The sequence below is a fragment of the Rosa rugosa genome, chromosome 1 (assembly GCF_958449725.1).
Source record: "Rosa rugosa chromosome 1, drRosRugo1.1, whole genome shotgun sequence".
NCBI lineage: Eukaryota > Viridiplantae > Streptophyta > Magnoliopsida > Rosales > Rosaceae > Rosa > Rosa rugosa.
In genome coordinates this window covers 20,429,882-20,570,578 of record NC_084820.1, presented here as the reverse complement: position 1 = coordinate 20,570,578, position 140,697 = coordinate 20,429,882, and the positions used below count along the sequence as shown (strand labels likewise).

The 140,697-nt window shown below is 37.4% G+C and overlaps 15 protein-coding genes across 17 annotated transcripts in view; 7 read left to right on the top strand and 8 right to left on the bottom strand.

The window, feature by feature from the left end:
• Positions 1–3,077, top strand: part of LOC133723240 (guanosine nucleotide diphosphate dissociation inhibitor At5g09550-like) — a 5,506-nt gene extending 2,429 nt beyond the window's left edge. The window contains exons 7-13 of the mRNA XM_062150060.1: positions 213–293; positions 378–440; positions 677–778; positions 872–996; positions 1,625–1,835; positions 2,451–2,525; positions 2,838–3,077. Of these exons, the coding sequence (XP_062006044.1) occupies positions 213–293; positions 378–440; positions 677–778; positions 872–996; positions 1,625–1,835; positions 2,451–2,525; positions 2,838–2,888 (708 nt within the window). The 3' untranslated portion in view covers positions 2,889–3,077. The remainder of the gene's footprint in view (positions 1–212; positions 294–377; positions 441–676; positions 779–871; positions 997–1,624; positions 1,836–2,450; positions 2,526–2,837) is intronic.
• Positions 3,078–3,855: 778 nt separating this feature from the next.
• On the bottom strand, positions 3,856–7,124 carry LOC133723233 (very-long-chain (3R)-3-hydroxyacyl-CoA dehydratase PASTICCINO 2A). The gene is made up of 8 exons (XM_062150053.1): positions 6,733–7,124; positions 6,518–6,648; positions 6,292–6,380; positions 6,119–6,172; positions 4,672–4,742; positions 4,496–4,577; positions 4,281–4,381; positions 3,856–4,200 (listed from the first exon to the last, which is right to left on the bottom strand). The coding sequence occupies exons 1-8, from the start codon at positions 6,804–6,806 to the stop codon at positions 4,134–4,136; spliced, it is 669 nt and encodes a 222-aa protein (XP_062006037.1). The 5' UTR covers positions 6,807–7,124; the 3' UTR covers positions 3,856–4,133.
• Positions 7,125–26,533: 19,409 nt separating this feature from the next.
• LOC133723225 (O-fucosyltransferase 39) lies at positions 26,534–31,827 on the top strand. Its single transcript, XM_062150045.1, has 10 exons — positions 26,534–27,008; positions 28,042–28,137; positions 28,240–28,321; positions 28,493–28,563; positions 28,704–28,792; positions 28,916–29,119; positions 29,603–29,873; positions 30,285–30,512; positions 30,648–30,845; positions 31,338–31,827. The coding sequence occupies exons 1-10, from the start codon at positions 26,868–26,870 to the stop codon at positions 31,545–31,547; spliced, it is 1,590 nt and encodes a 529-aa protein (XP_062006029.1). The 5' UTR covers positions 26,534–26,867; the 3' UTR covers positions 31,548–31,827.
• Positions 31,828–31,992: 165 nt separating this feature from the next.
• LOC133723217 (mechanosensitive ion channel protein 2, chloroplastic) lies at positions 31,993–39,542 on the bottom strand. 2 transcript variants are annotated; one of them, XM_062150033.1, is made up of 14 exons: positions 39,410–39,542; positions 38,711–38,948; positions 38,547–38,606; positions 37,816–37,979; positions 37,008–37,131; positions 36,788–36,885; positions 36,184–36,297; positions 35,937–35,997; positions 35,399–35,548; positions 35,188–35,298; positions 34,792–34,959; positions 34,505–34,618; positions 33,745–33,801; positions 31,993–33,202 (listed from the first exon to the last, which is right to left on the bottom strand). In XM_062150033.1, the coding sequence occupies exons 2-14, from the start codon at positions 38,786–38,788 to the stop codon at positions 32,273–32,275; spliced, it is 2,229 nt and encodes a 742-aa protein (XP_062006017.1). In that variant the 5' UTR covers positions 38,789–38,948; positions 39,410–39,542; the 3' UTR covers positions 31,993–32,272. The 2 variants fall into 2 exon arrangements, with proteins under 2 accessions (XP_062006017.1, XP_062006020.1); XM_062150036.1 differs by having other exon boundaries at positions 38,711–38,860; positions 39,410–39,522.
• Positions 39,543–43,539: 3,997 nt separating this feature from the next.
• LOC133723209 (uncharacterized) lies at positions 43,540–44,693 on the top strand. The gene is made up of 3 exons (XM_062150027.1): positions 43,540–43,890; positions 43,997–44,113; positions 44,326–44,693. Exons 1-3 carry the CDS (start codon positions 43,603–43,605, stop codon positions 44,440–44,442), a joined length of 522 nt encoding a protein of 173 aa, XP_062006011.1. The 5' UTR covers positions 43,540–43,602; the 3' UTR covers positions 44,443–44,693.
• A 547-nt stretch (positions 44,694–45,240) lies between these two features.
• On the bottom strand, positions 45,241–50,113 carry LOC133723202 (uncharacterized protein At4g38062). The gene is made up of 2 exons (XM_062150020.1): positions 49,949–50,113; positions 45,241–49,227 (listed from the first exon to the last, which is right to left on the bottom strand). The coding sequence occupies exon 2, from the start codon at positions 49,216–49,218 to the stop codon at positions 45,388–45,390; it is 3,831 nt and encodes a 1,276-aa protein (XP_062006004.1). The 5' UTR covers positions 49,219–49,227; positions 49,949–50,113; the 3' UTR covers positions 45,241–45,387.
• A 4,738-nt stretch (positions 50,114–54,851) lies between these two features.
• On the top strand, positions 54,852–57,680 carry LOC133723195 (uncharacterized). Its single transcript, XM_062150015.1, has 2 exons — positions 54,852–56,342; positions 57,220–57,680. The coding sequence occupies exons 1-2, from the start codon at positions 55,871–55,873 to the stop codon at positions 57,273–57,275; spliced, it is 528 nt and encodes a 175-aa protein (XP_062005999.1). The 5' UTR covers positions 54,852–55,870; the 3' UTR covers positions 57,276–57,680.
• Positions 57,681–60,855: 3,175 nt separating this feature from the next.
• Positions 60,856–65,133, top strand: LOC133723188 (protein NETWORKED 2D). The gene is made up of 2 exons (XM_062150010.1): positions 60,856–61,317; positions 62,014–65,133. Exons 1-2 carry the CDS (start codon positions 61,224–61,226, stop codon positions 64,824–64,826), a joined length of 2,907 nt encoding a protein of 968 aa, XP_062005994.1. The 5' UTR covers positions 60,856–61,223; the 3' UTR covers positions 64,827–65,133.
• A 238-nt stretch (positions 65,134–65,371) lies between these two features.
• LOC133727542 (nicotinamidase 1) lies at positions 65,372–67,782 on the bottom strand. Its single transcript, XM_062155135.1, has 5 exons — positions 67,195–67,782; positions 66,908–67,091; positions 66,609–66,742; positions 66,300–66,485; positions 65,372–65,799 (listed from the first exon to the last, which is right to left on the bottom strand). The coding sequence occupies exons 1-5, from the start codon at positions 67,333–67,335 to the stop codon at positions 65,719–65,721; spliced, it is 726 nt and encodes a 241-aa protein (XP_062011119.1). The 5' UTR covers positions 67,336–67,782; the 3' UTR covers positions 65,372–65,718.
• A 2,143-nt stretch (positions 67,783–69,925) lies between these two features.
• On the bottom strand, positions 69,926–76,361 carry LOC133723420 (protein ecdysoneless homolog). Its single transcript, XM_062150271.1, has 6 exons — positions 76,334–76,361; positions 73,932–75,231; positions 73,235–73,573; positions 71,941–72,074; positions 70,821–70,987; positions 69,926–70,363 (listed from the first exon to the last, which is right to left on the bottom strand). The coding sequence occupies exons 1-6, from the start codon at positions 76,359–76,361 to the stop codon at positions 70,184–70,186; spliced, it is 2,148 nt and encodes a 715-aa protein (XP_062006255.1). The 3' UTR covers positions 69,926–70,183.
• A 10,183-nt stretch (positions 76,362–86,544) lies between these two features.
• LOC133727540 (protein SKIP34) lies at positions 86,545–87,295 on the top strand. The gene has a single exon (XM_062155134.1). The coding sequence runs from the start codon at positions 86,695–86,697 to the stop codon at positions 86,995–86,997; it is 303 nt and encodes a 100-aa protein (XP_062011118.1). The 5' UTR covers positions 86,545–86,694; the 3' UTR covers positions 86,998–87,295.
• A 4,447-nt stretch (positions 87,296–91,742) lies between these two features.
• On the top strand, positions 91,743–98,786 carry LOC133723184 (nucleobase-ascorbate transporter 11). The gene is made up of 10 exons (XM_062150004.1): positions 91,743–92,612; positions 93,744–93,841; positions 93,925–94,095; positions 94,313–94,413; positions 94,970–95,105; positions 95,265–95,315; positions 96,210–96,497; positions 96,824–97,058; positions 97,254–97,534; positions 98,283–98,786. The coding sequence occupies exons 1-10, from the start codon at positions 91,985–91,987 to the stop codon at positions 98,502–98,504; spliced, it is 2,211 nt and encodes a 736-aa protein (XP_062005988.1). The 5' UTR covers positions 91,743–91,984; the 3' UTR covers positions 98,505–98,786.
• Positions 98,787–108,888: 10,102 nt separating this feature from the next.
• On the bottom strand, positions 108,889–110,613 carry LOC133727539 (putative U-box domain-containing protein 50). Its single transcript, XM_062155133.1, has 3 exons — positions 110,182–110,613; positions 109,346–110,026; positions 108,889–109,266 (listed from the first exon to the last, which is right to left on the bottom strand). The coding sequence occupies exons 1-3, from the start codon at positions 110,359–110,361 to the stop codon at positions 109,063–109,065; spliced, it is 1,065 nt and encodes a 354-aa protein (XP_062011117.1). The 5' UTR covers positions 110,362–110,613; the 3' UTR covers positions 108,889–109,062.
• Positions 110,614–111,635: 1,022 nt separating this feature from the next.
• On the bottom strand, positions 111,636–115,571 carry LOC133723180 (putative U-box domain-containing protein 50). Its single transcript, XM_062150002.1, has 8 exons — positions 115,060–115,571; positions 114,862–114,974; positions 114,650–114,780; positions 114,113–114,533; positions 113,565–113,696; positions 112,925–113,467; positions 112,047–112,769; positions 111,636–111,909 (listed from the first exon to the last, which is right to left on the bottom strand). The coding sequence occupies exons 1-8, from the start codon at positions 115,220–115,222 to the stop codon at positions 111,712–111,714; spliced, it is 2,424 nt and encodes an 807-aa protein (XP_062005986.1). The 5' UTR covers positions 115,223–115,571; the 3' UTR covers positions 111,636–111,711.
• A 492-nt stretch (positions 115,572–116,063) lies between these two features.
• LOC133723170 (putative U-box domain-containing protein 50) lies at positions 116,064–121,137 on the bottom strand. 2 transcript variants are annotated; one of them, XM_062149994.1, is made up of 8 exons: positions 120,682–121,137; positions 120,470–120,588; positions 120,248–120,375; positions 118,388–118,814; positions 118,149–118,289; positions 117,399–117,947; positions 116,491–117,198; positions 116,064–116,356 (listed from the first exon to the last, which is right to left on the bottom strand). In XM_062149994.1, exons 1-8 carry the CDS (start codon positions 120,845–120,847, stop codon positions 116,153–116,155), a joined length of 2,442 nt encoding a protein of 813 aa, XP_062005978.1. In that variant the 5' UTR covers positions 120,848–121,137; the 3' UTR covers positions 116,064–116,152. The 2 variants fall into 2 exon arrangements, with proteins under 2 accessions (XP_062005978.1, XP_062005983.1); XM_062149999.1 differs by having other exon boundaries at positions 120,498–120,588; positions 120,682–120,729.
• Positions 121,138–140,697: the final 19,560 nt, after the last annotated feature.

Sequence of the window (140,697 nt, the reverse complement as noted above, 5' to 3'; positions counted from 1 at the left end):
AATCTAGCTTTTGAAGTAGTTCTAATTATTTGAAGCCCATTGAGCTTAGCGGTTGGGAAGCATCAATATAGTATAACCTACCATTTGATCAATAACTGTGGCTGATGTGTGAAGATGTTCTTGAAGGCAAGCTGTTCATACACAGTTGCACATAATAATGAACTTTCCAGTGTTTTATATATTGATTTTTTTCTCTTTGTTCTTTTGGAAAGTTATATGCAGAGTCCTTAGCACGCTTTCAAGGAGGATCTCCTTATATCTACCCATTATATGGTCTAGGAGAGCTACCCCAGGTCTGTACTCAACCATTGATTTTAGTATCCTTTTGACAAAATCCTGCTTAGTTCCTCTAACAATTGGTGCTATGTAATTGGCAGGCATTTGCAAGGCTGAGTGCTGTTTATGGAGGCACATACATGCTCAGCAAGCCAGAGTGCAAGGTATATTTTGGCCTGTTGTTAGTATCAGAAATTATCAGAATGTTGTATTATCATCTACAAACCATTTAGATCCTTTAGTTTGCTTCTAGTAATGCTAGGATACAATGCCTTGTGTCTAAACGTACTACGATTTACTGAGATAGGGTGAGAGGTAGAACCAAGTGTACTTTTGAAGTTAATCCAGTACTTACCATGGGCTGTAATGGATAGATAACACTGATGCTGCAAAATGGCAGGTAGAGTTTGATGAAAGTGGAAAGGCATTTGGTGTGACTTCAGAAGGCGAAACTGCAAAGTGCAAAAAAGTTGTATGTGATCCTTCTTATTTGCCTGATAAGGTAACACAATATATCTTTCCATATCAGCAAGGTCATTTGGCATGAGTATTTCTTACATTAACTGATTTGAGTTGCAATCTTGTCTTACAACAGGTGACGAAGGTGGGGAAAGTTGCCCGTGCTATATGTATTATGAGCCATCCCATCCCAAACACCAACGATTCTCATTCAGTGCAGGTTATTCTGCCTCAGAAGCAACTTGGACGTAAATCTGATATGTAAGTGGCTTTCCTTACACCGAACACATCATTCTACTAATGTACAGTTACATAATGAGATGGAAATCCTTCTTTGAAAAACTCTTTGAAAAACTGTTCTCCAACAACAAGATCATATATGAGTCATCAAGATCTAATGTACTATGTTTTTAGCTATCCATATATGATCTTAGGTTGAGAATTAGGTTCTTATTAAGATCTCATACTATCTTATCAAAGTTACTTATCTGCTTGTGTGTACAAAACTACAAATGCACCGATATCATGTCGGATGAATAATGATTACATGTTTTTATTATTTTTCTCTTGGTAAGTTTAGTATCCTAAAGACCTGAACTTGAGGACAATTTACTAGCTTTATTTATTTATTTATTTTTATTATTATTATTTTTTTTAACTTGAAGAAATTTACTGACTACTTGGGTAATATTAATATCTAATCAAGATGTTAAATGATTGCTCAAGAAGTTCTATATGTAAATGCCATACTCAAGGTTCATCATATGATTTTGTTTTTTTGGTTTTTTTTTTGGTAAAACCTATAATGGTACAGCAAATACTAGAACATAAGCATAATGCGGACCATAAGACCTTTCTCATTGTGCTCCTTGGGTATCTTCTGTAACAGGTATCTTTTTTGCTGCTCCTATTCTCACAATGTAGCTCCAAGTGGGAAATACATTGCTTTTGTTTTAACAGAAGCAGAGACCGATAATCCTCAGGTTGAGTTGAAGCCTGGCACAGATCTCCTGGGACCTATAGATGAGATCTTTTTTGACACTTACGATAGATACAAACCTACTAACCAGTCTGATGTTGACCACTGTTTCATATCTGGGGTAAGAAAGCATGACATTTCCAGTTTGATTATTCCTAAGCTGCATGAAATTTATACTTGTATCCATGGGCTACAACAACGGAATCAAGGTAGGATCAGATTATATTAATGCTAGAATATAACATCTTTCTTCAGCTGCATTTGTAGCCAGACATCTTATCTAGTATGGAGATTGGCATTCCCTACTTTTATGGGGCTTTCTATTTTTGGCTTAAAGAAGCAATGACCATTAGTCTAACTGAAAACTGAGAATGATCAGAAGGGATATACATGTTCCTGTGGACAATTGGATACTATCATGTCTAAGTTAGCATTCACATGAGTACTATTTCTCTTAGAACTACAAATCTACCATCAGATTAGAACCTTCATGTTTCTGTTAATAAACTTTTGTCTGTTTGTTGTTATCCGGTAAATTCCCTCCTTTTCAATTGCTCACAGAGGAAGAGCCTGCTCTGCAGACTCTAATCGGTCTTATAGGGACTTGGAGTCAGTTGATCGGGTTTATGTCAAATTACAAGTTGGGCCATATTCACATGTGGCTTTCTAGTTTGTGTTTCTTCTGATTGAGAATTTCAGCTCTTTGTTAATCTCTTGAAGTTGGAATTCTTTGCAGAGTTATGATGCGACTACACACTTTGAGACTACTGTACAAGATGTGCTTGACATGTATAGCAAGATAACTGGAAAGGTAATTTTTCAATTTTACTCCAGTGATCCAACTTGTATATTGAACGTACTAGATCCTTTTGTTCATTTTGACCAAAATGAAGTGAAAAGGTTTAAGTTTCCGGCTTTTTTGCTCTTTCCTTTGTTGCTATGATCATATACTCTGAACTTGTAGTTCAATCTACTGCTTCTTATCCAAGCTTGTCTTGCCTTTGTGTTCGGTTGTTTCAATTGTTAAGCATAGTTCTAGTTTTGTTCAAGATGGAAATAGTATAGTTACATTTAAGTTCTTGCATCACAACAAGCAAACTTACATGATTGCCTCATGCTCTAGGTTCTTGACTTGACTGTGGATCTGAGTGCTGCCAGCGCCGCTGAAGAATGAAATGGAAGAAGAAAGTTTCTTTTCCTCATTTTTGAAGTATCAAAATCATTTATGTGTTCTGATGTTGTCTTTTTTTTTTTTTTTGACAATTTTAGCACCTTATTACTCCAATCTGTGTAGATTTGAACATTCAGATGGAGTAGGATTTTTCTGACTCTTCAGGGGATTTGAGTTTGAACATTTTAATTACTGTGTTCTCATTCTACTTGCTTCCAAATTTGTGGGTTCACCATCACTGCAGCTAAGCATTCATCAGCAGTGATGAACATCATAGATAGTTATACTGACAATGCAAATAAATTATTGAAAATTCTTTTATACACGGCTGTGTAAGTCTACATACACTAACTATGCAATCTCAGCCGTTCATATGTGGAGTCCGTTATTTATCATTCAAAACCGTCCAATCTCAGCGGTGTGTGTATCTTCACAGTTCACACTGAAGACTCTCCCATAAATTATATATAGGAAATAGAGGACTGATTTGACACTTCAAAATTTATATTTCTCAAAAGAGTTGGGGCTTACAACATTGTGGCTATTTCATGATTTTAGTCCCCAAAATCTGTTCTTTGTCTGTCCAAAAAAAAAAATATCTTGATTTTGTCAGGCTCCAAGGCTATTTATCAGATTTTTGATTTCCGAATCACTTTGTCATCCAGCAAAATAAACAAGTTATTTCATCTTTAATTACTCATTTTTGCTTTGACTCCTCGTGCGATCAGACAATGATTGCTTATGTTATTTTACACTGTCTCCTGTATTATTTTCTGAGATTTAACTGCATTGCAAGGAGACCAATTTTGATAATTCAATCACTGAAATTATCTGCATTGCAAAGAGATCGGGACAACCATGTTGGCACTGTTCTTAAAATGTTTACATCCACTGATCAGAATCTTGTGTTTCGACACAATTGACCCAGTTATCATTCCTTGTTCGCCTGTTGCGGCTACTCGTAAACCAATAATCAACACAACCTAAGAACTTCATTTTCAGCTTGAGCCATGTTATGCTACATCATGTTGGGTGGAAACTTACATGGCGAAGACAAAGTCTGAATAGATTTTGTGAATGTGGCGTCGGTGGTGATCCTTGAAACCCAAGGTTACTTGGAAAAATTGGACACAATACCAGAAAGAAATGACTTCTAACCAAACCTTTTTTAGACTGAAATTCCATCTTAAACACAAGACCACATGAAAAATCAAGAGAAATACTTGTACATCAAAGGTGTGTTGCCAGCTACTCCGCTTTAGATTTTGAAAGAACTTTCTTCCTCTGCGTAAGCATATACCCGTACATGTGAGGACTGCCTGCAACAGAAGCCATTTGAAAATGAATAAAACAGGCCAAAACAGATGTGTGCTAATAACGAAAGATTTTCAGTACATGCCTGGGACATAGAATCCTAGGGCTACAATCGCAGCACAGATGTAATCAAAAGAGAAGTTCCACTTGTTTGGCATCCTTATACAATACTTCTCAGAATTCTGCAAATAAAACAGCATGTAAGGTTTGGTGATTGAACAGCCACCACAACTAACTTCCCCTCAAAAAACAAGGAATTTTTTTTTTTTTTTGCTTTTGATCATTTAGTTTGATACCTTAATGTGTGGCATGGCAAGATATATTAAGCCAACTTCACTTGTGATCCCAATTGGATACAACAACATGAAGGTGCTATACCTGCATGGCATGGAAAAAGATAGCAATGAATAAACACAGAACTCAAATTACATCCATTCAAATACCAGTGAGCACTAAAACAGTGTACTACTACCTGAGCCACTGGAGCCAGGAAGGCGCAAAACCAAGAGTCTCTTTCATGCCATAGAAAGAGTATCGAATAATCTGCAACATAAAAGAAATGAATGAGAAAATATTTCCAAACTACTTGAATTTATAAAAATTGAAAATGATAGCAACCAACATCAGGATGCAGCACATCCTAACTGTAGTCAAGAATTATGGAAAAGCCAAGAGGAAAGCAAGTAAGAAGGAAATAATTGTGCTGTATACCACTTGACAAAAAGGCTAGCTATAACATAGTAGGTTAGAAATTGAAGAATTCTAAGCGTTAGCTAATTAGGTTTCTCAAGCAATATGGGATTAGAAAGCACATACAAATATTCAAGCTAAAATCCAAGCTAACCACTTTAGAAAAATGTTGAGTTCAAGGACAAACTGTGATTGCAAAAGGCTTTTCATTAAGCTAAAATCCTAGGTACTGATAAGTCCTTTAATAGGCAATCCAAACAAAAATGTTAAAACTTTACCGTTTGCTAATAAATGTCCCAACTTGGATGATAACCACACATATGGCAAGAGACACTGTTGTCGGAGAGAACAAATTAATGTCCCTGAACTATAAAGATATAAACAATGAAACGTCGTCTTTAAATTGATCAATGCTGGCACCATGTTTGATGTTCTAAGAAAACCCAGCTAGAGTACTCGTGCCATTTTATGGGAAGCAAGGCTTGTTATGCTGAAAGCTCCAACTAAATCACTTGATTTCATACTTCGATCTTGATTTAGAATAATACTTCAAGGACCCAGTTTGTTTAAGGAGCTACAAAATACAACAACACTGTGTACTTTGTATCTAGCCAGTTTAGGACTGTATTTTTTTCACATATGTTGTATACTTAGGTTTCTCAAGCAATTTGGGACCAGACACATAAATACCAAGTTTCTCTATAGTACATATTTTGAAGCAAAAAGCATTCCAAACCACTTCCATAAAGCAACAAACTCTGATGGCAAAAGGCTTTTCATTAAGCTAAAATCCTAGGTGTTAAGTGTTGATAGGCAACCACAGCAAAAATTTACAGTTACTTGTATCCTAACTTGGATGAAAGCTAATCTGTCTAGGGACACACACTCTATTCCCTGATAAAACTAGCTAATATCTGCCTTAACCATGAATATCCTAATCACAGTGGTCAAGTCATTTTAAGCGAAGCAAGACAAATTATCCTTAATGCACTTAGATCTTGATGTGCAGTAATACTTAAAAAGTTAAAAACCTAGATTGTAGACGGAGCTAAAAACTAAAAAGATAAATACACTACAGACTTGCAGATCACTAGGCAGTTAGAACAGTAACATTTTCCACAGATTTGCTATTCGTGCAGCTTCTAGCAGCTACAACTTTCAAGACTGACATTTTTCTACAGAGCTGTGAACAGTTAAAAGAGCAAGAGAAGGGAATCAGTAACACTTGCCTCAGTGATGGACCAGCTGACGACCAAAGAGCTCACAAGGACATGACTCTGAGTCTGCAGCAATAAGCATCATCTTGGTTACTAAAAATTTCCAAACCCCGAAAAGAAAAGGCCAAAATCTTTGAAATATAGAATGCCTAATTGTGACTACAACTCTGAATCTTGATACCAACCTCAGGAAAGCTCCACAGGATCCCCCAAACCAGAAACAACCTCGAACTAATCTGTGGCAGTGTGGCTGTTATAGGAGATCTCACCAAACCTTCACACAAAACCCACAAACACAAGACTCAACAAAAACCCACAAACGCAACACTCCAACAAAACCCAAAACCCACAACCCACCATAGAAATCAGCTAAATTCTCAAACTTTTTTTTTCAAGCAAAAAGGCACTGACCCACTAAGCCATGAAGAATCTCCAAAAACGCGGCGGATTGAGCAAACTGAAGTGGGCGGTCGAGGGCATTGTAAACCTGCTCGGGGCCCGATTCCCGAAGTGTCTTCACGGCAAGATACAGCACCTGAGACCTGAAACCCAGAAAGAAAATCGAATTGGGTACTCGAAAATACGAATGCACAAGCACAAAGATTGAGTCTTTTGGATTTGGTTACCATCCGATGAAGAGGGTCCAGTTGTAGAGGGAAAGGTAAAGCCGTCTGAGAAGAAGAGACAAAGATCCCGCCATGAAAGCCGTACTGTGGTGGATCCAAAGAAGCAAGCACCAGCACCAGCACTTGTAATAATATATAGCCAACCAGGCTAGCGTGTAATAAAGACTCAGACAAATGTGCAGGTGAGTAGCTCAACGTTGCAACCACTTCAACTTGTAAGTTTCGTCTGCCATGGTCTTTAATGGTCATAAGTCATAACCACTAACCCCTAACTTGTTGGATGGGCTACAAAGGTCGTTGCTTTAATAATGGTTGAATCGGAGGTTGGTTTCTGGTTAAAGGTTTGAATGTTCTTTGCACTGAAAAAGGAATGGGATACTCATTCCATGTTTTGTTTGCGACTTCCTTCCTTCCTTCTTGTGATAAATGGTTACTTTGATATAGCTATTAGCTAGCTATGATTAGGGTGTAAAGACTAGTGGTCAGTCTTGTTCTTAATCGATAATGAGGTCATAAAAAATAAAAATAAATCTTTTTTTAATAGATTTTCATGTGTCGAGGTAGAACACGTGGTGAATGAGAAACCCTTTCTGATTCTTTTTTTTTGGTTTTAAATACAAAACTTCATTAAAATTTCATGGGAAAAATTCACCAACAGTGTCTGGACACTTAGGGGACTTTCAGAATGATACCTGAACTTACAAAGTTATCAATGTGATACCTGGACTCATTTTTTCGTATCAATGTGATACCTACGACCAATTTCTATAACGGCTCCGTGACGGAAATTGGCCGTAGGTATCACATTGATACGAAAAAATGAGTCCAGGTATCACATTGATAACTTTGTAAGTTCAGGTATCATTCTGAAAGTCCCTAAGTGTCCAGACACCGTTGGTGAATTTTTCCCAATTTTACACGTGCGATGCACGTGAGTCACTTAATGAAGACAAAATGACCGATTTACCCTCAAATTATTTCTTTCTTTTCTTTTCTTTTTTTCTTTATTCTTCTTTCTTTCTTCTTCTTCTTTTCTGGTTTCTTCTTCCCCTGATTTGAATCATCAAGATTCAAATCATCTTGCTCGTCCGATTCCCACCGCCGCTGCGTCTCAATCCACCTTCATGCACCACAGATGTTTCTGGTTCCTCCAACTTCAAATCCTATAGCAAATTGAAATTGTGCATTGAGGCTTCACCGCTCACTCCGAGTTCATCCCCGCCGCCGCCGCCAATGACTTGACCACCACCACTCTCGTTCTCTCCTCCGACCCCCTTTTATACACCATTGATCAGAAACTCAGACTCCGCCAGCCTTCCACTCTCAAATCACAGCTCCAATCCCACCCCTCCATCCTCTCCTTCGTTCCCGACATGCAACACCACCTCCACACCATCCTCACCTGCAACTTCATCGGTTTAGCCGAAAACTTCGGCCTCTAGCCCAACTTCGATCAGAGGCAATTTTAGGCAGACAAAGATTAACAACTTCGGCCTCCACACCATCCTCACCTGCAGAAAATTGGAGCTGTTCTTATTCACCAGCTTCGCCACTCCGCTGCTACCCACCATTATGCCTCGCCGATTAGTAGACAAAGAACTCGGAGCCTCCACCATCGAGAAATTGAGGCTCACGTTCTGCGTGTCCTGCGCGGCGGATATCGGCCTCGTCAGAGAAAATGTTGTATGAACATAAATTTAGTTTGGGTTCCACGGTGACAACTAGTCAAGCTCGTTGATTGCGGCCTTGGCTTTCTTGATTAGCCAATCGACGACCTTGCTAGGCTGGTCGTATCCAAGCCGGTCCTGCATATCGTAGAATTGAATGGCGGTGTGGGCGACGAGCCGGATGCTGCGGTCCCTGGGGCCTTTGGTGGTGCAAACCTTTCTGTGGCCCTTAGAATGTGGCATTGAGCCTCCACGATTTTGCTAGCGGTGGAGGAAGAAGCAGTCCTTATCCCCAAACCCAATCGAGAAGCAGCGGAGGACGACGTTGTTGTGCGGTGGTGGAGGTTGTTGTGGTGTCATTGGCGACGGCGCGGGGATGAACTCGGAGTGAGTGGTGAAGCCTCAATGCACAATTTCAATTTGCTATAGGATTTGAAGTTGGGGGAACTAGAAACATCTGTGGTGCATGAAGGTGGATTGAGACGTAGCGGCGGTGTTTGATCGGCGATCGGCGGTAGGAATCGGACGAGCAAGATGATTTGAATCTTGATGATTCAAATCAGGGGAAGAAGAAACCAGAAAAGAAAAAGAAGAAAGAAAGAAGAATAAAGAAAAAAAGAAAAGAAAAGAAAGAAAGAATTTGAGGGTAAATCGGTCATTTTGTCTTCATTAAGTGACTCACGTGCATCGCACGTGTAAAATTGGGAAAAATTCACCAACGGTGTCTGGACACTTAGGGACTTTCAGAATGATACCTGAACTTACAAAGTTATCAATGTGATACCTGGACTCATTTTTTCGTATCAATGTGATACTTATGGCCAATTTCCGTCACGGAGCCGTTACAGAAATTGGTCATAGGTACGATGTTGATACGAAAAAATGAGTCCAGGTATCACATTGATAACTTTGTAAGTTCAGGTATCATTCTGAAAGTCCCCTAAGTGTCCAGACACCGTTGGTGAATTTTTCCCAAATTTCATTAATAACTAATTGGTTATAATCACAAACTCACAATACCACGGCACACATTCTTTTTCAAGAATCATAGTTACTAGTCTTCTATTATGTATGACATCATGAGTCTAATAGGCCAATTTCTAATTGAATTTTGCGCTCATACTTTTAAAATATATTGAAAGGTAACTAATCTCGAGTGTCACGATACTACAATGCCATCAACATGAAAATGAATCATTTCAGTATCTCAAGCACCGTGTCTCAAAAGTCGAAAACAACCGAACTACGTTTAACCAATTCACCATTACATTAATAACCAGAATTCTACGAAGTTAAATCACATAGTTACCGAGCATAAAATCAAATAAGACCAAAACTCTAAACCCTAGCTCAAATGAGCAGAAAATTATTTGAACCTAACCAGAAATTGAAAACAAAACTTTAATGGAAACAACAAGAAGCCACCATGACCCATTTCTCTCTCCTGAGAGACTAACATCAGGCCCTTAATAGCAACAGTCGCTGAATAAAAGCTAACCCAAGCCATGACCTCTGCTTTAACTTTGACCAACCATGTGCACAACCCTATTTGTCAACCTTGTACTCCCCATTACCTCCATAAGAGCAAGTGCACCCGTAGTCAAGAAAAGGCAAAGTCGAGAAGTCAAGAATTCGACCAGTCAAGTTACTATTCACTGCCACTGGACATAGGTTTGCACCTGTTTTTTTTCTTGCCCGGTCAACACTGTTCACTTTTTACTGTTCATCAGATCTTTAATTGAAATGGAAGGCTGGGATTGCATGACCGTTACCCAGCTTTTTACTGTTCATCTGACGCCTCCTACTGTGCAGCCATGTTCTGCTTTCTTCTCCATTCCTTCTTTCTGGCAGCATCTCTACCCGGTCAAGAATTTAGTCAGCAGCTTGCCTTTTTTTCTGCCCTCTGTCATCAAAAGCCAACTTGTGGCTGGGCAAACTTTCACCAGTGGAAGTTGTTTTTTCTCCATGGCTGGTCACCACATCATCATTCCCTCAATTTGCCCGGTCAAAGAGTGACCGCTGGACTTGCTCTAACCAACCACCAACACCATATTGGGTACTTTCACCAATATGTCAACCAAACCCTTTACAATCCACCTCCATAAACATAGTAGACTATACCTGAATTACAACTGCCGATGAGGCATGAGCCGTTGTTGGCGTGGGAGAGCTGCCGGACAAGCAAAGACTGTTGGATCATAATTCATATATATATATATATATTTGTGCCATAAAATATGGAAATTACTTGTTATAAAAGTTCAATTTAGTGTTGACTAATTTAATTCCATGTTTTGTAGAAAATCTTGACATGAGGAGAAGAGAAAAATTTTCAAACAGTACCCGAACTTAGGCCGACTCCTAACTTCAGTACCCGACTATGCAAAACTATCACTTTGGTACCCCAAGTTTGAAGCCCGACCCAACATTCATACACGCCGTCCATGACGGTGTTAACTAACAATCCACATGCTAAATTTGGATGGGTATTTGGGTCATTTCGTTACCCAAACCTTATTTTGCAGATCCCTTCTTCTTCTTCCCTTATCTTTTGCAGATCCCTTTTTCTCTTTTCATTCCCTTTCTCTCTCTTCTACTCTTCTTTTCCTACTGTATTTTACTCTTAGACCCAAGGCCAAGGCCAACGACGGCGTCGTTTCCATCGAGATCCTTCAATTTGTTTGATTACTTTTGATTGATTTTATCCTTTTTAACTGGGCTTGTTCTTCACCCCTTGAATTTGGGGATTTGCATTTTGGATTGCTTCATGCTTTTCGAGTGTTGATGAAGAATTGGAAGTGTGTGGTGTGGTCTTCTTATTCAATTCTATGAGCCATGACCGATTTGAGTGTAAAGAAGAAATTGGCATGGCCGACCCATGGGAAATTGGTGGTGATGATATGAAATTAAGCTGGTGATTTGTTTATTTTTGTTTCTTTGAGTTTATGAATCAATATTGAATTTCAAGTTTGATGCTTGCTTAGCTTTGTGTGTATTCAATTATGAAGTATGGCTCTGAGCAACGAGAAGAAAGTGAAGTAATTAAAGAACAAAGAAGAACAGAGGGGAGGGGGAGGGAGAGAGAGAGAGAGAGAGAGTGAAGTAAAGAACAAAGAAGAACAGAGGGAGGGGAGGGGGAGAGAGAGAGAGAGAGAGAGAGAGAGTGAAGTAAAGAACAAAGAAGAACAGAGGGGAGGGGGAGAGAGAGAGAGAGAGTCTCTGTCCTTGAAGAGAAGAACATAAGGGAGAAAGAAACAAAAAAAATTGATTTCATAAATTTTTTTTATTTAAGTAAAAAAAAAAAGTTGGACCGAATTACCGCTCAAAATATGCCACGTGGCTGGCCTCTTAACATCGTTATGAACGACGTGTACAGTTCTTGGGTCGGGCTTCCAACTTAGGGTACCAAAGTGATAGTTTTGCATAGTCAGATACTGAAGTTAGGAGTCGGCCTTAGTTCGGGTACTGTTTGAAAAAATTTCTCGGAGGAGAAAAAGTGAAATTTTGGTGAATTTTCCATGTACCACCACTTTTGGCGGCACAAGTACTTCGTGAAGCAATCCCAAAAAAATAGGAGTTTAAATGGAGCAATGAAGCCATGGACCATGAAGTACTATTGATGCAAAGGACTGAGTTTGATTACCTATTTGCCAGGAAATTACAAGGGAAGTCCACGGAAATCGTTATGCAAAACAGTTGCTGCAAAGCAGAAAACTGCAGTTCAGAATCAGCTTATCGGAAACAGTTTTGCAGAGCTTTTCTTGCAACATTCCAGGTGAACTCTTGCAGAAAGGGCTACCATTCCTTAAGGTATGATGTTTTACTTCACCATAAGCCAAATAACTAGTCAGAATCATCAACGAGGCAGCAGGAAATCAAGTGTGAATTAGGCTTTCCGATAAGGCAGAAACTGTCAGCTTTTCACGAAGCTTTTTTGGGAGATCTTTTATGGTGACTTACTTGGAGTTTTTCTAGAATTTTATTGATCAATCTTGAAGATATGATGTCATAGATCATGGTTAAGTCAAGAACCATCCAGAGTCACAGCAATATCAAGTCAATCCTTGTCCAAGAAAGAAGCTTCAGAGACCTAGCTGCTCCTCTCTTCTCCCATAGCCATATTTTTCTACTCTACTCTCTTTAATAGTTCATCATTACTTCCATCTTTTTACTCCATCTCTTCCATACTTTTTTCTCTTATTTTTAGGATCTATTACCACTCTCATACTCCACCTCCATGCTTCTTACAATGCTTGAGCTGCTATCTTGGCTTCTCATCATCATTTTCACACCTCTATCTTCATCTATTTAAGCATCCATTCTCCCATTGAAAAGGACATCACCCATACCACACCATTACATCTTCTTTCTCTCCATCTTCTCCACAAAACCTCCATTTTCACCTCCCAAAACCCAAACCCATAATACCCGTACTCCCTTTACTATTTCATCTCCTCCATCATCATCACCACCATAAACTCCATCACCACCAATACTACTCCATCAATACCACTCAAAATTAGCCAAAGAAGCATCATATCTTTATCACCATTTCATTCATCCACCATCATCAAGAAGTCCATAATCCATCAATTTCACCATTAAGGAGGATTCAAGGAGCAATCAAGTAGGACAAGGAGGAGCTAGCCATCAATTTGTCAAGGTTCAACTAGTTTATTCTTTCCTTTAACTCTTTAATTTACCTTGATGTATATTATAGCTTTGATGCTAATTTGTATGATATTATGAGTGAGTAGTTACTTTGTTGGGGCTAGGGGTAGTTACTTTGTTGGGGCTAGGGTTGAAAGCCCTAGCCAATCTTGTATGCAGGGGCGGATTCATATATAGGCCAGCTTAGGCACTTGCCTAGGCTGGGTTTTTTGTTCTTTACCCTGAGTTATATATGTTGGCTGAAGGAAGCCATGAAAAAATGGCAGAAAAAGGCAAAACTCAGAATTTGGGGAAGAAGATGACTGAAACGTGATCATTCTTTCTTTTTTAACTGTGATACCAACTCAAAACGACGTCGTTTTGAGCTTTTCATTTAATATTAAAGATAGGCCAAAACGACGTCGTTTTAAGACTAAATAAGGAAAAAAAAAAAAAAAAACCTTACGCACAGTTCAAATAGGAGTACGAGTTAGAAGACGTTGATTAGTCTTTGACCTACATCGTTCTCCCAAGTCCCAAATTCCCAATGTTGGAGAAGAGCTTCCATATCTCTCTTTATATTGGCAATTGAAATTGAAAATTTAAAAGCAATTTTGTTCTTTCGATCATTGACAATCAAGTAAGTCTTCTTCTTTTTTTTTTTTTTTTTTGCCTTTCTTGGGTCGTGATGTTTGAATGTTTGATGATGAATCGATGATGCTTTGATTCCTATAATTACATAGGTACTGACCATATTTATGCTATTGAATTTGATTCCTATAATTACATAGCTACTGACCATGTTTGCTTTGATGATGAATCGATTTTGATTCCTATAATTACATACCTACTGACCATATTTTATATTTATGCTATTGAATTTCATCAAATTATGCTACTAAACTTTGACACAATACATTTATGCTACTGATATTCATCAAATTAGAATTAGTTCATCCATTTGTATGTATTTTATTGTTTTATGGCAATATCTTTTATGCGTAAATAGCATTCAATAGCATTGGTAATGATGCTATAATGCAGCGTTTTCAAAATATGAGATCGCGCCGCGGACAATTACCGTCTCGTCAGTTGACTGAAAACTTGTAATGTAGTTTATTTTTATTTTTATTTTTTATGGAGTTAGTATTTTCAAGTGACTTCAATTATTATTTATAAACATAATTTTTCACCTTTTTTTTTTTTTTCATATCTTATTAACTTAGTTTGAATCTTGCCTTACCTAAGAAAATTTTCTGGATCCGCCACTGCTTGTATGGATTGATGTTATAATATGATGTGTTGCAATTTTCTTTAACATGCCTACATGCTAGTTCAAGAGTTGAATGCATATGCTTAAACTTTACCACTTTGAGTTTGTGTATTTGCCATGTCATGGTATAATGTTTAGAACTTGATAACCTTTGAATGTTAAAGCATGAAAGCATACTAGGTGTACGTGCATGTAGGGGTTGTGAATTACAATCACTTAGATATAAGCTTGGTTGATTTGCATGATTTCTTCATCTCCAAATTTTATGCACTTAGGGTAATGCACTAGATACCTAACAAGATTGAAATGCATGACTTAAGTAGTTAAGTACTACACCCGAGAGGGGTTACTTGATATCACAAAAGGAGTATGTCCCTTGTTATACCCGAGAGGGATGCAAGGAGAGAAATTGGTTAATTAATTTAGCATCATTCATATTGAAATGCATTAATTCTTGCAAGAGAGGTTAGTGGTAGACAATCTAAATCCTAATTTTCATTCATTAGATCACTGGTTTAGTTTAGAGTAATTTATATTACATTTAAGCATCTAGTTGTTTTCAATTCAAAACTATCTTAAAAAAAAAAAATCAAATCACTACTCCATCTTGCACATACTCACCATGAGCCTAGATTTCCTTGTGAATTTATGTTTGTGATTGTACATTTGCATATTCTAGCTCTCCTTAGGTTCACACTCTAGCTAGTGAGAGGAATCCAATCCTCGTGGGTTCGACAACCTTTCTTAAATCCTTATACTATCACTTGTACCTCTTATACTTGAGGGTGGCTATTTGGCTAACAAGTTTTTGGCGCCGTTGCCGGGGATTGGAGTAAAATCCGATTCCTAACTCGGTTTGCCTTCGGGGAAGCTAGAAATTTTACTTTTCTTTGAAATTATTGTTGTTTTTGAAGTTTTGTTTTGTTAGTTTTTGTGGTAGTTACGTTATTTTCAAAATTGTGGTAAGTATTTTGGGTAAGTGAATTAGTAAATTGTGGTAAGAAAAGGATAAAATGTGAGCATGTTGAAAATGAAAAAAAAAAATTAATCTTGCCTATTTGCTATTTGCTTATTACTTATTGCAAATTCACCTTTTTTAGTTGGTTGAAAAAAAAAATTATATTTAAAATATTTGGTACTTAGATAATTAGATTTATTTCTTCTAGATTAGAAGTTGGTCGAAATTTGTAAAAATTTAAAGTAGATTAGATTAGAAATTTTATCCTTATAACGTCGAGCTTACTCACTCAACACAACTAGGTCCATCCAATTAATGCGATGTCTAGGCCAAGGATCGAATAAGAGAAAGGTAGCCGAAAGGTTGATAAGCGAGCATTGCTCCACCGAAATCTTTTCCCTCCTTACCTGGTCGCATTGAAATGAGTTACCGAAAGGTTGTGTGATATGCAACACCCAAGGATCGGATTCCTCTTCTTTTTACTTAGTAAAATAATTAATTAAAAACTTAAAAAAAAAAAATAGTCGCAATTTTCAATTTTTGTATATACCTTGCATTTTATTTTATTTTATTTCTAGTTACTAATCCTTTGGGAACCTATAGGTACATATATAATTTCTTCAAGCTATGGATGGATGGAACCAAGGATGGAATGATCTAGGGGAGTTTGAGCAACAAAGCTATAATGGTGAACCTTATCAACAATGGGAGCCTTACACCCAAAGTCACATGCCTTTCAACCATATTTGTGCTTTGTGTGGATCTCCACGTACAACACTCACCTCTTGATTGTGTCTTGAGATTTGAGTACCCGGAATTCATGCAAGAGTATGAGTACGAAATGAGCATGCATCAAGAGACTATGACATCCCAAGCAAATCCTCAAGAAGAAGAAAAAGATGAGTCTCTAAGATTTCTACTTCAAGAAACCATTGCTGAGATGAAAGCTTCCAATGTAAGAATAGAGGAAGAGATTAATCAACTCTATCTTCATTTTGCATTAGAGAAGCCATCTACCATCTTGCAAGAGCCACAACTTTTCCTTGACTAAGTGAAGTCAACCTTAAACGAAGAATCGTATATTGAGCATCATGAGCAAGAGTTCTCTATTCAAGTTCAAGATGATGATGTGAATATGCAAGAAGAACCACTTGGTTATGGAAGCCGTCAAATGAGCAAAGAAGAAATCAAGGCTAGCATTGATGGTTTTGTGCAATTTTGGAAAGAAAGGGGGCTTGTTGTTAAAGATAATATTGAAGAAGATGATGGGCACTTTGAGGAGAAATATGCAACAAATGAAGCCATGCACCATGATCCCTCCACCAATGAGGTCAAGACTCTCCAAGATGAAGAAAGTTCTTTCATGCCTTTGCATGAAGAAAGTTCTTTCATGCCTTTGCATGAAGAAAGTTCTTTCATGCCTTTGCATGAAAAAGAAGTTAAAGAATCAAGGATATTTTCCTTTCTCCACCATCCAAGGAGCACCGTCAAGAACTTCCCAAGGAGCAAGATAGAAGATTGAGCACTCATGTTCACAATAAGAGTATTGAGATCAAGGTACTTCTATCTCTCAATCCACCATATAGTGCTCAATGCTTCTATGATGAAGTGAAGGATTAGAAAGGAAGTGATACACTTGTTCACAACCTTCCACCTCACTCTCACATACCTCTACCACCTACTTTTTCTCCAAGCATGAAGTCCACATCAATTTTGAAGGAGGAGTCAAGAAGGATACTTGGAAGATCAATTGCAAAGAAGAGGAAGACTAGAATAAAGCCATTCCTTTGGTCAAATATTGGAGAGTTCATGGATTGCTTTTGTTCTTGCCTCTATGACAAATCAAGAAATCCTTTGGCTCCAAGTAGTACGGTGGTCTTGCACAAGAAGTATCCTCCCTAACAAGTGGTGGTAACTTCTAAGGACCGGCTAGAAGTCCTAAAAAACAAAGCCCTACTTGGAAGTAGCCAAGTATGAATAAAGAGTCTTTGAATAAGAGAAGAAGATGAAGAAGAAGGATGTCATTTTTTATGCAACACCAAACTTATGAGCTTGGATTGCAAGGCTTTGATGCCTTGTTTATTGGTGACTTGTGGAGAGTAATATGGTCTTCAAGGGGGAGCTTTTCTAAACTCTTACATTTAGTTTGTATTTTATGTTTGTGTTTACTTGTTTTGTTTAGTAATTATGTAAAGTTGTTTAGTTTTACTCCATCCATACTTGAATGTTTCATTGAGAAACTTTTAAGAGCATCATTTTAACATTGAGGACAATGTTAGATTTAAGTGAGGGGGGAAGGAAAACTTCGTTTTATGTTTTTAAGTTAAATTTTGGTCCAAAACCTTTAAAGTGCCTAAAATTTAAAAATTTGCTAGTTTGGATCACTCTTGTGTTTTTAGTTGTTTATTGTGTTTAGTTAGTGCCTTCCAACACCAATGATGAACTTGAGCTTAATATAAATATGGGCTAGAAAGCATGTTTGGGTCTCATAAGCTTTATTTTTCAAAATAGATCATTCTGGATCAAGTGTTTGATTCCATTTTTATCCATATTTGTCATATCAATATATTGAGCTAGAGAAGCATAGTGAGACTTGTAGGAGCTATTACATGTCTTATTGTGAGTACTTGAGCTTAATTGAAGTGCATTCATAGTTCTAAGCACTAATTTCTTCATGAGTGAACATCTCATTTGCTTTGCATCTCTAGAACTTGCTTCAAATCTTTCAAAACTCTTCGTCTCAATTTTACATCTTGGAAACAAATTAGGCAATTGAGAATCCACCATGACCAAATGAGTATGTCCCAAAAGATTGAATATCTTTAGATTGTCATTTTGAGCCTCTATGTAATTAGCCTTATATTCTTCACACCATAAATGTCTACCCTTAACTTAAACACTTGCCTTACCCTTTCAAGTTTTTTTAATGAGCAATACGAGATTGTTTATGTCATGATGCTAAAAGAAATAAGTTTGGGGGTACTCGAAAAAGAATAAGTGTGGTGGTGTTCTTCATTTTGCAATTTTACTTTTTGTTGGTGAAAAAAAAAACCTAGTATCAAGAAAAAAAAATTGAAAAGAAAGCAAAAAAAGAGGAGAAACAAAAGAATGTCATTTCAATTCAATAGTTAGTTTTTGTTTAAGTTTGGGGGAGTGGTGAGAAAGTGGAAATTTTGAGCATCTTTAGTTTTTAAGTTCTTAATCTCAAAAGGATTGTTGCTTATTAAGTTACTTGAAAATTGTTATTCCATTTCATTTCATTTCTTTAACCCCTCACCATGAACCTCATTACATCCAATAAAAGCCATTTTTCATCCAATATGTGATTTTGTTGATAAGTGGAGATATAAGATTGAAGAGCAAGTGTATGTCGGAATTGCATGAGATTGTTTTGAATGTAGAATAGTTAACCCATAAACACTTGTGTGAAAAATAGAGTGAATATCTTGTGAGTTTATGGTTAACATGGTTTGACATGCATTCTCAATTATGGTACATTGAAATTACAAATTAAAGGCATGTTACACATTTGACATTTCAAAACTCAAGCATTTGATCCATGATCCATGATCCATGAAGTTTTAAGACTTAGCTTGATTTCCATGCCCTAGCTATATTGTGTTCTTTAAGGAAATTGTTGGAAGGATTAGGTAGTTTTCTTTGTTGTAGTGTCGAATTTGGGTTAGTTTGCTTGAGGACAAACAAAGTTCAAGTTTGGAGGTATTTGTTGGATCATAATTCATATATATATTTGTGCCCTAAAACATGTAAATTACTTGTTATAAAATTTCAATTTAGTGTTGACTAATCTAATTCCATGTTTTGTAGAAAATCTTGACAAGAGGAGAAAAAGTGAAATTCCGGTGAATTTTCCATGCACCACCACTTTTGGCGCCACAAGTACTTCGTGAAGCAATCCCAGAAAAATAGGAGTTTAAATGGAGCAATGAAGCCATGGACCATGAAGTACTGATGCAAAGGACTAAGTTTGATTACCTATTTGGCCGGAAATTACAAGGGAAGTCCACAGAAATCGTTATGCAAAACAGTTGCTGCAAAGCAGAAAACTGCAGTTCAGAATCAGCTTATCGGAAACAATTTTGGAGAGCTTTTCTTGCAACATTCCAAGTGAACTCTTGCAGAAAGGGCTACCATTCCTTAAAGTACCTTCACCATAAGCCAAATAACTTGTCAGAATCATCAACGAGGCAGCAGGAAATCAAGTGCGAATTAGGCTTCCCGATAAGGCAGAAACTGTCAACTTTTCACGAAGCTTTTTTGAGAGATCTTTTATGGTGACTTACTTGGAGTTTTTCTAGAATTTTATTGATCAATCTTGAAGATATGATGTCATAGATCATGGTTAAGTCAAGAACCATCCAGAATTACGGCAATATCAAGTCAATCCTTGTCCAAGAATGAAGTTTCAGAGAAAGAAAACATATCGTAGTCAAAACATGGCAGTTTTACATAGAACCTTCTTTGGGCGGATTTCTTGTGCATTTTTGGAAGGTCTATGATGCTGCAATTATCAAGGAGTCTTAGAAGAATCCTACAAGGTCATGGCAAGATTAATCCATCACATTGTCTTTTGGATAATAGGCATCTCTATGCACTTCTCTCCTTTGGTTGTCACATTGACTTTGGTGACCCAAAACCACCCCAACACTTTTCATTTTCATGTTTTCCATGCACAATAAAGGGACCTAGCCGCTCCTCTTTTCTCCCATAGCCATATTTTTTTTATTCTACTCTCTCTAATAGTTCATCATTACTTGCCTCTTTTTACTCCATCTCTTCCATACCCTTTTCCTTTATTTTTAGGATCTATTACCACTCTCATACTCCACCTCCATGCTTCTTACAATGCTTGAGCTGCTATCTTGGCTTCTCCTCATCATTTTCACACCTCTATCTTCATCTATTTAATCATCCATTCTCCCATTGAAGAGGACATCACCCATACGTACCATACCATTACATCTTCTTTCTCTCCATCTCCTCCACAAAACCTCTATTTTCACCTCCCAAAATCCAAACCCATAATATCCATACTCCCTTTACTACTTCATCTCCTCTATCATCACCACCACCATAAACTCCATCACCACCAATATTACTCCATCAATACCACTCAAAGTTAGTCAAAGAAGCATCATATCTTTATCACAATTTCATTCATCCACTATCATCAAGAAGTCCATAATCCATCCATTTCACCATCAAGAAGGATTCAAGGAGCAATCAAGGTGGACAAGGAGGAGCTAGCCATCAATTTGTCAAGCTTTAACTTGTTCATTCTTTCCTTTAACTCTTTAATTTACCTTGATGTATATTATAGATTTGATGCTAATTTGTATGATTATGAGTGAGTAGTTACTTTGTTGGGGATATGGTTGAAAGCCCTAGCCAATCTTGTATGGATTGATGTTATAATATGATGTGATGCAATTTTCTTTAACATGCCTACATGCTAGTTCAAGAGTTGAATGCATATGCTTAAACTTTACCACTTTGAGTATGTGTATTTGCCATGTCATGGTATAATGTTTAGAGCTTGGTAACCTATGAATGTTAAAGCATGAAAGCACACTAGGTGTGCATGTAGGGGTTGTGAATTACAATCACTTTGAGATAAGCTTGGTTGGTTTGCATGATTTCTTCATCTCCAAACTTTATGCACTTAGGGTAATGCACTAGATACCTAACGAGATTAAAATGCATGACTTAAGTAGTTAAGCACTACACCCGAGAGGGGTTACTTGATATCACAAAAGGAGCATGTCCCTTGTTATACCCGAGAGGGATGCAAGGAGAGAAATTGGTTAATTAATTTCAGAAACATAACTGAAATTCAGTGATAATAATCATTCATTTATTAGCTTAATCTTTACTTATGAAGTTATAAGGTTCAGTTGTGATGAAGAAATTACATCGCGAGCAGACTCTGTTGTTGCAGATTAGCACATTAGGATTAAAAAGGTGTTTGCATCCTACAATAGGATTTAAAGACAAATTCAATCCTAAACACCTGACAAGCAAGCACATGTATGCAAGACATGCCTAATGATGAGAGCTGTGCATGAAGCCTGGAGCACTCCATTCCTCTAAGGACCTAAGAGTAAAAAACTATTACACGAAAACATTACTATTTATCTTCTCTCTCCAGCGCCGCTTCAAGCAACGCCTCTACTTCATTTCTTCCTCAGTGTAAAAAAACACAACCACTTCTAAACACTTCACCTGCCACCTATGACCTTCCAACACACCCAAACACGAGTAATTTCGATCATTACCAACTCCGCTCCTATAAATCCTAACACTACAATCCGTCGAGCCATTACACATCAAATCACCCACCACTGCCAAACATAATATCACTTTAGTGTGACCTCTAAGCGCCCTGACACAACCATCCCACCACTACCACTCTCTCTTTCCCAAACCAAAATCAACTGATCACAAGTACCGAAGTAGAACACAAACCCGTCAAAGCCGTTGAGATTTTTGACACACACCTTTCTAATGGAGTCTTCTGCAACCACCATGGCCTTAAGAGCTACCTCTTCTTCTTCTTCTTCTTCTTCTTCTTCTTCTTCTTCTTCTTCTCCTTTCCTCCAACCCAAAAGGCCAACTCTTTGCCTTTCAAGCTCCAACCCTTTCGGTTTCAGTGGCACCAATCCCCACCCTCCGATCCTAACCCACTCTCACATACCACCCCCAAAAACACTACCTTCTCCTGCTCCGACGCCACCCTCTCCTTTTCTCCCATTACCACCACCGCCGACTTGGCTTCGTCCAAGCTCCACCGCCTCATCTCTGAATTCCAGTCCCTGACGCAACCGATTGACCGTATCAAGCGGCTGCTGCACTACCCCTGCCTCCTCCCGCCGTTCCCGATTAAGGTCGGATCAAAGCCAACCGGGTCATGGGCTGTATGGCCCAGATGTGGATAAAGACGAAGATGGGCGAGGACGAGGAAGACTTCATCTGATAACATCTCTTCGAAAGCGTGACATGCAATGGCGTCCATGTAGTGCGTCCCGTTAAGCTGAGACCTGAAGATTTCTAGATGATGGTATGTCACGCCCTGACTCGAGCTAATTTTCTAATCTCGAATTAAGGTGTGAATCACATCTTAATTATAGAACTAATATTTCTATAACCAAAATGTGACAAAATAAATAAATAAATCGTGAACTAAAACTAGATAACAAGATCTCAAAATTCCAGCGGAAGCATATATTACATAGTCTTTATCACATAGTACATTAGTACTCATTCTTTATTCCAAACAAACATAAAGGAAACACAAGTTTCACAACCCATTTGACAATATATACATATCGGAACTTCTTGCCCTAGTATCTTGATTCCATACCTGCAAAATCTGTTAAGGGGTGAGCTCAACCAGCGGCTCAGTAGGGATATAAAACTTCCTCATGGATAATTGACCAAAGATAATACCATCATATATTTCAATTATAACATGCATATCAAACAATGATGCAATCCAACTCCATTATTCATATACCAGAATACGCAAGCCTACACGTCTCATACCGAGTACTTTACAGTTTTGCAACTATGACTTGAATATCCAAACATATAAATTAATCCCCTTACTCAATCAAATCCCCCAAAACCCCTTTTGCTAGTCATCTTGTCCGAAACATTGATCTCCAAGCCCAAATCACCCAAATATATCGACAATTATACCGCCGATATTCTAAACCTAATTGTGCACACGGGCTCGCCTGAGCTTGATCCCTATAATGTTCAGACTCAACTACACAAAAGATAATTCCCACAATCACCAAATAACCATAATTTTCCCCCAACTCCTTTACACTTGATAAATAACAACCTCCATGAAAACATGCACTTACATCGATCAACGTACATTTAGTACATGTAATTCAAATATTATCAAATAAATCATTCAAAAATAATATTAACAAGAATAACATATACACGAAGCACATAAAATCAACATCCAATCATAAAAAGTTTCCCCGAGATCCCCCTACCTTATTTCCGACAATCGTGGACGATATAAAACAAAATCAAGCCTCCTAGATCGTCAAAAATAATTTCACCAAATCATACTTTTCTTCCCACTAATAGAAAGAGCTTGTCGAGACGAATCCGTAGGCGAAAACGGATCCTAAATCGGACTTACGGTTCAAAAGTTATGCCAAAAACAAATCCTAGAGAGAGAAAATGGAAAGAGAGAAATGTAGGAGCTGAAATGGGTTTGCCTATTTATAGGGTCGGGTAAACCGACATAATGGGTCAGTTTTATGATTTTGGTCCATGAATGAATGACACATGTCAAGGAATTTCTAACATTTCAACACATGGGTGCCATGTGTCCAAATCTGATAAATTGCATTATCACTATCTGCCACATGTCAAACATCTGATATATATATTCCCCCTTGCAACACGTAGGGCTGCTGTCCTTGGTCACCAAGTAATGTATATCCACCAATAGCAACGCGCTACATCGCCAATTATTGTAATTTCTATCCAAACTTCAAAAATTCATTAAAAATAGCTCGGAAACCCGAAAAATTCACCAAAAAATGCTGCAAACTAGTGGCGATGTCTACTTTCCATTTCCAACCTCAAAAACAAAATTTGACTAACTTCAAAATTTGGGATCTCACATGGTATGGATCTGTCTCACCCTTGTATCTGTCCATCTTGAATGGTTTAGATCCACATAGTAGTTTTTCTGCCTGGATCTGGGGAGTGAAGGGCCCCGACTTCTCCTCGAATCCTGCCGATAATGGGCACCAGGAAGCCCTATTCTCGGCCATCTCAATTCGAGACTAGAGTCTTATTGTTTAGCTCATCTATATCAGTAGTCTTGTGTTGAGATCCGGGACTTGTTCTTGGGTACTTCTAGAAGAGGTGCCTATGGTTCTTGTAATGAGGTTGGGTTTTGGAGGTGGTGGTAGGTGTCGCAGGCTTTCTGGGAATAAGGACATGTTCATGTATATGATGTTGGGTACCTCCCCTGTTGTCCCTTTAGGAGTGACAATCGAGGTGGAGGGAGTGGACATCACATCAGTAGAGTCCACTATTGTCCCACCTGGAGGAGTGGGTGCTTTCGGGGGTGTGGATCTTGTTACCGAGGGTGTGTACTCTTGGCAGAGTGGGGAAGGGTATGCTTACTGTCGCCCGATTGAGAGCTAAGTTTTGGTCTATCCTTAGTTGCAAGGTGGCTTGTAGTAATTGATTCTCCGCTTCCAACTCAACGAACCTTCTCTGAGCAGCAAGGTGTGCCGTGTGCTTTTGGGATGCCTGCTCCCTTAGTTCTACTTTATCTTTCCTCATGAGCTCATAGGCTACCGCCGGGTCAGCGATAGGCCTCCTGGAGCTGTCAATTAATGTTGAACTCGGGTTCCCGGGAGAAAAGAAGTCGAGGGTTCGACCTACCGTGTTGTTCTCGCTGTCGTTTGCCAACGTGGTGAGATAGTGGCACCACCGGAAGAGCTCCTTCTAGCGCTAAATGTTTCTGCTGATATCCGGAGCCGCTACCTACATAATAACAGGATGAGGTCTTCTATTCCGATACCTGCCAAGACAAAAATAGGTTAGGGAGAGACCGGGGTTGCCGACCTATAACCCTCCAATGCCTAAGTTAGTATCTGTGTAAGATAAGGACAGGGCCATGGTACATAGTGGAATAGTAAACTTACTTGATTGGGAAGTGTTTCTCCCTTTTATAGGAGACCTTGGGGTTGTGTTCCCAAATATATTTCGATGTGGGAGTGTGTTCTCTCATATGCTGAAGGCCTTGCGACCAGTCTGGGTGTTGTTCTGCATCCATATCTTGCCGGCCACCGAGGGTGGCTCCGGTAGACATGGGCACTGGCAACTCATCTTACTCCATGTAGGGAGCTCCGCATACTTTAGGCCGGTAGAGAGGCGGTCTCTGGTGGCTATTGAGCCGTGTATTTCTGGTGTTTGCGCTCTATACAAATGTGGTATAAACACAATGGATTAGACAAACACCACAATTTTTTTTAAGAAAAAAAGTCTTACCAAATGCTTTTATGAGTTCCTAAACTAAATTGTAATTTCCAAAATGGAGCCTCTCTAGCCTTGGTGACCTATAGCAAGCACACATGTCAAGCTGCACCTGTTGCTATACTACCTGTTCAATCGGATTTTGAGCCATTTTGGCTCTAAAGCATAAGGATGGTGCGTTGTTGGTGTCTGCAGCTAAGAAGGGTAAGATAGGACGACCCCATGGTTGAAAGGACAAACCCAAAACTGAAGGCTTAAAGTCCCGTAAACTTTCAATGCAGGTTGAGATTCGGAAGCCAAGGAAGAAACGTGCTGTTAGGACCTTTGTGGCAGCTGGTCCTCCCATTGCAGAGGAGATTTCTAGTGGGTGTATCCCCTATAAAAGTTTTTTCGTTTTTGAAAAATAAATAAATTAGGGTCAATTTTTGATTGTATTCAAAGCCTTCCTAGTATAGTATTTTTTAGCTTCATTTCATGATATGTTATATTTAGTTTACTTTAGAATTTTCTATTCTCACTCAATCTTATTATAGTCCAACGGTGGGTGAGTTATTATGTAACGTTATCTATCTTTATCTCTTAATAGATCAATACCCACATTTTATCAACAAAAAAAAAAAAAACACCCCACAATTCCCTCAACTCCAAAAAAAGAAACACCCCACAATTTCCTCAACTCCATCCTCTAATCATAATTAAGACAACACCCTAACCAATCCAAGCCAATTAGCGCCTTTTATGGGTAAGATTTAGCAAACAACGAGAATAAGATTAACGCCAATAATCCTTTTCAGGCCACATCTAAAGGAGAATTTTAGCAAACAACAAGAATCTTAACTTTGATATAATAATTGAAGGCGCATAGAACAGAACAAATCATGTGACCCACAAAAGCCTTTTTCTTGACTCCTGAGTCACACACGATGATGACTCCTTTAAGTCTTTAACGTTCTTATTTTTCACCCACCGCACACACCCAAAATTCCCAATTCCATGAAAGTGGCCCTTCTAGTAGTGTCGGTGCTACACCACAGTCCAATAAAGCACAGGACCTCATCATCACCCCTCAACAGCCTAACGGTCCAAAACCTCATATGCTCAAGCTCAACAGTGTTGATGTTAAAGTCTGTTAAAAAACGTAAACGGAGCTCTAGTACAACCACTGTGTTTGTTTCTTGTTCACCTTTTTTCATGTAACACAACGCAATCTTTAATTCTCACATTTACCCACCTGTGCTTTCCTGCAAGTGACACAGTTCCCATAATCAATACAGAGACAAGAGGCCAGGTGTCCATCTTAAAGTGCCTTTACTCTCTCTCCCTACCCTTCTCTCTCTTTTACTTCTTTATCATCTTGGATAGTGATGGCTTACTCTTGAGGCCCCTGCTTCTTCTTGTTTGTTTTCTCATACTTCTTCTGGGTTTTTTGTTGTTTTCTCTGCCAAGCAAAACCCATCTTCAAAGAACCGATCTTTCAAGAACCCATCTTTGAGTTTGAAGTTGCAGATCAGTTTCAAGGTTCAAGAACCCATTTTTTTGCTGGAAAATGGGGTTGAAGCTTCAGTACCAGAATGAGTACCAGTCTCCTAGAGGAGGAGCACTTGGTGCTCTTTTGCTGCTGCTCTTTCCCATTTTCTTGCCCAGTTTGTTCAGCCCTTTTGGTCATGCTTCACCTTCAATGCTCTCGGTATGGTTCACACTTTCTTGTTAGTTAATTAATAATAATTATTATTTTTTTTTTCCAAGGATATAGTTTTAGCTTCATCTGCTTATTTTGACCAGAAATGAGGTTTTCCATTTGAGGGAAAATGTTGCATTGCTGAAATGAATGTGGCTTTATTTGTATCTAGCTTTGTTCTGCTTATTCTGACTAGAAATGAGGTTTTCCAGTTTCTTATTTTGAGGGAAAATTTTGCATTACTGAAAATTATGTGGCTTTATTAATGTCTGGCTTTGTTCTTATGTCTGGAAAGAAGGAGCCTTTAGGATATATTCTCTCTCTCGATTGTGTAGCCCTTTGAAGCAGTTTTGGTGAATGTAGTTATAAAGTTATATTGTGGTCAAATATAGAATGGGAGCTCTTTCCTAGTTCTGAAATGGCAATAGGAAGTCATGAGCAGTATATTTCCTTTGATGGGAAATGATTATACAGATGATGGGTGGCTGGGGCTTTGAGAAATTCAAATGAAAATTTAGTAAAGAAACTTAGTCTAATTATGGTAGCTCCTTCGACTAGCTTGAAGAGTGGACTGGATTTCATATAGCTTTTAGTTTTGATTTGTTTAGTGGCTTTTCGATAGTCATTACGTGCACCAACGAACTGAGGATCAAAGATTATTGCTGGACTTCTCTGTGACTTTTGGTATTTGGTTAGGAACTCAAAACCTTGGGTTTTATGTTATCAGAAACCAGAAAATATAATGCGCTAACAAAAAAGGAAAAAAAAAAAAAGAGAAGAAGATTTGAGAATGAGTTGATGAGCAAAAGATGGAAAAGGGTGCCAAGAAACACATTTCCTTTACATTTTAAGTTGGACTTTAAACTTAACACTGTATAATTTCTGCCAATATTCCTTTTTTTTTTTTTTTCAAATTGAATGCTGTGTCATCATGTGTTAGGTGACTTTTGTCCAAGTACATAGGTGTGCCATTTCAGTGATTTATAAGTGCATTTCCACCTATTTAAAAATCAGCATCAAATAAATAGAGCACAATTTGCAGGAATGGAATGTGATGGTGAAGTCGAATGCACAGGAAGGGAATGTTCCAAAATCTAGGCACCAACGCCTTCTTAGGAGTGCTTTACAACGCCAAACTGTGAGTAAGAGTTGATTGAGTAGCACACGTGTTTGTTCAATAACTTAACTGATTTGTAGGCAGTACATTTTTGTTTGAAAACAAAATCTTTCGGTTGTCCAGTCAGAAGAAGAACTGTCAGAGTTGTGGACACCATTGGCCAACCAAGCCTGGAAACCTTGCATAGAACCATCAATTGCCCCTTGTGAGTATTTTACAGAGAACACTGGTACTTTGTTTACAAATGTATTCTTTGTGAAGTATTATTAGTTTATTACTGATAGGTAATAATACTGATAAGTATTATTACTGATAGGTACTGTGTTTTGATCTTGTCAGTGTTACTTTTCCTCAATTGATTCTTTATCTCATGCAGCATTACCAGAGAAATCTGAGGGATTCATTCAAGTATTTCTCGATGGAGGGCTGAACCAGCAGAGGATGGGGGTAGGTATTAAAAGTGTCTAGTTGCAGAAAAGTGTCTAGTATCGCCATATTTAGTCTTGTTTATAATTTTCAATCTTGTCTTGTGTTCTTCAACATTATATGAAGTCTGGGTTAACTTTTTAACACTGCTGTGTTTGTAGATATGTGATGCAGTCGCTGTTGCTAAAATACTGAATGCAACTCTTGTGATTCCATACCTTGAAGTGAATCCTGTTTGGCGAGATTCAAGGTACTTGTAGAGCCAAAAGTTGGTTTATCTTTCCATTGGTTATAATTGTTACTTATCTCTTGAGTTCTGAGTGGGACATTATTCTGATATTGGTTTTTTTCTTTTTTTAATCTTCCTCTGCAGCTCCTTCATGGATATATTTGATGTTGATCATTTCATTAATGTATTGAAGGATGATATATCCATAGTTAAAGAGCTACCTTCGGACTTCTCCTGGAGCACAAGGGAGTACTATGCAACAGCCATCCGAGCTACGAGAGTTAAGACAGCACCTGTTCATGCTTCAGCCAACTGGTATCTGGAGAATGTATTGCCTGTACTTCAGAGGTTAGTGGTTACCTGAATCTGTTCATTTATATTACATTTTTCTAACGCAAGGGTCATTAATTATTTAGGTGAGAATAAAGCTGTCCATCAATGAAAACATGGTTTTTGGTTTCCTGGTATGCCTCACAAGCAGCGAATTGATTTTGAGGATAGAGCATTGTTCATGTGATATTTCAAATGCCTAATATCAGTTTTGGCAAATGCCATTTCCCCTATTCGTCAGTGCAAATTATGACCTTCTGTTTGTTTTCTTCTTGCTTTGTTTTGTTTTTCCATCAAGAAAAGGAAATTAACTTTAGGTAATTCTACTTGGTGAAAATCATTATAAGCTCATAACTAGTGTGGCTCTGAGGGGCTTTAATGACCTTTAATTTTTACATGGTTGTTTTCGTCCCCCTTAGTCTGAGTAGGTGTAGAAAATGCACAGTTATGGCTTCCAATTTGAGATTTAATCATTTAATATGAATTATTTGTGGTCTCCAGCTACGGAATTGCAGCAATTGCCCCTTTCTCTCATCGGCTGACATTTGATACCTTGCCTATGGACATCCAGCGGCTACGCTGTAAGGTGAATTTTCAAGCATTAAGTTTTGTCCCACATATAAGAGCACTTGGGGATGCTCTTATCAGCCGCCTTCGATATCCTTCTAGCAAAAGTGGAGCAATCGGCACCAATCACTTGCTGGAGATGCCTAATGTGAAAGGCAAAGAAGGGGCGGGGAAATTTGTTGTTCTACATCTACGATTTGATAAGGTATGCTTGATGCTTATCCATTTGATTAGTCTGCTTTCCTTTTTTTTGGTTCCTCTTCTATTATACGGCCTCTAGTTTGCAAGCTACAGAGAAACTTAAGACATAATTTGCTTTCCTTTTTTTTGGTTCCTCTTCTATTATACGGCCTCTAGTTTGCAAGCTACAGAGAAACTTAAGACATAATTTGCTTGAGGAGCTGCTTTGTTTGAACTAAACATGTCAGACCTGCAATGTTTATGTCTGGCTCACACACAGTGAATGAGTTTTAGAACATTAAATACTATAGCTACATTGAAATTTAAATTACTATTCCAACTTTAATAGTTATGTATTCAGAATTTACCAGTACCTGCCCTTCTGGTAGCCAAGTTTTGAGTCGTATGCTCAACTATATATCTTGTCATTCCACAGGATATGGCAGCTCATTCAGCTTGTGATTTTGGTGGTGGAAAAGCTGAAAAGCTGGCTCTGGCCAAATACAGGCAAGTGCTTTGGCAGGGAAGGGTTCTTAACTCCCAATTCACCGACAAAGAGTTGAGGAGTCAGGGTCGTTGTCCATTGACTCCAGAAGAGATTGGGTTGGTGCTTGCTGCACTGGGATTTGACAACAGTACTCGTCTCTATCTTGCTTCCCACAAGGTTCACAGTGTTCCTTTTTTTTTGAATTCATAGCTAATGCTCAGCCTAAAGTGATTAGTGATTGTCAATTGGAAGTTCAAATTTAATGTTCCCTGGTTCCCAGAATTTATTTCTAGAAGTCATTCCATTTTCCAGGTATACGGAGGGGAAGCTAGGATTGCAAATTTGCGACACTTGTTTCCACTGATGGAAGAAAAAAAGAGCCTTGCTTCTTCAGAAGAACGTGCCCAAATTAAAGGGAAGGCTTCTCTGTTAGCTGCACTTGATTACTACGTCAGCATGCACAGTGACATCTTTGTTTCTGCTTCTCCAGGAAACATGCACAATGCATTGGTAAGACTCCCATTTCAATTTCTAGACAAAACTACTTAAGAAGTCGAAGAGGGTCATAGTATGTTGCTTTATACTTTGGGCTGCCGCCAACATCAATATAATGGATCAAGCATGTCCATAGTGGAGTTCATGGGACATCTTTGATTAATGACTCACCGGGGCGGGGTAAAGGAACAATTTCAACCTCGAATATATGAACAGTACAGGAATAGATGGGAACATATTTAGCTAGTCTTGGGACATTTTTCACATACGGAAGATATTTTCGTCATCTAGTTACCGAGTCTACTGAAAACAAAAATGAAAAAGGGTAATTGGTGATTAACTTTTTACTTGGTGAGTTGTATTATGTTCTGAATAGTCAATACTCTCCACTTCAGAAAATTTTGATAATTATAAGATCTTCGCTTTCACATGAATATGGTGCAGCATAGACTTTTTTTGCACTAGTTCTATTGAAATTTTGAGGTAACAAATTTGTGGTGTCAACAGGTAGGGCATCGAACTTACGAGAACTTGAAGACGATTAGGCCAAGCATGGGTTTATTGGGTCAACTCTTCCTTAACAAAAGCATTACTTGGTCAGATTTCCAGCAATCAGTAGTAGAAGGCCATGAAAACAGACAAGGACAGATCAGGTTCAGAAAGCCTAAGCAGTCGATATACACTTATCCTGCCCCGGACTGCATGTGCCAAGCATGAGAAGAGATTATTGTGATATTGAAGGACTGAAGGAGGCTACCCTCGGTATCCGATTATTGTATCACCACAATAGTATCTTTTAGTATTGGTAAATAAAACAATCCCCATTTCTGTTACTCAGTATAGGAATTATTTTCAATAGGTGCAATAGGTGTTCTGTGGATGGTATTAGCCTATTAGGTAAAAAATAGCGTACAAGGGGGGTTGTACTTGTCATTGTGTTTGAATATTACTGGTTTATGCACGATTACTTCTATACATAGAAACATCTTTACTCCAATTACTTCTATACATAGAAACATCTTTACTCCAATTGGAATCATATGTATGTAGCATTTTCAATCATACAATTCAGCTGATTTTCGGTTGAAAGCAAACATTGCCTATAGTTGAACATGAACTATAATTTGCATCAAGGCCATGTATAAGCATCTTTGCAATCATATAAACCAAGCAGATCTGCCTCAAATGGCCCTACTTCATATTTTCAATTTGAAAATAAACTATTCATATTCAACAGACGCTTGTATTTCTTTTTGGTATGTTGATGGCTCGATGAAAAAGGCCAACAAATGCTGCGCCATTTAACAATGACAATACCAATAAAGAATACAGTGTGAAAGTACAGTGTAAAACGCAGTCTTGAGAAGACAGCTTCATGGAGTGACTATCTAAAAGACTTACTTAATTGTCAACTGCCACAACCTCCCCTGATCCTTCCTAATTCACTCATTATCAGAACTTGTGCCTGGTGCAGCTGGAACTTGATCATTTTTCTTACCCTTGTCAGTATTTGAAGACGAATTTCCTTTCCGGAAAGAAGGCAAATCGTTTGCATCAGTGTGAGATGAAGGGGAAGCCATTCCTTCCTCAATAGGAAGGGTTCTCTTTGAGCCCTCCAAGGCAACACCAAGGACTATATTTTCTTCTAGAGCAGGTCTTGTTGTTGGTGGCTCTGCAACTGGCATCTTTTCACCTTCTTGTTTCACTGGGGATGTCATTGATCCACCCGTTTTGTCAGCACCACTTGCAGATGAGGAAAATGCAGGATTACTAGAAGTGCTCTGAACTACATTTCCACTTGCATTATTCAGTTGCTTTCTGCCAGACATCTTCTCCGTCAAATGATTAGATATCGGGTCCGCAGCCTTGGAGTCAGAATCAGACTTTTCTGCATCTTTAGAATTTGTATTGGAGTTCGACCTTGACTTGATTGTTGCTTTATCAACTACTTTGGGATCAGAAGGAGATGACTTTGAAGCAGTGGGGTTGTCCTTGGGGATTGAATTTGGCGTCCTGGCATCTCCCTTGGTTTCAGATGTTGGTGTTGTCTTGGAGTCCGATACTGATGTTGCAGCAACTTTAGCATCCACCTTGGAGTCAGGTTGTGGCCGCACTGTGGCCTTCCCATCTCGCTCTCCACTGGTCTGCACTGAACGACTTTTTTTTTTATCTTCTCCATTTATCTTGTACGAGGGTTCGACTAGCAACAACGGGCGTCTAGGTGATACTCCACCACGACTATACATTGAGTCCGCAAATGGCATACTGTCCAAGTCGGTATCGCTATACATTTTCTGCACTGTACGGATTGGTGTGGCAAGTCGGGCCTTGTGATGGCTGATGACTCTAAGAAGATCCATGAGTATAGCTTCCTATTGGTCAGAGATTCAAATACTAGTAAGCTTAACCATCAATGGTGTCATGGAGACAAATTATGATAAAACAGTCAAAACTCTTTAAACAATCTACATTAATTAAGACAATTGTTTGTTTTGATTATAATTCCTAGGTAATGATGATATCATCTATGCCCACTCCTCGTTCATGTTATAAATTATAAGTTGGGGGTCAAAAGGACAATTATAACAAATGAAGTTTCTGCCCAGATGGACTAACAACTCTGGCTGCAATCTCTCCAAAGTGATCCTATAGCAGCAAGTAAATCAATCATGCTTGGCCTCACTACCGACCTTTGTATATGTGGTCACATTAACTAAATGCATCTGGGTTCTAACATTTTGGGGATTATATGTTGCTATGCATAATTGGAACTGGGTGAAGCATGCATATTTGAAAATAAAGTTTTAGTTTTTTGAGTAACTAGCTAGACATTTTATCAGCCTACTTGGATATTAGCTGATTGTTATTTAAAGCCTTCATTCTGTTGGTATTTTCTGAACCAAAAAGCCCTTACCTTGACACAGAGATACTCTTCATGATGTGATGTCTTCACAAAACAGGAAATCAAGATCTGCAATATGCACAAAATATTAATGCACAAAGATTACAACCCTCCCCCCTCCCAAAAGAAAAAGGAAAAGGAAAAGGAAAAGAAGAAAGCATGCAGCTGTTTTTTGGTAGCATTTTTATTTTTTTCTTTTCATTTTAACTAATGATAGAGAACCAAAACAAAGATGATAGTGGAAAGAGAGAAGATAGATCTTCGAGGGAGGAGAAACATATAGGATTTTCATAGAATATAAACCATGGAAAATGTAGACATTTTTTCTATCCTCTCTCATTTATTGGCTCCATTAAACAACAAACCACAAAGGCACAAACAATGGTAAATAGTTTTTTCTTTTAGGTTTATGTATCCTCTTTCATTTCCTCCTCACGTTACGTTGATGTAACATTCTCCAATGCTGGCTCCATTTTCTCCGTCTCATTAACTTTAAAATAGAAAGACAAAGAAGAACAAAAACAAACACTTGCCTAAACGGCACTTATATGTCTCCTTAATGATGTTGCTTAGTTTTTTAACTTCATCATCTTGTTGGCAATTTAAAACTGACATGTACATTTTGGATCCTGCAGCAGGGCCCAAATGTCTTCCGATATAAATCAGACATTAACTTGAAACTAAATGTTAAAACTTGACAGAGATCCTATGAAGAGACTTACAAATGTGGATACTGTAACTCTGTAAGAACGTAAAAATATTTAGCACTAACCATGAGAGCTTGATTATCGGGAGTAACGTTTTCCAGAAATACTCTTCTATGCAACCTCTGCTGTTCCACTTGAGGATTCTTGGACAAGACTTTGCGCATGTCGGCAACAATACTCTGCGCACATATAAGAGATATCAACAACCAGTCAACCACTAATTTCAATACTACTGAAAGTCATACAGTAATCTTGTGAACACATTGATACAAACAGATGATCTTTAGTCTGGTCAGAATTTTTTAACACAGTGATTATGATGCATATAGAAAAATCAGATCTTACTCCTTACATTTATCTTATGGACATCCAAGTGACTAATGGCAAGGTGAGTTTTGATACGCCAATGAGTTTTTTGAGTGAGATTTCTCACAACATTCACTGTGAACTTATGGTTTGGGATGTGTACAGCTTCACGATCTTCACCTCTTACAATAGTTGGCGACCACCAACCTACATGCTACATGTGACAAAAAGACCCAGATTACTATATAAAGTAATTTAAAATATCTGCAAACATGGAATAAAATTGTTAACACCACAGTAAATTTATTGGTGAACAAATATAATATATCTTCACCAAAAAAATCGTGCCTAATATCTTTCTCTTTAACAAGATTATGCATAATATCTTTCTTTTCAGATGCTATTTTATCAAAGAATGAATATGGAGTGCTCAAATACAAACCTCAACCGTGCCAGATACTTCATAGCCTTCTATTTTAGTTTGAATCCACTCATTCACAACAAAAGGGCGGGTGGCATGAATCATTGCACTTGACAGGAAATTTGTAAATATCTACATTTAGAAGAAGAAATTGTGGGTCAACAAAATAAAATAAACTAAGCTATTTAAAGGAAAACAAGGAAAATTGGGGAACAAAATTAAAGGGTTTCACCTCACGGCCAGCCAGAGTCAATAAGACTGTCCCAAGACCTCCTGCAGTAAGCCATTTTTGGGTAGAGAAACCTAGCAACTCCATGAATAACGAAACAGCAGCAACCCATACAGCAGAGTACACAGCTTTCCCAGCAAATTGGAAACCCATCTGTTCAAAATGAAAGAGCTAATTAGTTAAGAATTAACTACAAAGCACTTGAGAGAGAGACATATGGCAGGTTGATATGTTGAATATCCAATTTTATTATAGCCAATGCTATTAATGTACACAATAATTAGACCTTAGATGTTATTGGAATTAACAAAGCATATTGATGATATTTGAGTGCCTCTTCAACAAGTTATGCACATAAATGAAAGACCAGTGACTGAAATATAAGATCATGGTACATGAGGTCAAGCTTATTTAAAGAGATGTGCATGAACAGATAAACTATTTGATTTTCATGGCTCTAATCATTAGTCCACACTCCACAGCTACCAAGTCTAAAATTGTAACAACAACTTAGATTATACTTATAGCACTTAATACTTACATTTCTTGTATCACTGGACTCGTTACTCTCCATAAATAATTTCTGTGTTTGTTGGATCAAACTGCGTAAAAGAATTAGAGAAGTGTTAATTTCATTGCATTGAAGAGTACTGGTAATCAGAAACACAGTTCTTAACATGTATAGAAAGACTGCATGTGGCCTAACAGTCTTAAGTCTTAAGTCTTAAGTCTACAGTCGAGCATTTTCAAGAAAGAAAAAAGAAAAAAAAAAACATAAATAGGCCGACCTTGATAAACAATAGGCAAAAGACAGAACAGTTGACAGCGATCTTATAAAGTCCAAAAGCCGTTGCTTAACGACCTGACTAGCTTCTGTAGGTAGAACAACTGGATCCAATGCCCTGCAAGAAAAACCACTGTGATCAGTACATTACTTCCAAAGGTGATAGGCTCCACATTTATAAAATGTCTCCAAATGTTCTGTTTTGGGGGAACTTCAGTCACCTGCATTTTCTCTTTTTGAGGTACAAACAGTAATACCATGGAACAATTTTGACATTGTTATAGTAGAAGAAAAAGAACTTTGTTGGTGAGAAAGGATTAACAACTGTTCCACTTCTATAATCATGCTGACTACATAGTTGAAGGCAAAGAAACTAGTCAAACTTGTAATGATGTTGAATTTTCTCTCCATAAGATTCCAAAACAGTTGTTTGACTAGATATCCACTTTAGGCAAAATTCCTTCTTCGTTAGAGAACTTTTAGATTTTCTCACTTTTATTATTTCAAAATTGTTTTGGTGGAGGAAGCAGCTGTTTTTGGATCTGTTTAATACTTCTCATGAAAAGATAAAACTTAGAGATAACCACAAAATTACAACACAAGGACACCTGCAAATGAGCATTGCTCCCGTCCATAGGAGCAAAGGTTGAATATATGAGTTCGTAACATAGTGTGTGTTACTCTTTTTCCAGCTGCTATCATTCTTCTGCAGGAGGTTATGAAAAACTAGTTAATATTATCAGGTGTACGTCCCAATCCAGAATGAAGGCAAAATTTAACTACAATTACTATATAAACAATGATGAACAGACATGCGGATAAACATACACTAAGGATTAGGTTTCTGCTCAGACGCATAAGTGGTGTGAGACCCCATATGGCAAATATAATGACGCCAACTGATGGAACCAATTTGAATACAAGAGGATAACCTTGCAAAACATCATATGACCTGCATAATAAAAGAACTGTTTATTAATATCTAGAAAAGAAGACTCCACAAATCACAAATGTAGAGCGCTAGAGATGGCACCATAGACTACTGACAAACATGAAAACCTGCGTTTACAGTATATGCACCAACTGATCATACAAGTATCTCATGGAATTCCAGATACTATTAACCAAGCCAAAACACCAAGTTATCCTTCTAACTTGTCTAGACTAATATTCCTGAGTGGTTTTATTGTCATCTACCATTGTTACTAGAGGTCAAAAATATTATTGTTGCTCATAAGTAGGGAGAGTAGGATATTAATGACAGAGTCAAACATGATACATCAAAATAACCTTCCTGAAACTCATCCAGGCCACCAAATACCTATTACCATTAATGGGACAAAAGGTTTGCAACTTAATCTTCAAAATAAAAAGATGCTCTTCTCATGTTTTGGTACTGTAACTAAGTTTCCTTATCATACAATCAAGCCAAACAATGTTTTTATGAAAGAAACTAAAACAATAAAAATAAGAAGTAGAACCAAACATTGGAAGGAAACTAAAGTAAAGCCAGAAAAAAGTATAGCATTGTCAAACATAAATTATTGTAGTATAAATTTATAAAGCAAACAAACCATAAGTGTAAGGCATGAATATGCATATCTGCGTCCAGAGAAAATCAAATGACAAAAATTACCTTTTCAACACCATGGTAGCTGTCTTCAAGCCATGTTGGCCAAAAGATTGGCCTGATGTTACAGATGAATGGCACTTAAACACATGATATCTGTGAGGTACAGTATGTATGGGCCTGTATACATTCTCTGATAAACCAATACTCCAAGAATCCAGTTTCTGAAACTGTTTAAGAAAATATAAATCTCATAATTATTTTCTGACTCTCCAAAGAATCCATAAAATAAGAGAGCAAGCTTCTAAAAAGATGCAACCCTAGCCAAACCCTCTAGTTTTAAGAAATGGTTTTGCTGAATAGAAAATTAGATTTCAAAAATCCACTCAAGACCAAGGTCTTAGACCTCGTATTGGAAACAGGAGATAATTCTAAACATATTTCCTGAGAGTCTCTACAGTTCCATAAAGCCTGAGAGCATCAATATGACAGTATTCCAAGGGAAGCTTGTAAGAAGGTGCCACCCATAATATATTCAAATATTCCAAACCTCTACTTTTGATTTACAGTTTAGCCACTTGATGAGAATGAATAGAAAATAGATCATATAATATGCCATCTATAGCACTTAAAACCATCTGCTTTTGGTATTAATTTTGATTACTTTCCAAATTTTGTCTGTAATTTTGAGAACTTCCACAAGTTTAATCACTGCAAGTCATTGGCAATGCAATGCTTGAGTAACACAAACTATTTACGCGGGGTGAGAATCTAAAGTGTTCAGGCACAGATCATACCGAGACTCGAGATGTAAGGGGAGTGCATGATAGATGTAATTTGTCCCATCCTATTCCCCTCTGTAAAGAATGAAATTACTTTACAAATTAACAAAAATTGATTGCTGGATAATAATGATACGAAAGTTAAAAAAAAAAAAAAAAAAACAAGAGTCTTGTAGTACCTTAAACTGTTTCTGGTACCCCTGATTCTTGCAAAGTCCCAATCCATGGGATAATTGCAACGAACCAGTGAGGACCATTATTGGATTGCAATGAGTAGGTCAGATCATAAGGCAACTCAATACCACCTAGCCTTCAAAAGCCAAGTAACACTGAAAATATTCCCGAAGAGATCAATCAGTCTTCGACAACACAGCAACACAGAACCAGAGTCAGCAAAATGAAGGACTCTCACCAGCTCTGAAACATTCAAGTATATTTCATCACGGCTACACCCAATAACACTCTTAAAATGCAACATCAACCAACTGTTCAAATAGTCAAAATTTCACTGTGCATAAATAAATTAGCACATAATAAACAACTCAACCCATCACATTGAACATATTCCCTCAAAATAGTCCTACACATTCAATCTTTCGTACTACTCAATGCATCAATCTCTCCACACCCAGAAACACCAAAACTTGTAAAAATCAAAATCCCAATCAAATAGCATCGTAAACTACTAACAATTACGTTCCTTGATAAACTATTTCTCACTAATTAATCCCCAGCAGCCCAAACCCTAGCAAGTTTCAGCTCTTGAATTTACATGTTCATGTACTTGTGATAAACACCAAAAACAATAACAAAAACAAAGAAAAGATCAAGACTTTGAGGCTCCGGCACGAAGGTTTGATTAGGGTTTGAAAGATTACCTGGAAAGACGAAGCGAAATTCAGAGGCTTTACGACGGAATTGAACAAGAGACGACGACGACGACGGTGGTGGTGTTATTCGTTTTGGGTTTGTTTTCCAGACAAAATGAGTTTTTTGGCCACGTGGAGTTTTTGGAGGACCTTTTGGCTTTTTCATTTTGCAATTTTTATTTTTATTTTTATTTTTTGTGACAATGGCTATTGCTGTTTTAATCGCCACAATCCGTCACTAAGGGCAACTCCAACCATAAACTCTATTTGGGGGTGCTATTCTCATTTTAGCACCCCCTTGTTGCACTATTCACATAGGACTCAATTCTCATCTCCAACCATGAGGTGCTATATGAGGGTGCTGTTTTCACTATTCTTGACTAAAATATAATATGAGTATAATTTTGATGAATATTATATTAAAAATATGTTAATTTAATTAAATAAGGTAAAAATAAATAATTTAACATTTTATCATAATATTTAAAAATTATTCTTATTAATCCCTTGTTGTACTGTTCCAACGGGTATATTTTTTCCCTCAATTTTCTGGTAATTTTTTAAATTTTTTTGAAACAAAAAGGAAATAATAACTCTTCAATTAATAAGAGCCGTTGATAAGTTTTTTCCCCTTAAATCTGAGCCATCAGATTGAAAATGGATCTGTTGAGTATAAAAAAAAAAAAAAAAAAAAAAAAGGGCACATCGGACCGTCCATATTTAAACCTGATCAATCAGGACCGCCGATTTCATGACCGTTGGGGGTTCTAACGGTCAGCAGGGGACAGAAAATGCTCGCGGGCCCCACGTCTGCAGATGAAAAAGCCCCTCACCTTCTCTCTCCAGCTCCTTGGCGCGCGTGCTGACCTTCTTCCCTTCAAATGGCGCGCGCGTCTCCTTCCTTCTCCACCCCTGGCGCGTTCCTCCCTCTTTTGGGCTGAGACAGCCCACATGCTGGCCCCCATGAACAGTGTCGAGTCCTGGTCTTGGAAAAGTCTCAAATATGAGACTTCAAATGGCTCCAAGTCTTATATTTATAAGACCAGATCCACCAAAAAGCCTTGGTTGGAGATGCAAAGTCTTATAATTGGCCAATTTTGAGTTTGGCACCCCATGGTTGGAGTTGCCCTAATAATACGCAAGACGAATCTAGGAATCCAATTATAATCAATTCCGTTCTACAAATTTGATTGCAGCATTGTTTACACTTGTTTTCTAGGGTTTTGATTGTGTACAAGGAAGCCTAATGTGATTTGATAAACGTGACCATATCTCTAAACTCTAGGTTTTGTAACGACCGTTGCGCTATTTTACTCATCGGTTACGTGTTACGTTGATTTGATGCCACCTCGTTTAGCTTACTTTAAAGATTTAGCTTTATAGAATGTGTCTTTAAGGTCCCAAGAGAAATGCTTTGTGATTGAGAGATCAGTCATTTTTGTGAAAGCTCAAACCAAAATTTTGAATCAAAATTGGTCTACGATGATTTTGCTGGTACTTCGGCTTGAACCATTTCCTTTCTTTATGAATTAATATGTCAATTTTATATTCTATTTTACATATAATATATCTTTTGGAGGTTAGTATTAAGGGGAAATGATCATTTACCCCATTTTGGAGTTAATTAACTCCACTTACCCAAACACTCTAACAGATTGCCCACTTATCCAAACACTCTAAGAGTGTGTTTGGATGCAGGAAAATACGCTGGAATTTAATTAAAATTCAGGATTTCAGAATTCCATCTCTCAGATTTCCCCGTTTGGTATCCTATTCCACAGAATCTGTAAATGACACAGAAGAAAATTCGAGGTCGAGATTTCCAGTTTCAATTCCCTCAAAAGTAGACGTTATTTGTCAATTCCTTCTAAGCTAATTCACTGTATGTACCTTTTTTTTCTACCAAATCATTGTTTATCGACTCTGCAACCAGAACCAAAACCCAAATCCCAAATCCTAATAAAAATGGGTGGTGCCAGCAACAGGTTCTTGAGCCTACTCTCCACCACGACGCACCCTTTGCCTCTCCATCTCCACCAATGCTTCCCTTGTCTCCTCCTCCTCCGCCTGTCTCGCCGCTCGTCCAGTCCCTCACTCTTGTCTCGCCTTCATCATTCTACCCTCTCTTGTCGCTCCTTCCAAATCTGATTGTTAGAGGAGACAGTGTCATCCTTGTTTCACCTCCACTGGACAGCTTGATTATAATTTGGTGAAGGAAAACTGGATTGGGTGACTTGTATTGGGGAAATGGATTGTCATTATATTTAATAAAAAATGGTTTTGTGTATTCTAATTTTAGTTCTCTAAATGAACAAGATTCTTGAATTACTATGGCTTCAACTGTACTTCTGAGGCAACTAAAAAAAAGAATGGGGTTTTGTTGAATATGAATTTGGTGTTAAAAAAAAATGACATCTTCTAATTATTTACTCTATATCTTTTCTTGTTGTTGTTGTAGCTGTTGCTTTGGTTCATGAGTGATGATGATGATGATTTGGTTGCTGCAAAGAGGCATGGAAGCAAAATTTGTAAATAGATTATGTCAAAATTGCTTCACTAGTTTGCTATTTACATGAACAAAGGGCTGAATTTGCTAATATGGTATTATAGGTTCTGAATGATTTATGCTTACTGTTGATGCCATTGTGAATTGGTTATACATGTCATTGTGCTAATTGTTTTTCTTGTTTTCTTCGCTCTTTTGATGAATGCTTTGCTCTGCTCTCATTTAATTGAGTCATAAGTAACAATTGCCATACTTTGAATTCTCGTCATTTTTGAAATTCTATATGATGATATCCAAACAACGGAATTCTCAATTACTAGAATTTAATTCCTAGAATCATAATTCTTGTCATTTAAGAATCTCTGTGGAAATTGGAAATTCTTCATCCAAACACACTATAAAAGATCATTTCCCTAATACCCAATTAAGTATTTTTTTATTCCTTTTTATTTATTTTTAGGACAATTTTGCCCTCTCCTTCTTTGTCACTTAGAGAGAGAAGTCATCAGAGACCTTGCCGGACTCCGGTGACCAGTGGCCGGCAGCGGACTCCGGCGACCGGAATCCAGCAACCAGTCACCGGAATCTTGATTCCGGCTACCGGATTCCGGCTGCCGATTTTATTGCCCTCTAATAATACCCAATAATCATATTATTGCCCCCCAGTAGAAACATTATTGGCCCTTAATAATATAATTATTGCCCCCCCCCCCCAGTAATATGATTATTGCCCCCAGTAGACACCTAAATGAGGTTTTTATTTTTATTTTTTGTCTTTTTTTGTTTTTTTTCAAAATGTTGAATAATTTCTCAATGGAATGTACATTTCACATTCACATTGATGACACATGAGACATTTTCCATATAAAAAATTTGAGTATATCTTTGCACTTGAGGCTGTTGTTTGTAATTCTTGTAAATGTTTTCGTTAGTTAACTGAACACTTACAAGTCACAGCGTAATATTATTCGGAAAAAAAAGTTACAACTTATTAAAAAAAAAAGTTGTAACTATAATAGTGGAAAAATAAACAACAATTTTCTTCTATATGGGAGTCTCCTCCTCCTTATTGGGTGAAGCTTCATTTTGATGTTGCATGTGCTGTAATGTACTCGTGTAGTAAGTAATACGAGATGAATTTGGAAGACCGCAAGGTGCCTTGGTTGTTCTTGTCGATGGGGCACTCGATTCGTTAGTAACGGAAGTTGCAGTTTTGAGGTGTGGAATGCTTTATTGTAAAGAGTTGGGTTTTAGTAAAATTGAGATTGAAGGTAATGCTTTGAAGTTTGAATGTGTTGAAGGCTCTAGATTTTTAATGACTCTGACAATCTGACTTGAGTGAGATTGGGGTTGTCATTGAGGATTTCAAACATGCGACTGCAGAATTAGAGATGGTTAAATGGAAACATGTTAGAAAGAAGTACAATCAAATTGCTCATGTTTTAGCCCGGTCAACATTGACTATGGCTAGGAATATGTTTTGCTGTGAAATTGGCCCTCATTGGCTACAAGACCCTGTTGAGAAATACACTATGTAAGAAGTTGGGGGCAAAGGCATGCATCGGCTGCTATTACCCATTTTGCATTAAGCTTACACCACCTCAGCGTTACTTATTTTTCACATTAAACTAACCAATCAATTTGAGGGGACGAAGAAAAGTCAGAAAACCCGATCAAACTTCCAAATCCCGAGGAAATGGGAGACGACAACGAGGAGGTGAAGAACAAAGCTCTCCAGATAATCACACAACACAGCCAGAACTTACCTTCTCTCGTCGTCTTCGATCTCGACTACACTCTCTGGCCTTTCTACTGCGAATTTGAAGAAGATGACATGCCATATCTGTACCCACAAGCCTTGCCCATATTGCATGCTCTCAAAGAAAAGGGAGTATCAATGGCCGTGGCCTCAAGATCCCCAACTCCCGATGTAGCCAAATCGTTCCTTCAAACTTTGGGCATCAGCTCCTTCTTTGTGACCCAGGTCTCAAAACTTATGATCTTTCTTATGAGTTTGTAGTTTTGTTTCAATGATGTTGTTAGATCATTTTGGTTTGTCAAGTCTTAACTGTTATTACGTGTGTGTGCAGGAGATTTTCCCGAGCAGTACTCACAAAACAAAGCATTTTCAGAATATTCATGCAACAACGGGGGTGCCCTTTACCTCAATGCTATTCTTTGATGATGAGGATAGGAATATTCATGCGGTAAAATTTGACTAGCCCATTTTACAGCCCTGGTTTTCATCTAGGATAGGGTACTTTTACATGGAATGGTTGAAATGAGTTTGTATATATTGTACCATTTTTGTGTTTGTTCTTCTTTTAGTGTTAATTAATTAATACAAATGGTTGATGGTTCTCAACTATCTTTCTTTCCGGGCTTTGACAAATATATGGTTGTCAAATGGTATTTACAGGTATCGAAAATGGGGGTGACAAGCATTTTAGTTGGTAATGGGGTGAACCTTGGAGCTTTGAGGCAGGGATTGTCTGAGTTTTCAAGAAAGTCAGCTTCATCTAGCAGGAGGGTTTAGGGATAGTTTTTGGTATCCCTGTAGTGCTCGGTGCCATCTTTACTTCCTTCCAGTGTTGTCAATTAATACCATGAGATTGATGTATTATTCATAGCTTTGAAAGCAAAGTTCATATCAATTCATACCTTGAGATTGACTGAGGTTGTGTAAGCATCATTTATAGTACCTCAGATACATTCTCGTAATTTTCATTGGCTATATTGTATCAAAATCTTAAGCTGCAAATTATCCATCTTTTAGAATTTAAGACAGTTTTATGTTGTTGGGGTCCAGCATTTATCTTCTTTCTCTGGTTAGTTCCTGCTATTAGTCTCAAACATATATACAAGGGAAGTCTGTTCTTACAGGAAAGCTGCATTCTGCTCAAGAATTATGAGGGTAAATGGTGGGGGGAATTTCACACTCTTTAGCTTGACCTTTACAATCCCAAACTAGTTACAGGCTTTTACTTCGAGCTATAGGTTATTTTAACTTTCAAAATCGACCACCAAGATTGATACTTTCCTGTTATCTAGGGTACCATGTCAACTGCTACATTTACCAGATGCCTGGAAATTTATTGAAGGCAGCTTTTGGTTGTTTCTAATGGAGGTGACGTGTTACTTAAATGCACATGTAATGGATTCAGTGTTTGACTAAGGAAGATCATTTCTGATATTAATTGTTCTGTATTGCCGATGAATCTATTTATTTTATCTGTTGGCTATATGAACTGCTATAGAATGCATCTGATGCACCCCTAAAACTCTTATGATAGCTAAAACAAGGAAATTTGCAAGATGAACTTAAAAAAACTGCAGAAATATAATTTCCTAACTTGGGGACTTACAATTGGTAATCAAATTCGTGGTTAAATTGTTTGTCAAAAACAAAATAATTACATGCGCATGAATTAATACACGTAAGTTAAAAATAAAGAATCCGTGCTTCATTTTCACATTGCAGCTAAGTGTTGAGGTCTCTAAATGGAGATCTTAAGTCAGAAATTACTTCACATTTCTTCATCATGGTAGGCGTAGAAACATTCTCTTTTTCTGGGTTAATAAACTCATCAGTCCATTCCAAATCCATTTTTGGACCTTGGTTTTCAAAAGAGAGCACCATCTCTTCCAACATACCCCTCAGTTGTTTGTCTGTACTGGAGAACTGACTGATACTTTCTGATGACAACTTAATGACATCTTCAAGTACATTTCTTCTTTCACTCTTGAGTTCTTCAATTAAGGCATCTGAATTTCTCAGCTTTGTCTTCATCTGATCACTCCGTTTCTGCGCTTCCAGCTCTTTTGTTTTCAATTCAGCTTCAAACTCCAGTGCTCGCTGTTGTGAATCATACAAGGATTTCTGCTGTGATTCCAGCTTTGTCTGTAAACTACAGATTTCATCCTCAAGTTCCGCAATCACTGACTTCTTTTCTTCATTTTCAACTGCAGCCATAATCTGTGCAGCAGTGATGTCTTCCCAAGCATCATGGATGAGATTAATTTCTGCCTGTTTTTCAGCTAGCTGTGAAGAGAAAGAAACTACTGAGCAATTAAACTTATTCTCCAAGGACTCCACAAGCTGCATGAGATCATTCACTCTCTGGTACTTCTCTTCTACAAGTTGGATAAGTTTCTCCTTCTCATGCTCAAATAGTCTCTCTGCGCCAATTTGGGCAAGCAAAACACCTGTGAACTCTCTCATCAGTGATTCATGCTCTAGCTGGCTGACCTCGTTCTGGAGTTTCTCCAAGGACATTGCTGCCTCTATTTGTGCAGAACCAGCATTTTCTGCATCTGCATCTGTTCTCTGGAGCTTCTGCTCCAGTAACACGATCTGCTGCTGGAGGTTTTCTACTGTTTTGTCTTTCTCTTCTAGAACACGAAGAAGACCCTTATTCTCTTGCTTGATGGTCTCCCCAACATCTACCTCTGCAAGAAGAGAAGCTTCTAACTCTTTACGTATGCCCAGACTTACTTCAAGATCAGTTCTTAAATTTTCAGTGATGGACTTCCATATATGCAATTCCATTTCAATTTCACTTCCTTCACTGATTTTCTCAGCCAACTCAGTATTTGCTCTCTCTAAGGCATCATTAACTTCTCTACGTTCTCTTTCTAGAACACTTTCAATCTGCAAAAGTTGCTGTTTCAAGCAAAGTTCATGCTTGGATGAGTCCTCCAGCATTTCCTTGTACCTGTCAAGTTCTTCCTGCATTAGAAGTTGTTCTTTCTCAATGAGATCCAAAGCTTCAATCCTCCTAGATAAAAATGCAGCCTTCTCACGTTCTTCTTCGATACCTGCCTGTGCAATAACCAGAGCAGCATTCTTCATCTCCACTTGCTGCATCAAAAGAGATATATACTCTTCTTTCTCTTTGTCAAGAAGAACCATTTCAGAACGCTCATTTGAAATCTTCAACTGAGCCTCAGAGATTCCAAGCTTCAACACCAATAACATGACAGAAAGCTCCTCGTTTTGCAACTTGAGCTGCACAGTTAGAGAGTGACAAGCTTCCAACTCCATCTTGAGCTCATTTATTGCTGCATCTTTACACTCTAGCTCAGACTTAAAGACATTCACATCACCTGTCATCTTCTCTAGTTGGGAGCTCCATTCAGTCTCTTTTTCCCGATTAATTGTATAGTCTCTGTGCATCTGCTCCATTTCCATCTTCAGCTCATTTATTGCTGCATCTTTACACTCTAGCTCGGAAATATAGCTTTTCACATCACCTGTCATCTTCTCTAGTTGGGAGCTCCATTCAGTCTCTTTGGCCTGATTAATTGCATAGTCTCTGTGCATCTGCTCCATTTCCATCTTGAGCTCGGTTATTGCTGCATCTTTTCTCTCTAGCTCGGAAATATAGCTTTTCACATCACCTGTCAACTTCTCTAGTTGAGAGCTCCAGTCAGTCTCTTTGGCCTGATATGTTGTACAGTCCCTGTGCATCTGCTCCATTTCCATCTTGAGCTCGGTTATTACTGCATCTTTTCTCTCTAGTTCGGAAATATGGCTTTTCAGATCACCTGTCATCTTCTCTAGTTGAGAGCTCCATTCAGCCTCTTTGGCCTGATATGTAGTACAGTCCCCGTGCATCTGCCCCATTTCCATCTTGAGGGCGGTTATTGCTGCATCTTTTCTCTCTAGTTCAGAAATATGGCTTTCCAGATCACCTGTCATCTTCTCTAGTTGAGAGCTCCATTCAGTCTCTTTGGCCCGATATGTAGTACAGTCCCTGTGCATCTGCTCCATTTCCATCTTGAGCTCGGTTATCGTTGCATCTTTTCGCTCTAGCTCAGAAATATAGCTTTTCACATCATCTGCCATCTTTTCAAGTTGAGAGCTCCACTCAGCATCTTCGGCACCATTTGTAGTACAGGCTTTATGCATCTGCTCCATTTCCATGTTGAGTTCTTTTAGTGCTGCATCTTTACTCTCTAACTCATATTTACAAATGTTCAATTCATCTCTCATTTTTTCAAATTGAGAGCTACATTCATATTCCTTAGCTCTGAGATCTGAGGTGAGGTCTCTCTGCATCTGTTCCAATTCTAACCTGAGCCCAGTTATTGCTGCATCTTTGTTCTCTAACTCAGACTTATAGTTGTTCAGGTCCGCTGTCATATTTTCCAGTTGAGAGCTCCATTCAGCTTCTTTAGCCCTATGATCTGCAACAGAATCTCTGTGCATCTGCTCCAATCTTTTGAGCTTGCTTCGCAGCTTTGCCAAAGAAGGTGACCCTGGTGCAGATTGGATTTGGGCTTCCTGGAGTTCTTTGAGGGACATCCGCAACTCCTCATTTTCTTGCTGTAGCTTCCCTGCTTGATATTCCATTTCTTTGTGAAGTGTTGCTTTTGTGCTTAGAGATTGCCTTAGAGATGCAATTTCTTTGTCCCTCTCTGCAGTCAAGCGTTCCAGTTGCGATTTTTCATCCTCACTGTCAAAAGAGCCACTTGTAAAGCGTGTTTGGAATTCAGACACTTGAACTTCCAGACGCTTTCTACGGCTTTCTTCATGGGCCAAGGCATGGTTGCACATCTTCAGCTGCTTTTGAAGATCATCTGAAATTCTGGTTTGAGAATCCAATTTTGTCTGCAATGAACAAATCTCATCAAGCAATGAAGACTTCTCCCTCTCCCATTCTTTTTTACTTTCCTTGAACTGGTCTCGGAGCTTCTCATGTGCTTCTTCTAGATGCCTGAACTGCTCCTTCTTCCACTTTAGCTGATCTTGAACTTTCCGATTTTCCTCCTCTACTCTGAGAATCATCTCATCCCTTTCTCTTAGTTCTTTTGATGCATTAGCTTTCTTCTCTACTTCCAAACATTTCTTCTGTGAATCAGATAGACGTCCCTTGAGGCCTTGAATCTCTTCTTTGTATGCACGAATTGTTTGCTCTTCATCCATTTTCCTCTCATTTGCCTCATCTAAAGCCAATGCCAACACTCTGTTGGTTTCTTCCAATTTTCGGTACTTCTCATCACAATCAACTCGAAGTCTATCGTTTGCAGCCCTGAGATGTTGAATCATGGACTCTTTATCTTTCAAACTGCATTTGAGATCTTCACACATCTGCTGCGCTGTGGATATCTTTTCTGCATTCTCATTCAGTTCTTGAGCCTGCTTCTCGATTTTTAAACTTGCCTCCTGGACTTTACTGAGCTGCTCGTTGTGTGCTCTCCTCAAGTTTTCGGATAGTTCTGCTTTGCTTTTGTATTCAGTCCTGAGCTTCTCAAGCTCAGATTTAACTTCATCCAGCTCTACATAAACGCTGTCCATGTTCTTCTGCATTCAACAGTACTGTTTGCAAAAAGAAAAAAGAAAGAACTTATAATCCGCAGGCATAACAAAACTTTAATATGCAGTCATTAAGCATATACAAACAGCCTAAGTAACTAACTCATTTTAAACCCTCAGCCATATAACCATAAAATTACCAGTTCTTTCGAATCATAAGGACAATGTAGTAACACAACAAAACACAAAATGCAACTAAAGTGATAGTACTGCTAATGGCAAATCATGCTTTTGACAACCTCTTTATTTCTGACCTTTGATCAAACACAAATGCCTACTCATAACAACAAATGATAACTAAAACAACAAGAATGTCAGCAATTTAGCTTATAGCAGTTCAATTCTTTCGGACACATATTTGCAAGAAACTACTTGTGCAACTTCATCAAAAGATGATACTTATAAATAACCAAACACTTGCCTTTTCAATTAATTTGTGGACAAATGATACTTATAAATAACCAAACTCTTTTTTCATTTTCTTGGAAATCACTCATACAAATGAACAAAAGCCCAAGAACTTAGATCCAACCTAATATGGAAATTCATAAACACATATTATGAAACACTCCCAAGTCTCTGAATTTCCCAGACCCAGCAAATCAACAATCACAAAAAAAAAAAAAAAAAAAAAAATTGAAACTGGAAACCCCAGATTTCTTCATTTCTCTTTCAGAAGACCCAACAAAATTTGAGAAAAAGAAAGGTGAGCCCAGAAACATACCTGGTTTTGCGATTATGGGTTCTTCGTCATTAGGATTTATCGAAACTGTGGTAAAGGTTTCTGTGTTGTTTGTTCTTGATTGTTGAAGAATGTGAGAGGAAAAAAGGAGAATCGGAGAGAAAAGAGAGAGAGAGAGAGAGAGAGAGAGAGAGAAGTAGCCGTTGAAAATAGAGAAGAGGGAATTTCGCCCCTTTGTGGATTTGAAAATCTTTCTTACGGACGTTTATTAACGGCGTTATTGTGGGGTTTTTACGGCGTTATCTTTACTGAAAGGTTAAAGAGACTTGGTGGTGTTTTCCCAAAAGGATAAAACTAGCCGTTGGGAGTGGATTTCATTTGGTTTTGATTTGGGCCCTGGTTTTCAATCTTTAGAATTTATTAGGGCTTTGGATCCACAACTAACTTTTTTTATTTTTTTTATGTTTTATAAAGCAGAAATAGGATAAACTCCACGTCTTATCTCGAAATTTTATTGAAGAAAAAAAAAATTACAGAAAGCCGACTGATCAAACCAAATCAAGAGACAAACAAGTAAGGTAATTTTTCACTTTCTTTTTTTAATTCTGACATTTAAAATTCATACAATAAAAAAAAATGAAAAAGAAAATACCCGATCGGGCTCTCTCTCTCTCTCTCTCTCTCTCTCTCTCTCTCTCTCTCTCTCTCTCTCTCTCTCTCTCTCTCCAGAGACTACCGAAATTGTGAGAAATAAATTTCGATGGTAAAATTTTTATCAAAGTTGTGAGAGAATGAAAACAACTTATTTTTCATTCTCAAAAAAAAAAAAAAACAACTTATTTTAGTATTAAGTTTCAAAGACAAATACAAACATTCAAGAGGCTATTAGCTATTGATTATGGTCGTGGGCTCGGGTATTGATTATGTTTGGTCGGAAAGTTTACCAACGAAGCTTATCTGAAACAGCTTTTCCCAACATTTGGGTATGGAGTGGTCATCTTCTAGCATGATGATGATGATGACCAGAGCTATGGTTTTTAAGGATTAGGACGACGTCTTTTCTATGGAGGTGGTTCCCCTAACCTCCATTGCAAAATGGGTGAAATTCCTAGGGCTTGCACGGTTGTTGGTGTAATACTTGGCTAGTAGTGTTCATCCCCTCAGTATTTGACTAAAAAAATTATGCTCCACCGCTCTTCAATTTAAATTCAACGGTGAAAATTAATACAACTTTTAGAAATAGTACTTTCTACCATTGAATCTACATCTAGAGGCGAAACCTCATTCGTCAATTACTGATCAAGTGAATACTATTAAAGATTTGACTTTTTTTCTTCTTGTTTTATCACACTATGTGATTTACACTTAAATAGAGATATATATATATATATATATATATATATATATATATATTTTTTTTTTTTTTTTTTTTTTTTTTTGTGGTTCACTTTCAAGTAATGTCTTTCTTTCTTTTGGTTAAGTAGGCATTTGATTTTACACAACATAAAGATTCTCAATCACATAGCCAAACTCGTCTAGTCTATGAATCTCTTCACATGATAGATATCAACAAATAAAGGTCTCTTTCAGCCTACATTTTCCCATCACAACCATATGAAAACGAGAGAAAGCTCAATTTATACATGCCAAATCATTAATTTCTCAAAAGACAAATGCTCTCTATTTAAGGCATTTAGGCAACACAAACTTTCTCACTCACATAGCCGAACTCGTCTAGTCCATGAATTTTTCACATGATGCATATCAAGTACTTCTCACTAATAGGTATCATATGATAGTTATTAGTTGCCATGAATAAAAGGCTATTGGTTGCCAAGAGAATTTATGCACAGCAATCATAACGCGACATTATTGTATGATCAATCTACTAGTTTTATGTAAGTGGTTAAATTTAATGACAATATATCAACATAATTGACGGTCATATAAATTTTATTTATTTACTAATTCGTTACTTATTAAGTTTTAGTGTTGTCACCCAATCCGTTTCTCTAAAAAAAAAAAAAAAAGTGTTGTCTCCCATCAATGATATGATCATTCCTCAACTAATTTTCTTTGGGTAGGGACCAAGGACAAGTTCATTTCATAATTTTATTTGTAGGGTACTCTTGCATAGCAACTAGCTTGCAATTGACTAGCCCTTTTTTGCCACACAAGATCAGATAAGAGAGGCTTAAGAGCACAACCACAAGTCTTTTTAAGACTACAAACCACATGCTATATTGCTACCACATACAAAATATACCCAAACTGAAAGTGAAGCCTTGAAGTTTGTTTTGGGGTAGTGAGAGAGTGCTTCTTATATATTGTGCAATTGATTTTCGTAAATTAATGGCTACCTGTGTATTGGATGGCACTATCTTTGTCTTCCAGTCGTGCCGTTTTTGGTCAATATCCCTTTCAATATTTCATTCTCAGGTAACATGCAATTGGAATGGTAATATATATTCATGACAAGATCCCGAGTCTCAATCTTTTTATTGTCTTTTCGTTCATTCAGCGTGTTTCTGTACCAATAGAAAGGAAAGAGATTTTATCGATGCACATAAAGAAAATTTCATGTACAATTTCAAGATTGATAGTGAAAAAATAAAAATGATCAAGACGTTAAAGACAAATGAATAAAGAATGCTGTATATTATAGACTTATAGTGAACCATTAATTTTGTGCTAGGTCATAATCATGTCCTCTTAATTCACAGCTACCCGTGAAGCTTCTTGTTGCCATTCCAAATTGGCCAAATGATTTTTTTTTTATATATATATTTTTTTATTTTTATAAATATGTTAACAAACTAAAATTTAATGCCATATTAAAAAGCAAATTCCAAATATTTGGAAAAGTTTTAAAAATAAGCAATTTTCATATTCTATGTTCCTACTTTCCCATTCAAAGACTCTCTAATGCCCTATCATTGATTAGATTGAACTCCAATCTCAATCAAACACATAATAACTCCATCACAAATTCACAATTAACAAATTTCACAAAGTTATATTAAACTTCTAATTTTATGATTTGGGGAATTAAGATATATGATCTATTCTTAGGGGGAGGATTCAGTGCACCGACATTCAGTGCCCCAGGGAATTCTTCACCAAGTTGATGTGATTTATGAAGAAAATTAATCAAACGTAATAACTTTCTTTTTGGACTTTGGTGGAGTGAGGCACATGGAAAGGACCCAACTGGAGGAAGAAAAGTTTAAACACACTAGTGTTGTGGTCAAGTGGAAGTGTGCAAGCTATGGATTGGCTGCCGATCTCGAGTAATTCACTAATAAATTCCTCTTGTTAAATATATCTTTCTTTATAGAGATTATTTTATAAGGGTTGAGATTATTTTATAAGGGTTGGGTCACTTGCACCGTCGGTGCATAGAATAATTTCCATTCTTTATATACCGCTCTGGTTATGGTAAGTTTAGTAGAGAGATGCTGTCTACATAATTGTATAATGACGAGAGTAAATAATGACAGATGATGAATACCATGTATGGAGAACATGTCAACAAACTAGTATTTGGACGAGCTATAATGTTACACTCACGAGATGATATATAAACTTAGTTCGAGACCTAATATAAACCATCACTGATGGTAAGAGACATGTTACTTGTCTCTACATTTGTGCTAGAAATCATTGCGGTTAGAGCAGAGTTTGGTTTTCGGGGCCTAGCCTAGTTTGATGAGCATGATTAAATTGATGACTTGAGCAAATGCTCATGATAGTTATGTGATAACTAGCTTCTTTTGACCTCAAGAATTTGATGGCGGTGTGTGAGGGTTCAATTGGGTACGTACATCCAACTGGACCATGTGAATCTAATGAGTTTTCTTGGACATGTCTGATCCTTTTGCCAATAGGTTATATGAGATACATCGCTTCATTATCTTTATGATTGGGTTGGCCAACACTACAAAGCCGCGATGCTCGTATATTTTGTCAAGATATTATCGTCATGTGGTTGATATCTAGGTATCAAAATCAAAATGATTTTTCTGCTTGCTAGTACATCAAACGTGTTTTAATTCATAAACAGGACGATATTAATTAATATGCAATTTTTGACATATCACTTAAACTTCATCTTACAAGTGTTCATAGAACTGAATATTATCATCATGTGATTAATATCTAAGTAAACGTATAATATAATTTTTTTGAGTCTTAGTCCATAAACAGGATGATATTAATTACGATCCCGTTCCAATGGTCAGCTGCTGACCATGAAATTTTTGCTCACTAACCGTCCGATTGGACGGTTCACAGTTAAGTGATGAGAGAGGAGAAGAGAGTTGTAAACCGTCCGATTTCAATCGGACAGTGATTGAGCAAATGATCCCTGGTCAGTTGCTGACCAGGTGATCAGGACTGTATTAATTAATATGCATTTTGATGGGTGACTTAAACTCCATCTAACAAGTGTTTGTAGAAGCGAGTCCAAGTTTGAAACTTCTCCAAAAATCCTGAAAATTTAATGACCAACTCTACTCGTGAAAAACACCATCTAGTGTCTATAATTGACTCTAGCATTAGACTAGGAAATTCAGCCTATGTTTCGGGGTAAGTCTCAAATTTCCATCGACCCTATTCCTTAAATATCTATATCATCCATCCTGGTCATTTTTTAATTTCCCTAAACGATTGGATGACCTAAATTACGCGCGTCAGTAACTTGCACCGCAAACACACGCAATGATTGGGTTTGGATCCGCCACGTCAGCAAATTTGGACGGCCACCCAGCCCCACCACTTGTCTTACCGAAAGTCAAATTATTGGAGGAGCACAGTAACCCCCATGCTCCGCCGTACCACCTCACAACTCTAGATCTCAACCGTCGATTCGGCCACAAAATAGTCCAAAGAAACCAAAAAAATTCATTATAAATATGAAGAAGCTTTGGTGAGTTGGTTTAACTTTAACTCTGGTTTCGTAAAAGAGAGAGAGAACCAGAAGAAGAAGAAGAAGAAGAATGAACATGGTGATTAGGTCTCTCTCTCTCTCTGTGAAAATTTGTTGAGGGTATCACCGTCGAGTATCGGCGAAAAGTTCCGGTCTTTTTTTTCATTTTCCGGGTTAAAATGACCGGTTTCACCATTTAAGTCGAGGAAAATTCCCGACTTGGTCGTAGTTTCAGTGACCCAATTCGTCCTTGTTTGATTTTCTTGGTGGGTTTTTGTTCTTGAAGTCGGATTTTGTTGAAAGACTGAAACTTTCTGATCGTTTTTTGGTTCTGGGTTTGTGGTAATCGGAGTTTTCCGATCATGTTTAAGCTTTCTGGGTGACTTTGGGAACTGAAAAAGCAGAGGAATTTTTGAGTTTTTTTTTTGTTGAATTGGGGATTGGTTTTTGATTTGAAGTTGGTTTTATTTGTGCTTGAGTGATTTAACTTCAAGCTGGTTTTGTTTGTGCTTGAGTGATCAACTTCAAGTTGGGTTTTATTTGTGTTAAAATTTTAAGTTTGGTTCTTTGAGAGAGTTTTTGGGAAATTGAGATGGTTGATCAGAGAGCCTAGATTCTAGTGGACAGAGTGTTGCCTCTTTTTTTGGATTTGACTCTTTGATCTATGAGGAAAGCAAAAAATCAATGACTTTTTGCTTTGTTTAGATTTGTTCTAAAGATTTTTGCTTTTTCAGTTTTTCCTTGTCTTAATCATCATTGGGGTTTCTGGATTTGTGAGATTGAATTTATTAATACATTTGTCTGGTATGAATTATTTTTGTTGGTGATTCAAGTGGTCAGTAACTCATTCAGGGGTTACTGCATCAGGCAGGAACCATTTGCACTTCCCATTCTTTTGGTCTCAAATTGAAGTCTCTGGCTTTCTGCTATCTCTTTTTTATTTTTTCCACAACTCGTTCAAGGGCAAAGAGAAAGAGAGAGAGAGTTGCTGGTTCATAATCTTTTAGCTTTCAACAAATTTGGGGAGTGTCGAAAAAATGGCAGTGTCTCTCACTCGTTTTTCGTGGTGCTGGTGGGGTGGGAAAGAGAAAGAGCCTGCTAATAATGGGTCTTCAGTGAATTCTCCATTAGAGTGGGGTTTTGGGGGCCTGAGGGAACCTGGAACGGTTCAGTTCCCTTCGGTTAAGGGCACGAAAATGGCCTCTTCGCCTAGAAAGGTGAAGCGGAAATGGCAGAGTAGGGAGGAGAGGAGGATTGATAGGGAGTATGATGTTGTAATTGTGCCATCAGATGGTGGTGGCTGCTTGTCAGGGTCTGAATCCGATGACTCGGACTGGTCCATTGGGTGGTTGGAACCTCATGGTTCTGGTTTCCAGAGTGATGATGAGTCGGATAATAGTTTTGCTGTGCTGGTGCCTTGCTATAGCCCTGGTTGCAAGGAGGTGGTGGAAGGTTCAAACAATGAGCTTTTGAGTGCCATCAAGAACCTCCCTGAGGAGTTCTCCCCTGGTAAGAGAAATGTCTTTTTCTCACTGTTCAATGATTGTATCTTGCTGAGTTTTGGCCTTCTTAAATATTCTACATCTTGAATGATTACTAACTACATATACCAACCTTTTGGAGCTCTTTTGTGTGGTTGGAATTTGTTATTATCTGAATGCTTTTAATTAGGCCCTCCCTGTTTGGTGATTACTTGCTCTAGCCTCTAGGCATACATAAAAGTTGGGTTATTCATTTCATGCCAAAAACAATTCTATTTTGGAGGATCCTAAGTCAATTATTGTTATAGTGAAGAAATTTATCTGTCACTGTCTAACTGTCTTGCCTGATTATAGTTGATATGGGGCAATTATTGGCTTAGTTTCTGCTTACTTAAAATCAGTTGGTGCTTAAGGCATCCTGTATTTGTCTGTTGCTGTAAATATAGAACTTACTTTTGTGGCTGCAAATATTCTTAACCGTTGAAAGCATATATGGAGCAAGTGGAAGCACTGTGGTGCTGTATGGAGACTTTGAATGTCTATAGTTTATAATGTAAACAAGTAATAGTTCATGTTCTGAGCATGAAGCAGCTCACAAAACTTGGAGAAACACACGGTATTTGGACCAAAGAAACATGATAAGAAACTGAATTGGCACATGAAAACCGATACCATGTTGAACATAACCACTCTAGATGGTGTTCTTGTTTTGTTATTCTTATTGCAGTGTTTATCTGTCAATACCTCTGATTGATTAAAATCTAATTTGCTTACACTAGGTAAGAGAAATGCTTGTTGGTTTGTCAAATTATGCAGCCAGCAATGTGATCTCTGGTACTGTACTAAGTTTTGCTCTTGAAATATGTCCTCTTTGCTAAATTTCTGTGTTTGTGTTGTCTATTCAGATTGCAAGAATTATATGGAACAATGGCTTTCTTCTCTTCAAAACTTTGATGCCTAAACTAGCTGATATCTCTGAAGGATTGGCCCTACTTTACTGAGTTCTTCATTCCGTGATCTGCTTGAAGAATCAGAGCTGTTACATAATTGGCTAAAATAGAAAATAATCTAGAATGGGATAGACAGCGTGCATCAGCATCCTGCTTAGAAGCACAGAAGATTAACCTGCACCAAGAGCCTTAAGTTTTGTAGAGAGCTGGGAAGACACTTCTTGTTGTCCAGCATGCTGAATGCTCTAATTGTCATCCTTCTACTATTAGGCGCACATCAACCAGTGAATGTGAAATATGATGGATATTCTTTTATTGTAAATATGGCTTTTGCGAATATGATAATGATGATTATGCTATTAGCTTGTTGTATATAAACTCTTTTCTCCAAACTTAATTAACGGCCAGTCTACTGATTTGTGGAGTAAATTCTTCATTTCCTGTTTTGGTCAGTAGTGAGATTCCTACTTTTGCTCTTTCAGGTCAAATTTTTTGCTATTCAGCTCCACTATCTTTGTTTTGATGCAGGTCAAGATCATGGATAAGTCATGGTACTTTGTTTACTCCATTATTATGCACTGAATCCATTTGGTTTAATATATCTGTCAATTTCATGCATTGGGATTAAATTTGATCAATGTCTGTCACCATTCCGGTCACTTGTTCCAACGTTGGCTTTGAAAAGCTCATTAAATCTCAATTATATGGTAGAGGCATTCTGATTCCTGCTCTGCAGTTCTGAATTACAATGATGAGCCCTGAATTTGGTTTTGATATTTTGTCTTATAAGGCTCTGCAACTTGCAGAGGAGGGGCATAGACCTCTGTCAGGTTGGAAGCGGTGAAACTGGTCCACTGCGAATTAAGGTTAGGAATCAAGTGGCTTTTGTGTACAAAATTCGTGGTTGGCAGATGTTTAACTTGAGGCAGGATAGGTTAGGAATCAAGTGGCTTTTGTGTACTAAAGTGTTTGTTGAAAGGTCCTTCAATAAATCCCTTTTCATTGAGTGGAAGAGGTAAGTTGTTTGGACTTTGGAGTGTTGTGGGATGCTCTTGGCCCCAAAACTACAGCTCTATCTTTGTAACACATACTTCTTCAGCAAGATTTCTGAGGCAAGGTTTACATCAATATCAGCAATTACTTTCTTCTTGTGCTGCTAGGAGAGTGTGATGACAATGTTTATTGATTGAATACTTTTTCTCTTCAAATGATACAGGGTAATAATATCTTGACTAATGAATTTGGTTACGCCGGTGTGCGTGTGTTTGGTCCGATGGTAAGACAATAGTTTTTCATTTGAGAGGTCATGTGTTTAGACTCCCATCATGGGGTGGGTTAGGCCAGCCACATAGGCCGACTATGAATTAATTAGGCCAGTCACATAGTCCGACCAACAAATGCATATGCCACAAATACCCATATTTTGTAAGCGAAAATATCAAGGTACTCTTTACTTTTTCAAAACATGTCCCACATGGTCAACCCATTCGACTGAAGACATTTATGATAAAGATGTGATACGATTGTGGAAGCAGTCTCCATCAACACATTAGAAAAACAAACATATCTATACTATTATTAAGAGAAGAGGCTTTGTTAGCCAAAATCTAAAATTTTGACAAAATTGACCCTAGAAGATTAATAAACTTTGATAATTAATTAAATCATAAGGATAATTAAGACATTTATAAAATGTATTTTTATTATAAAAATTAAAAAAAAAATACCCACAACCCACTTTTCTCTCTCCCATTTTCTTTTCTCTGCAATAACCAATTCTTTTCTTTTTTATTTAAAAAAATAATAATAATAACTTGCACATGCAGAGCATGTGTGGAGAAATGCTAGTATAGACATAAACACATCTCAAAATGCTAGTCGGGAACTCTCGTAGTATTTTCAGATCAATCCCAAAAAACTTTTGTTATTGAGTTACTGGCATAGTTAGTAAAAAAAAGGGGACGTGTATAATACGTGAAAAATACGTACATGTATTATTTAGACATTTCATTAAATAGTTCGTTGAAAAGTTCGGCATAATATTTTTAATTAATTAAATCATTAAATTTCTTAATTTTAAAATATTAATTTATATTCATTTTTGTTCAATAATATGGGTAAAATACGGAAAAAAAAAACAAAAAAATCGTGTATAGTACTTGTATAATATTTTTGACTTCAAAAATACGATAAATTTAATGAATCCCTTCCAAAAATACAAAATACGGAAGTATTTTTGTAAAGGAAAAAAACGCAAGTACGAGTTTTATTCGCGTATAATACGAAAAATTACTAACTATAGTTACCGGTTTATTGCATTTCCTTATCCCTAGTTGAATAATTCCCAAGTAGGGCTGCACAACGATTGGGTTGGATCGGTTTTGACTCGAAACCGTCTCTATGCCAAATTGAGCGGTTTAGGCATTTTGGAGAACCGGTCATCATAAAAAATAAGCTTAATCCGACCCAATCCAATCCAATTAAAGATGGTTTGGTTCGGTCGGTTAGGCGGTTTTCACCTGTATAATATTAACATACTATTTATGAAAAAATTCATAGTAAAAATTCAATCTCAATAATTGAAATTATATTAAATTATCTAAATTTAAAATTCAATAATTAAAATTCCAAAACATGTAGTCAAAAACTAAAATCTAAATTAGATTCAAAGTGATTCACTTATTTAATGACTTATCCATCAGTAATAGCTTAATATGATAGTATTAAAGGTCAAAGAATGAGAGATTGAGAGATCAGATATGTGATGTGAGAGGATCAAAAAAATTGTAGCGATTATATACTAAGGTTTTAGGCCTTTGGGACTTGAATTCAATATGGTAGTATATCATTTGAGAATAAAGTTATAACTGGAGATTTAGAACTTACTTTGAACAAACCGGACAAATGAATATATATTTATTATGTGCATATATAAAAAAAATGTTTTATCTTATATTTCAAACATACGGGTCTGTTCGGGTTCCGCGGTTTAAGCATAAGAGCAACCAAACCAACCCAGTTCATAAATGGATTGATTTGGTATATTGAATCGATTTTCAATTTTGAAAGTTAAAAATCTTAACCAAACCATATTTATCGGTCGGTTTTGGCCGGTTTGTACCATGTTTTGCACACCCCTATTCCCAAGACTACCAAAGTGTCTCTCCATCCAAAGATGACGGTTTTCTCATGATTCTTAATTTCCTGTCATTCAAGGAAAAATGAAAAACAGCAGTACAGCACCCTTCCAAAAATAACAGAAATACCTGCCTCTACCACTGACTTGGGGCGCACCCAAAGCTTGGTCCAAGTCCACTCTTGTAAATGGGGTCTTGCTCCTAATCAAATTTAGGTTCTTCTAAAAGAGCATCTTAAAAAGAAAAATGTAAGGTCCCATAACATTTCCTTCTACCACTTCCCCTCCCATGATCTCAAGTCTTAAGCTTTATCTTCAACTTTATCCAAAAAAATCAACAACAGAGAGAATAAGAAAGTCAGTTGCTTCCCAAGCAAATAAAAATGGGGGTGCTCTTTCACACCCTGGAAAAGCAAGCATTGCCACGTGCTCTCACATTACTGGCTTAGCTTCCTTGTACAGTTATACTTGTTCTTTTTGTCCAGCTTTTATGTTTAATAAATATTTTCTTAATTTTATTGAGCAAAGATTGTGTCTTTAATTTTCAAAAGGAAGACTTTTGACATAATATTCTGGCGAAGTTTGCTCCCCTCCATGATCATATTTAGAAAGTTTATGTCACCTTCCTCTGTTGTGCACGTTGTTCTTCCTCAAACTCTGTCTTTGCTTTTCAATTTTCCTCTTTGATTCAAACACACCCTCTCTCTCTCTCTCTCTCTACTTTTTCATCATCAGAACTCCTCCAATGCTTTGGTCAGAAAAGAAGGGTTGCATGGTTTTGGTCTGAAAAGAAAGCGAAAAAGGAACCGAGGAAGAACTAAAGATGTTACAGAGAGCTGCAAGCAATGCATATTCATGGTGGTGGGCGAGTCACATCAGAACAAAGCAATCAAAATGGCTGGAGATTAACCTCCAAGGTAACATGATTGTATTGCATCAAATATTATATATATATACTGGATCGAATTGATCTGTTACAAAATCTTCTAGTTTTGATGATAAGATTTGAACCAATGTCATTTGTGCCATGTTTTGCTTATTTTGGAGTCAGGAAACTTGCATATTTACAATCAAATTATATGCTAATTTATGTTGGAAAAACTTCCATATTGGCAATACTTTTTGTTTTGGCTCTAAATGGATTTAGATGCTTGTCAAATGATTGCAGGATAGTATTTGCCTATCAGAAATACTATTATCAGTTCCGGCGGTTTACAACTAAATTTGTTTGCATTTCAAAAGTATATGTTTATCATAAAATAGCAGTTTTATGAATGGTTTCATTATCTGATTAGCTTGTATTCTACATCAACTCCAGGAACAAATATGTAGCGCACTTGATTACCATGACTCTTCTCTATAAAGAAGGCTCGGCGTCATGTTTATATCTCCCGACTCTTCTAACTGATACCGAAACATGTTATTTGGATTTTAATGTGCTTTGAAACATATGAACTATCTGTTTATTTATTTATTCTTTCTTTTTCTTCAACATTGTTATGTTAGAGTATCTCTGCATCAAGACTAGAGTAGAGTACAGTATGCTATTTCTTAATTTCCATGTTCATTTATTTGATTTTTCACATTCTGATCTTCACCTAATGGAATTGCAGAAATGGAGGAAAAGGTGCAAACTGTGCTTCAGCTCATTACAGAGGATGGAGACTCCTTTGCCAAGAGAGCAGAAATGTACTACAAAAAAAGACCGGAATTGATACACTTCGTGGAAGAGACCTACAGAGCTTACAGGGCCTTGGCTGAAAGGTATGACCACCTTTCGACAGAGCTACAAAATGCCAACAACACAATTGCTTCTGTTTTCCCTGAACAAGTTCAGTTTGCAATGGATGATGAAGACGAAACGCCCTCACCTAAACCGAGAAAGCCTCTAGACATGTCAAAAGGGAACATCCCACAGGTGCCTAAGGGTCCTACTAAGAATTTGAAGAGTCTTATCAAACAAGCAACGGTTGGCAACAAGAAACTGCAGCCTCAGAAGTCGGTGAGAAAATCAACAACTGTGAAAACAGTTCCCAAATCTGGTTTGAGCAAACCTGAGGGACTTGAAGAGATTGACAAGATTCAGAAGCAGATTCTGGCACTGCAAACTGAGAAAGAGTTTGTAAAGAGCTCGTATGAGAATGGACTTGCCAAGTACTGGGAGATTGAGAATAACATCAAGGGAATGCAAGAGAAAGTAAGCAGCTTGCAGGATGAGTTTGGTGAGGGTCTGGTGATTGAAGATAATGATGCTCGGGGTTTGATGGCAGCAGCAGCATTGAAATCATGCCAAGATACATTGACTCAGTTGCAGAAGAAACAGGAAAGTTCAGCTGAGGAAGCAAGAGTTGAGTCACAAAGGGTTAAGGATGCCAGGAAGAACTTTGAGTCTCTGAAGAATAAGCTTCCTAATGATCAGGCCAATCCCGGAAAGTCATATGCAAAAGATGAAGACGTAAAAGCAGTAAAGGGGACAAATTCAGAGCAGGAAGAGGAGAGTGAAACTCATGACAGAGAGAAACTAGAGATGTTACAAGAGAAAATCAAGGAGCACTATGATGCAGTGTCAGATGAATCTCTCACCGTTAGTGAAATGGCAGAGAGGATTGACGAGATTGTGAGTAAAGTGATCAGCTTAGAGACTGCTATTTCATCCCAGACAGCTCTAGTCGATAGATTAAGAAGTGAAAACAACGAGTTATGTGAACAAATTCGTACTTTGGAAGATGACAAGGCGACTCTAATTGATGGCAAGAAGGAGTTAGTGAGTAAAAAGCTGAATGAGTTGGAGGAAACATTGCAGCGAGCTCAGGATCTAAACACAAGTGTTGAAAGCCAGAAGAACAATCTCCAGATACATTTTACTGAAGCGCATTACAGCCTTGATCATATTTCTCATAAGCTGGAAACCGTGAAGCCAGATGAAGAGCTGAGTGCCTCAGACTCATCAAAAACAAATGAGGAATCTCTTGATGCAGCCAAGTTGCAAAAAAAGCTTCAAGGAGGAGATAATGCAGTTGATCCTGCTGATGATCTCAAGCCAGTGCAGCAAGTGAAGTCAGACAAGGACCAGAAGCCTACAGTTTTGGCTCATAAAGATGAAGAATCTTCAGCACAAGAGTCTACACAACATGAGGAAACACCAAATCCTGGTGATGGTTCTGTAAAAGCTAAAGAAGTACTCCGTACTTCTGCTGGAGATCAAGAAGGAGATGTTTGCCAATCCCCGGAAAATAATAGTGAAGAAAAGAAACTTGTGCTCAAGGACGAGGAGAATAGTACTCCAAGGCAGACAATTGGTAGTCTTCTTGATATGGAATTAACCAATTTGGAGTCAAAGAATGAAGATAGGCCAGACTGGCAGAAAATGTTTACAACTGGACTGGCAGACAAAGAAAAGATTCTATTGAAAGAGTACACTGCAACTCTTCGGAACTACAAGGATCTCAAGAAGAAGTTTACTCTGGCTGAGAATGACCTCTTTGAAACATCAGTGCAGATGAAAGAACTGAAGAGTGCCAATGCCATAAAGGATGAAGAGATCAAAGCATTGCATAAGAAATTGGACCTTCTCATACGGAGTTCGGGTGAAAATCAAGAAGCACTCAAAGCTTTAGACGAGGGGCAGACACCAACCGAAAATGAAGAGCATGATCCAATCAAGGACCTTTTAAATGATAATACTCCCACTACATCAGCAATCGAAGAAAAATTCAGAGCTAACATTGATGAACTGTTGGAGGAGAACTTGGATTTCTGGTTAAAGTTTAGCACTTCGTTCCATCAGATACAGAAGTTTGAAACTAGCATCAAAGATTTACAGTCCGACATATCAAAGCTCGAGGAAGGGAGAAAGAAAGAAGGAAGTAGTCATTCAAAACATTCTCTGAAATCAGATGCACGGCCGTTATACAAGCACCTAATGGAGATACAGACTGAACTAAATGTTTGGCTGGAAAAGAGTTCGCTACTGAAAGACGAACTTCAGTGCAGGTTCTCTTCTTTGTGTGACATTCAAGAAGAAATAACCAAGGCCTTGAAGACAAGCGCTGAGGATGGAGACTTCGACTTTACGAGCTACCAAGCTGCAAAGTTCCAAGGGGAGATTTTAAATATGAAACAAGAGAATAACAAGGTTGGAGATGAGTTACAAGCAGGGTTGGATCATGCGACAGCGCTCCAACTTGAAGTAGAAAAAGTTATGGCAAAGTTGAACGAGGAATACAAATTCTCTGCATCAATGAAGAAGCAGCAGCCGGTTCAACCGCAGCTGACTCATTCTGAGAGCCGGTCCAGAGTTCCTTTGCGTTCATTTATCTTTGGTGTCACACCAAAAAAGCAAAGGCGATCGATCTTCGCTGTTGTTGCCCCTGCTATGCATAAGAAATACCACGCAAAAAATAGATCAAACTCTAACCAGCAGTAAACTCTTTCACTGTTTTTGCTGCTTGTTTTCTTCACTTTTATGTCCTGAATGAGAGGTTTTGTATTTTAACTTTGAACAGTATTTTGACAGGTTTCAGTAGAGTATTCTCTTTTTCTTTAGGTCTCTTTGTTTTCAGCTTTTATCTGGGAACGTCTGTTATTTATTTATCAATTACCATACATTTTTTATTGTGTATCAAAACAACAGAACCATTTATTTTCATTTTGGCATGCAATTGACTGCACTTTCGAGTTGCATCGTGTTTAGTCACTACCATACATGTTTCTTTTCTGGAGGAATGTAATATTTACTTCATGTTTACAAGAATGTCTTGTAGTAAGTATCAAAACAACGGAAGCATTTGAGTCTTTTATCATGATTCTGATATGGTTATATATTTAACTCCAATTCCGATGTAGTATGTTTATATAGAGTTCCAACTACTATTTTTGCATCCTAGATCAATACCACTTATTCTCTGAATGAAAATCAGATTCAGACTCACAAAAAAAAAAAAAAAAAAATCAGACGAAACCAACGGAACATAGCTGGAAGTTTTCTTGCATTCTGTGGGTGAACATCTGATAAATCACCATGAAACTCTTGAAGTTCCAGGCTACCAGTACACAAAAAGATGAATTACATAATGTGGCCCAGTCTAGCCTTATTATTCACCAAACTGAAATGAAAATGTAAAGCTTTTATATACATCCTCATAGAGCTTTCCTACCACTATGAGCTATCGCTTCTCTTTCTTATTTCCCCAACATTTGAGCTATCTAATTAAGAGAACCAAAGTATAGAGAACATCTATTCACATACTGAGAAAAGACACCCCTGGGAAAAGAGAAAGCCTGAATGCCAATCCACAGTTTGGTCAAGATCATTGCTCTTATGCACCAAATGACACTTCTGACACGACCTTTGCTCCCCTTCCTTTGGCTATGTAAAGGCCTATGTGATGCATTAGATCCTGGAAGGTAATCAAAGTATCAACCATGAGCACTTCTATTATTGTAAAATACAAATACATAATAGAAAGCTGGTAGGTTTCAGCTTTCTGTGCTCAAAGGATTGACTAGCAGGAAACCCCTCAGCAAACAAAAGCAATCAATTTTTTCTAGATTCCTTGCTTTTGCAATCTCAACTCTGTCTAATGCATTGTATGCCCCATAATAGGTTCCCATTCTCCTACACTTTCCCAGGGCTTGATGACTATTTATAGCTATTAACTTGACACCAAAGAAGAGTTCAACATGCAGTCCTGGGTATCCAAAAATATCTGACCGTACAGCTATGCACTAAGAGCCTAGAATGAACCCACACACTAGACATTAAGCTATGAACTAAAAGGATTGGAACACAAAATTCTGAGACAAACAAAACAAAGAAAAGAAAAAGAAATAATCTTTTGAGAGAAATAATACAGGTGTAAAGGTATAGACTGTCAAAGAGGAAAAACAATTTGAGTACCTGGGGATGTGCTACAACATCTTTCATAGATTTGGCAACATCAACCGGAAGATCAAAGGTTGCACAACCACGGGAATACACTATCACATCCTCCAGAGGTTCAAGAAAACGACGATTTCTCGCAGATAAAGTGCTACATACAAAATCCAGCACACATATATCTGTGCATATCCCTAGCACCAAGATCTTCAAAAAACAGTAACTTACAAAATCAGACAGAAACAACAAATAATCAAAAGCCACCAACGAACTAAAACATACAATATCTCAAAAGCAAACAAACACTTTCGGGGTTTGGTAAATGCTTACAGTTTTGATCTGATTGCTCTTAACCCAATTTACAAACACATTGGAACCGTCCTTCTCAATCGAACCAAGAAACCCATCAATGCAATCTTTACACTGCAGTGTCACATTAGGTTCACTCTCCAACCACTGCAGCTCTGCATATCATTAAATCATAGGTTCAAATCCAAGCATTTTAGTTAACACTAACACACTTACCTTCCTTGATTGGACTAACAACACATTACAAAAAAAAAAGAGGCGAAAAGCACGAAACTTTAGTACACTGAGCTAATCCCAGTACCAAACGAGCAAAAGGGTACCTGGAACGAGCTTTGATTCATCAGTACCAGCAATGCAATGAGGAGGATAAGGATGCTCAGGAATATCAGGGTGATGAGAATCAAGAAAACCAAAAACAGGCCATTTCTTCTCACAGAAAACCCTGGCAAGACTTACCGACTCCTTCACCATCTCCGAGATCTGCTTGTCCGGTTGCCTTGGAGCCTAACCAATCACACATGCAGAAAATACATGAACCTCAAAATTTGCTATTTTTGGAAACCCGCATCATGACAAAGATATAAACAGGAAGATAGATTGAAATTACCAAGTTGCCAGCGCCGACGGTGCAGAAGCCGTTAACGACGTCGACGAGGACAAGGCCGGTCTTGACGTCGCCGGTGACTAGTAGAGATTCCTGGTGCACCGGCATCTGCTCCTTTAACAAATCAACCGTCTGTGGAACCATTTTTTTTTTTTTTCCTTTTTCTTTTTGGGTTTCTGTTTCTGTCAAAAGTTGTGTGGTTGCTACTGATCAAGAAAACTGTGATAATACGAGAATCAAAAATAAGATGAAGAAGAAGAAGAAGAAGAAGAAGAAAAAAAACAGAAAGCTAGGTGTTTCAGCGGTGATATGACAAGTCAAAAGAAGTAGGCAACGAAATCTTGAATGAAGGTTAAAGGGTCTGGGCCATTGGATTGTTGAAGGTAGTTAGAAAAGGAGAGGAAGACTGGGATTGGGTAGCATTCCCCCGTGAAGTTTGGGTCGACTTGTATTCTAAGTAGAGTAGGAGACCTTCGAGAAAATTATTTGCTTGTTTTATCGGTAGGGACAGAACATAAAGAAAGGGTCTTGAGTCTTGACAGAAAGAACCAAACCGAGTTCTTTGGTTTGGGTAATTACTTTAATTAGTAGAGTGCCTAAATTTAAGGAATCCGACGGAATCAATCAAAGGGAGAAAACCTTAATCGTAAAAAAATCAAAAGAAGAAAACAAAACAGAGTGAGGTTGCTCTAGCCAATCATGTGAATGTATTGGAGTGCCGGAAATCCGATCTGGTAGGGGGAAAGATTCAAACAATGATACTCGAATTCCTATAAGTAGAGCTTTAACAAACCAGAGCATTTAGTGCACCCGTGTACATTTGCATTAATATGGATAGATAGCTGTATAACATTAAGTATATATTTTTTGTTATTGAAAGAGATATTGCCTATAAATATCAAGGGCTGAAATCTGCTGGTTCACTTGCACCGTCGGTGCATAGAAGAATTTTCCTAACAAACAAGCCTAGGTTGAACTCAATCAGTTGACTCATAATTGAGTAGTTATTCTATGGTATCGGACTATTACGTGGCAGTGTATATATCAAATGACCAATCAACATCTTTTATTTTACATGTAGAACAATAATATTATCGGGCACTATACACGTAGTGGTCCGGAACTATACAAAATTTTCCCTAATAAACATGTGTGACTTGTTCATGAGATATGTGGTCTAAATTGTACCAGAGTTGACTCTCTAATCAATATCTAGTGAGCTTAGTTTTGAGTTCAAGGGAGAGGGGATAATTTCTGAAATGTAAAGTCAAACTTAATCCTTTTATTTATGATTTTCAACGAGCCAAGAAGGAATTGAATTTAGAAATTTTACAAGTTTCCAAAAACATTTGTATTTTTGTGACAATATGCTTTTCAGGCTATTAAGCAAAAGTACTTCCTAAAGAAAATGAGATCTGAGACTACCTAACTTAGTCTTCCTTATCAATCTAGTTCATGAAATCTACTCATTTTTATGGGTTGGAGTGCCGGAAATATGATCCGATCTGGTAGACACAACTGGCACGTGAGTCCCACAAACGGTACACTAACTCATGCATTACCAAATTTGAATACGCTTCGAGAGTAACACATGTGGAAATACGAGAAGATTCAATGAAATCAAGCATTAAATACAAAAATCAATCAGATTAAACTTGATTGATATCCAGTATCAGATAAAATCATCATTGATCGGCATATTCCATAAACAAACATAGTGTTCATGAGTTATGTAATCTAAATTGGTAAATTATACAAGAATTTACCCTTAGTTAGTATTGAGTTCAAGCTTAATCTTTTTATTTATGATTTTCAACAATCCAAGAACAAACCAAATTTAGAAATTCTATAAGTTTCAAAGCGTTTGTACTATTATGAAAATATGCTTTTCAAGCTATTAAGCAAAAATACTTCCTAAAAAATATATGATAGGAGACTACCTAGTCTCCCTGATCAATACAGTTCATGAATGAAAATAGAATCTCACTCCATTTTATGTACCTGGAACTCACTTGATTATTTTGGTTGTGAATGCAAGGGAATTCATAAATCAAAATCATTCTATTTCTTTTTATTGCATAGTGAACATGTTGGATTTTGTAGAAAATGGTTGTAGAAAAAAAAAAATTGCATACAACATACACTCGTACCTTTTCCTTCAGAAAATCGATAATCTTGACAAAATTATTGAAACTTGGATTTTAGGTGTAATAATGAAGACTTTTTCAGCGACTAGCTCCCAACGCACTGGTACTTGAATAGAAAGAACAACAAAATCAAGTGTAAAGTATCAAGGCCCTCTGAAATCAGGTTTCTGAGACTTAAACGATACACAAGGTTTTAAGAATGAGAGTGGAAGGAAAAAGAGCTGAATATAAAGGGATGGGATCATGGGAATGAAGCATCATTCCAAATTAGAGGCCAGTAAAAGATTACTTGGATTCTTCCAGCCATCTGGAAGTAAAGGACACCATATTCACACAAAAATTCCAAATGAAGCATCATTCAAAATTGGAGGCCAGTAAAAATATTACTTAGATTCTCCCAGCCATCTGGGAGGAAAGGAAGGATTACCTAGATTCTTCCAGCCACCATATTTCACACAAATATTCCCTTAGATCTGTAAATTTTCCCTTACGAGGTACACGCTGCAGATATAGTTCACCTACCGTACTGCATCCATCTCCATTTTGCCTCTCATACTGGTATGAAGTTAACCTCATACGAAACTTAATTAACAAACACGTCTCTTTACTGTAAAGCATTTACTATTCACATGTCAACATACAAAGTTGCACCATCCTGGTGATCACCACCCAAAAACATGTACATGGCTGACTATGCTCTTTAGAAAGGAAAAAAAAAGGGACGAGGATCATTAACTGCAAAATCACCACTACATAGGAAGTTAAAAGTAACAGGGACAGAGTTGGAAAGATCCATCCATTTGGAGAAGCAACATAGAAGTGGGTTTGGAAGACTTGACGAGATCTCATTTGCCCTTTTTGTCGTCTTGTGGGAGTTGTAAACCCATGAGGCCAAGCAAATTGGAAGCAGGACCAGGAAGGCCTTGTTGGCTAGAGAAGGAATCAAGAAGACTCTTTACCAGATTCACATCCACATCCACAGGAGTAAAATCCTCCTCCATATCTTCTGTAGCATTAGACGTTCCCTGTACATACACCAATTCAAATTTATTATTTTATGTTGGACCAAGGTACAAAGAACTATGCATGCATTAATACAAAGATTCAAGCTGAAAAGTAACCTAAATTTTTTGACAAAACAAGAAGAAGAAAAAAACTTTAAACCGATTAATTCATAAGCAAACATGAGACAGACATCATAAAAATATAAAAACTATCAACAGTCTCACCCGAACAAATTGCAAATGAATCGGATACAGACACTTCCTCACGACCAAATACGAATAAAGTGACAATTAGATACTCTCCTAGGAAAAATTGCATATGAAAATAACGGTTACAAGTAACTTCCCAGAGAAAATTGCAAGTGAAAACGTACAAGTGTATCCTATAGTGCATGGCATGCATCTTGGTGTTTGCACAATTGAACACCACTAAAGAACACAGCTTCCTATTTCCATTTGCAAGAGAAGAGAAATATACCTCATCTTTCTTTGGGGCTTGTTCATTAGCACGCACAAAACTCTTCTCAAGTGTAGTACTCTTCAATTCTTCATTTAAAGCGTCAGAGTAAGAATGCATGAAAGTATCCTCTCCATCCTCCATATCTTCAGAAAGTTCTGCGCTGTCAATTTCATCTTCTGAATCATCTGTGAATATAAAAAGTTTAAATACAAAGTTCCCCAAATATAATCAAATTGAGATGTATATAACAACTTTCTCTGATGGATCTCATCGACTATCAAGTTATTTGAGACAAGTATCAATCTCATTTAACATGGAAACTATGGTTGCTAATTATGGCAAAACTATAGTAACATATCATTTTAAATAAACGATGAACCTGAAGAAAACGATGCAGAACTATCTAGACAAAGGATTACATGGGAACATCCATGGCTCTGACAAAATTTAAGGCATCAGCAACCAATAAAGTACAAGAGAGGGAGGGGATGATCAAACAAATGAAGACCCAAGTCAAGCCCATGGCTCATTTTAGCTAGAGAAAGTGGCAGCTGCAACTTCCAAGAACAAGAGCTCAAATGTTCTTGGCTAAGCACGGAAGGATATGCAAAGCTGACCACAAAGCCACAGTTGGGCTTAACCCTCAAATGCATTATCCAATCCAATAGCAACCAAACTAGCATGGATACTGGAGATTTGTCAATCTCTTGGGGAGGACATTGCATCAGTTAATCAACTTTCCAACCACTATCAAATTAGATTGACCGTCCAACTTACCATATCATCAACAATTGGAATAGTTGCATACCTTTTCAAGGTACAAACATCCCACCCAAATATATCTCCCTGCCAACAGACAACTCGCTAGAGTTTGACACAGTTTTTAGGACATTATAAATTTGATACCTTCATGTCTATTCTTGAAGTTTTGAAGTGCTGTTCATCATGTTAGATTTATGTTTTTTATTTAGTGTAGTTAAACCTGTGTACTTGGCCTTCAGTTCTTTTATTCAATATCTTTTCTGTTTTACTGAGAGTTGTATTTCTTCTGATCACATTGTTTGGTTTAAAAATAAATTATGCAACAGCAATTGAAATCCAGTCTATTAAAGGAAAAGATCAAATATGGACATCTTACCGAAATCCAAGTCGGATGAAGACCCTTCTTCAATATCATCATCACTAGTAGCTTCTTCACCACCATGGCTTTTCATCATTGATTCTACATCCTTAAAGAAACGGTCCACATCAAGGTCCACCTCTTTTAGGTTCCTTCACAAGAGAAAACAAAATCACCTTCTCATACCTCAATCGTTAATAAAGACGGCAACTTAAAGTGTGAACAATCCAATACTACAGTAGCTTAATGTGCAAGGCTTCAAACATTATTCACTTTAGATACTTGATAAGTTGCAAACTGAGTCTGTGAAATATATATTACTTGGCAGCACATACTGGAAAGTGATACAAGATACAACCAACTGCTTCATCCAATCAAAAAACTAAAACCCATTCTATAAACCGTTTGGGCAAGTAGAGCTGAGAAATGGGATAAGTAGGCCTAAATCATGTCTTGTGCTTCATATCGTGCTGGTCACTGCATGGCTCTTAATCATTCCCATACATCTACCTATGCCAGGATCAATAATGAAGACCGAATAAAAAAAAAAATGAGGCACATGATTTTTGTGCTTGAGCATTTTTTAGCACAGGCCTGCATGTAAACTTTCTTTTTCTCTGTTCTTTGCCTAGTTGCAAATTCTTATACTTAACCTTATATATATTAGTAATAATTAAGGTGTATTTTTTTTTTTTAAAGAAATGAAGGAAGGAAAACTCATACTAACAATAAATTTATAATCAACTTTGTTTACTATTGAAACTGAAATGTAAGTTACTGTACAGTAATAACACTAACAAGCAGTAAAATAGATGAGTAACTTTAATTGCATTTGATAGTTGTAGATTTTCATTTTTAGTTTTTACTAAATGTGTCATGCCTAGAAGCTAGAACCACATAAAGGCCGTATACCCGTGATGTATTTAACTCACATCCTATAGCTTATGGTCATTTGAACATATCAGGCTTGTGCAACCTGGCTCATTTGTCATTTCACTCATCTAGATGCAAGTAAACCAGATGATTCACTCAAAAAGGCAAAACTGCTTCAGTAACAGGGCTTCCGATGCTTCGAAATTCATACAAAGGATCCATATGGAAATAGGTTTTAGTCTTATAGATGTAAGCACTCCAAATCTATCAAACCATCAGAACTAAGAGCACAAGTTCAAATCATCTGAATTGTAACAATCAGCACTAAAAGAAGATGTCACATCCATGGTAATTGCTCCAATTTCTGTGTTTGGGATAAAATTAAGCGACAACTCATGAAGAACTGATACACAAACATAAGTAACAGATAGGCACTAACCTGTTCTCAGGAACCTCAGCTCCCTTGTAGCTTGACACCTTTTCGACAAAGGCCTGCATGGTTTTTGCTATATCACCAGGATTGAACCCATCAGTGTTAGAGCTGGAGGATGGACCAACATTGTCCTGCTCTTTTGACTTCTGCTTCTTCTTATGTTTTAAATCATAAAGTTCCATCTCCTTTTGTCTCTGTAGAAGTTCAGAGTTCAATTCATCCTCTCCATTGTAAAGCCAAGAATCATCATCAGAAGGTGGAACATCTACACGCTTAAAATCATCCACCGAATAAGGTAAAGCAAGAATCTCATCTATGCGCCTCACTGGAGCACTCATCATCTCACTGCAACAAGTAACACATTAGTTTAACTCCTGACACTAACAGAAAAAGTAACGTTCTATGAACTACGGTACACATCAGCCCCACACCAAAAGAGACTCAAATAACACAAATCACTGGCAATCCAATTGGAGCCTTTACATACTCAGACATATATCTGTCAAATGACTTCCTACAACATTTAGTGGGCATATCATAAGTAACCACCATAGTGTCAGTTCATCGAAATTCAATTACATATTAAAGAAAAATGGTCAATCCAGTAAAGTTGTTAAATCCACAACCTATGTGATATGAAAATGCTGCATCGTTCAATTATACTACCACAATAAGTAAACTTCAAATAGTTATAAACCAGTACCTAGCCCTTGAAAACGAAGCACTACTCCGGTAATACTCCTCCGCATTCTGCATCAACCTCTGGTACTCTTTCGAACCCGGAAGCAACCCTTCAAAGTAACCGCTCCTCTCCAAACTCTCCCTAAAGGCCTCCCACGTACTCCCTTTCCCTTCCAACCCCTCCTTTCTCCTATGCTGATACATCATCTCCAACCCACACGCAATCTTCATCCCCAATTCAGCCTCCACATATGCCGAATCACTCCTATTCGGCATCGGATAACATTTCGGCGCCTGAAACGTCTGCTGCACCAGCTGTGCATACATTGCCCTCGACATTTTCACTGATATACACACCAACTCCTCCTCTCTCCCTCTGCTCAAGAACCTCTCCATCTTCGCCGCATACTTCATTGTATCAATGTCACGGTCATAGAACCCCTCAACCGCCAATGCAACCAGACACGGCTCCTGACTCAACACCTGAGCCACCGCCGGCGGAACCCTAACCCTAACCACATGCATATTCCTCCTCGCCTTCTCCGGATACTCCGAAATCCGGTTCTTCACCGCAGCCTGCACCGGCTCAGCCGCAACCGACTCCTCACCAAACGCCGCAATGAAATTCAACGCCTCTGTCAGGTTAGGGTTCCTGAGGCGGTGCCGGGGGACGATATGGACCTGACCGCGGCGAATGAAGACGCGGTTTGTGCTCGTCTGAGGGTTGAGCCAGCGAGGGAGGTGAAAGGCGGCTTCAATTAGGAGAAACTCGCCGTCGGAGTCCCAGACTCGGATGGAGAGGTCCGGGAAGGTGGAGGAGATGTGGAAGAGGAGGAAGACGGTGAACCACTCGTCGTCGAGGTTGTCGCCGACGCGGAGCTTGCCGTGGAGGTGAGGGAGGTGGGGGGAGCAGAGGCAGGAGGGCTTGGGGGTGGCGGAGGGGGAGAGAGTGAAGGGCTCGTGCTGCCAAATGTAGTCGGAGGTGAAGGGGGTTAGGGTTTGGAGGATTTGGAGGTGGAGGGAGTGGAGCGAGGCGGCGGTGGTGGAGGTGGAAGTGAGGGAGGAGTCCGGGAAGATGGCGTAGAAAACGGAGTCGTCTGGGAGGCGGGAGTTTTTGTGGGAGAATATGGAGGAGGAGGAAGGGTCCAGGTCTGGAGGTGCCGCCATGGTTTTTACTCTCAGTCGGTGAAGTTCTCGGTTTTGCTGGCGCCTCAAAGATTGTTCTGGTGTTTCTAGTATGAGAACAGCAGCGCGATACTCTATTACCTTATATACTTTTTTGTTTTCCTTGTAGAAAAAAAGGAAAATGAAAAGGCACACACCTAACGTGGTATCAGAGCTTGCTTAAAAATCTCAAAATGAATCCCCAATGGCGACAATGTCTGAAATAATAATAGAGAAGTTGAACTCTCTATTAAAACTCATGAAAAACATCAGAATCTGATACAAGAATTATCTAGATATCAAGATTTTCTAGATAAATTACCAGATATATATAATTTACCAATTAGAAAAATTGGAAAACAAAATAGATTATATCAAAGAACTTCCTCATCAAAAGGAAGATAAAGAGCTAACAAATGTTAGCAGAAAAATCAATGAACAAAAGGAAATATTGGATTCTATGAAACAACTACTGAAAGAAAAGAAAAATCTTCCAGCAAAATTCAAGAAATCTAATGGGTTCAAACCATTAGAAAAACCTGTAAAGAATCATGTTCCAACTATGTTTTTCCTATAACCGACAACGAGTTTGACTAGCATCAAATTCGAAAAACCAAAGCATTTGGTAGCAAGAGAAGCTAAAATGATGAGCATTTTTGGGAAAAAGAAAGGAGTACAACTCCTAAATTCATAAGAATTTGAATACAATGAAATAGAACAAGAGGTGAAAAGCTCTTCAATTTCAAAACTAGATTTCAAACAAATCTATAAAAGAGGAAAATTTGAATTGATGGATAGCCACCATTTCAAATTATTGGAATTCACAACTCCGTCTACATCAGGAGAAACAGATCTCTTAATCATCACTCCTCAAGAAGTTGCTAGAGCAAAAGCAAAAAATTATCAATTTATGCATATTAGAGCAGTCCAAGTTGGCATAAAACTTCTTGCCCAAGAAGGCATAAACTGTTCAGTCTTATGTGTCTTACAAGACAATAGACTAATAGATTTTCAAGCTAGTCTGTTGGGAACACTTGAAACATCTTTATGCAATCAAGTAGCATATTTCAACTATTTCTCAAATTTCTCAACAAACTTGAAAGATGTTGCTCACTGTTTAAGGCTGAGAGTCAAAACAGATGGTATAACAATGAAAGAAAATATGTAAGAACTAGCAATAGTATACAGAATATACTATAAACTGATGAGTATCACAGTAGAACCTAAGACAAAGATATCAAATATCCCAAGTGTTACTACCGGATTTATCACCAGCTAAAAGAACCATTCAGAACAAATACATAAAGTTACTTAATTCTAAGTAACTTTTCCTATCGAATGAAAATTATCTGATCCAAAGCGGATATTTATGAAAGTAGAAAGACTGGAGATATCAGTCTAAAGTTCAATAATCACAAAAAAAAAGTGATGTAGGTCCTGAAAATATCAGGATAAACAAGAATTTCAGAAGATGCAATAGCACCAGAGAAGCAAGTAGAAGCGGTATTAAATTTGTCAACGAAGAACAATTAGATGATCCTATTACAGAAGAAGAATTAGAAGCTGATCTAAACATACCAGCAAATATGCTTAGAGCAGAAAAGCTCCATGAACTTTATGAAGAAGCAGAATCCTGCAAAGATACAGAATGATTAGAACAACTAATCAAAAAAATGAAAAACTTCAAAATAAGTAAGGCAAGAAAAGTCATTTCTTATCAAGATATAGAAATGGAAGAATGAGAAAGCTCCAAAACAACTTTCATCACTAGAGAAAAGGGGAAACCAAAACTCCCTATAAAAAGGACACCTATTGGCAGAGAAGAATAAAGAAATTCTTAAAGATTTGTCCCAGAGGACAATCTACCCAGAGTACCAATTACCAATTATGGTATATGGCTGAATCTAGACAAAGCTCTATATAAAAGAAAAACCATTGACCAATGGGTCGACAACCTTATGATGGCTTCTGCCCTAACTCTTGAAAAATTTAAAGCACCAGATCTACAGGTGTATTATGAAACTACTCTTACTGGAATAGCAAAGAAATACTATTTCTCTTTCAAAGAAACAGAGAGAGGAAAAGAATGGTTAGAACAAATCAAGAACTCAAAATCACCATATGATTGTGCAATGCCTCTGTATGACCAATTTTGTGGAGATCTTTCAAACATAAGTGAAAAGGCTAAAGAGTTAGCCAAATCAAACATTTATCCTCTTAAGATCTGCGACATGAGATATTTTGAAGAATATCTAAATGAATTTCAAGAATACTACTGTACTATAGGCGAACAAGAAAATACTGATCTAGTAAATTTATTACACAGGAAACTTCCTGAACCATGGAGAACAACTATAAGAGAAAGTATAGCTGCAATTGAAAGATTCTCAATAGGAGGAGTTGCTGATAGAATCAGGAAATTACTGAAAGAACAATGCAAAGCAAATTCGAAAGCTAAAATGGCAAATAAACAACTCAAAGGAGTTGAAAATTTCTGTTATGAAATTTTAGATATACCCACTAACTGGGGATGCCATGAAGTTAAATTCCAAAAAAGAAAAGGAAAAAATTATTCAAAAAGATTCAAAAGAAATGAAAACAAGAATTGCAAGTTTAAAAAAAGTAGTTCCAATTTCAGAAAAGATAAAAAAGATCCTAAAAAGAAATTTTTCAAAAAGAAAAATCATCAAAACAACCATCAACATAAACCAGAAAGGAAAGCATGGAGATGCTGGTTATGCAAAGCTGAAGGACATTATGCAAATGAATGTCCAGAAAAAAATAAAGGGTCTACAAAAGCTTTATTTGAAGATTATGAGCTTATAGCAGAAACAGCTAAAAGGCTATGAAGTAGGTTATTCTGATGAAGAAGATGATAGATCAGTTTACTCTGCCTGGTCTGAAGAAGAAGAATTCTCATTTGACTCTGAAAGTGCTTTTGAAATAGATTATTTGGAACACAGATAGATAAATATCCTTAAAGTAAAAAACTGGGAAGAAAGCAAGACAAAAAAAAAATGTCTTCTTATAGGGTTACCCCTAGTACTTTCGTTTGTGACTACTGCCTATGTCACAAAAAGAATGGACTTCCTATGTTTTGTGAAGAGTCAAAAATGACTTATCACAAAGAATGCTACATAGCTGAAGCCAGAAGAAAAACAAAAAATGGCGCTATAAGCCAACTGGTAGAACAGGAATATGAAGAATTAATACTTCTGTGAACAGAAAGAAAGAAATTCATAAGTTGAAATTGTTTTAATTAATTCAAAAAACTACTGAAGAAATTGCTCTATCTCCTCCAAAAATAAAAGAAGAAAAGATAGATGAAAATATAGAACTAGTTGAACTAGAAAATAGCCTAGAAGAATGCAAACCATTCATACAACCATTAATACCACAAGAACAGGCTCAAGAACAGTTGCAACAAGCGAAAAACATGCATCTCTACAAGTAGATACAACAACTACATAGAGATTGGATTAAAATTCCCTGATAACAAAAAATATCATCATGCCTTTGTAGATAATGGATCAGGATTCACTGTAGCAAAAAGATTTACAATTCCAGAAGAACTCTGGAAAGAAGATAAGAAAAAAATAGCTACTGGTATTCAATTTGATGGAAGCCAGATTTCCATGAACAAAGTAGTTAAAGATGTTTAAATCACCATTGGAGGAGGAACATTTATCATCAAATATCTCTGGCAGTCGGAAGGCCAAGGTGCAGACTTCCTACTAGGAAATGATTTCCTCCTCCAGTAGAGATTTGTCCAAGATGAAGAAGCTGTTGGCTTCAAAAAAGGAGATGGAATGTTTTGGGCAGGCAGACACAGGCCAAAAGTATAGTTGGTCCAAACTTTGCTATTCAATATCAAAAGTAGCAACAAAATAGTGGTGACCATAAGCACTATAAGCCCAGATTTGAACTTGTGCTCCAATACAAAGAACAAGAAGAACTGCTCATTGCATAATCATCTGAAGAAGAATAAACTAGTGAAGATGAAGAAACTAGTTTCATCCATGAGCATAGCCTCAAGCACATTCAAAACAAGCTTGAATCGCAGAAAATACGTACCCTTGATAAAATCAAGAAGATGCTTGAACGGAACATAGACACTGACCCTCAGAAATTATGGAAAAAGGACCCAGTACGTGGTCTGTGAATTGAGATTACATGACATGAATGCTATATGTCATGTTAAAGTCATTCCTCAATACAAAGAAGAAGATAAAAAAGAATTCAGAAAAGATATAGACGATCTCCTAAAAAAGAGATTAATAAGACTATTTACTAGTCCTCATCATGCTCTAGCATTTTATGTAAGAAACCATGCAGAAAATGTTAGAGGAAAAGCAAGAATGGTGATTGACTATAGAGATGTCAATAAGAAAACCATTAAAGACGGTTACCAAATAGCTTAAGCAAGAGTTCTGATAAATCAGCTCAAAGGAGGTAAAGTCTTTTTAAAATTCGATGCAAAGTCGGGTTTCTGGCAAGTCAAGATGCATCCAGATAGTGTTCCTCTCACTACATTTGGAACACCACAAGGTCATTACGAATAGTTAGTAATGCCCTTTGACTTAAAACAAGCCCCTTCAATCTTCCAAAGAAAGATGGATGACATCTTCAAACATGTTGCTGAATTCTGTATCGTCTATATTGATGACATCCTCGTCTTCTTCAAAAACAGAGAAGAACATATGAAACACCTTTACGAGGTTGTTAGGCTAATAATTCAACATGGAATCATCTTAGGAGAAAAGAAAGTCTTCTTTATCCTAGATGAAATTGATTTCCTTGGTATAAATATCAAGAATGGAGTAATAAAATTCCAACCCCATATCCTTGAAAAAATCTAGAAATTCCCAGATAAAATTCCTGATGCTGAAAGTCTAGAGAGATTCTTAGGAGTCATTAACTATGGGAGAGATTTCATTCCCAAAATCTCATGATTAACTTCAATGTTATCTCCTAAGACAAGTTCCAAAAGAAAATGGAACTTCACAGAAGATGATGAAAAAATTGTGAAACAGATAAAAGCCCTCTGTAAAAATCTCCCTCCTCTCCAACAACTAGAAGAAAATGATGAAATCATTCTTCAAACTGATGCTAGTGATAATTACTGGTCTGGTGTTGTTTTGGCAAAAACGCCTGAAACTAACATTGAAAAGATCTGTAAAATTTTTAGTGGCAAATTCAGCCCTGCAGAACAAAATTATCCTACAGAAGAAAAGGAAATCCTAACAATCAAGAAAACAATTTTAAATTCTTTAGCCTTTTTTGAGAAACCTTTTACTGTACGCACCAATTGTGCTAGAGTAAAAAATTTCAAAAATTTTAAACCAGATAAAGCTGCTGATAGAGGAAGATTAGCAAATTGGCAACTATTTCTTAACCAGTATGATTATAATGTTGAATTAATTGCATGAAACAAGAACTATCTTCCTAACGCTCTAACAAGAGAAATGACAATGTTCAACAGAAGAGAAAGCGATGAAGGTCATAACCCCAGAAACCAGAAACCTGGGAAAGAGCCTGAAGATGTTGAAGAATCAAAAGAAAAAATTCTCAAGAGGTTCTTGCTAAATCCAAAAGGATTAGCCAAAACTGATCAATTCCAGGGCAAAGGATTGGCTAGCCCGTCTCAAACGGCAGACAGTAAAGGTTGTTGCTTTGCCAAAAGCAAAATAACTCAATCTGGACAGACTAGCTAGACAGAGTAACAATCATTCATTTGGGTCAATTTCTATTAGAAGATACTTAAGCATTGAAGAGGCAACGAGTTATTATCTTGTTTTGTGTTTGGATTGCATTGATTTTGTTTTTGGTTTTTTGTTTTTATATTTTGTACATGCTAGGAAATCTGTAGAAGTCATTCATAATAAAGTTTATAGATTTTCATAAATCAATAAAAGTCTGTTGCTAAAATCAATGGTTTTAAGAACTCAATAACAATCTATCAACTTTTTAAAGAGTCTGTGGACTTTTCAAAAAGTCTGTCATTTAAAAAAATTTTGCACAAATCCAAATACAATACACCCTCCTTAAATGTTTTTAGGACTAAATACTGTTTAGTCCTTGAGTTTTTGACCATAAAACACTTCAATCCCTGACCTTCTAATTTCACACGTTTAGTCCCTGTACTTCAAAATTTCAGACCAATAGGTCTTTGTCGTCTAAAAGTCGCGGCGAAATGTCTATTATGCCCTCAATTCTTTTTTTTTTTTAATAAATTTATTCCTTTCTATTTTTTTTATTTATTCTTTGTTCTTTATTTTATTTATATATATATATATATTTTCAAACAGAAAGAAAGAAAGGAAAAAAAAAAACAGAAAAAAAGAAAGGGGAAAAAAATTCCTTTTAGAAAAAAAATAAAATAATTAATTAATTTAAAAAAAATAACTGAGGGCATAATAGACATTTCGCAGTGACTTTTAGACAGCAAGGACCTATTGGTCTGAAATTTTGAAGTACATGGACTAAACGTGTGAAATTAGAAGGTCGGGGACTGAAGTGTTTTATGGTTAAAAGCTCAAGGACTAAACAGTATTTAGTCCATGTTTTTAATTATCAATTAAAGAGACTTTTGAAGAACATGTGTTTAGAACTCACAGAAGGTTAGCCTATCATCAAATGGCCATTTTAGATAACCTTTTGTTTGCTTTTCAGGAAACAAATAGCAGACTTATGTTCCCAGCTTTGTTTGCCCTAGCTGAAGAACTTCATGAAAATGCTAGACCACCATTCGAAGAATTTTAGAAAAAATACTACACAGCAGAGTGCTGTTCATAATGAAAAAAATTCAATATCTTGAAGATCCTGAAAGTGCTAAAGTTCCTATTTTAGCACTAAAATAATCAGAATGGTTCGACTTTCATAATCTTATTGGAAGTCCTAGCTCATGTCCTCCTCAAACCCTATTTATTGTCCCTGGACCTTATGTTGGAAGATATGTAGTTAATATTCAGAGTTAACATCCTCAAGAACACAAGCTCCTCAAGAACACAAACTCTGACTTGTTGAAAATAGTTTTGTCCATAATCTCTGGACAAAAAAAAATGATGATCTCAAAGGACTGCCAGCTATCATAGTCAACACGTACGGTCAAGAATGTTAGAAAAAATGACTGCATTCTTAGATTGAAGTTCAGATCTACTCCACCAGAGTGGATCCAGAAGAAAAATGGCGAAGTTGATTATATTCCTCCATACAATTATGTGAGAATTATTCAAAGAAAATATCTGCAGTATGCATGTGAAGGATATAAGAGCCAACCAAATTCTAGCATTCCATGGATGAAGGCTATGTCTCTAGAATATATCAAAAAGATCATCGAAGAAGATACTGAAAATACATTCCTAGCAACAGGAGAGAAAATTATAATTATTGCTTATGATCATCCTGAAGTCATTAGCAGTGACCATTTTCTATATCTCAAGAAGAAGAAAATCGACTCCACTTTAGCCTGTTTTCAGTGGGTCGAAAAGATTGAAAATGACAACCACTACAAAATATATGAAGATACAGATGTGGAAGAAAATAGAACTACAGCAAGGATGAAAAACAACTCTTTTGTCATTGGCCACAATTCAGAAACAGATGAAAACATGTGAAGGAACAGATGTAAAAGGCACCGAAAGTAACTTTTGCTTTTCATAAAGCAGCCTTTGCTTTCCAAAAAGGAAGAAGGTAAAAACACTTCACCAAGGAGAATCTGCTTTTTGTCAATCGACCTCAATCATCTGGAGCACTCATAAACAGAAAATAATGGAGTTGTCCTGTATATTTTTATGTTTTGAATTCTAGTTTGAGTTCCACTCCCTATATAAGGAGCCTTAGAATTGAGAAGAATAATTTTCTCTCTGGAAGTAAGACAGCCATAGTAGCAGTGTGTTCAATCTTTCTTATAAGAAATCGTGTGGAGTGGTGTGCTTTCATTTCAAGTAAGTATTTGTGATTATACTCATGGATAACTAAACAGCTTTTAGTTGTTTACCTGAAAATGAGGCTCTGAGTTCCTAACTTGTAATTATGTTTAAATAAATAATTTCAGATTGCTCATCCACTTTGTCAAAATTTCAGATTTATGTTTATGTTGTTCATATTATTCTATCTTCTGCCTTTATCCTATACAACCTTGAAGATTAAAAGTTTCTGTTTCAACGAAGAAACTTTTTCTTTACACTGTGTAGAAACAAGCGGCAGTGATTCCACTTGTTTTGAGTAACCGTTAGGTAAAAAATTTTGACATGTTGAAGGCTAGTTTTGTTTTTTCTCAAAGTTTAAGCAACATGTTCTTCCCAGAGAAATTTTTAAATTAAAAGTCAACATAGGATATATTAGGCACTACCCCAAAAGGGAATACCATTTTAAGTCTTTTCCTATTAGATTTGTGTAAAGGAAAATAGCCCTTCCTAACCATGTCTTACATGGCTCTCCCACAGCCAAACACCTGTCTTTTGAATTCTAAAAGAGTTCAAAGTTCTTCTCTTCTTCTGTTTGAACCCAAAATGAACATTTTGGCCTGACAAGGCGTGTCTTGGAGAAATTGAGCCAATATCAGTGGCTCAAGCTATATATTGTCGACAAGTTCGAGATATATTATTTAGAGGCTAAATAAAACCTACCTGTAGAATTATGGAAGATTATGCGAGCTACAAGAAAAGGAAATGATGGAAGCATGGAAATGAAGAGTCAACTTTAGCACATTTTCCTACTTCGGCTAGGAGAAACCGAGCTAAACAAGGAAGGAGGGGCGGCAGACTAACCAAATGAAATCCAAATGAGCTAAAACTTTCCAGATTCATTCTAGACATCCCAAGGATAATTTCTTATGAATAGTATAAGAGCTAGTTTAGAGTGGAAAACCTTCAAACAATCAGTCCAATTTTCTGAAAGACAAAACTGGAAAACCGGACCTGTAAGGAGTCCAGCAGTATTTCCGGCCCAACCACATGGAAGTAAGCTCTGAAATTTTGTCAGAATAATCTACACTCATGGTGGATCATTTAATATGAAGAAGTCGAAAGCCCATTCTGAATTCTTGGTAGAGATATAATTGAAGGAATAAAGGAGCAGAAAGTGACTCAAAATCACTCCAAAACTCATCATTTTCATCTCCACTTAGTGCTCCATTATCTCCATTTAGTGCTCCACCTCCACCTCCATTTAGTGCTCCATTATCTCCATTAGTGCTCCATTATCATGATTTGTTTAAGGCCAACCACTTTGGCATGGTAGCCTATATATAGAGGCTAAAATGAAACAACACAACACACAATTCATCAACTAATCTCTACGACTACTCAAGTCTTCCCAGAGCAACCCCTCTCCTTCTCCTACCGGTGACCACACTCCAGTCCCAGAATCCTCAGGAGCCGACTGTCAGTGCCACCAAACCCTCTGTCAACGTGCTTCGGTCCTAGTCTCCTCGGAAGCCGACTGTAGTACCGCGACCACAACGGTTACGGAACCAGCCAAGCAAGGGTAACGCCCTCGCAAACTAGCCAAGCTAAAGTCACGCTTTAGCAAGTTCTCCCCACTTCCCAGTGATTTTCGCTCTGCTCGATCTACGACGTTGAGTATCGATTGTGTGATTTCGAAGAAGCTTAGCAAAAGTCCTCACCACGAGGCACAAAGAATCCCGCGACGAGGTTGGTGCTCTCCTCGTCCACGATCGCTCAAAAGAAGTCAGGTTTAGGGACACCCCAACGACCGCACCCGAACGGTGCTGGCACGCCCGCGCAGAAAAGAGACTGTTGACCAGCTGCAACAAAACTGGAACCAAACATCTTCTTCGGTTCCTTCTTCTTCTCAGCTCTTGGTTATGGGTTCCTCCACCAATCAATATGGTCGGAAGAACATGAGGGAGAAACTGAGAAACAAGAGGGGTGTTGGGTATGGGTAGGATCTGAAGGTTCTTTCTCAACCTCACCAATGTCCTCCCTCGCGGCCAAAAGATCATGCTCATGGTTTCTCAAGGTTTGCACCAAGGGTTAAAATTTCCTTTCTAGTTTTATTGTTAGACATTGAAGAACCCACCTATTGAGTTGAGAACGGAAGCAATTCAGGATGGACGAAGAGAAGAAATTCTGAAATTCAAATGTTTGAGAAGGGAGAAGGGAAAAAAAAAAAAACGTGTTGGATTGTAAGAGAAACACATCACTGTTGGTTAGGATGAGCTGACCAGGTATGGTCAGCCAAGTATCTTCCTTGTGTAAATGGGCACAATACTAACTTGTTGGTCTGTTTGAGCAAAATACGGAGAGTTTTTGGGTATACGGGCAAAATATTTTAGTAGAAGTTCTGAATGAATCAGTTGGTTTTCACAAAATTGTCTTCTATGTGAAAAACAAAATGTAAATTCAAAATAATTAATGTCTTTTAGTACTTTATCACAAGAAGTTCTGAATGAATCAGTTGGTTTTCACAAAATTGTCTTCTATGTGAAAAACAAAATGTAAATTCAAAATAATTAATGTCTTTTAGTACTTTATCACTAGAAGTTCTGAATGAATAAGTTGGTTTTCACAAAATTGTCTTCCAACTAGAAGTAATTGACAGCATCGATAATCACATGATGTAAGGATAAATGGGTAAATTTCAAAAGAAAAAGAGAGAGACAAAATAAAGTAGATTTTTTTTTTTTTTGATCGAGAGTGGGGTAACAAGTTACCTCGATTACGTTTGCGAGTTACTAAGTATTGTTAACGTTAGTGATCCGTGGGATCTCTAGTTAGCTTAAATGAGAGAGAGAGAGAGAGAGATTGACACGAGATGTATAGTGGTTCGCCTCCGCATGAGCGGGAGACTACGTCCACTTGAATGTTGTACTAGTGTGTTGAGCCTTGCGGCCTAACATGATTACAAAGTTTGTAATGAGATGTTGGATGTTGAATGATGTTTAAGTGGGAGGAGAGTTCATTTTATAGGTGAAGGAATGCTTCTCCTTTACATTTTCTTAGATGTGGGATGACTAAAATCACTATTCTAGTCTAGAAATGCCTAGTTTGTGAGGGCATGTTGGCAAGGCCGGAAAGGCGGCTTCCCAGCGACGGATTTGCGACTTCCGGATACCGTAGCGTAGCTTGAACATAGGGCTACAAGATGCAAGTAGCGGTTGGGCCTCACCATGGCTTGTGGGTGTCCCAAAGAGGGTGTTAATTATGCTTGGTGATGTAGAGAACTAGCTTGCTAGTGTAGGTATAAACAAGTATTCAGATCGAGATCCACGAGAGTATCCCAACAAAATGGGACTAATCCCTCGCCACAGGTGCACGAACTTGAAGGTTTTTTAAACTTGCTGGCCGCAAATTGATTGAAGTTTGGGACCCAAACGCTAGACATAGAAAAGCCGCTCGAGTACTCGACCAACCTTAACTACATCATGTGGTTCTTAAAACTATTTTGCATATTCCTCCTAGAAAAAAGAAAGTTGCAAAAACTATTTTGCATAGAAAAAAGGGAAAGTTGCAAATAGAAGTGGGAGCGTGCAAATCATTTCCGAAAAATAAAAATAAAAATAAATAAAGCTAAAGATCGGCCCGACTCAACGGTCCGCCTCTCCAGACAAAACCCTTCTCCTCCTCCTCCCCAGCTCTCTCTCTCTCCCGATCACCATGTGCTATGGTCAGCAGCGACCCTTCTCCCGGGACACCCCTTCGCCACCGCGTGCCGTCCGATCGCCCAACGACAACGACAACGACAACAACGCCGTCGCCGTCGAAGATCTGCGCGGCCGCCTCGCCGAGACGGAGGCGCGTCTCACCCGCGCTAGGGCTCGCGAGGCCGAGCTCAACCGCCGCCTCGACGAGATGAAACGCTTCGTTTCCGTCATGGAGATCATCGAAACCTACCTCCTCCGACGCTTCCGGGAGCAGCAAGATTACGTCTCCCGCCTCTTCTCTACCTCACGTAAATAAATAAATTATACAAAACCTACCAATACTCCCTTCAATTTCACCAAACTCTTTCTCTGTTCATAGCTTCCCTTTTTTTTTTTTCCTGGTTCTTGTTGTGTTTTGTATTTTATGGAATTACTATTTTTCAGGAATCTACTGCTGTGGAAGATTATTCATGGAAAATGAGATTTACTGATAGTGGTGTCAGTGTGAATGTTGTTCTTTAGGTTGCGCAATTAGAAATAGATTGCTTTTGTCTGGATTCTTGAAGTAGATTAGTGTTCTCTATTTCTATAGAAAGTGATTTCTTTTTGTTTGACTGCTGTGGTGTAATTCGATTCGTTTCTACATTGTTTTTAATAGAGCTGGATTTGTGTGCAAAATGTGAAATATTTTAGTGCAGCTTCATTCGGTTAATGATCACCGGTTTTGCTAATCAAGTGTAGCTATCCACGACGAATTTAGCCACATTTAAAAGCACATTAGGCAGTTGTGCTGTGTAAGTTGGTATTAGGCCTGATGGAGGAGAAAAGAGTAGTCTTTAGTCAAAGCTTCAATGGAGGGCTTGTCATCGAACATAATAGGTACATTCTCTGACCCGACTATTTTTATGGACGGATAGTTTTTCTGGTGATACTATGTTCTTAGAATGGAGAGATGGTTGGTCGGTATCTCCCCAAACTGGGACAGGAGCAGCCTTAGGTTTACTTGTCAACAACCCATCTGGTTATGGCTACCCACTGCCCTTTGTTGTGGATTGTAGTGGGTCTTGATTGATCGGAAAAATCTAACATATCGTTTGTTCTGGCTCTTGTTGAACCAACATGGGAATATAATCTGGTTGAACATGAATGGATTGTTAGATAAAAAAAAATATTGCTTTTTAGAAACCCCAGGTTTATACAAAGGATGTTAGTGATATATGAATTTATTGGCAAGTGACTTGTGCTTTGAAGGTACCCCTCGCTATGAAGCAGCGGCATGAGAATTAGGTTTGGTCTTTGGGTATGCAGAGAATAAGGAGAATATTGAATGGTTATTTGTTATATTGATAAAAAATTCATCTAGTTGGTCTCAATCAACATTATCATAGGTTCAAGTTTGAGGTATTATATATGACTAAGCTCAAGATGCTCAACACAGTGTAAGTAGTTAGTTATGAACTTATGACTAGTTTAATATGCAGTGATTGAGGGGAGATAAGAAATTATGTTACCATAGGCTCACACCAGTGGTTGGCTTTTGGCAACTTTATTTTGTCATTCTAAGTTGGATAATTTGGCTTGAGAATTGCAAAAGTTCACCCTCTTAAGTTTTCTAGTGATATGAATCACTCTGTTATGCATTAGGAACATTGTAAAATGAAAATTATTGACCTTGGATGTTGCCTTTGTGAGAGTGTTGAAGTTCAACCTAGTTTGTAAATGATCAGTTTTGGAGAGTTTTCATGTGAAATGTTCTTCTTAGAGGACATTCATTTACCTTTTAATTAGATATTATCACATGAGGATTTGATTAACATAAAAAATTTTCTAAAATTTTATGAATCACTACATAATAAAATTCAATTCCAAATCCTTGGTTCTACATCTATTATACAAGTGCTACTGTACTATTTGACAAGGACTTCTCTTTCTTTGTATGGTATGAACTGATCAATAGGAGATACTCCATAGAACTTGCTTCTTCCAATTCATTGCTAGACTACAATGCTCAAGGCTTGCTAGTACTAGTTAGTCTTTTAGTGAAAGCCTATCACGAGGAGCTGTTTGTGCTAGTAGCCAAAGAATGTTGTTATGGTTAAGTGAAATAGATGGCTGGCCAAAACCCAATGTTCGGTTCAATGTTGTAAATGGTTTCAACTTTGCTCCTAGGACAAAAGCAGCAATCTTTTAGATTGCAGGTCATGACCAAAATGAGATGGTGGGCAGGATCTCAATCATTTTGTAGCCGGTTTTAGTGATCTGAAACTGCATTGGCGTGAATAAAGAAACTGTGTTTCATGCTTGCGACTTCAGCTGGATATACACAATTTGCTTTACTTCTAGTGGAAATATGACTTGGAAGGCTAAGTTCTTCTTTAGCTACCTAGTGAAATGTAATTCAAGTTGTCTGTATTCTGTGGTTTTCCAGGATCATTTTGGAATCATATTCCCTTTTCTTCTTTTCTTTTGTAGTCCACTGAATTCAAAGAACCAAAAGGTTTAACATTCTCATCTTTAATCTTGGTAGGGCTTATTTTTAACCATGTGCTTGTTGGCCAAAATGGCTTTTTGTTTGGCCTCTACTTTTCCTGCAAATCTGAGTGGACAAGTAGTTGTGCAAATCTTACAAAACGATTTGCAGCTATAATTACTTGTAACATGTTTTCATGATCCTTCTATTTCACGATAACTTTCTGGAGTATGAACTTGTCATGATTAACCTTCTGGAGTTCGGACATTTTGAAAGTTACATAGAAAATCTTAGGATACTAAAATAGGTTTTGTTATTGAGACTAATTATAGGACAAGATAGTGACAATCATCTCTTTTGTGACAAGTCACATTCATAGTGTTAATGTATCAAGCCTCAAACCAAAAGCCAAGTCACTAATTACATTTTGATTATGTTTAACTTAATGTTTAAGCAACAAAGTTCAAAAACACTATCATTCATTATCTTTGAATTTCCGAATCTATCTAGATAACGAATTTCCGACTCTTATCTATAATACTTTAGTAACCATCAATAGGGACCCCATTTAGTACCATTTTTCCACAAAACTATTTTAATGACGTGTGAAATGCACATGCTTACTCTCTAACAAGATTATGTAAGATCTTAGTCAAACCCAAAATTGACCATTATTGATGTGTAGGCTACCAGACTTCACATTTAATTTCATACAAACCATTGTTCAATAATATTCACCTGATTTATAACTAACTAAAAAAATTATACTCAATTATCTTTTATTAGATTTAACATCCAAAACAATTATTTTCAAGTTGAGTTGTTTTCTTTTTCATCTTTAGATCCAACACTTAAGAATAGTGGCGTAGCCAGAAACTTTGTTAAGAGTGGTCAAACTAACATAGCTACTAGCCTACTAATCTACAAAGGGTGCGGCTATTGCCACCCTACCATTTTCTTTGTTCACCCTACTTGCTCATTACACCCTACATTTTAATTTCAATTATTAAATTTACTTATTTAACTCATTTCTCTTTCCAATAATATCCTTATATGACATATCCAATTAGAAAATAAATATTTTTAACGAAAATCTCTCATTTAATTTATACTCATAAAAAAATTAAAATTTATTAAAGTTTCCTAATAAAATCATAATCTGATTTACTCCCATTTTTTAAATTTTTTTCTTTCGATTTCAATGTTTTTTTTTTTTTGATCAGGAATTTCAATGTTCTCTATTTCAATCTATGTAAAAAGATTATACAACTATGATCAATGAAGAAGAGATTGATTTTTTTTTCTTCGGGTTTTAAATTTTTACTTTCGGTGTTCACAAAAAATATTGCAAAGATTTTGATGAAGTCAAAGGTAATGGTTTTATGTATTGAATAACGAATTAACGATGAGGAGGCAACAAAAAGACAAAAAAATAGTAATAAATTCAAATTTGGGTTGAAAAGATAAAGATTAATGTTATCCAATGAGAAATTAAGTAGTCTTTGTATTTAATTAATTACTTATATATTTATTTTTTCTTACATATTTGGATTTTAGAAAATTAGTGTACTTAGTAGTCATTTTGCACTTGGGTAATATAGTCTTTCAATAATTCAAATGTTTGTAGGGTGAACTAAGAAAATGGTAGGGTGGCAATAGCCGCACCCATCTACAAATTGGGTGACCTAACTATATAGAAAGAAAATTTTTATTATCTCTAAAATTTCTTCGTATAATAAATAATCGAGAAAAAAACAAAAAGCGCTATAAATAAGGATAAAATAAACTAGAAGAAATGAGAGAAAATATATACAAAGAAGAGAGATAAACGGGATGTTTTTGCTTCGGTCTCATAAATCAGCTAAAAGCAACTGCATATTTTATCATATTAGAAGGGGCAAATTGAGTCAAATAGTTTATATTTCTCTTATATAAAACCAAAAATCTAAAACATAGTAGACTTGGTCAAGATGGTGAGCAGAGTCAGTTGACCCTTCTAATGCTCATGTAGCTATGCCATTGCTTAAGAATGATAAATATAATTTTCTTCGTCAATTATTGACCCCGTGACCAGGTGAACACGTGGACTTTATAGTGAAACAGTTGAGTTTAAGCAAGAATGTTAACTCTAACTCGTTAGTTAGGTTCTTAATGAGTTCCATACTAATCAACGATTCAAGTAATATGAACCAGAATTAGATGAAACGGATTGAAATTCATACTCCCTCTTTCCTTATTTGATCAAAATTCTCATAAAAAAAGACAAAATTTAAGTTACCAAATAATGAAAGAGAGAGTGCGAAATTCACTCCTAATCCACACTCCCTTAGATGAATGGTACAAGTCTACATCATCATCGTTATTCATCATTCCTCACTGAGTTTTCCATTTTTGTTTTTTTTTGTCTTTGTTTCTGCCAACAAGAACCATTTTTGAAAACGACACCGTGATGGAGCCCTGGCACAAAATAATGCATGCTGCTTCAACGGCCAAAAAACCAGGGCTCTTTCAGTAATTTCCCAACTGAAAGCAACCAGCGAGCGGCAACTAGATCAAAAAGAAGAAGAAGAAGATGCCTCTCAACTCTCAAACTCTCACTCTCACAGTAACATTCACCAGTCGGTGCACTTATCACCATTACTAACATCATCATCAAAGTCCCCATCTTTTGACACCTTTCCTAATACCAACAAATCCAACTCCTCCTTCTTTTCTTCCTTTGCTTTCACTCTTTCAAACCCTTTTGGCTTTTTAAAGTTTGCTCAGCTCACCAATCCGTTACAGTTGTTTATTTTCTAAGTTTCGAGCCTTACCCAGTTGAGAAGAAGCTCCAATGGCAACTGGGTCGATCTCAGATTTCGTAAACAAGGCCGAGAGTGTGAGGGGTCGAGCTGAAGTGGGCTCTGTTGAGTCAAAGGTCGGAGCTTTTGTGCCGAGGAGGGATCACAATCCGAGAGAGCTGAAATCATGGGCGAAGAGAACTGGGTTTGTGTCCAATTTCTCAGGGGAGACGGTGGGGAGTAGCAGTGGGAGGAATGAGAGTGGTGGTGGGCTTGATTTGGAGAGGGGTTTTAGGGGTGGAAGTGGGTCGTCTCCGAAGTTTGAGATAGATCCGGTTCTGGGCCGGACCAGGCCCACTGGAGGGGCTGAGATTGAGCCAGCTGGAAATGGAGGGGTGAGGAGTGAGAGTGAGGAGGCAATGAGGGTGGAGAGTAGGAGGAGGAGGAGTGAGGATGAGCCTGTTTTGGGTAGAGATGAGGAGAGGAGTGTTGGTAATGGGGGAAATGAGAATAGGAATAATGGGAATGGAGTCATGGCAGTTGCTTCGGGGGGCGAGGCGAAGAAGATGGATCAGGGAGAGGAAATGCATTTGTATCCGGATGGTGAAGAAGAGCCTGTTCATGGAGGGTGGGGTAGGCCGTCTGCAATGAGGATTGGATTAAGAGAAAATCTGGGTTTCGGTTAGTATACTTGCATTGTTTTCGTTTTGGTTTGTTGAATGGTCTATGTGAATGCAGTTGCAATTGCTAATTGTTTTCTGGTTGTTGTATGATTAAGTTGTAGAGTCATCATATAAGGCAAGAGATAAAATGAAGTGGATTTGGGATATATGGAAAATATTAATTAGTAATGCTTAAGGTAAGAAATGTTTTGAGATTAAGTTCACGTCCTTCCTTTCGAGTAAAGACAAATAGACAATATCTGTGTGTGGTGGGAGAAAGCCACCCTTTTCTCATACAGTGCAACAGATATGGTCTAGAAAGCAGGAAAAACATAAACTTCATTGGTGGCCAAGTCATGCAGAAAGAATGCAAGCTTGTAATGTAGCCTAGCATTGATTTCTTGAAGGAATCAACATACGATCCAAACACTGAACTTCTAGAGCCGCAGCTTAAAGCCTTGGTGCAAGTTTGCTTCATATTTTTATGTAGTTTGGACTCGAGATATGAAAGCTAAAAAAGATGGTGTGGTCTATACTCTTTATTCAAAGCGATAGTCTATATTTTTGGTAAAATTGATTGGTCTTCTCTAGGCTTAGTCAGTGGCCGAGGGGCACTCCCTTCCTATTACTGATTGTTAGAGCAAATCACTCTCCTACATTGATTTCCTCCCTCTCCACAATCAAAACTGATTGTGTAACCTCTCCACAATCAAAACTGATTGTGTAACCTCTCCACAATCAAAACTGATTGTGTAACTGTAGATTAGTTTTGAATATTTGTATTTATAGCATTGAATTCTGTTGGTAACAGCAGAGCAGATCTTAGCTATATAATTGTACAATTGTAGACATACAGATCAAGGAAAATCAATTTCAAAACTGATTGTGTAACCTCTCCACAATCAAAACTGATTGTGTAACTGTAGATTAGTTTTGAATATTTGTATTTATAGCATTGAATTCTGTTGGTAACAGCAGAGCAGATCTTAGCTATATAATTGTACAATTGTAGACATACAGATCAAGGAAAATCAATTTCAACACTGATTTCATATTTTAGAAATAATGACTTGGAACTCCTGAATCTTGTTGCAAGTCACAAGAGCTTAGCTATTTTTCCTACTCTGATCTGGTTATTTTTCAATCGCAGTCCCACTAATATATTACGGTCTGCAGCACTACTTATCATTGGCTGGCTCACTGATATTCATCCCTCTGATCATTGTACCAACCATGGGGGGAACAGATGTAAGCAAATGTTTTCCTGCATTCATTTTTGTCTTGCAAATTGAATGGGAAACTCACTATATACATTCCATAAATGATCGTAGAAGGATACTGCCACAGTGATCTCGACAATGCTGCTGGTTTCTGGTATTACAACAATATTGCACTCTTACTTTGGAACCCGACTTCCATTAGTTCAAGGAAGTTCATTTGTATATTTGGCACCAGCGTTAGTTATCATGAATGCTCAAGAATATCGGAATCTTACAGAACATGTAAGTTTTCTGTAAGAAGAGTAGTAGTCACAATACCATCAACTGTAATGTTCTAACATCCAGGAATTCCCTGCATCTTGCAATTAATTGATTTGCCACATATTTCAAGAATGGAAGACTTTATACCTTTTATGTAAATGGAGTGACCTTCACTTGCATCTTTAAAGTCTCAAGAACTTCATGGTTTCAATGTTTATTGACTCCTATTTAACTGCAGAAATTTAGGCATATAATGAGAGAACTGCAAGGAGCTATAATTATTGGTTCGATATTTCAAAGCATCCTGGGATTTACTGGTTTAATGTCTTTATTGCTGAGGTAATACAGAGATTACTTGTAAAATTTTGATATTACAGAGATTACTTGTAAAATTTTGATATTGCCTATATTGCAGTGCTAATTACAAAGAGATATAACATATACATATTTCCAAACTTGGCTTAGTGCTATTTTCATTTTTTTTTTCATTTTCTTTGATTATGACAATGTAGTACCAACTTTGGAGAATTTCCATTTGTGGCTTGTGATGGCTCTGTAGCATAGATAAGTTTGATGAGAATACTGGAAAGAGACAATTCTTTTTGCATCTGCATATAACAGGGAATCTAATATATTAACACTTTCAGTTTCAAATTGATTTAATAGCTTATAGTTGGTTGAGATTTCAAATCGTGGTTGCACTTATAATTGCTGAATTGCATCAGCAGGCCTTACTGCATTTGTAGCTAGCTTATATTTTTTGAAATATACATTTTCTCTTATGATTCATTTTTATTTGCTACAATGGTTTCTACTGTTATTTTTACAAGTGTACATCATTCCCCTTCCCCCCCACAACAATCTTCCCTCTAATCTTGATGATCATCCATTGCAGATTGATAAACCCTATTGTCGTTGCACCAACTGTTGCTGCAGTAGGTTTGGCCTTTTTTAGTTATGGCTTTCCTCAAGCTGGTAGTTGTGTGGAAATCAGCATTCCACAGATACTTTTGGTTCTTATGTTCACCTTGGTAAGTGATAATCTGGTACTACATTTGCATATGCAGCCTGTGCTATACCATAGTCGCTTTCTTAAAGAAGTCTATCACATTTTAGCTTCTTAATTCCACTTGTGCTTTTATGAAGTATTAAACTGATAATTATTTTTAATTTTGTTGCTTTGTTTTTAGTACCTTCGAGGGGTAAACATCTTTGGGCATCGTCTTTTCCGGATTTATGCGGTACATATCATACCTTTCTACATTCTGCTCATTTATCTATGAAGCTAGAAACTTATCCAGTCTGGAATGAAGATTTCAACATTTCCCATAGGCAAACACTATCCTATCCTTTTCCTATTCTTCCTGTGGACTAACGAACCACTACTATACTCATATGTGCCGTAATGGGAAGTTGAACGCCCAGCCTATTTCAAGAGAAGGCCCCAGCTACTATTTAACTTTTGGCAGTAAGGGGGAGCCAGAATTATACATATGTAGGGGGGCCAAATGAATGAATGACATAGAACAAGTATTAACCAAGTATGTATGGCTGTTTTTTTATTTTTTATTTGGTGATATGTTCTGCCTTATTCAGTAACTAATTACCTATTACTTACTGAATGGATACTTTTAAGCTGTTGATGAGGGATTCATAATAATCTCTACTGCTATATAGTAAATTTAGACCACTAAATATGGTGGATAATTAAGGTTGAAAATAGTGGGGGTAGCTCCGCCCTGATCTGGATTCGTACTGAGGTCCAAAAGCAAAATACTAATAACTGTTTTCAACTCCTTGTGGGATATGGTAATGGTATCTCATCATCATGGTATTTATTATCTGACTTGGACACCATTGTATTGTTAATGACTGCATGAAGTAATTCTCAGTGAGAGATTTAGAGACTGAAAACCAATGAGAGTGCTCCCCTTAAACCCACCAATGAAATCTAAGGGAAAGATGTTCGTTTTATATATGAAAGTTTACAAAATTGAAATGAAATAGGAAAATAAAAAAGGAAAAGAAATGTTATCATCTCAAATGTTTCTACTGGTAGACAGCACTCGAATTTTCGTTGGTACATGTGAATATTAATTATGACAATAAATTCTGTTGACGTTTTCTCATTTCAGGTTCCCTTGAGCATAATGATCATATGGACTTATGCATTCTTTTTGACAGCTGGTGGAGCATATGATTACAAAGGCTGTACCTCTGATATACCTAGTTCAAATATCTTAATAGATGCTTGTAGAAGACATGCATATACTATGCAACATTGTAGGACCGATGTTTCAAATGCATGGAGAACTGCCGCATGGGTCAGGATTCCCTACCCTCTGCAGTGGGGTATCCCTATCTTCCATTTCAGGACTTCCATTATCATGGTCTTTGTATCACTTGTTGCATCAGTTGATTCGGTGGGTAGCTATAATTCAAATGCAGTTGAAAAATAGTTACGAATATGATGTCACATGCTTGTGTGCGTGGTGTGCACACTAGCACTGCTTGCGTCATGTAATTGGTAATGCAAATGTTAGATTGCTAAATTTCCTTGTTTCTCAATAGGGAATTAGTTTTTGCCATCCTTTAGTAGTGATATGATTTTTTGCTCTAGTGAAAGCTTTGTAGTTCACATTTTAATATTGCTAAAGCAAATCTGTATCTGTACTTTAAGCTAGTGAATGAGCATAAAGATGGAATTACCAGCATGACACTGATGCATGCGATGAAATTACTTGTCCAGGTTGGAACATATCACTCTGCATCTATGCAAATTAATCTGAAGCCTCCAACCCGAGGAATTGTCAGCAGAGGAATTGCATTGGAGGGATTCTGCAGTATATTGGCAGGACTTTGGGGTTCAGGTACTGGGTCAACAACCTTGACAGAAAATGTTCATACAATCAACATAACAAAGGTGGCAAGTCGAAGAGTTGTGGAACTTGGAGCAGTTTTCTTAATCTTCTTCTCATTCATAGGTAAGTATTACAAAACATCAACATTTTAGTGCATGTAATTATGTTATCAGGTCCTAGTTACTCTATACGCAGCTTGTAATGGATATTAGTACATGTCATTTGTTGTGTTTGATTTCATTTATTGCATTGGTGTCATTTGGTGCACTGGTGTCATTCTGAATAAGCTGCATTGGTGTCATTTGTTGTGTTTGTTAGGAAAAGTGGGTGCCATTCTTGCCTCTATACCACTGGCCTTGGCTGCTTCCGTACTCTGCTTCACATGGGCCCTTGTTGTGGCATTGGGTCTCTCAACGTTGCAGTATAGTCGAGCAGCAAGTTTTAGAAACATGATGATAGTTGGCGTTTCATTGTTTCTTGGTTTATCTATTCCTGCATATTTTCAACAGTATCAACCAGAATCCAGCTTCATACTCCCTAGCTACTTCATTCCTTATGCAGCAGCATCTAATGGACCGGCCCGCACCGGTAGTAAACAAGTAAGAAATCTATTTCATCGTTTCTTTTTCTTTTTCTTTTCTTTTTTGTCCAAATTCATGAATATCAGATTCTTCACCCTCCAAAATAATTGAAAATTGAACAGCAAAGGGAAACAAAGAGCAGAATTTCTACCAAAATAGGGATAAACTATGACATAGAAACTTCATTCTGAATCTAACTTAGGTTGCATTTGAGGCGTAAACGCAAAAGCAAATATAACTAGTAGCTAGCACAGATGTTTTAAGGTCACATAAGCCATCATAGAATACAACGTAATCTGGCCGTTCAGATAATCTACAGAAGCCTAATTCCAGGTTAGGCCCAAAGTGGGTAAGACCATCTTCAGACAGTACATTCTCTGGATCAGAAGAGATGACTATGCAGAGGATTAGTGTCTTTCCATTGGCCATGCACCATGGTCACAATGAGGGAAAAATTGGCCTCAACTATTATTTTAGGATAGTTCATCTCCCTGCCAAAACAATATTTAGAGTAACCAGCCGAGGTATTGAACCAAGGAGGAACACTTAACTGCCAGATAAATAGATAAGACTCCACTGAATTGCTTGGATAGAATTTCGATAAAGATGAACATAATATAAGACATACTGGAGTCTGGAGTCTATGTTTTATTATGTAGAGGCATGCATGTTTTATTGTCCAAGCATTTTCTATATGTAACTTCGAAATTCGTTTACGTCCTCTGAAGTTAGATTTGAGCTCATTTGTAGTTTAAATTTATGGCAGCTTGACTTTGCTATAAATGCACTTATGTCTTTGAACATGGTGGTGACACTCGTGGTAGCATTGGTACTGGAAAACACTGTCCCAGGCAGCCGTCAGGAACGAGGGGTGTATATATGGTCAAAACCAGAAGACATAAATACCGATCCATCTTCACTTGAAGATTATTCCTTGCCAAGAAAAGTTTCCAGATGTCTTTGCCGCTCTAATTGTCTGGGCGTCTGATTTCAAGCAGACTACAGTATGAGCTCATAGAAATACCCCGAGTGAGGGCACTCAAGATTGGATTCAGTAAAGACCCCGAGTGAGGAGACGTGATATATACACATTAGCAATACCTTCCTACACCAAAGTGGAGAAGTTGTACAATTACAAGGTTAGAGAATAGTATGCAATATTGGGATTCAAATTTGTACAATAACTTAAACAAGGGTTACCATTTAGCTCTTTTTAGAACTCACTCCTTAATTAACACTACTTGCAATTGAGTATTCTAGTTCTAGTGTACGTTTCTACCCTAACAATAAAATGGCATTTGAAGTAAAAACGATTTTCAACACCTGAAGAGGAGTCCAAGTCCCTGCTAGAGATGTCACAACGGTCTCATGTCACTGACTCGTGAGCTTCCTTCAAATTATTAGAGAATGGACCTCCTTGACTGTATTTTAAGAACTTTGTAACCCTATATACTTATAGACCTATGCCTCCTCACCCTAACGGCCTAACAACACCCCCCCTCCCCCCCCCCCGGGCAAAGGGTAGCAATGTCTTTCACCGAAATCCGCAACACAAGAAGGAGGAAAGAGAATAAAGGCAAGTAACTAAAAACACAGGAGTATTTACCCCTTAAATTTCTTTCATTCAGCCATAAAATCTAACTACGAAATAGACATTAGTAAGGGCTTTAGCTCAATCTTCTGATTTTATTATTGCGAGTTCTCTCTTGCATGACTGGCAATTTGGTCAGCTTTCTCCTTAATCAATTTAAGCTCTTTCATTACTATCACCATATACGGTTCTCTAAGATTATCATCCCATCCCTGAAAGGAAGTACACCTTTCAGACAACTTGAGAAGTTCCTCAACCAATTCCATCGGCCATTGACCAGCTGTCTCGTCTAGAAACCGAAGCTGGACATAGGTTTCAGACAAATAATAAGTAACAGTACTAGTCCCCTCATATCCACCTAATAGATGCAGAATCAACTTCCCAAAAGCCTTCACATCCTTTACCAATTCGCTTGTCCGGTACACTTCAGGCTGCTCAAGATTAACCTTGGCAGAGATTTCACTATCGATGAGGACGTTGGATGCACTGAGATGACCCTGAACTATAAATCCAGGCTGAAGCTGGTAAAGGTAGCACAAAGCCGAGCAAACATCAGCAGCAATAAGGATGCGGTCTTGCCATGAAATATTTCTTTTGAAGTCATCGAAGCAGCTATTCTCCATATACTCATAAACAAAGCACCGCATCTCGGAGCATATGCCTTTCATGGCAAGAATATTAGGGTGTTTAATCTTGCCGAGGGATTCAACCATGTCTTCGAAGCAATATTCCTGTGCAAGAAACTTGATTGCAACTGTTTCGTCTTTAATTGGAGCTATGAACACACTGCTCCACATGCCTTGAGCTTGAAGTAATACCGGGTCAGAAAAATCATGAGTAGCTAATTTAATCTCTTCGGCCGTGTACTCCCTCAAGGTGTTAGGACCGCATTGTTTTTCTGCTCGTCGGTGTTGTCGCCGGTGCAATTGAAAAATTTCTCTAAGAGATTTGAAGATTTTCAATGCTTTTCGTCGACGACCAAACATGTTGGAAAATTTGTACAAAGCGTTTCTGAAGGCAATCAGGGCCACCTAGTACGAGAGGTATTTATAGGCTCTTATTTGCCGCGGAATTTTCCCGTTTCTCATAGGAATAATCTGGATTCTGATGTGTCTGTCCCACGTACACTGCTTTTTGCTTTAATTTTTAAGGGTAAGATTTGCAATATATTCTTATTCTGTCAATTAGTTGATTTAATGATTGGTTAGAATCTTTTATAATATTCTCTTAGAATCTTTTATAATATTCTCTTATTAATTGTCTTACTTGTGATTTGTGAAACAAATTAGGATTCCGGAAATTTTAAGTTGCAATTGATGTCCTTATATATGCCTAATTCAGATTTCAGCAAATTAATTGATTTTTATGGACATGCTCACCAAGTTCTGCATATGATATTATGAATGCTTAGGCATGTGCTCCATCTCTTCGTGCTGTCATTTGATTACATTCTCTACCTTTTTATATATATATTTTTTCTTATTTTCACCTTGGTGAGCATCTGTTCCGGTGTTAGTATGTATGATCTTGCAAAATTTATAAAAAGAAAACATTTCTTTGGACTATAACATAAATTCTTCTCTCTAATCTAGTTAATATACTGTATACGTGTGTGTGTGTGTTGTTCATATAGTGAACAACACTACAAGAGCTCTCTTATATATGAAAAAAGTCAGTAGGTACCACATCGATCGGCCGAATTATGGACTTGGCCAGGCGGGGGATCAAACTACATGCAGGATTGTTATAAATCTTACGATATAACCACCTGGTTGTTGTGAGATAATAACATCGAATAATTTTGAACAAAAAAAGTGATTTATATACTTATTCAATTGCAGTTACTCACTTCCGAATTACCACCTAGCTAGGTTCCTTACATTACCATCCAAATAGTACCATTGATGATTTTAGGCCATCTCCCACGGTAGGTTATAATCCCAAATATAGCCTAAAACCTCCTCCCACCGTAGGCTATTTCCCAAGGATCAAGAAAAAAATTTAGCCTTTCCAAATTTCCTAACCCAAATTTGGGCTCAGTTTTGGTAACCCAAATTGTGGGCCCCATTGACTTTTTTTTTTTGTTTCTTTAAGAATATGTATTTTACATTTAAGAAAAATCATTTTTCCTATATACATGGGTTATTTATAATCTTACTAAATATTAAAATTACATCATTGTAAATATCTTGTTGAGATGTTCAATATGAGCCCAATATTTGATATGTTTAGAATTTTTCAAATAAATTTGTAATCATTAATTTTATTCCATTTAACTAAATCGACTAGTTTTATTAACGCAAATGTATAATGTTTACAATAGCTTGATTTTTATCATTTTCAAATTTGATTTTTGGCTTACGGAATTTGGCCTATGGTGGCAGCATTGTTTTTTGTTAGTAGGCCAAAAAAGCATATTAAGGGAATATTCTATTTTTGGCAGGCTAAAACCATTTGACTTTTAGCCTACCATGGAAGATGCTGATAGGGTAAATCTATATTTACTTGGAATTAAAACCCACTTTGCCAATCTTGGATGAGAAACAGAAGGGTTTGATTGGGCCTAAGAACTTTATGCTCAAGCACCAAATTTGTCATTGGTGACCTATAACTTCCCAATTTCAACCATTTCGCTATGGCTTTTCGCTCATAGGAATATCCGTCAGCCGCCACATGTGGATCCTTCATTACTTCCTGCACGTAAAATAAATATCGATTACTTGAGTATTTGCTCGATGAAGGACAATATTAGCTGGTGTCTAGATAGTGAGGTAGTCACTTAATTAAATAGTAGTTTATTTGCACTTCTAATTCATACTCCGAGAAACATTATGTGTGCTCTATAATAATACTAATTTAGCAATGCAGGATGCCAGGATGATGATTTCAGTGTGTGAATAATAGCTTTGAAAGTTTAAATTAAAAACTATCTAATTACCTTAAATATTGGGCAGATGAAAGCATTTGGGATGTTGTTGGAATCGTCTACATGAGCACCACCACAAAACGTTTCATATGTCCTTGACCGCTGTTGATTATATCATCAGCATTTTCTCGAATTTCATTAAGCTCTTCCCTTACTTTGAGCATATACGAAGAGTCCTTATAATCGCTAGGTTTAAAGGAATTACAAGTTTCAGACAACTTCAGAAGTTTCTCTGCCAAATCCATTGGCCATCGACCAGCCCTCTTATCCAGTACAGCGAAGAGATCAGAGAGACAGAGATCTCCCCCAGTCGCAGTCAAGAGACTCAAAATCACCTTCCCAAAAGCCTTTACATCCCCTTCAAAATTGCATTTACCGTCGTACTTTTGCTCAACAAAATCCACCTTGGCGACGAGGTTGCGATCAATGAGGATGTTGGATGGGCAGAGGTGGCGTTGACCTAGCACACAACTGGCCTCGTGAACGTAGCACACAACCGAGCAAACTTCTGTGGCAATTCGAATTCGATCGTGCCACGGGATGGTTTTGTTTTTAGAATTCTCATTGGAGGATAGTAAAACGTCCTGCAGGCTACATTTTTCCATGTATTTATATACAAAGCACTTCAACAGTTCAACTCGGAGCAGAAGCCCTTCATGCGAAGAAGACTACGGTGTCTAAGCTTGCTGAGGGACTTGACCTACATATGGAATAACAAATATACAATGTAAACATTACTAACAGCGTACATGCAATGTATATATTGATCAAGGGATAAGGGATTTGAACTTCATGTTGGTGTAAAACACAGTTAGCAAAGTTAGTTAGAGGGTTGAATCATGTTACACAGATGATTGACAAGTGTCACAATTATGAGCATTAGATTAGGTCTTCTGTTATAATAAATACCCCATGTCCAGCTGTAATAACTCTTAGTGGTCCAAAAATCATTTTTACCAGAAATTAGTTACAGACGTTTTCTCTCTCATTTTCGTCTCCTTCAAGCTTAGCTTTCATGGTATCAACAGCTCAGGTCGATCGGTGACCTCAAGCACCAAGCTCGTTCATCTTCTTCGTCAACTTAGCTCTTCCTTCTTGAAGTCTCTCCAGTGTTGATTCACACTTCGTTCTGCAAATTTTACGAGATAAGTAAAGTTGTTCATCAAATTCTTCCAGATCTAGCAGTATAATTAGTTGAGTTGTGTTGTTGATATTATCATCGAAGACTTGGATTTTCATATAGAGCAATTGTAGATTTGTTTGACATACTCTATTTTCTGGAAAAGTTGTTGATTCACACTCAGAAACCCTAAATCTTGAGAAGTTGAAGAAATCAAGGAATTAGTACGTGCAAGTTTTTTAGCTACTGTTAGTCTTGATCTTGCCTCAGTTTGTCTGATAATACTACAAGATCCAGGTTCTTGACGATTGTTCAGCTTAGAGTTCATTGTGACTTCTTGTACAAGTATTAAACCTCATACTCTACTAGGTCTACTCATGGCTTCCACTACTGTTTTTTTTTTTTTTATAACTTTTTTTTTTAAATTTAAAGATGATCAAAAGATTTCACTCCTATCCCCATGGTGACTTGAACCCATGACCTGGATCTTAGGTAGTGGGTGCTCTAACCACTGAGCTAACACCACTACTGTTAACCTGAGGAATAAGTTTGCAACTCCAAATAGGCATAATATACTGCAATTAAAATCAAATTTACAAAACCTAAGAAAGGGAAGTGATAGCATTGAGGCATATCTTGACAAAATTAAGGCTGCAAGGGATGCATTAGAGACTGTTGGAGTATTTCTTGATGATGAAGACATTGTTGTCACTGTTCTAAGAGGTCTTCCATCTGAGTATGCTGCAATTAAAACAGTGATAAGGGCTCAATTTGTCAGTTGTTCTGTACCAGAGTTAAAGACTTTACTCAAGGCTGCTGAAATAGACATAGAAAATGAAGTTCAAACAAGTCTAAATGTTCCACTGTCTGCAATGGTTAATTGATTAAAATGCCCCTGCTTCTACATCAACTGCTAGCACATCCAGTGCTCCTGTTCAGAATATGGCATCTACCTCAACTGCTTCTGTTCAACAAACCCCATCTGTTCCTGCAGTTCCTCCTGGCTTCACACCAATTTCATCACAAACTCAGTACATCCCAATTCCAGCTATGCCATATGGCTTTCCATTATTCAATGTTTTTGATCCAAATATGTCTATGACTGGCTTCCTTGCTGGAAGAGGAACTCCAAGGTTTAATGGTGGCAGGAATAACTATGCTCACAATGGCAACACTGGTTTCAATAATCTTGGCAGAGGCAATGCAGGCTTCAACAACAACAATGCAGGCTTTAACAATAACAATGCAGGCTTCAACAACAACAATGCAGGCCTTAACAATAACAATGTAGGCTTCAGAAATCCCATCACATGCCAGATCTGTGGAAGAAATGGTCATGGAGCTAGAACTTGCAGGTCTCTACCCAACATCCTGAATCAACAACAAGGAACCTTCAATCAGAACTCAGGTGGCTGTCAAGTCTGTGGGAGGTTCAATCATACTACAAAAAGATGCTACTACATCATAGGCTTTCCAAACCAACAAAACCAAACTCCAACTCAGGCAATGGCACCTCAACCAAATGGAATGATGACTGGAAATGCAATGTTGGTTGCTGCAACTCAAGCTGCTCCCCAATACTGGCTAGCAGACACAGGTGCCACCAATCACATGACCAATGAAGTTCAACTGCTCAACAATGTTGCTCCTTACCCTCATGCAGATGCAGTTCAAGTTGGTAATGGTAAAAAGCTTAATATTACACATATTGGTAAAGCTATGCTGGGTTTCTTAAAATTGCAGAATGTGCTGTTAATACTTGAATTAGCAGCTCATCTGTTATCAATTTATCAACTCTACAAGGATAATAACTGCTCTGTGTGGTTTGATAAATTTATGTGTGTGATATAGGACAAGGTGTTGGGAAAGATATTGTACAAATGACTGAGTAAACAAGGCCTATATCCCATTCCCTTTGATTTGCCATCTCTCAAGACCTCTACAAGTTCTGTAGCTGCAACTGATGTATCTGGTGCTTCAGCTTTTTTGGGAAAGTGTATAAAACAGTCTCTCTGGCATCAAAGGTTTGGGCATCCATCCAATGAGATAGTTAGTAGTATGTTGAATAAATGTAATATTCCATTCCAGACAGAATCAGGATCATCCATATGTGAAAGTTGTCTTCTAGGTAAATTCCACAAGTTACCATTTTCAGATTCACAAACTAAGAGTGTTGCTCCTTTTGAGATTGTCCACTCAGATGTATGGGGGCCTTCACCTTGTGTTTCAATTAATGATGGCTATAGATATTTTGTACTCTTCATTGATGATTGTACTAAGTACACTTGGATGTTTCCAATGAAGTATAAGAATGAAGTGTTTGCTTACTTTCAGGCTTTGTATAATTTTGTTCAAACTCAATTTTCAAGTGTTATCAAAACTCTAAGGACAAGTGGTGGTGGTGAATATGTTAACAATGTCTTCAAGAGTTTTCTTAGTAGCAAAGGAATTGTTCATCAGATATCTTGTCCTTATACACCTGAACAAAATGGTGTCTCTAAAAGGAAAAATAGACACATAAGAGAGACTGCAGTAACTCTACTTCAAACTGCCTCTCTTCCAAATCCTTTTTGGTACCATGCTTGTGCTCTTAGTACTTATCTTATCAACAGAATGCCAATACCAGTCCTTAAGATGCAATCACCTTTTGAGAAATTATACAAGTCTCAGCCATCTTTAGATATTCTCAGAGTATTTGGTTGTGCATGTTATCCTTTACTAGCCTACAGAACAGATAAGCTTCAACCGAAGACTGCAAAGTGCATTTTTCTTGGTTTTGCTACAGGATATAAGGGCTACATATGTTACAACATGCAAACTAGGAAATATATTATCTCCAGGCATGTGATATTTGATGAAGGACAATTTCCCTATTCTGCAACTGTGAAGATTCAACACCACAAGTCTGGGATGCCTACATAAAGTGATAGCTCCATTCCATTGCCTTGTTTTACTCATACTCAGTCCACAAGACAGTATCATGCTCCTACACCTATCCTTCTCACACCATCCAATTCAGGTAAGTCCTTTTCTAATCACTCTCCACACTTAGCTCCTCCTACTCATTCAAACAATATTTCTCCAAGTCCACAGGGTTCTCATTCTATGTCTCCAGCATCCACAAGTTCATCTGCTATGCTAAATGTTCCACCAACTCCATCATCTCCTGCTGTTAATGCTTTTGATCCCAATGCACACACTGTGATTCATTTTGGTGAAGACAATGGCACCTTGAATGTTAATGCTCAACATGGTGGTGGAAATATCTCTCTCATCCTTGACTGCAGCCCTTCAAGACCAAGAACTCAGGTCTCAGAGGTCAATATTCTCCATCCAGTCGAAGGGTTACACAATGTAGTTCACAATGACCACACTATGCTTACAAGGGGAAAAAGAGGCATTTCCAAGAAAAAATGTTTTCTTTCTGCTGTCTCTTCTTCCTCTACAGATTCAACTGATCTAAGCCAAACTGAACTTGTCAGTTATAAGCTAGCTCTCAAGTTTCCTCAGTGGCAACAAGCCATGCAAGAAGAGTACAATGCACTTATGCAGCAACAAACATGGACACTGGTGCCTCTACCTCCTGACAAGAACCTTGTGTCATGCAAATGGATCTTCAAAATTAAAAGAAATGATGATGGCACCATTGCTAGACATAAAGCACGATTAGTTGCCAGAGGATTTAGTCAAGAATATGGTGTTGACTATGAAGAAACCTTCTCTCTTGTAGTTAGACATACAACTGTCAGACTCATGCTTGGTCTAGCTGCACACTATGGATGGAAATTACATCAGATAGATGTTAAGAATGCTTTCTTGCATGGTAAGCTACATGAAGCCTAGTTGGTTGTCTACAGTATCTAACATTTACCAGGCCAGACATTGCGTTTAGTGTTAACACTGTTTGTCAATTCCTTCATACTCCCACTGATGCTCATCTTAATGTTGCAAAATGAATATTGAGGTATGTCAAAGGCACGCTGCATCATGGAATTCTATTCAAGAGACAATCTCACAATGAACCATTGTGTTTACAAGCCTACTGTGATGCTGATTGGGCTGGAGACCCTAATGATTGACAATCTACAACTGGTTTTGTCATTTTACTGAATCAGTCTCCTGTTTCATGGTGTAGTAAAAAGCAAAATGCTGTTTCTCGATCATCTACAGAAGCAGAATATAGGAGTATGGCAGATACTACTTCTGAACTTCAATGGCTCAAGCATTTGCTCACTGATTTGCAGCTTCCACTTTCTCGAGTTCCAACTCTTCACTGTGACAACATTTCTGCCTTAGCTTTAGCTTCAAATCCTGTGCATCATTCCAAGCTCAAGCATGTAGAAGTTGATGTTCACTTCACCAGGGATAAGGTTAAAGATGGCTCCATCACCCTCCAGTTTGTCTCCACCCTTGAACAACTTGCTGATTTGTTTACCAAAGGCTTGTGTTCTCCTCAGCATGTGTATCTCTGTAACAGCTTGATGGTGGTTTCACCTCCATCCAGCTGAGGGGGGCTGTTAGTGTAAAACATAGTTAGCAAAGTTAGTTAGAAGGGTTGTTAGAGGGTTGAATCATGTTGCACAGATGATTGACAAGTGTCACAATTCTGAGCATTAGATTAGGTCTTCTGTTATTATAAATACCCCATGTCCAGCTGTAATAACTCTTAGTGGTCCAAAAATCATTTTTACTATAAATTAGTTACAGACGTTTTCTCTCTCATTTTCGTCTCCTTCAAGCTTAGCTTTCACTTCGGACCTCTCACAAAATACTAAGTAGAGAGAAAAGTAGCGAGATCTGAAAGAATTTCAAAATCAGTATCCCTACCATATGTTTGAAGTGATCTTCTTGGTTACCAATGAGGAATTTGATTGCAACTTTGTCATGTTTCAGACGGCCTATATAAACGCAGCTCCAAACGCCTTGAGAGCCAAATCTCAACCGCCGAGAAAAATTATCAGTAGCAAGTTTTATCTCCTCGGCCGTGTATTCCATCAATATGACCTATGACTTTTCCTTTATTGATATGTTGTTTGTAGGAAAATCATAAATCTCTCAAAGATAAAGGATTGAGCTAATAAAGGTAGGAGAGAAATTGATATAAAGTGTGTGAAGTTCCTCCTGAAGGGTAAACATCTGGAAATCCTAATTTTACAAGGTTTTAATGAAAGGGTGATATGCAGATCATGCATTGCATCTCTAATATATATCTTCTAAGGACAGGGTTTTTTTTTTTTTTTTAACATTTAAGGACAGGGATTATAGATTATGCTAGGAAAGAGATATCTTTTCAGAGAAGGACAGGGATTATAATCTGCATCAAATGGGTAATAGTACTATAGAACGCTTTGCAAGACTCTGCTCCCTACTGAAAGTAATACTCTTCATCTCTACTGTGAGATGTTCGTAATGTAATGCTATGACTTTGCTCGCCAAGTACCATGGAAGTACCTTTAGGTAACTCTCTTTCTTCATGATCTAGTACTGGTCAAATTTCTTAAAATAGACGACTGTGTCGCACTGTCGTCTGTTATACTTGACTTTTTTTTTTTTGAAATAGAAATTTGTCTATCACGCATGTTAAATCTACAATGGTAGAAAATCGTTATATATGCATGTACATTAAAGAGTAAAGGTTGACATTATGAATACATGCATAAACAGTACTCGATCTTCTTTGAATGTATATGATGATTATGTGTTATTGTTGACAAGGGAAAGATTATAGGCATACATGAGCAAATACCACTGAAATTAATTCATCCTTGATTCGAAAGTCGATACAAGATAATCAAGTACTATTAACAATTGGAAGTCCAACCAACAAAAATACCAGATAAAAGCTCAAGAAGTATCAGACCGACCAAGTAATAGCCTTTTTAGTTCCAATTACTTCAATTAAAAAGAAATTATGGATTTGGATAAGGAATTGATCTTTCACGATACCAGTCTTTGATCAGAAGCTTAAGGGTACCATTAGGGGTAAGAATTTTATTCTTGAGCTTCAAATTGGTCATTGGTGATGTGTCGTGCCCGGTTTGGAACCATTTCTCTATGCCTTCTCGCTCATAGGAAAATCCATCAGCAGCCACATGTGGATCTTTCATTACTTCCTGCACTCAAAAATAGACTACTTGATTAGTTGCATGTTTTGACATTACCTAGCAAATATTCAAACAAATAAAAAGTTACCTTATATATGGGGCAGTAGAATTGTGTTGGAATATCAGAGTCCTGATCTCTACCACTGGTAACTAGATCATTTGTTCCTGAACATCCTCTGACAATTTCATCAGCCTTTTCCTTAACATCTTTCATCTCTTTCACTATTACCACCATAATGTACTTTTTCCTAAAATCATCTCTAGGATTACAGTCTACACAGCGTCGGCACACATTCATCAATTTCTCAGCCAAATCCATAGGCCATTGACCTGCCGTCTTGTCCAAACCGTGGGGCAAACCAACAAACCATCTAACATAACAGTAAGAAAAACAATTTCCGGGAATGCCAGTTAAGAGATTCAGAACCAGATAGCCAAAGGTCTTTACATCCCATGCAAAATCCGGCTTGTCGCATATTTTCAGCACAACATTGATTTTGGCATTAAGATTTGGATCAATAAGAACGTTGGATGCATTGAGATAGTCAGGAATAATACGTTCACCCCTAGCCCTGTTAATAATGTAGGACAAGGCCGAGCAAATTTGACTGGCAATACGAATGCGATCGTGCCAATGAAGGTTTTGCTTGACGACCTCGTGCAGCACGCGACTATACTCTACATGTTCATAGACAAAGCAGTTGAGCTCTGAGCAGAAGCCCAACATTGAAAGAAGGTTACGGTGTCTAGTTAGTCCGAGGGACTTAACCTGCAGATGTACGTACATACATTATATATCAATCATAGCAGCGCAGGGATTGGAGATCATAATACCAAGTGACCGACTCGACTCATTGGAGAAGCTATAACCCTAATCAATCATCCAAAAGTGAAAGTGACGACAATGAGAAGAGAAAAGTTTACCCTAGATGTAAGACCACGTTCTTCGGGGGAGGCGAGGAATTTGACGGAAACTGCTTCATTGTCAACATAGCCTTTATAAACACTGCCCCAAATTCCTACAGACTCTGATCTCAAACGCCAAGAAAAATTATCAGTAGCCAATACGATCTCCTCGGCTGTGTACTCCTTAAGCGTGGCCATCTCCTCGGCTACTAGCTACGACTTGTCTGTTTGTGAACGATCGGGATTTAGAGGCTTGCGAGAAGAAATCAAAATCCGGTGATGAATTATGCATCTAAAGGTTGATCAGTCTTAGATCTATAGATCTTGAGAGTCATGACCCTCAGATCCGTCAAAGTGAAGAAGATGACAACTACAGAGAATGAGGATTGGGGACGACACCAGAAGAAGAAGAAGACTCCAAGTCTCCAAGAGACCAGAGAAATATGAGAAAAAGTACTTTATTTATTAATCGTTTGTACTTTGTACATTATGTAGTGAGAATAAAGTTTGTATTTTGTACATTATGCTGGTCGCACTGTTTATCATTGTTCACAAAATGAAGCGAGGGTTTTACCCCTAAGTTTTGACTTAAATTATAATTCTGCCATAATCTTTCTTTTTTTTAACAATTCTGCCGTATTTTTATTTATTTTTATTTTTTTTTTATAAGGGAGAACAATTCTGTTTTGTATTTGTAAATTTCTACAAATCATGAAAAAAGTTTATTTGTTGTTGTATCCCATTTGCTAATCTATTATTAACATTTAACAACAAAACAAATCATATTTTAAGTAGCGCTTATGTTTTTAGATTGCGAGTATTCATCTATTACATATGAAACTTAAAAAAAAAAAAAAAACCCGCAGCATCGCGCGGGTCAGTTTGCTAGTTATGTAGTGAGAATGTCGGTAAGCCGATAATTCAGCCCAATGCGGTATGAACCGGTTTGAAAATTAGCTGGTTCGGTCCAAAATGTCAACCCCACTTATTTACATTCATTATGAACCACCATTACCACGTGAGAGCAGTTAAACTCCGTTTTGCCCAAGATTTTTCACCTTGTAAAGTCTGCAGGCATATCCGGCAAGTGGGCTTCGTAATAACCTAGACTCTCTGGAAGCTGACACTTTCACTAGCGTCACATGGGTCCCGCAGGACCCCAGTACTCAGCAACCTACCAATGAGAGACTTATGAGTGTTGGGGTTCGAACTTGGGTGAGGGTCCACTCAAGCAAGTGTCTTGCCATTTCTGCCAACCCTAATGAGGGTGAATAAGATTATTAAGTTTGGCAAATTTTGACTTCTTCTCTCTCATTTCCCAGCCCTCTTGTGATTTTTAAGAGGGCGATGCCTAAAATTGAGTAAGTAAGTAAATTTTGTCTTTTCTCAAAAAAAAAGAAAAAGTTAGTGAAGAAGGATTGAAATCTAGCTAAACAGATAAATTGTTAGAAATTCCGTAGGGCAAAGGGTAATGAGACTTGTGAAGAACTTGAACATTGATTGCATTGATGCTACAAAAAATTCATCCCGTTTTTAATTAGGTATTTATTACGGTAGTGGAAGGGACCTCTTATTATGCCAATCTTGAATTAGGGAACGGAGGGTGTGATTAGGGGTAAGAAATGTGTGCTTTAGCCTGAGGTTTGTCATTGGCGATGTTTCATGCCCCATTCCTAGCCATTCCTCTATGGTCTCAAGTTCATACGAAAATCCATCGGCTGCCACATGTGGATTCTTCATCACTTCCTGCAAAATTAGCATGGGGTTAATCTTGTTGATATTGTAGCATGTTTTCATTTGAAAGGGCAAAAGGTCTCCCTTCCTCTATTGAATCCAAAATCTCACAAGTTTTGACATGGGGCAGAGGAAAAGAAGCACAATACCTGAGAAATGGGGCAGAGGAAACAACTAGGTACATCACTGGTGCCAATTTCTTCTACATCTCCATCCATCAGCCCCTCAGATCTTCTTCTTGCCACAATATCATCACCATATCTCTTCAACTCATTGAGCTCTTCCATCACTGTTGCCAGCCTCAGATCTCGACTAGGTCCACGGTTACTTGTCAAGCAAGTCAAGGCCAACCCGGCAAGTTTCTCTGCCAAATCCAAAGGCCAATGTCCAGCCATCTCATCTAAATCACGAATCACAGCTGCTCGGTCCATATTCATGGCCTGGCCTAGTCCTGCCCAATTCCTTCCGGTTAAAAGATGCATCATCAGTACCCCAAAAGCCCGAATGTCTGATCTAATGCTTTGTTCATTATGGGTGCGTGAGAGCCCGAAACCACTTATTTTCGTGATGAGGTTCCGATCAAGGAGGATGTTGGATAAGGAAAGTCGTCCGTGAACAATGGGTCTGGGCTTAGCCGTGTGGAGAAAGCCCAGGCCCGAGCAAATCTCCATCGCAATACGGATACGGTCATGCCACCCTAGGGTTCGCTTTCTTTTCTTAGAGCTTATGTGGGAGGAGAACAATAAATCCCTCAGTAATATGTCTCTCAAGCTACCATTGTGCATGTATTCAAACACAATGCACCTTAGCTCAGTGCAGAAGCCAATCATTGTTACTAGATGTGGGTGTCTTATGTGGCTAAGAATTGTAACCTACAATCAATCAAATTATGATATTAGACACTAAATTAGTCAGATCTAATCTATACGACAACTTTACAATATAACATGTTAGATTATCTCGTAAGAAATGTTATCCAAATTATGTACTCTCCTACTTAGGGTATAGAAATAGAAATAATGCTTACCTTAGCTTTAAAATCTTGCTTAGAGTCTCCTTTAGCAAAGTTGAGGATCTTGATTGCAACCGTGGCATGGTTGATGCGCCCTCTATACATAGTAGTGTTCCAATCCCCTCCTGGTTTAATTCTCAAGCGTTCTGAAAAATTGTTCGTAGCCAATCTGATCTCTTCAGCTGTGTACTTCTTGAATCCACAGCTCGTGTCAGTGAGCCTTCCAACCATTCCAATGACATCCTTTTCTTTACAAAACTCGATTCTACGATGTAGAACATCTCTATGCTGCCGCAATTCCTCAATCTCCCTAACCATCTCTGCCCGACTGCTTACGGCCTTCTCTAGTTGGGACTCGGTATTTGATTTCGCCAATGTGGAAATTTGGAGCTTATTTGAGAGCTCAAATTGGAGCTCCATTAGTGAATTTAGCCTACTTCTGCTCTCTCCAGTGTCCATTATAACTTCATGAAGCTGTTCCTTTTCAGAGTCTAGCGCTTTCTTTAACTCTGCTCGGCTAGTCACCTCTTCTTGTATTTGTGCTTCAAGTTCTTCCGCCTATAAAACATGTGTAACTTCATTAGCAAACATAAACTTCAGATCAAGAAGTAAAAGAAAACTGATTAACTTATAGATGATGGGACAAGTAGCATACCCGAGAATTGCATAGACTAATGGCCCATTGTGCTTTAGTTTGTCTTTCGACATTGGCCTTGGCTTCCTTTCTTTTCAACTTGATTGTCTCTTGAGCTTCCTTTAGCTTTGTTTTCATGTCTTCTGCAACAATCTGAAATACAAGCTTTTAGATGTGACACTTACAGAAAGAACTTTTTTACACTTAATTTGGGTGAGTCCACAGTTAGGGGCTAGAGGAGTCTAAATTACATGGATAGGATAGGCATAAGCATGAGGTGCAAATTAAAATAAGAACCAAAATGGACCAAGTTCTCATCCCAAACAGGACCATCAGTGCATCACTGTCATATGGTTCTAAGGTCAAAAAGAAGGACAGGGAATGAAAGAAAAATAATTGAAATTTGGTGCAAAAGAGAGAACTTGGTGGAGCCGTTGAGACTTGTACATCATTTTCTACCTACTACTTCAAATTAGACCAAGATTAGTGGCATAAATTAACATTAACTTGAAGCCACATCTAGCAGAAAGTATGATTAATTTGACATTTCGAGATTAGTTTACACTTACCATGTTAGATTCCATTGGATTTTTTTGAACATCAACATTCTCCTGCCCACAAGCTTCTTCCTCCAATCTCAAGGATAACAAATGCTGGAAATAATTTTCAATTTCTTGGACATGGCATTCCCAATTGTTCTGTGAACTAATTGGGGAGTTGGGATTTGCTGAAGTTGTATCTGAGGAAGTTGCTGAAGCTGTATCTGGGGAAGTTGCTGAGGTTTCATTGAACATTTTTGCTAGCCAACCTTTGAAACTGGCTTTTTCTCTCAGTTTTGCAACAATGACACCTTGATCATCCTCCATGATTCCTTTGTTATTTTCTCCTCTAAGGAAAACAAGTCTTCCCCCGCATATCACAAACAATTCGCAGAAATCCGGCTTGTGATGATGAATATAAAATGCTCCACTTACTGCACTCTTTATTCTCCTAAACAGGAGCAAATTAACAAAAAAATGAGACAAAATCAAGGATAAATATTCTCAAATGAGTTGAGTACATAGTCTACAAAATCTTGAAATTGATATGTATATGCTGTTGCATACCAAGTTGACGAAGTCTTCAAGAAAGTGAATCCCATAACCAGTCTTGTTATTTGGTGTCTAAAGATCAAATCCATGATGATTTTATGAATTGGTTGCTCACATTTATCCACTGTCAGTATTTGAGCCTTCACCTATGAGCATGAAACAGAGTAAATCAGCCTCAAATTTTTACAATGGGATTTGAAAGAAGCAAACGAAGCAGTTAATTAAACCTGGCCACAGAATGCTAAGTACTTGTGCAGCAACTTATCAATCTTTTCTTGCTCATATTTCATAAGAACTTCCAATTTCTCATCACTCACAGAACTTGCAGGGAGCTTCCCAACTGGAACAAAAACAGAAAGAAGGCAAATAATGTAAGAAAATTCCAATCAAACTGAAAATTCCAATGATTTATGCAATTTACTTACATGGGGTGTAGACGAAATCCTTCGAAATGTCATGAGCTACATGAAGAATGACTATGGAAATCGGCTGAGAATTCCAATTCTTCAGTGTCCACTCCAAGGTCTTAAACCCATCTTGTATATCATTCCCAACTGCAACATAGACCTTCTCTGCTTGTCTATCCATTCCCTACCTAAAACCAATTGAACCAACCAGCAGAAAACCAATATAGGAGAGCTAGTTTAAGGCAGAGAATGTTGTGAAAAAGAGGAGAAAGAGAATGTTGCTGTGGACCTGTGGAAATTTCTCAAGGTTCTTGCTTTCCTTTTTATCGTTTTTGGGAGAGTAGGACGGCTACCTTTGGACTTTCTTGCGTCGTATAGAGCATGATACATCTACATTCGACGGTACACACTCACATGTCACAGCTTCAGACAGAGATGCTAAATTATTGTCATCATATATCTTACAATTTAGTTCAATGTTAAACAGTTCATTACTTATTTCGACAGGGATTAAGAGTACTGATGTTCTAATCCTAATAAAAATGAATGACTAGATAATATTAAGTGCACTTTTGGCCTATGCATGGAAAAACTTTCACAAATACAAATACAAATACAGTGAAGTTAATCAAAGCGCTACAGATGTTAAGATCTAGTTGTTTTATTAGCAATGGTGATATGTTCGAAAGAAGACCCGGAACTTGATGACGGAGGATTGACATATGCTGTTTCCATATACACATATGGCTCTAGATTGATCCTATAAATATGGCTTAAAAATTAGAAGACCAAACATGCTGCTCAGAAATTGTATATTACCGAAATATGTTCCAAAAACTATATATTATTTACTTATTTGGGAATGATGGAGTATATAAGAATATTTAAGGTCTACCAACTACACTTCTCCAGGAATATTATGCCTCTTGAAATTCTTTGAGTGAACCTCTAAACTTCTTAATAGGTTATTAGGATATGGGAAACCTTTAGACTTTGAATAAACTATAAACATAAGATGCGTGTAGCATAGAAAAAATTGCTCAAGGGAAGATAGGATTGAATATATATATTTTGTTCCCATATATTGGCATACTCTAATGAATTCTGCACATTACTGCTGTGGATATGGAATCGATCTTTTACAATGCCACTCTTGAATAAGAAAACGAAGGGTACGATTAGGGACAAGAGTTGTGTGCGTAAGTTGTAGATTTGTCATTGGTGATGTATCGCGTCCCATTCGCAACCATTCTCCAATGGCTTCCCGCTCGTATGAAAATCCATCAGCGGCCACATGTGGATCCTTCATAACTTCCTGCACTCAAATGATACAAGAAGTTCAAAAATCTTGATTTTGCATAAAATAGGCCATGTGATACCATATCTTGTCACAGATCGATTGAGGTTCATTGAAGACATGTGCTTAAAGTCTTGAGATAAGCATCTAACCTGAAAGATGGGGCAGAGGAAAACACTTGGGACATCATTGCAGACTTCTTCATGAACTCTTCCACCAATCTTCACTCCATATGACCCTCCTCTTGCAACTAAATCATCAGCCTTTTTCTTGATTACATCAAGCTCTTCCATTATTGTCATCATTTTAAAATCCATATTAGGCCTTTCGTTTACGGATAAACACAGTGATACCAAGCCCGCAAGTTCCTGAGCCAAATCCAATGGCCAAGGCCCAGCAGTCTCGTCTAAAGCCCGGACCAGGCCTGTCGTATCCGTAAACATAGCCTCATCAACTGTATTCCTCCCTATTAGAAGATTCATAGTCAAAACCCCGAAAGCCCGCATGTCCCATCCAACATGGCTTTCGTCGTAGTGGCATAGGCCGAGCCCAAACCCACTGACTTTCGCAACGAGGTTGCAATCAAGTAGGATGTTGGATGGGCTGAGGTGCCCATGAATAATGGGCTTGGGCCGAGCCTCATGGATGTAGCACACGGCGGAGCAAACCTCGGCTGCAATGCGAATGCGGTCGTGCCACGTCAGAACCTGGCATCCCTTTATAGAGTTTTCCGGAGAGGAAAATAAAACATCCTGTAGGCTACCATTGTGCATGTATTCATAGACAATGCAGTTTAGCTCGGAGCAGTAGCCCATCATGGCAAGCAGATGAGGGTGCCTAATGTGGCTGATGAGCTTCACCTGCACATGCACCGAGATATTTCTTTCAGATTTATGTGTATATTACTTTGTCACGTTGTTTGACTGTAAATTTATCTAAATATACTACACAAGTTAATAAAGTTTGTAAGATCGAGTTCACATCAAGTAACACTAACATAATATGTCAATCGTAAGAGAACATTTTCCGCTACATAATCTGTAAATATGTGTGTGTTTACCTTGGCTTGAAAATCTTCTCGGGGCAGTCCATCATCCGAGTTGAATAGTTTGATAGCAACTCTGTCGTGGTTGAAACGCCCTTTATAAACAGTAGGGCTTCTACCACTTCCTGTTTTAAATAATAATCTCTCTGAATAGCCATTAGTGGCCAATTTTATCTCTTCGACTGTGTACTCCCTCAGACAGCAGCTCAGTTGATCACTACTCGACCTTCCTGCCATTCCTAGGGCATCTTTCTCTCTGCAAAATTCAATCCTCCGCTGGAAAACGTCTCTTTCTCGTCGCAACTCTTCGATTTCTCGAACCATTTCTGCACGATTTGTTATGTCATTCTCTAGCTGGGCCTCCATGCGTGCTCTTGCCATTTTGGAAATACGGAGCCTCTGTGAAAGCTCTGATCGAAGCTCTATGAGTGAGTTTAGCTTGTTCTTGCTTCCTTCAATATCGGTTTTTACTTCATGGAGGAAATCTTTATCTTTGTCTAGTAATTTATTCATTTCTATTCTCTTCTTGGCCTCTTCCTTTATTTGAATCTCTAACTCTTCAGCCTACAAAAATGCATGGTGCAAATTGGTTTCCTCTAAAGTCAGATAAATTGAAAAAAGAAGCTGATACATTAACTAGCTACATTGTTAGACTATGAATCAGGACCGAGTCAATTAGGTGTAATCACTGTTAGTCATGATTTACAATCCACAACATAACATGTTTAGATATATGATAAGATCATTCCTATTTATATTACGTACCCGGCGTTTGCATAAACAAATGGCCCATTCAGCTTTGAGACGCCTATCAACACTTGCTTGGACTTCTTTCTTCTTCGACTGTAACCTCTCATGAGCTTCTCTTACTTTAATTTTAAGGGACTCAAATTTTTCTGCAATGTTCTATTGTGTTGCCAAACATAATCATTAGTATGAGAATCATAATCCTTTTTCTTTTTTCTTTATTGAAACATATAGATGCATGTATTTTACTAACGTACCAAATTCGGATTTCCATTAAGTTCCAGCACTATGGCATCTGTTGGACTAGCTTGTTGAGTAGTATCACTTTCCTGTTCATGATAATCTTCTTCATCCGAATTTGAACACAACTGCTGCAAGTAAATCTCAATTTCTTGAACACAATTTTCCCACTGCATATTTTCCAAGCTGGACGAATGATTTCTTGTTGATGAAACAGATGAGCTTTGACGACTTCCGAACATACTTCCTATGATAAATTTGATACTGACCCTGTCTTTCATTGTTGCAACCATGGCTCCTTGATCATCTTCCATTGATATTTTTTGATCATTATTTTCTCCTCTTAGAAATACCTCCTTTCCACCACATATTATGAATAATTCACAAGATTCCGGCTTGTGCTGATGGATGTGAAATGATCCACTGATTACGGTTTTTGGTTTCCTACATATGTAAAGAAGCGAATGAATAAAACATTCTGTGTTACCGTCACATGCATGATCTTCCTCTCACAACATGCATGTAAACTTTATCTTATAAATGCCAATATTAAGAGCAAAGAATATATGTGTGTGTGTGTAATCTGGAGTTGGACTAGATTAGATTAGGGCTTTGATTCTCCTCTAATATAACAAAGAAAAAAAAAAATTATGAATGGTACCCCAAGTAAGACCCACTCTAAATTTTAGTACATCAAGTTCCAAAACATGAACTTTAGTACATGAGGTTTCAAAACCGACCTAGTAAACATAGATGACGTCAATGACGCCGTTAGTGTTGTGTCAGCTGTCGTATTTCAAGGGATAATTTGGTCTCTTCAAATTTTTTACTCTAAGCACTCAGCCTTCTCTCTTCTTCTTACTGTGGGCACCCAGCTCTCTCTCTCTCTCTCTCTCTCTCTCTCGCTTGCACAGCGACCTTACAACTGACCGCCGGCCAATCAGTCTCCTATCATCACCCATCACCTACAATTCAAATCCAAACACTACAATTCCAATCAAAACAACGCAAACAAATCCGATCAACACTACAACGACCGATCAAAACAATGACAAATAAAAAAAAACCCAAAAGCACTGTAGAATGGACTTGGGATTCTTCAGAATTGGGTTCGGATTTCAATTGGGTTTCTTTGGATTTCTAGAGTTGGATTTCAGAATTGGATTTCTAGAGTTGGATTTCATAATTGACCTAGGATGAGGACAATGCTTCTGTGGGAGAAGGATGATGACGGTGATGGTGTCGCGTGGTCTCCGGCCTCTTGAACCCTTACTTCTCGTCATCAACAGCGGCGGACACAGTGGAGAGGTCGTCGGAGGCCATCGCTAGGGTTTGGGGTAGCAGAGTCAGTTAGCGAGGTTAGAGAGAGAGAGAGAGAGAGAGAGAGAGAGAGAGAGAGAGAGAGAGAGAGAGAGAGAGAGAGAGAGAGAGAGAGAGAGAGAGAGAGAGAGGAAACCTGTTGACAAATGAAAAACTCATTATGCCCTTCATTATGTGCGTAATGGCATGCGTACTGACGGAGTCATTAACGTTGTGTACGTATATTGGGTCGGACTTCATATTTGATGTATCAAAGTTTATGTTTTGAAACCCGATATACTGAAATTTGGAGTGGACCTTACTTCGGGTACCATTCATGAAATTTTCTCAAAAAAAAATATATATATATATAATGTACTAAACTAGATCAAGGGTTCGATTTTTATCCACTTTATAATTATATGACAAAGAAGAAAAATAAATTCTTATTTAATGGAATAGAAAAAAAAAAAGAGCAAAGTCACATATACAAATCCAAACTAATCATTTTTAAGAACATCATCAATATGTATTATTAATTACTAGATTTAACTTGAGTTCTTGCATAATATGCATACCATGAAGATGATTTCATGAACAAAAATCCCATCACCAATTTGGTTATATGAAGTCCCGAAATCAGATCTAGGATTTGCATATGAATAGGGTCATCATATCTCTCCACGTTGAGTATCTCAGCCTTCACCTGTATGAATATGCACAAGATATTAAGAAAACAAAACAAGAAACACTAAAAAGAGAATAGCAACCATGCATATATTCATCCTATTTCTTCATACCCTAGCCTTACGACAGAAATTTATGTACTTGGAAAGGATTTTGTCAATTTTGTCTTGATCAAGCCTCCTCAGAATCTTCACTTTCTCATCACTCACAGAACTTGCGGGCAGCTTCCCATCTACAAAAGAACCAAACCAATAATCAAAACCCAGGTTGCACATATGAAATCACCAACGAAAACATGATTGAAATCTCTAGTTAATTAACTTACATGGGGTGGAAACATAATCTTTGGCAGAAACACTGTTGGTTACATGAAGGATAACAATCGAAATCGGCTGAAATCTCCACTTCCTCAAAGTCCACTCCAAAGTCTTGATTCCATCTGGCAGCTGGTTCCCAAGTGCAACGTAAACCTTCTCTTCTTGACCTTCCATTCTTGACCTGCTTCAAATCCCCACTTAAAATTTCTCTTCCAAATTGTGTAGAAGGATTTCAAGTTAAAGAACTAAATATTGATCGATCTGTTTGCCTTGTTGTGGTTTGTTTTTATGTCAATAGAGACGGCCTTGTCTTGGATCTTTTGTACGGCACAGCGATCGTGGCCAGGTTTGAGCCTCAGTGATTTAGAAAGATAGGATCTTTTGGGTGTTGAAATTTCTTGGTGTTATTCTGGAAATCAACGTAAGGTAGGCCATAACTATCAAAGTTTATTTTGGATTATAAGAGATGGAGACAGAAGCTGTGTCATTTTTAGGATTTGACTAATTGATTATGAGATTAAATTTAGTTTTGGCCATTTGGGTCACAAATCATAATCAGATCCTCCATCTGTGGCATGACTTCGATGAGAAGAATTATATGTTCTATGGGACTGTGATTGCTTGCCAGCTTAAGTAGATTACCGCGTTGTCCGTCCGTCTTAAAATAATGTAACCCAGAGTTGTTATCTCAATCTGTAATAGTGTACGTGATGCTAACTAGTATCATTTTTATTCTTGAATAATATGCTTGTATCTCAATTATTTTACCTCATCCCTCATTTGTTGGAGTCAGAAATTCTTCACTGTGGTGCGTGTTTAAGAACAGCATAGGTAGATGTTTGCATCGCTCTTATGTTCGATGAATTAAATCTTTCAAAAAAAAAATTTAATTTGAAGTATTTTTCATAGCATTTTGTCAAACAAAATTCAAACTTGTAAAGATCGAAATTGCATATTCATTCAAACTTAGTGGTTGAAAAAAATAATAAGATTAAATCTATCGGTTAAGTCATAAATTAGGAATATGCCATCGAATAACTTGAATAACAAGACAACTAAGTTGCCATTCATCCCAAGGAACCAGCATGTCTACTCATTCACCCCACATTGTCTACATAACCCCATTGCTGTGGCTCCATATGGACCCTTTCCAGCCAGAATTAATTTGTCAGTACTGGGTGGAACTTTCATTATAATTTCTTATTAAGACGGTCTTCTATCAGACCGTTGTGCCACACAGCATTTATCCAACCAGCTAACGAGATTCTAGCAATGGGAGTGCGAGGGTATATTCAGTATCTCATGGGGTGATTCCAACTCTGAGGGCAAGTTAAGTTGAAGATTATGAAATGAAGAAATTTCATTGATAAGTCGGACGTGTCAAATGACACGACCGCCCCACTTAATGCTTGAAAGTTTTTAATTTATTTCTTTAACATATATTTTTATTTTCTGTTCTGGTTTGTAAGATGACTTTGATAATATGATACTACGTACCTCTATTTAGATCGATGGAAGTTCTTATGTGGCGGAGGTCCATAACTTGCCCTAGCTGCAAGGTTTATATCATCACCTACATAATCGCCGCCATCCATAGCTTGCGACCTCCATTTATCCAACATCATCACTTAATGAAAGTTCTTATGTGGGCATGTGGCTGAGGTCCATAGCTTGCCCTAGAGCTATGAACCCTAGCTACAGGATTCACATCATCACCTAAACAATCGCTACCATCCATAGCGACCTCCATTGATCCAACATCATCACGAGCAAGACCATTTGATAGAGGCCACTTCGCAATCCAAAAAGTGGGACATTATTGCTCGAGCTTGCCCAACCTCTGCAACGATGATGGCCAATTGCCAAGTCCCAGCCTAGCTTTCCCCAAATCCTCGTTTACAATCATAGTCAGCCAATCCAATTCCGCGAGGCACCTCGTATCCATAATCGGTCATTGCCACTGTCAAAGATCTGAGTCTCGACCTAGTAAAATTGGTCATCATGTTACAAATTTACCGTTGTGTTACAAATTGCAATCATAAACGTAAATTTCCCAGGTAATTAATTACCGTACCTGATATTATGCAGGTATGTAATTTCATCATTATTCCACATGCAATTTAATCTGATGTCAGGTCTCCAATTAATGTCACCCTGCCTCTTCTTCTCCGACTGATCTAATTTTAGCATTGATGTTCATCTTGAATGACCAAATCGGCCAGTAGCTCACTTTCTTCATGGCCAATGGACTTCGATGCAGAAAACTTAATCAGCCATTCGAGAAGAAAAGTCAGGTTGCATGCAAAACCAGTGACTAGAGCCACAGTGACATTTCTTCTTCTCTATCTTCTACTGGTCAATGGGCTTTGGATTCATTCATAGATATGCTCACGAGTTAATCACAACAACTTTGGATATTGCCATGATTACCGTGTCCAAACTTCAAAGCAGGCCAAAACCCAATCCCAATACTTCGTTGTAAATGACTTCTCCTAGGCCTGGCTTCTTGCCTGCCAAGCCTGCCATACTACAAATTCTGAGGCATGTGTGTCTAAGCATTTTGATTCTCTTCCATTTCTGTTTCCAAGCAAGCACTCTGAAACCCTAGACCTCAAATCATTCTTCGCTTCACCCATCATCTTCTCTACCTTGGAATACTTCAACCATGTGTACTTATCATCTTTTTATTGAAAATTCTTCTATGCACTGGCAGTGCAAGTGATTGAGCACTTATTAGGTAATTTCAGCTCTTGATATTTATAGTCAACATTTTTTATAATAACTAAAAAGTGTATTTAATGTTATATATCCAGTCGTCCATTCATGTTGGTGAGAGTGCACGATTTAACTAGAAGGCCTTTTATTTGACTATTTGACAACATATATATTGGCACGACCGGTCAATAAAAACTCTTCTTCTTTTTTGACTTTGTCAAGAGGAACCCAAAGGCTTCCTAGGCCCAAGATAAACTCATTTTAATGACTGGTCAATAAAAACTCTTGGCACGACCGGTCATTAAAAACTCGCCAAGTGTATAAACTTTTTATAAGATAAATAAGGTTTGATCTTTTCATATTCGAAGTAGTATGACACAACAAGACAGCTTAAGAGGTATTTTTCGTATTCAGCACTTGAGTTAAGCAAGGTAAACGGTGTCTTATTGTTCATTTTTTTGAACGATTTTCTTCACAAATAAATTAACGTGCAAACATGGTTATTTATTACGGCAAAATAGCTACGCATTTATGGAAAAAACAAAATTTAGGGTTTCAAGTTTCGAATTTCGAATTTCTTTTGTGAATTAGGGTTTCGAGTTTTACACTAATTCTCTCATCCAATTAGGGTTGTTGCATTTACTTATAAGAACTTGTATTGTGATAAGGTTCTAAATAGTAAATAGAAAATGACTAGTTGCTAAGCCCCCGCAGCAATGCGTGAGAGAGAGAGAGAGAGATCTTGCAACATACAGGAGCAAAATCGTCCAATCACTATTCATTAAATATATAATAGCAAAAGCGAGGAATTTCATTGTGACAACCCAAAATTCGTTGCAAAAGCTTGGCAAATAAGAGAGAATTTCAATTGTCGCGCATGGTCCCATCCGCGACAACCAATTTGTTGTATAAAGTTGGTATTTGCGAGAAATTGACAGTTGTTGCCCATATGACATTATGCGACACCCAATTCCTTACAAAATGTCAATTATGCGACAATTTCTATCAATTGTCGGTTAATGTTCTTGTGACAACTTTAACTTCCTCACAAAAAATTAATTAGGTGACGACTTCTTTGAATTGTCACTTAATGTTTATGTGACAACTAGATTTTTGTCGCTGAAGACTGATTTAGAGACAACTGCTATGAGTTGTCGGTTCATGTTTATGTGACAACCTTAACTTCCTTGCTGAAAATCAATTGGACGACAACTTTAACGGGTTGTCGCTTAATGTTTATGTAACAATTTGAACTTCCTCACTGAAAACTAATTAGGCGACGACTTCTACAGGTTGTCGCTTAATGGTTATGTGACAACTTGAACTTCCCCACTGAAAACCAATTATGCGACGACTTTTACGAGTTGTCGGTTAATGTTTATGTGACAACTTTAATTTTCTCTCAAAATGCCAATTGGGCGATGACCTCAATGAATTGTCACTTAATGTTTATGTGACAACTTGAAATTTCTCGCTAAAAACCCTTTAGGCAACGACTTATATTAGTTGTCGGTCAATGTTTATGTGACAACTTTAATATTTCTGCAAAAGACCAATAAGGTGACGACTTCTATAGGTTGTCACATAATGTTTATGTGACAACTTGAACTTTCTCGTTGAAAACCAATTAGACGACCACTTGTATGAGTTGTCGATTAATGTTTATGTGACAACTTTAATTTTCTCATAAAAGACCAATTAGGAGTCGACTTCTACAGGTTGTCGCTTAATAATGATGTGACAACTTGGACTTCCTCGCCGAAAACCAATTAGGCGACGACTTATATGAATTGTCGTTAATTATTTGTGCAGGTATTAGAACTTTTTATCGCATATTATTTGTATCTTCTTGTCGACATGAAAATTTTCTTTTCTATTTAAATTATATTACTTAAACTAGTTTGATTAGGTAACATATCCCTTATTGGATTATGATTCTAATCTTAGTCAACTTTTATTTATTTTAGGGGGAATGTCTAAAATCTTATTGAGGACCAACAACAAGTATAAAATCATCATTTTCTTGTGTAAATGAAATCAAGCGATCAAATAAATAGGTATGGGACAAGGATTAGAATATCCTTATATATATATATTCTTTTTTTTTTTTTAGGGACCGATATATTATAGAGGAAAAATATTTTATCTTCTACCGTTTCTATAAATTTTCTCCGATATCATCAAATATCTCTGATATATTAGATATTTTGGATATATCCACATAAAATGAAGAAATATCTGTAAAATGTGAGAAGAGAAAAAATAAAAAAGTTACTTGATTATTCATAGAGAAATATATATTATGGAGTATGGAGGTTATGTGTGGTGTAAAATTTAAGAATGGTTTCTACTTTCTAGTTAGGAAATGGCCTAATAGAGAGGCAGCGCAATCTATTTGGAAAAAATTCCTCGAGGTGAAATCTCTCAAGGCGGATCTAGGAGAGGTGAAATCTCCTCAAGCCGAATATGGTTGAGGTGAAACCTCTCAAGGCGGATTTGAGTGAGGCAAAATTCCTTCAAGGTGAATCTGTGTGAGGAGAAGTCCCCTAAAGATGAATATGGGTGACAAGTAATCTGGAATCCTCAAGTGGAATCTAGGTGAAGAGAAATTCCCTCAAGGGAAATCCAAGTAAAGATAAATCCCCTCAAAGCGAATCTGAGTGAGAAATAATCCTCTTGAGAGAAATCTGACCAAGGAGAAATTCTCTCAATCATATATATGAAGGTTTCAAAGAATTTTTTTTTTTCATTTCCCCCAAGCTACTAATGCTTTTCTTGACGATCTTTATGAAGTTTCTAGACCCAAATAATTTGTTAGATACTTTTTCTTTTTGTTGTTTTGGATCTTTTTAAGACCTCCTTATAACCATAAACGAAAGAATAACCATGTAGTAAGGACTAAGGACGAATTGAATATCAGTTATGCTATTTTAAACTAATATAAAAATCATGTAAAAAAGTATTCTAATGAATGCCTCTTATATGAAGAAAAAAGAAAATATCCCGCCTTTACATCCCACTTCACTCTTCATATTCCCTCCATTAGATTGAAATTAAAAAATATATATAAGAAAAAAAATAAGAAAAAACTTACCTTATCCCTTTAGGTAAAAATAAAAACTTACCTTATGGCCTACTCCACGCTGAAACCCTAAAAACTCTTCTCATATATTATCTCTACTCGCCACTGCGCTGTGGCCTAGCTCATTCTTGGGTAATTGCTTACAGTTTTTCCCTATTCTCTTTCAAATTGTTCAACTTAATTAATCCTACAACTATTATTATTGATATCATATTTCTTTAGGTATAACTACAGAGCGACGGGGCTTTGAAATCATGTTTGATTTGATATCTTGGTTCTTTTTCAATAAAGAGAACGAATTTAGATATCTTGGTTCGTTAACTAGCCTTGTTGCAGATTTTATATGAATTTCATCTTCTATTAATTCGTCCCTTGTGTATGTGTTTATTTATTGATTTCTTTGAAATTTTCCTCGGTTCTAACAAAATAGAGCTAATTAATTAAGTATTTCTTCTTCTATGTGCAGGAAGAGTCGTACAAAATTGGAGGCCAAAGCTTCCTTTTGTATTTCTTCAATCTTGTACATACTTGAGCAATCTTGTTTGTTAATTATTTTGCTTAAAAGAATTCATTTCCAGTTTTTGTTAAGTATATATATTTTTTTTTTCTGTTCACTATTGTGAGATTTTATAAGCAGTCCAACATAGAAGAATTTTAGATACTTTAATTTTGGGGAACATATATGTGTGCTCGATCTTATGAAACTTTCCTTATTAGATTACATATTGTATTAGTTTTGTATTTGTAGTTCTGCTTCAATGAAGCTTTTTGGCCAAAACAGGCCAAGCTTTTTATCTTCTGCATATATTCTTAACGTCCTCAATATATGACTAGCTTGTTGGCTCATAATTTCAAATATACGAATATTTGAGGAGATCACTTCCTTTCGGTCACCCCTCAGTTTTCTATTCCTTAATTTGTATTTGAAAACTTTTGATTCACCTGCTTTTGTTTGTTCTTGTTTGCAGCATATACATATATCCAGCCTCCAATATATGGCAAAGTTGGTGGAGAGACAAACAAGTAAGCTATTTCTCTGTTTGGTCAGATTGAGGAATACATAATTTTAAGCTTATTTAATATTCACATACCTGGTGTTTATGCGCTCTTGCTTGAGCTCTATAGATTTCGGCTTGTAAACTCAGGCCTCCTATGTACTAGCCTGCAAGAAGGAAAAATATTAGGATGATCAAAAATTCAAAATGCTCACTCATTCAGGTATAATTTTTAATATATTTAGAGGATTTATAGTTTTGGTTCTCTGCATTTGATTAGATGATTGAAATTGGTTTTTGACTGGTTATCTAAGGAAGGTGACAATGGTCAGGCTTGAGTTAGTAGGTAATAGTAGACATATTTGTATTTGATGTGGGAATAGAAATGCAGATTTTCGCCACTTTAACTTCTTATATCAAGTTCATATCATATATATGAAAATCGTTTTCTTGACATTGTAATGTGGTAGATAATGCAATTAATTAAACTTGATGGGTATCTAAGTTCAGTTCAATTTGAGTTTCAATTTGATAGCTATGATATACTATTTGGTTTTTATGTCTTTCTATTGTTAACAAATACATTTGCAGTTAGTGTGTCTTTTGTAGTCGTCCTTTGGTGCAAAGATTAATTATCTCTTAACACTAGACACTGACTTGTGAAAATATTCATAAGGTACTTCTCACTTCTTCACTGACTTGTCTAATTTTCCTGTTATATGTTATCCTTACTATGTTAGATGGAACTAACTTATCTCCATCAAGCACTGGAACTGACTTATCTAATGTTCATGTTAGATGCTATCAGTGCTATGCAGATGGAATCTCAATTGCCACCAACTCAAGGAAAAAGATCATGAAAGATAAGTTCAGATTTCCTCCACCCCACATGCAACACCAGCACCTCAACACATACTGCTTATTGTTGTTCATGAGCTACTATATAGGAAATTTCTTTTGCACATGTGGTGAAGGAACTAATGTCCTTAGACAGCTTCTAAGATGTTGTATATCCTCTAGCTTCGATTTGCAATTAAGGAACTATTTGTATATGTTGCGAATAATTATATGCAACCGCATCTATATCTTTATAAGGTTGTCGTAAAAAGTCTACATTTCTTGCTTAATTGAAAATGCGATGACTTTGGGTTGTCCCAACCGATTGTCGCCTAATGTGTTTTACTGATTGTCAAAAACGACGAAATTACACGGTTGTCTCAAGCGACGAAATTACACGGTTGTCTCTTTTTCAATATGGGACGCAATTAGTTCCTCGATGAAATTATAGAAGACAAACAAGAAGTCTCGCATATAATTTTCTACAACAAATACATATGTGTCACATATTAATATATGCAACAAAAATGAAACCTCGCATTTATTTTTTTGCAACAAAAAAATGCCTCGCATATAAATTTTTTATCAAACATATAAGCCTTGCAGACGAAATATGTAACGTAAATGAAATCTCGTATATTAGAAATTGTAACAAGTATAAAGTCTCGCGTATAGTATTCTGTAACACACTTACGTGTCTTGCAAGATGTCATATGCGAGGAACGAATTGCGTCGCTCATTGAAAATGCGACAAAAATACAAGCCCTGCAAATGGAATATGCGACATAAACGAAGCCTCGTATATTAAAAACAATAACAAATATAAAGTCTCGCATATAGTTTTTGGTAACACACTTGTGTGTCTCACAATTTGTGATATGCGAGGAACTAATTGCGTCGCATATTGCAAAAAAGGACAACCGTGTAATTTCGTCGCTTTTGACAATCAGTAAAACACATAAGGCGGCAACTGGTTGCGACAACCCAAAGTCGTCGCATTTTCAATTCAGCGAGAAATTTAGACTTTTTACGACAATTTTAGGTTGTCGCCGATGACATTTTCTCTTGTAGGAATTTAGCGACTATTAATAGTAATGAACATAGATTTGGGGGGTGAGTTTTTTTTTTTTTTTTTAAATAAGGCAAGTACGACTGCCCTCAAGTATTGATCTTTAATGAAACCGTAGAATACATGAGGGGGACATTGTGCCTAAACCCCAAAATACAATAAGTATCGAAAGAACATTCCGAGATAATAACAGGAGTCTCCACTAAACATAAATTTAGAGAGTGAGTTTTAGTATAGAGTATAATGTGGACGGTGGAGTCATACTCGTTCCAAGGTTGATGAATGATACCATAAGCTCGTCGCCTTAAATTATAACTTGGTCTTCTTCTTCCATCATGTGTAAAGTAGGCGCCATCCTAATCACTGTCAGCGATGTGTTGGAACCTTGGAAATATTTCAACCCACACCCAATAAACAAGTTCTTTTTCCTTTTTGTTTAAGGACACCCACCCAATTAACGTGGAGGAATATCATACCCAATGTGAGCAAATGGACAATTATGTTGAGTTAAATATTGGAATAGTAAATTTTAGTGTCAGTGAAAAATATGAAAAAGAAAGGTTTAACATTTAAGCATGATTAGGGGTTAAGCTAGATTATGGATTTTGTCGGGTCCTCTGCCCCCAAGTGCACGTGCGTCACCGAAATCGCCGAGATATAAAAGATACCGCGCACGTGCTTTTGGCCGGTCAAAGGTCAAAAGGTATTGAGTACACGAGTCTATCAAGGATCTTTAATAAAGGGAAAGGAGGGGAAGCCTAAGATAAGAACGATGAAGAATTGAAGATGAGAATGAGATGATCATCATCATATATGGTTTTTTTTTTTTTGGCAAAGCATCATCATATATGGTTGACCATTCAATTATTTGCTGCAACTGGTACACATCAGAGCATGCATGCAATGATAGAGTAGATAATGGTGATGATTTAAATCATTAAGAGGGAATTTCCAACTTCCAAGTGTGAAAGGAGTTATCCATATGTTCAAGGAAATAGCTATGTAGAGAAAAAATAAAAATAAAAACAAACTACAAATCTCAAAATTCAAAATTTTTCAAAGTACATGTTATTTTGTTATTAAAAATAAAAAGTTGAATCAGCTAAAAAAAGATAGCATAATTCAAGATATGAGCAGGAGTAGTAAAATCTAATCGATTGAAAAATGTTTACTAACACATTATACATTGGTATTATATATTGTTTTTTGTTTTTTTTTTTTTTGATCAGTATATTGTTTTTTGTTGGAATTACAATTTATGTTTGTTTACATTTTAAAATCACAAAGGTGGTATTCACAATCTCGAAATAATATTTTGTATCAATCGCTTTTAAATCAAGTACAATAAGAATCATATGTTCACAAGTTGAGACTAAGAATATGATTGGTTTGACAAAATATAAATACGTATGCATAAATACCAACTTATCAGCTATAAGTTTCTCTATATAATTGTACATCAATCGAATCACAATCACCAACCATATTAAGGGAAGGAAAAATAGTTGATAAACTAAAGAGTATAAACACTTTATATTGTAATATCGATCGTTTGTATTGAAATCTGTCATATCAAAAATCGTTCAGTACTATCAACAAAACCACCCTCAATTTTCAATGAAAAAGAGTTGGATGAAAATATCCACGCATGCATGAAGTTTTTGATATGAAAATATCTACACTCATACATATGCTAATTGCCATGATGCATCCATATTATTCCATATCACATCCTCACGTGCATTTCGCGTGGCTCAAAATCCATATAATGTTTAACTATGATGAGTGGAAGATAGCAGGATTTTGTTCTTCTAGTTAAGTCGCTTACAAATAGTATTAACTTATGAACAAAGCAATGAATAGTGACTGTGGATTGTAGCTAGCTATTAGCAATTGAGACGTGTACTTTAAGTGCATGCAAAGGTTACTACTTGTTTGTTTATATGTACTGAGTTTTCTTTCACATTCCTTTTGTCTGCTGTCTGGTGCACCACGTGTGATGTAACATGCCGTTTCAAAAGGATGAGCTAGCAAGAAAATTGTAAACAAAAAACCAACTTGGTCTACCAAAGGTTTGGTTTTGAACCCACTTGCTCACCGCTTGTGAGACAAAATTCAATCGGAAATGGTTTTCTTTTTAGTTGTCAATCTTATCCCATTTCTGTTCTATAAATTATTATCGCTTTTTGTTATTTCTGATTATGTAAAAGATTGGTTCAGAATGGGGATGAATACTTTGATCTTGTTCGATGTATGAACTCGCTTTTTAAAGCTACTGCCTTCTTGACTTTGATAGTAATGTTAACAGAGAGACAGGTTGATCGTTTAAGCCTTGAAGGTGGCAATTCAACTTCTTCTCCTTGGTGATGGAATTCATCACATAGTTTAATGCTTTTAAAGTCAGCACTTGTGTTTAATTAAGTTCCAATTACTTGATTCAATAACCTATTTAAGATTTTACTTTTGTAGGAAGTTAAATGACAACAATTGATGAAATCAGAACATACATCTAAAATATACAACTTAAACACTTATTAATCTTTTAATTTTAAAAATTTTGAATGTAAAATACGATGTTAATAAGATTTCAAATGTTGAAATCAAATTTAGAATAACAAAAAAAATTTGGATTAAAGCACCAATCCCTTTTAGGCATTGATCAATTTGGTTTAACTAAAACACACCTCTAACAAACAATCTTAGCACTCTTGATTTGGGAGTGTGAAGTCGCCTCTGATATTTGGCATTGGTGTTTGCATATGTTTAAGATTTTGCCTAGTAACCAGGTTACTCTTCATCACCTTTTCTCTAATGCTTTTCTGTCGTCCTTTACTCCATCATTGAAGCTTCTATGGCGAATTGCTGCTTGTAATTTTGCTGTGGTGCTTATGGTCTGAAAGAAATAGGAGGTTGCATGAGGGGGGCAGTTTCTCTTTGACAACTTTTAAGCACTTCTTTTTCATTTGTCTCAAAGAATCTGCCGGGTTAGCTTTCTCCTCTTCTTCTGCTCCTTCTACTACACCTATTTTTGAGTTCTTAAGATTGTCGCAGCTTCGAGCATCTGCTCCCAGGTTTATTGCTGTTAGGGCTGGGCGCGGTCCGGTCCGGTCCTGGATTTTTGTGGACCCGAGACCGAACCCGACTAATCGGTCTCGGTTCGGGCTTGAGTATTGATAGTTCTAAAACCGACTACAACCCGAACCGGTTATATTCGGTCCGAAATTTCGGTCTGTCGGTCCTGTGACACATGAATACAACAGATTGAAAGCTAGCCCAGATTTCCAGCTTATGCCTTCTGGGAAATGGCCTTTTTCCTGTTTTCCAACATCTTCTTATGGCAATGCAACAGAATCACAATGAAATACATAATTACATTATTAGTTTATTACACAACACATTACATGATTATCCATACAAATTACAATGCAACATTGCAACTGAACTCAGAATAGCCATAGTGCAGAACAACAAAACAGCCATAACTTGACTCACAGTCACATCATTTCATAATCCAAAGTTCCAAACTCAGAAGTGACAACTCCCAAACTGAGAAGGCAAATTACTACAAATTATAACTGAGAGAAAAAAAAAATAGAACAAATTGAAATTGTCCAATTGAATTTAAATCAAATAACGACAGGAAGAATTGCAGTTCAATCAAACAAAGTTTTCAAGAACTGCAGAAGCCATGCTCCAAGCCTCAAACAAATGACATCGATCTTTCCAACAGCAACAATGCAGCAATTGGTCCAAGCCTCCAACAGAAATTCTGCATATTGGACTTTAACAGAAATTCTGCACATTGCATTCAACATAAATCGATCACATTATCACAATGCTGCTATCATTTGGATTACAACAGAAATTCAGCAAAATATTGCTATCATTTGGATTTCAACATATTGATAGTTTGATACATTTTCAGTGAATAGAAATTCATACAGATCTCATCACCAATGAAAAAACAACTTGAACAATTCATAACCTTTCCATCAACAACTTATCAAATCATGAAAATTGCACATAGAAGATAAACACATTGCATCAGTCCATTAGACAAGTCAACACATTGCACTGATTGCAGTTCAACATCAAAATTGACAAAACACATTGCATCATAAATAAATAAATGTAAAAACCAACTAAAAAACACAGTAAGTAACCTGCAAGATGAAGTATTTGAAGCCCCTGCTGCATCAAGCAGTCAAGATGAAGTATTTGAAGCCCCTGCTGCATCACAATCAATTGTTATCTTTGCAGCCTTTGAGAGCTTTCCTGCACGAGCCTTTTCACTTGAGGCAGTATCCTCAAGTTGATGTTCTGCACCAAAATTGTATCACAATTATTTCACTTTAATGCAAGCAAAAAAATTTAACTTTACAAGTAATGTACTGAAAGTTTGAAACAATCACGCACCTTTTTCCATTTTTTCATAGAATTCAAACTCTTCGGTAGTTGGAAAGTACTCGATCTCGGATATACTGGTAGCATTGATCCAATTTTGCATGTATATTAAGGCTTCCACAGTTCTTGGAGTCATTGAACTTCTATAGGGATCAATTACCCTACCTCCAGTACTAAAGGCACTTTCAGAGGCCACTGTACTAACTTGGATAGCAAGCACATCTTTGGCCACAAGTTGCAGATTTGGGTACTTCACTCCATTAAGCCTCCACCACATCAAAATGTCCCAATCCTCTTCTTCAGGTGGATCTTCGATTGGATCAAGACAATATCTATCCACTTCATGTTGCACAACCACCTCTTCTGATTCCCTCAACTCGGTTTTCCATTTCTTCAACATGTTAGCCCTCTTGCCACTCAACGTCCTTGTACTAGAGCTGCTGCTTCCAGTTTTTCCACTAGTAATGCCACTCTCTGAACTTGTTTTACCTTTCTGAGGTCCATTTGAAGATGCATACAAGTCAGTAAGCTGCACAACTAACTCCTTCAGTTCCTCCGATGACTTCTTAACTTGTGAACCATCATATCCAAGCATATCTCGACAAGTACTGCCAAAATTCCTAAGCTTATACCTAGGATCCAGCACGAGAGCTACCAAAAGAAGCTGGTTCATGTCCTCCAGCTTGGCAAAGTACTTCGTAATCTTGGCTTTCATCTTCACAGTCATCTGATGAAGGGTTCTGTGTGCTTCATGCTCAAAATCTTCTTCATCTCTATCAAACAAGTCCTCTATTTCAGCTTGAATGCTTACAATGTCATGGAATGCTCGATGTGAGGTAGGCTTGTTTGATGCACTAACCCTCAAGGTTACCTCATAGAAGACTTTTAAGAACTGCACAAATATTCCAGCTTTCTCCCAATCACGTTCATTTGGTGGTCCAATCCTCTTTTTGGTCTTCGGGTCGACAACTACAAAACCATCTTCAAGCTCCCCATCATTTTCTTCAGGTTCAGGCTCATCAAAATAGCTCTCGTACTTGCTGTCCTCTTCATCAGCCATCCTATAAAAGGCTTTCTTCAGCTCTAAGGCAGTCTCCAACATAATAAATGTTGAATTCCATCTAGTTGGGACATCTAAAACACATATTTTCTTGGATTCCAACTTCTCTTTCTCAACACACTTCTTGAACACCTCAAGCCTCGATGAACTACTTCGAACATACTTGACTGCATTCCTAATCGAACCCACTGACCTATCTAACATTGTGAGTCCTGATCTCACAATGAGATTGAGGATGTGAGCCAAACACCTCACATGCAGAAACTTCCCACCAAAAACCGGCTTCTTCGACCAATCCACCATTTTCTTCCTCACATATTCAATTGCATGCTTATTAGCCGCAGCATTATCGACACTAATTGTCAAAACCCTCTCAATACCCCATTGAATCAAGCATGATTCAATAAGCTTCCCTATGCTATTGCCCGAATGATTACTAATTACACAAAAGTTGAGAATTCTCTTGTGCATCTTCCATCCATAATCTATAAAATGTGCAGTTAGCACCATGTAGTTTATGTTTTGCACTGATGTCCATGTATCAGTGGTTAAACACACACTATGACTCTGCAATTCCTTCCTCAGCTCCACCTTTTTTGCATCATACATCTTCAAAAACAATTTCACTATTGTTCTCCTAGATGGAATCTCCCACTTTGGGACAGCCACTGAACAAAAATGCCTAAAACCCTTCCTTTCAATTGCGCTAAATGGCAATTCATCCATCACAATCATCTCAACTGCAGCTATCCTACACCGATCCTGCGACCACAGTTTAACAGCTAGACTAGGTTCACCACTGACACTTACACTCCCATCACCACCCAATAGTGTCTGCCCTCTCTCTATGTCAGCCCTACCCGGATACTTCTTACAGACATCTTGAATGTGTCTCCTAAGAGAACTAGTCCCATTTTCATATGGATCACAAGCCAAATCGGTTGAACAATACTTACATTGGGCACGAGTGACAGTTCGAACTTGCTGCATCTTCCCATCAACTGTTTCGAACACAGGCTTCTCAATCCTGTCAAAGTGTAGCCAAACATCGGATCGAAACTTTCCAGGCTTGTCACCCTTCTTCCTTTTCCCCTTCCCTTTCGGGTCAACAGGTGGTAGAGCTGTTGAACTTGCCGGATTGGACTGACTTGCTTCCGCTGTTGAACTTCCCGGAACTAAAGCATTTCTGGCGCCCCCCGAAGCCATGCTTGTTGCTGACTTTGCTGTTGTATCAGGTGAGGCCATGCTTGGCAGATTTTGGGGAAGAATTGAAGAAATTGGAGACTGAATCAGATTGGAGAGGGAATCGAAACCACAAGAGAGAAGATGGAATCGAACAAACACTGGATAGAAGGAAGAAAATCACGAAATTGGGGAAGAAATTGGGGAAGAGTAGTTTGGGGTTTTGGGTGCTAGGGATTTGACTCGGGGATGAACCGAAGAATGGAGAGGGAATCAAAACCACAAGAGAGAAGAAGGAATCGAACAAACACTGGATAAGTGGATAGAAGGAAGAAAATCACGAAATTGGGGAAGAAATTGGGGAAGAGTAGTTTGGGGCTTTGGGTGCTAGGGATTTGACTCGGGGATGAACCGAAGAAATGAGGTCGAAACTGAATGCGGTCGTGTTTAGACTTAGGTTTAGGACTAACTAATGACCAATTAAAGACTGACACGTATAGAGGGTGTTATAGTCGGGCCGGTTCGGGTTACCCGAGATTAGAAGTATTAGAAACCGAGACCGGCCCGTTCTCATAGGTTTCGGTTCGGTCTTAGCCCGGACCGTAAAAAATGGCTGCAAAGACCGACCCGACTTATCGGTTTCTCGGGTTTCCGGATCGGTCCCTCGGGTTTTCGGCCTCAAACGCCCAGCCCTAATTGCTGTCCAGTGGCTCCCTCCTCCGGTTTCATGGCTGAAAATTAACACTGATGGGTCCTTTAGGGATCTTGACACTGCGGGCTTTGGAGGTATTGTCCGTGATTCTGAGGGCAGGTTTGTCTATGCTTTTGCCTCTAGGGCAAGGGTCCCTTCGGCTCTTGATGCTGAAATTCTTGCTTTCCTTGAATCTATTCATTTGTCTAAGTTGAAGGGATGGCATAATGTTTGGATTGAGTCTGATTCTGTAATGGTTGTACGCTATTTTAATAACTCAAAGCTCATTCCTTGGACGTTGCGCATGAAATGGGCTAATGGAATGGCAGTGGCGAGGTGTTTGCAGATTCGGGTAACACACATCTATAGGGAGGGTAATGTTCCAGCTGATGTCCTCGCTAATTTCGGTGCATCTCATGAGGGTAGCCATGCTTGGTGCATCCTCCCTCAGTTCTTGGCTCCTGCATATGGACGAGACTTTAATGCCTGGCCGTCTTATAGGTTCAGATAGCTTGTTCTTATATGTATCTTTTTTTATGTTCCATTTCTCGTCTGCTTTCTAGCATGTACACTCAGCCTCTTCTTTTTGGCTGCTTTATTGAGTTTGGTTTGGTTTGGTCCGCCGACTCCTTTGTACTAATTTCTTCTCATTTATCAATAAAATTTTGGGTTAGGACGTTGAGCTAGTCCTTTTCCCGCTTCATAAAAAAAAAAAATATGAAAAATATTTTCCAATGGGGTAAATTTGTGTTTTGAGTAGGGCTGACAATTCTGACACGACTCAAAATCCTCTCGAAATAAAACGGGTTAAACCCGCACTATTAAAAAGCGGGTCGGCTGCGTGTCAACCTGTCATAACTAGACCTGTAAATGGACCGGATTTTGATCCGAACCCGCTCCAGATCCGTAGCTATTGGACGGGTTTGGATAGAAAATTTTGATCCGTTAATGATCCGAATCCGTTAACCCGTTTATTTAACGGATCAAATACGGATTTAGGTCGATCCGATCCGTTAATGATCCGGCCCGTTTTGTAATAATAAAATATTATTTTTTATTAATATATTATTATTTTTTAAAAATATAAAATATTAAGAGATGATGAAATTGAAGCTAAAGTATTGCTTTGAAAGTAGTTTGGTTACCTTAAATTATCGGTGTAAGGAATATTTTGATAATGTAATTCTACTTTTAATGATACTCTTTATGTTATTTTAATTTTTTATTAATATCTTATGAGGCGTCATCATATAAATTTAATATTACTATTTAAAATTTAAAAATATTTGAAATTATAAACGGATTGGATATCCGTTAATCCAGCGGATACGGATTTGGATCGAGCTATCAATGATCCGCCGGGTTAACGGAGCGTGTTTGGATTGATTTTTTTTTTAGTAAACGGATTTGGATTTAGGTCGATCTGATCCAAATCCAGTCCATTTACAGGTCTATTCATAACCCATTTAATAAACGGGTTGGCTGTGGGTCAACCGGTCAACACGAAGTAAACCCGTATAACCGTTAATTATGAATTATGCTATATTTCTTCTTGAAATTTTGGATGTTGGGAGTACTTGATCCTAAGATTAATTGGACAACTTGAAATATTTTCCTTCATCATTATTGAATTTAATTATCCATGAATTATATATAATTATTTATATTATTCGTCTTGTGGAGTTTTTAGTGAATTAATCAATTTATGCATTTTTTTAGTTAATGGGTCACAATGTTAACTCTTAAATGAGTCATTTTGGCTAACACGAATCGACCTATTTATTAAATTGGTTAAACAGGTTGGAAACAGGTAACCCTTTTTATTAATAAGTTGGATTTAGGTTTAAATATTCGACAAGACAAATACATTGACCCGACGCGACACGACACAACCCATTGACAGTCCAAGTTTTGAGTATGGCTAGATCCCGCACAAAAAGAAAGACGAAATCATAGTTAAGGATACTACTTCGCACCCAGGGAAATAAAGAGATTATACTATTCTTGATCTATTATTAACCCTGTATTCACTTCTTTGTTGTAATCACATAGTACGAAAACTAGTAGCTTGGCAATATACAACCTCCTCTTCGCACATCGCACACATCCAGCACATGACTAGCATGTCATCAGAAATTGGAGGTGTACATAAATGGCCGCCCACAATTTAGAATTTATGGTTAAACTACATGAACGCATTTGGATTATACATCTTTTATAATCACTTGCATCATTGCATGAATACATTACAAAGATCACTCACCCCCGCATGTTTTCAACATGCATATATGTCTGTAACTGCAGGAGATCGACCTCCGTGTTGTCTAAACATCACTCTAAACTAAGTTTGTACCGATGTCGTCATTCGTAGAAATATGAAATCAGTGTAAGAATCAAGAACAAAATACATGAAATTATCATATGTTCATAAATATTATTAATATCATAAACCCTAGAGTGCAAGAAATCGTTCGATAACATTTCTTATTTCTCAATGATAGACAAATACAAAATTATATTGAAGTCTCTAATCTTCATCTTCATAGATAGCAGTTGCATTCAAGGATAAAATTACATGAAGTTATCATATGATCAAAAACCGTAGAGCGGTAGAGGATAGCTGTTTTCTCACTAGATGGTAAAATATTGTGGTGGGTTAATTACAAAATGTCCACGATGTGTCGCCTAGCAAAGTATTATATATAGAAACTTAGAAAGTGAGAAGTTGCACATGACAGATCGAATAAAAGCTAATCTCTCTGGAGTCTGGAATGCCTAATCATAGCATGCCTTGTTTTAAAATAGTATGCCTTGTTTTAAATGTCTAAAGTCCCTTATAGACAGATTGAATATTTAGATCTTTCTTTTGGGGCAATTCACAATATCGTATTGATTGGAATCAAGTCTTTTTTTTTTTTTTTTTTGAAAGGTGGAATCAAGTTTGTTTACCAAAGTCAAAAGGAGGTTTAGGCATTAGACAACCTTATATTTTTCAATAGAGCTGCCCTTGCTAAGTTGGGATGGAAGATCTTAACCCAGCCAGATAATTGATGGGTTCAACTAGTCACTAAAAAATATCTTAAGCATGGTCATTTTCTTACTGTTCAGAAGAATTCTTCTAATTCTTTGGTTTGGAAAGGTATTTTAGATGGTAGCTAGGGATATTCTTACTCAAGGAATGAGATGAATAGTTGGTGATGGACATTCTATTCTATTCTGGTCTTTTAATTGGCTTATGCCTTTTCCTTTGTTTTCAATCATTCTAGAAGATCGAAGAAGCAATTTAGATTGGACTCTTACAATTAATCATTTCATACATAATATGACTTGGTATAAGGATGCCCTTTTATCCATTCTTCCACATAATATTGTTAATGAAATAATAGCAATTCCATTACCTATTGATCCTACTCCATATACTTTGGTTTGGGGTCCTTCGAGTTGGGGTAAGTTTACTATTAAGAGTTCTTCTTGGTTGCAAATCCAGCAAGTTCCTGAACATTCGATCTAGAACTTCGCTCTTAACTAAGTCATGGAAGTTAAATATACCTCTTAAAGTTAAAATCTTCGCTTGGACTTTAATTAGGAATGGTCTTAAAACAAAAGATAGAGTTTCTTGGTACAATCATCATATAGGAAAATTCTACAAAATGTTAACGTATGACATGCATACAATTGCCTTAAAAGTGGTAATTTGAGTCCTCAAAATAGTAATATTAGTCCTCAAAGTGGTAACATGAGTCCTTAAAGTGGTAAATTTTCTTAGTTACCACATGAGTCCTCAAAATAGTAATATTAGTCCTCAAAGTGGTAACATGAGTCCTTAAAGTGGTAAATTTTCTTAGTTTACCATATGAGTCCTCAAAATAGTAATATTAGTCCTCAAAGTGGTAACATGAGTCCTTAAAGTGGTAAAAATAGTTGATGTATGAGAAATGTTAACATACCATAGCTTTACCCCATCATATATCTGCAGTTTGCTCCTTTTG

What these genes read in the sequence shown, in the direction of transcription:
- LOC133723233 (XM_062150053.1), bottom strand. Translation starts at nt 6,806, where the DNA reads ATGGCGGGATCTTTGTCTCTTCTTCTCAGACGGCTTTACCTTTCCCTC. An exon ending in TGGACCCTCTTCATCGGATG is followed by an intron (nt 6,649 to 6,732) that starts GTAACCAAATCC and finishes TCTGGGTTTCAG; the next exon opens with GTCTCAGGTGCTGTATCTTG. An exon ending in TCCTGTGGAGCTTTCCTGAG is followed by an intron (nt 6,173 to 6,291) that starts GTTGGTATCAAG and finishes TTATTGCTGCAG; the next exon opens with ACTCAGAGTCATGTCCTTGT.
- LOC133723225 (XM_062150045.1), top strand. Translation starts at nt 26,868, where the DNA reads ATGGGGTTGAAGCTTCAGTACCAGAATGAGTACCAGTCTCCTAGAGGA. An exon ending in AGAACCATCAATTGCCCCTT is followed by an intron (nt 28,322 to 28,492) that starts GTGAGTATTTTA and finishes TATCTCATGCAG; the next exon opens with CATTACCAGAGAAATCTGAG. An exon ending in GAAACATGCACAATGCATTG is followed by an intron (nt 30,846 to 31,337) that starts GTAAGACTCCCA and finishes TGGTGTCAACAG; the next exon opens with GTAGGGCATCGAACTTACGA.
- LOC133723217 (XM_062150033.1), bottom strand. Translation starts at nt 38,788, where the DNA reads ATGGTCCTCACTGGTTCGTTGCAATTATCCCATGGATTGGGACTTTGC. An exon ending in TTTGCCTATTGTTTATCAAG is followed by an intron (nt 35,998 to 36,183) that starts GTCGGCCTATTT and finishes TCTTTTACGCAG; the next exon opens with TTTGATCCAACAAACACAGA. An exon ending in AAGAGTATCTCTGTGTCAAG is followed by an intron (nt 33,203 to 33,744) that starts GTAAGGGCTTTT and finishes TCTGACCAATAG; the next exon opens with GAAGCTATACTCATGGATCT.
- LOC133723209 (XM_062150027.1), top strand. Translation starts at nt 43,603, where the DNA reads ATGGGAGACGACAACGAGGAGGTGAAGAACAAAGCTCTCCAGATAATC. An exon ending in GCTCCTTCTTTGTGACCCAG is followed by an intron (nt 43,891 to 43,996) that starts GTCTCAAAACTT and finishes GTGTGTGTGCAG; the next exon opens with GAGATTTTCCCGAGCAGTAC. An exon ending in AGGATAGGAATATTCATGCG is followed by an intron (nt 44,114 to 44,325) that starts GTAAAATTTGAC and finishes TGGTATTTACAG; the next exon opens with GTATCGAAAATGGGGGTGAC.
- LOC133723202 (XM_062150020.1), bottom strand. Translation starts at nt 49,218, where the DNA reads ATGCAGAAGAACATGGACAGCGTTTATGTAGAGCTGGATGAAGTTAAA.
- LOC133723195 (XM_062150015.1), top strand. Translation starts at nt 55,871, where the DNA reads ATGGCAGTGTCTCTCACTCGTTTTTCGTGGTGCTGGTGGGGTGGGAAA. An exon ending in CCCTGAGGAGTTCTCCCCTG is followed by an intron (nt 56,343 to 57,219) that starts GTAAGAGAAATG and finishes TTGTCTATTCAG; the next exon opens with ATTGCAAGAATTATATGGAA.
- LOC133723188 (XM_062150010.1), top strand. Translation starts at nt 61,224, where the DNA reads ATGTTACAGAGAGCTGCAAGCAATGCATATTCATGGTGGTGGGCGAGT. An exon ending in GCTGGAGATTAACCTCCAAG is followed by an intron (nt 61,318 to 62,013) that starts GTAACATGATTG and finishes ATGGAATTGCAG; the next exon opens with AAATGGAGGAAAAGGTGCAA.
- LOC133727542 (XM_062155135.1), bottom strand. Translation starts at nt 67,335, where the DNA reads ATGGTTCCACAGACGGTTGATTTGTTAAAGGAGCAGATGCCGGTGCAC. An exon ending in CCGTCGGCGCTGGCAACTTG is followed by an intron (nt 67,092 to 67,194) that starts GTAATTTCAATC and finishes GTGATTGGTTAG; the next exon opens with GCTCCAAGGCAACCGGACAA. An exon ending in AGAGCAATCAGATCAAAACT is followed by an intron (nt 66,486 to 66,608) that starts GTAAGCATTTAC and finishes TGTTTTTTGAAG; the next exon opens with ATCTTGGTGCTAGGGATATG.
- LOC133723420 (XM_062150271.1), bottom strand. Translation starts at nt 76,361, where the DNA reads ATGGTTCTTTTAGCTGGTGATAAATCCG. An exon ending in TTTAGCTGGTGATAAATCCG is followed by an intron (nt 75,232 to 76,333) that starts GTAGTAACACTT and finishes ATACCACGTTAG; the next exon opens with GTGTGTGCCTTTTCATTTTC. An exon ending in AAGCCCCAAAGAAAGATGAG is followed by an intron (nt 70,364 to 70,820) that starts GTATATTTCTCT and finishes GTGTATGTACAG; the next exon opens with GGAACGTCTAATGCTACAGA.
- LOC133727540 (XM_062155134.1), top strand. Translation starts at nt 86,695, where the DNA reads ATGTGCTATGGTCAGCAGCGACCCTTCTCCCGGGACACCCCTTCGCCA.
- LOC133723184 (XM_062150004.1), top strand. Translation starts at nt 91,985, where the DNA reads ATGGCAACTGGGTCGATCTCAGATTTCGTAAACAAGGCCGAGAGTGTG. An exon ending in CAACCATGGGGGGAACAGAT is followed by an intron (nt 93,842 to 93,924) that starts GTAAGCAAATGT and finishes AAATGATCGTAG; the next exon opens with AAGGATACTGCCACAGTGAT. An exon ending in TGGTTCTTATGTTCACCTTG is followed by an intron (nt 95,106 to 95,264) that starts GTAAGTGATAAT and finishes CTTTGTTTTTAG; the next exon opens with TACCTTCGAGGGGTAAACAT.
- LOC133727539 (XM_062155133.1), bottom strand. Translation starts at nt 110,361, where the DNA reads ATGGCCACGCTTAAGGAGTACACAGCCGAGGAGATCGTATTGGCTACT. An exon ending in AACGTGGTCTTACATCTAGG is followed by an intron (nt 110,027 to 110,181) that starts GTAAACTTTTCT and finishes GTACATCTGCAG; the next exon opens with GTTAAGTCCCTCGGACTAAC. An exon ending in TCTACTGCCCCATATATAAG is followed by an intron (nt 109,267 to 109,345) that starts GTAACTTTTTAT and finishes TTTTGAGTGCAG; the next exon opens with GAAGTAATGAAAGATCCACA.
- LOC133723180 (XM_062150002.1), bottom strand. Translation starts at nt 115,222, where the DNA reads ATGGATAGACAAGCAGAGAAGGTCTATGTTGCAGTTGGGAATGATATA. An exon ending in GGATTTCGTCTACACCCCAT is followed by an intron (nt 114,975 to 115,059) that starts GTAAGTAAATTG and finishes TTTTTGTTCCAG; the next exon opens with TTGGGAAGCTCCCTGCAAGT. An exon ending in ATCCAATGGAATCTAACATG is followed by an intron (nt 113,697 to 114,112) that starts GTAAGTGTAAAC and finishes CTTGTATTTCAG; the next exon opens with ATTGTTGCAGAAGACATGAA.
- LOC133723170 (XM_062149994.1), bottom strand. Translation starts at nt 120,847, where the DNA reads ATGGAAGGTCAAGAAGAGAAGGTTTACGTTGCACTTGGGAACCAGCTG. An exon ending in TTTGTTTATGCAAACGCCGG is followed by an intron (nt 117,948 to 118,148) that starts GTACGTAATATA and finishes GCATTTTTGTAG; the next exon opens with GCTGAAGAGTTAGAGATTCA. An exon ending in TCCTCTGCCCCATCTTTCAG is followed by an intron (nt 116,357 to 116,490) that starts GTTAGATGCTTA and finishes ATTTGAGTGCAG; the next exon opens with GAAGTTATGAAGGATCCACA.